Source organism: Pseudophryne corroboree, chromosome 8, assembly GCF_028390025.1.
Source record: "Pseudophryne corroboree isolate aPseCor3 chromosome 8, aPseCor3.hap2, whole genome shotgun sequence".
Classification (NCBI taxonomy): Eukaryota; Metazoa; Chordata; class Amphibia; order Anura; family Myobatrachidae; genus Pseudophryne; species Pseudophryne corroboree.
Window position 1 is genome coordinate 196283814 of NC_086451.1, and position 144179 is coordinate 196427992.

A 144179-nucleotide genomic window follows, 5' to 3' on the forward strand; every position below is an offset into this window, starting at 1 on the left:
TCCACCAGAGCACGACAACATGACAGTGCTAAAGGCAAAGGGCAGGACAAGCAGGCACCCAAAAAAAATTAACACAAAACAAACAAATTTTAAATTTCTGAGAAGTAATTCAAAATAGTTAGTAAGTGTATGTTTGGCAAAATATATATAACACTTAGCTCCTGGACAATTTATACAACATCATTTATTATAAGTGGTATAAACAACAGCATAAAATTTGTATGCACATTTATTCTTTACCATCTTTGTTTTCTTTTGGAGGAGGGAAATGTTGTTGGAGCTGCACATACATGTTAGCAGGAAGTAACCATACCACTTGATTTTTTTCTAATCATTACTCTTTCTAGATTCCAATCATTCTCCTATCCTGCACACACAATCATTGCCAGGCAGCCACATACATGTTAGCAGGAAGTAACCATACCACTTGATTTTTTTTCTAATCATTACTCTTTCTAGATTCCAATCATTCTCCTATCCTGCAGCCAATCCACATTACAATGTGATTGTTAACTATTTTACCTTTCTTCTCTATACAACATTACAAGAATAACACAATTGAGTTGCGTAAAAAGCTTTTAATATGTTGTCATTGAATTGAGATAATTCATTGCCAAAATGAATGTCATTATTGTTGGGCCATGTTTGTGTGTGTTAAAAATGAGTAATAATGTTATTACACATGATGCAGAAACCAAAAAATAAGAAATTTTTAACCCCCCAAAAAATAATGTATATAATAATGTATATATGTGGCAAACTGTGTATTTACTTACAAATCAGCAAGTTTACTGCAGCAAACATTACGAAATAAATTATTTTGGATGAGAGTAAGTTTGTGTCCCTTAAATATGGTGGAGCATCACACATAGGGACACATGTATTCCTCAAGGCTAACATATTATATGTTGAGGACTGTTTATTTAGAACACAGGTTCTCAAACTCGGCCCTCAGGACCCCACACAGTACATGTTTTGCAGGTCTCCACACAGATCACAAGTGACATAATTAGCTCCACCTGTGAACCTTTTAAAATGTGTATGTGAGTAATTCATACACCTGTGCTTCTACTGGGTTACCTGCAAAACATGCACTGTGTGGGGTCCTGAGGGCCGAGTTTGAGAACCTGTGCATTAGGACGTTACACACAATCATAAAGTAAAATAGTAAATAAATTACTATGTGGATTATGTGTGCTTGTAATAAATTATCAGTGCAAGTTTACGAACACTTATCCAGACTTAATGCATGCCACTCATAATCTGTTGTTTTGATTTTTAAAATAAACACAATACACATGCGATATTAGTTTTGCATAAAGCGAGGGTATGTTTGTATGTCTCAAGGAGACAGACACATTCTGAGTAATGGTTTTACAATAAAAATGGGCCAACATCTATTTATGATTACACAACAAATGAAATAAGCAAACCAAAATTACCTTAGAAATAGCGAGTGATGAGCTCTTGCCTAACCTGCCTCCCTACATCTGTACTCAAAGTATCACCAGATGTCTCTAATTCCTCTGCTTGCTGGCTGCTTTCTTCATCCTCCTCCTCCTCAACATGTGGCAGATGTTGTTGCAAACACATGTTATGAAGAAAGCAGCAGCAGAACACAATTTGAGTCACCTTCGAGGGACTATACAACAAAAGGCCACCAGACTTATTCAGACACCGAAACCTAGATTTCAGCACACCAAAACATCTTTCTATCACATTCCGCGTGGACTTATGTGCATGATTGTAATTGTGTTCAGCAGGGGTATCAGGTCGGGACAATGGAGTTAGAAGCCAAGAGAAACAGCCATATCCTCCATCACCTAAAAGACAGATATAGTAACGTGATTCGTGTTAAGATTCAGCAACACATAAGTAACACACTGTGGGGCAGATGTATTAACCTGTAGAAGGCATAAGGAAGTGATAAACCAGTGATATGTGCAAGGTAATAAAGGCAGCGGACAATCTGTTCCTAAATGTTAAATATTGGAGCTGATTGGCTGGTGCCTTTATCACCTTGCACATATCACTGGTTTATCACTTCCTTATGCCTTCTACAGGTTAATACATCTGCCCCTGTATTTGGACAAAGTATACGCAGGCCTACACATATCAAATTACATACCCAGAAGCCATCCATCTGGCATTTGTCCGTCCTCAAACTTATCAAAGAGGGATGACTGACTGAGGATGAAGGAGTCATGGCAGCCCCCAGGGTAACCAGCAACAACACTCATTATTTTGAGATTTGCATCACAAACCACCTGCACAATTGTGGAGTGTTCTAGATGGCGATTAGTATATATGTGCTGCCTGCCCCTAGGTGGTCTCAGCTGAATGTGTGTGCAATCTATGGCTCCAAGCACATTGGGCATGCCAGCCAGCTCATAGAAATCTACCCTGACGGCATGCCACTGAGACTCCTGGGTAGGGAAGCAGATTGAGGCATCGATGTGGGGCTGCAAAACAGCCAACACCTGTGTGTATATTTGAAAGAACAATAAACATGAGATTTTAGGACAGAACTGTCCACCGAGAAATTTAAAAAAAAGAAGAAGAAGAAGAGGTAGTTAGGTATACATCACCTGTGTTAATATTCTCGAAAAAGAGGGCTGTGAGATTCCTATGACATCCCCAGACACAGCCTGAAAGCTACAAGTAGCCATAAAGTGCAACACAGCCAGGAGTTTGTGCAGGCCTGAGACAGAGCGAGAGCGTGCTATCTCAGGGTCTAGGCCCAGTTTGACAAGGTCATACAGACGGAAAATGTTGTTAAGATTTAGACGGAACATCTCTATGACCATATCATCGGACAATGCGTTCAAGTTTAAATGCCCCCTAAAAAAGCGAGGCCTGCGCAGCCTCCGCGGAACCTGTACAACCTGCTGACCATGTTCAGTTTGTTGGCCCTGGTTACTTATAGGCTGATGTCTGAGTCTGAGGAATCCCACAGCACACCAAATATCACTGGTCCACAGTCCTGCTGCCATTTCTGAGTGTAGGTGGATTGAATTGGGCCTAACATCCTTTTATAAGCATCCGTGTTCAGGTGTGATTGATTTTTGAGTTGCAACACATGTAAACACGCCTGAAAAAAGCAGGTCTATTTTTTTGCCGCTTTTTTTAACGATTCGCAAAAAAATACGACCGCATTTGAGCACTCAGAGACTAACACCCAAATACGAATGAATAGTGAATTCTCGTATTGTATGAAATAACAGCCGCGTTTGACCAATGGTCTATTCATTCGTATTTCTGAACTTTGCAAATCAAACCATTACGAATAGTCCAAACACTGCCGAGATTGGTGCTTAGTGAATTTCCGGATTGGGACTTAACAAAAAACAACACAAATCGGGCAAACTCTGATTTTTTATAAATATAGGCCCAGATATTGATACTTGAATTAATAGTGATATGTCATATGTATTATGTATTCTGGCTTTATGGATTACACAGCACTGACCTGTCCCCTACACAATGAGTACTACATAGCCTTTACACGGGTGTAGTATGTTATGCCAGCGGTCGTGCTCCCAGCGACCAGCATACCGGCGCCGGAATACCGACCGCGGCATACCAACAGCTGGGCGAGTGCAAATTAGCCCCTTGCGGGCTCGCTGCACTCTCCACGCTGCAGGCACGGTGGCATGCTATGTGCACCACACTATCTATTCACCCTCCAGGGGGGTCTTGGACCCCCAAGAGGGAGAAAAACTGCTGGTATGCCGGCGGTTGGGATTCCGGTGCCGGTTTGCTGGTTGCCGGGAGCCCGACCGCCGGCAAAGTGAAGACCACCCCCTTTACACAACTGGTCAACTGTATGTATGCATATATATGTATATATATATATATATATATATAAAGGTATTGTTCCATTAAATATCAAGCCAAACGTGTAGTACAGAGATGGGACTGCAAAAGGACACCGTGTGTGGGATCAAATTGTTCAGGGTCACATAATTAATAATCCGGTGCTTGCGAGGAAATTGTCACATATTGCGGCACAAGTTATTCATGATACCGGATTCATGTATATTCCAGTATGATACTGTGGTCAGTTTGAACTGGTCTTTAGGTGGGAGCCAAGAGGTAAACAACTGTAATCACATCACAAGATCAGGTATAGCCCAGTGTTCGAGCTGACCAACGACCCACGGTGTACTAAATAAGTAAATATGTCCCTCCCCTGGACCAATGGAAGAAGATCTTACATTCCCCATTGTAATGTTATTGGAACATTGCATAAAAGGACATGCACCTGGCCCAGGTTTCAGTCACCTTTCTCAGAGGTCATCTTGTAACACGACTGAGGCCTGAAATCCAGTGGCGCAGCGTATGTATGATGGTAACTGTTACTATTGTATTGGTATAGTTGTATTGCTAATTGTACTTGCATTTATTTTCCCTGTGTCTGTTGTATATTATTGTATGTATTATTGTATCATTGTATTGTGTTGCTTCAGTGTAGCATTGTTATCCCCTCGTGTCCGCTAGGGACTAATATATATGATTATTGGGTTGGACCTTTAATCCAAACTTACCCCTCTGTCTCAGCTAAATTATTTTGTTAATCTGGAGGAGCATAAGGGATGCTTCGACACTATACTAACGGTTTAAGTGTATTATATTGCTGTAGCAATATAAAATCACCAAGGTATTACGAGAGCATCACAAAAACTCAAAAGGTACTCTAAGTGGTGCTACGCATAGGTACACCCATAGCTAGGAATAAAGTGTAACAGTTAGTGTAACATTGAGGAAACTGCGCAACTGACTTATTGCCCATCGGTTTACTTTAAAAACAGTTTATCACAGTTGGGGGCTCTATCCGGCCGTTATATACTTTAAAACAAGTACGGTACGCAAGACTTATGTTTATCAGCAAAGGGTGGGATTGACGTTATCAAACTCGTGCTGGAAAAACCAAGTCTGCATCAGTACAAAGTTTGAAAGGTGCTAACGCGAACCCGCGGACAATAAGTTCAGTCTCTTGGTATACTGTAATAATCATATATTGTATTTATTTTGGGTTTATTATCATATTCTTGTTTGCCACAACAAAAAAGGGGGTTTGCTGTTTGAATTGCTTGAATCACGGTTAAGCTGTGCGAGCATTACATTAGCATAAGCGTAGGCACAGGACCATTCGTAAAATAAAACTCCGGTAACCATCGGAGAGTGATTTGCGTATAGTTCAGGTATAGAGCATAGAGGATTGTTGAAAAAAGATGTGTAATTGTACTGTTGTGTGTTTTAGGCCCAAGCCTCTGCCACACGGCAACTTGCCACGTGGTATTAAGCTTGGGCCCATACGGTAACGCAAGGCATCCGTAACGAAGCAATGTGAAAGCATGATCACATCATGTGTTTGGCAACACGTTGTGCCGTACATACTTAAATAGGGTGTGACTGCACGCACATATTGCGGTACCATCGCACGTGCATTCATAGTCGCGTACTCACGTTGCGTCTCTGACGCACTTCTGGCGGCATCTGTGGGCATGGTTGCGTGACTGAGACACGTGCGTACACGTAGTTGCTTACGTTCACTGCGTATGCAGCGCACATGCAGGTCCAGCGGCGGGCGGTACGCAAAACAATACTATTAATAAGAATATTCAATTATTCTATTAATAAAACTACTATTAATATGATATAGTTTTATTTCGTTTCCAGTAAAGCTATTCAAACTTATTGATTTTATTCCAAATTATTAGTTAAGGGGTTTATACTTGTGTAACAACCGGTGAGGAACTGTCAACCAGAGAAAGTTTCTGTACAGAAATATAATTGTAGAAGGTATTGTTTGTGACTCACATTCACTCTCAATCTTCATTAATAGCTGGTTAAGAGGCGAAGCTAGTTAAGAAGCGGTAGTGAAGTGACGGTAGTTAAGAAGCGATAGTGAGGTTTTAGGAAGCTGTAAATAGAAGCTGGTTAAGAGGCTAGAAAAAAATGCTGGTTAAGAGGCGATAGTGTTGGTTAAGAGACACTAGTTCCGGAACAAAGCAGATCCAAAGGGTCTGCCGAGTTCATACAGTTTCCCCAATCGCAGGGTACAAGGAGAACAAGTGTCCTTGTGCTGTACTATTGGCCTGCATGGCCGTAGGTGAGATATGGATGTGATTGAGAATACAATTCCCTCGTAGTGTGCGCTGCTCGCTTAGGTGTCGGACTAGCTGAGCCTACTGAGGAAGGAGTCTTTGGGGGTCCTCGGAAAATCACCCACCGGCTTTTCTGACAGGGAACATCTTATCTCATCACAATGGGAAATAGAGGTTCACGCAGGGAGACCGTGCTACGTAGGGATCAGGAGCAAGACCGACCCAAAGGGTTCATCATGAAGATAAAATACGGAGAGTAAGCAGTTGCTGACATGGGGGAAAGGGGTAAAATGACCACTGAGAGTAAAGTAGAATTTCCGAGTGTTGGCAGTTTCGATCCGGATGTTTTACACGCTGTTGGAGATAAGGTATGCCCGCACTCATCACGCAAAGCGAGAATAAGGCATAATGATTGTCTCAACCTGTGGCAACCAGGGACGTGCAGTCAGGGGAGGCAGGGGAGGCAGTGCCTCCCCTGTCATTAATGATTGAAGTAATATGAATAAGATACTTATGACACATTTTCTGTGTCATAATTATCTTCTTCATATTAATCTAATAATTTTAATGCATTAAACTAGTTTGGGAGGCACTGATAGCAGTGCCTCCCGTTGACAATGGGAGCGGGGATAAAGCGGGGGGCGGAGCCAGCTAGTGGGCTGTAAAAGCCCATTCAAAAAAGAGGGCAAAGCGGCACTCATACAAGTGCCTCGTTGACAGGGACGCCCACATCAAAGCACGCCCCTGTCAGCGAGGCAGTTGTAATTGGACAGGGGATCCAGCGCTGGATCAGCTGTCCACTCACTCATAAGCGGGGAAGCAGCGGCGGGATCTGGCGGATGGCGTGAATCACCTGGTGGAGGGAGTCTGACAGGCAGCAGCTGCAGCGTTGTCCCCGGAGGCGGCAGGAAGACCAGCACAGGGCACGTCTGCCCAGGACCACCCAGGCAGACCACAACTCCTTTCCCCGGTGGCAGTTCAAACCACTCAGTGTGAGTGTGCACATCAGCGGGGCTGGATTATACCTGGGGGGGTTTTCAGGGCACTGAATGCAGGGAGGCCCTCCCCCTATTGCTAGCAACTACCCCATTGTTCTGCGCTCGGTGAGTTCAGGGGGCGTGGCCTAATAGCGGAGTGCGTGGCCACGCCCCTTATGCAAATGTGAGTGGGTTTTTGTTTTATTCAGATCCGGAGGGCTTGAATACACCTGTTCTGTAGTGACAGCCTCACTAAGCTCAGGGCTGTGCAAGTTCTACCCGACTGCAGAGCTGATTGTACTGTTCACAGAAATAATGAAAGGGACGAGGTCTGCTCAGAACGGCCATAAAATGACGTCCTTCGATGGCACAGCAAACATTTTTTGTTGTTCTTGTCGTGTCTTGTTTTAAAACTTGCCTCCAGATATAATGTAACAGTTGTTTGCTAACCGTGAAATATGCGCAGCAGGGCACATCTACGCGGTTCTGCGCACATTGTTTTCCTGTTAGAATAAGTCACGGGTGGCAAATTCTGAAGACTCTGTACAGGTCCAAAACCCTTCATAACTGATTTCGCCATTATGAGTGTTGACTTTGTAAATGTAGACATTTTCACTGCATCCCCATTTAAAGCAGCTCTCCTAGGTAAGGTAAAATATTCACCCTAAGGGCACCATTTATTGGATGTTGCCCAATGCAGCAGTTTGTCCCGGGACTGCATGGTCCGCCCACAGTCCAGGATGAAAACTAGCTGGGATGACCAATAAGAAGCCAATATCTCAGACTCATAGGTCCTCCCTCTGACACACGTCTTAGTAATTATTTAAAAATATTACACAAAGCACACTCCTTTGCCTGGCTAGCTGCCGCGATCAGGGCTCAGCTCCGATAAGACAATGTTGGAAAATAGGTTCTGCGCATGCGCAGAAGTTGAATTGGCTCAGCTGCGCTAGTACTTGCCCTCCCTCTCTCCTCACAGGACAGGGGTCCCCACCGCTGCCGTCTGCTGCTACCTCTGTGTCCTAAGCTGCGTCGCACATTACACAAACTGTATGAAACTAGAGACAGCAGCCTCTGGGAGAGTAGTGCAGCCAGTTCCTGTCTAAGCACACCCACCACGCTATACATGGCCTCAGCTGTTACTGGTTCCTTTCATCTTCTTCTCCCTGCCGGCTCTGCCTCCTGCACTCTTGTTGGCCCTTGAGAAATAACTTGCAGAAGGAACCTGCCATCCTGGAGGAACTGCCCCCAGCCACAGCCAACCAAAGGTAAATGAAAGCAGTGTGTGACAGCATATAAAATGTATAGGTGGCAGAGCCAGATAGACCCCACAGGAACTATACCGCCTCGGGCCCCATATTAATGTATAATATAAGTACTTAATACAGTATATATCCCTCACACAGCTCTGTCCTGTCACACAGATCCCCCCAACACACACACACACACACACACACACCTCAGCCTCTTCTCACTAACGGGGATATCCAATTATCCCCGGTAAAACATCGGGTCCGATAAACGGGCGAAAACTGCAATTTTTCTGACTTTTTTTCCTGATGTTTCACCGATTTTTATTTTTTTTACAGGCTATCCAGATTGATCACCTGTAAAAAAAAAAAAAAAAAAAACCTTTCTCCCGAAAACACACAGGCTCAGTGAAACCTGTGTGTTTTGTGTGAAATAGCTCAGTTTTCGGACGAAAACTGAGCTGTTTCCAGGAATTCTGCTTCGCCTGCCAGAGGCAAGTGAAACAAAATCTCAGAGAAGCTGCGGCACGCGCCACCTTATCGGGGCTGATTAGATAGACCCCGGCAGGACAATTAGCCCCAGTAAATTAACTGCTCAGCCTCTTCACACTTACTCAGATCACCCCCAATACACCTCACTCCCTCTTACACAGCTCTCCCCTTCTCTCACCCCCCCCCCATGCACACTGCTCAACCTCAGCCCCTCATATAGCTCAGCCCTTCTCACAGACCAAATGCACAACTCATCCTTCCTACCATTTCCACAAGTTCTTCCAGTCAAGCCTTGTCTTCCTACTTTTTACCCCTTCTTTCCTACCATCTCGCCATCTTCCTCCCATTTCCCCCTATTCTTCCAGTCTCCTCTTGTTTCACTACTGTCTCCTGATTAATGGCACTATTGTGTGGTGTGATGCGAACAACGGACACCACTGTGTGTCGTAATGTGAATAAGGGATACTGCCATGCGGTGTAATATGAATAATATTGCACTACTGTGTGTTGTAATTTGAATTGCTACTGTGTGGCCATGCCCTGTCCCCATGAGGCCACACCCTTTTATTTTTGGCATGGGTCAAAGGCATGGGGGGGGGGCTGTCACCCACTACTGTCACCCTCTCCTTGGCGTCACTCCCTGTCACCCACTGCTGTCACTTTCTCGCTGGTGTCACTCCCGGTCACCCACTACTGTCACCCTCTCCCTGGCGTCACTCCCTGTCACCCACTACTGTCACCTTCTCCCTGGCATCACTCCCTTTCACCCACTCGCTAGCATCACTCCCTGTCACCCACTACTGTCACCCTCTCCGTGGCGTCACTCCCTGTCACCCACTGCTGTCACCCTCTCCGTGGCGTCACTCACTGTCACTCACTGCTGTCACCCTCTCCGTGGCGTCACTCCCTGTCACCCACTGCTGTCACCCTCTCCGTGGCGTCACTCCCTGTCACCCTCTTGCTGGCGTCACACTCTTTTTGTCACCTTCTCGGTGGTGTCACCCTCTACCCGTCACCCACTGCTGTCACCCTCTCCCTTTCACCCACTGCAGTCACCCACTCCCTTGCGTCACCATCTCCCTGTCACCTTCTTCCTGGCATCACCATCTCCCTGTCCACCACTGCTGTCACCCTCTCCCTGGCATCACCATCTCCCTGTCACCCACTGCTGTCACTCTCTCCCTGGCATCACCATCTCCCTGTCACCCACTGCTGTCACCCTCTCCCTGGCAACACCATCTCCCTGTCACCCACTGCTGTCACCATCTCCCTGGCATCACCATCTCTCTGTCACCCACTGCTGGCTATTTTGTTGTCCAGTACTTCCATTAACTTAATAGCGCCGCACTCACGGCGCTATTAAGTTAATGGAAGCCTTGTAAAACAAAATTGCATTCATGTACTCCTCCCACTCCCTCCCCAGTCCCAAACACTAATATTTATTTTATAAAAATTTACAGTATATTAGCCACCGGCTCATCACAAGTTTTATGAGCATGCAGGCTATGGGCATTGGCAGCGGCATTGGACTGAGATGTGAATTAGTGGCGGAGGGCCTGGGCAGTTGATGGTGTACGATTTTGTAAGCCAACGGCGGGGGCGGTGGCCATTAGTTGTGGGGGTAGCGGGCATCAGGGATGGTGGCGATAGAGGGCATTGGCTCGGGCAGTAGAAGGCATCGTCTCCGATGGTCGTAGGGGTCGTCAGAAGGACTCGGCAGACAATATGGATGCAGTACCTCACCAGCCATTGACCTCACCGCACGCCACTGGTGGCAACAGGCAGGTCAGGCACAGGGGGAAAATAGTTGTTTAGCCAATGCAAGTGCAATTTGCCTGGTAAATGCAACTGTACCACACCCTACATACGCACATGAGGTGGCAGTTACCGTCAAGGGAGAAACTAAGAAAGTGTCTGACAAAATTGTGAAGCCGTCTAACTTATACCCTGTGTTAACTCCCTTTCAGGAATCCGTAAGTGATGATGAAATGACCCTGACCTCAGCCGTCTCCTGTGCGATACATCTAAATGAAGGGCAGAGGGGATGCTCCTTCCCAAGCGGTGGAGATGGCTGACATCAGAAACATAGCAGGAGAGGTAAGTAAGTATGGTGTGCTACACAGCACAAAGACAATAGTACCCAAGATCGTGTCTGAGAGCTTGGAGGTGGCACGGACGTACCCCCTGTGCACCCTATACGTCCCCTATGGGAAGGCAGACAGAGAAGGGGTAATACTTGTAAGGCAAGTGAATATGTACTGTCCCTGGACTAGGTCGGAACTGCAGTCCATTATTGCCGAATTCCCAGATCCCAAGAAATATCTGACTGCCTGTCAGAAATTTATAAAGGATCTGGGTAACGCACACGAACCCACCAATAAAGATTGATGGGTCATGTGAAGAGCTTGCCTTCCATCCCACATTGACATCCTGAAATTCATTTGCGATTGTAAAGTGGGGGAAGACAAGTCCTTAAGCGATGCAGATAACCAGGAAAATATACGTCTGATCAATCTGCATTTGGGTGTATATTTTCAGACGACGATCGAATATACTGTAGCAAGATATTCACTATCAAGAAGAAAGATAGTGAATCTGCGAGCGAATATTTAAACGGGGCCTTACAATCCATATCCAAACACACAGGTATCACCAACCTCAAAGACAGCACGCATCATAGGGAGATGGTTGTCTCTGTGCTGATGGATGGGCTTAAGGAAACCTTGAGGGTCAGCGTGTAGACTTCCTTTCCTAACTGGAGGGGCATAACTGTAAATGACCTCAGGGAATCTGCACTGGAACACGATAGGAACTGATAATGTCAAATATTAACTTTAAACATAAGCTATATACTATTTACGGACTAAGTACGCTATTGGCGCACAGAGTACTGTAAGGGTACGCACTTAGCGTAGCAGACGCTAGGCCGTGGGCGCGACGCACAATCGACACGTACGCTCACAGACTCACGCTTAGTATCGAACACGCTATAGGCGTACCGAGTACCGTACTGCTACGGACGCTGCGCCGTGAGAGTGAGACACGAGCGGCGCAGACGCTCACAGAATGACACACAGTAAACCTTGTTAACAACACACAGTAAGGGTATGCTTATACTCAAAACCTTAGCAATGTAATACTACAATGATGTAACGCTTATTAACCTTGATAATATGAAAGCTGTTTGAGCGATTGAGACGCTAAGAAAACCCTTTACAGTAACTAGTGAAAACACAAGACCTGGTTTGGATTTAAAAACCACTCAGGCTCTAACACCTTCATGGGTGATTCATTTAGAGTAAAAAGGGGAAAACAGTACAGCTTATACACTACAAAACTAACATCAAAATCTAAACAGAATAACAAGGAATAATATGAACAATAGCAAACGATCGCAAACACAAGCAAACAGAATGAGTACACAATGAGAACAAATGGCAAACACAGAGGATAACAAAATGGCTACAGAGAACTTACACACGTGGGAATGATTCGCAAGCGCGTCCTGGATCCAGCCCTCAGCCTTCAATGTGAAAACCTTGCAGAGAGAGTGAGTGACTGGACAGGCAATGGTGGTCTTTTTATACACAACATACAGTAACAATACAATGGTCCCTATAATCTCATGGTTCATTGGACACAGGAATGTGTCTCTGCATTATAACAAAAGGTCATAGGTGGGTTCGAACAGGTGGGCTGTGCCTTTCTCCAACTGCTCAGGTGGGAGGTATCCTCAGGATTCCCGCCGCATGGATAATGAACAGCAAATACAGTAAATGTCTATAAACTACTTTTGTACATAACTATACGCAGGAGCGAGCAATCTCTTCCTAACCAACACCGAAATGTTACTATTAAAATACTCTACAGCTGGATACTAGACACCACCGTTCAACCTTTATCTGACCCTTCCTATCATGCAAAGAGGAATTCCTCTGTCCAAGAACCGTTTAAGCTAAACATACTTGCTGACATTGTTAAGGGGAATATTCACTACAATATACGCTATATGAGTTAAATATGTTATGATCGAGTCGCACGCTAGACGCTCACAAACTCCGCCGTAAATACACATCTTATGCGCACGAGACGCTGGTGCGTCCCTTACGCAACCTGCGGGGATGTGTACGCACGGGGGAGTGGGTGCACGAGCAGCGCGCGTGTGCATGAGGGGTTAGTACAAGGCAGATATATCAGGATATTTTTCGACTTTGACAGAACATAGGTAAGTACAAAGAAATTAGTGGGAAAACTATTTCGGCAATGGGGGTAATGGGAACTGTGCAACATTACCCTTTAACTTAGCAAGCAGAGGTTACTATTGGTCCATGACTACCAAACACTCTTTTCTCCTGGCTGCAGAGGCACCTACTAACTTACTGGGAAGAGATTTGCTTTGTAAATGGGATGTGTGATTTATTGTACCCCTGATGGTGTGTTTTTAGACACCCCAGGAAACTTTGCTCAGGAAGTACAGGACATGTTGGACACTCCCCAAAGACTAATGGTGCATTCTCCCATTCTAGATTCACATCCATCTCAGGTAGAGGAAATTATCTCGCAAATACCGGGTTCCCTTTGAACCAAAGATGGACAGGACGCTGGATTAATGGCGAATGTAGCACCCATAGTAATCCAATCAAAAGACTGTAGGACAGCTCCAAGAATACCACAGTACCCCCTGAAGCTAGAAGTGGAATTAGGGGTGTATCCTGTAATTCAAAGGCTGCTCCAACAGGGAATTCTAATCAGAACTTCCAGCACAGCCTATAGTCCTATCTTTCCAGTAAAGAAAAGTGGGGGGAGGGGCTTCAGGCTAGTGCAGGATTTAAGAGGGGCAAAGAAAGTAGTTGAGAACCAATTCCCCGTAGTGCCTAATCCAGCTGTCATCCTAATGCAAATTCCTCCTCATTCTACCCACTTTACTGCAATTGATCTCTGTTCTGTTTTCTTTTCTGTCCAACTTCACCCTGACAGCCAGTATCTGTTTGCCTTCTCCTATAGAGGTGTACAGTATACCTGGACCTACCTTTGAACACCCAGAAATGAATAAAAATGCAAAATTTGTGTTCCCCACAGGAAAAGGTGGTTTGGAAGGCAAAGGGATATGGTCAAAAGTCGTCCGGACTCTGGAGAGATGGACAAGGTAAGCCAGTGGCTCCCAAAGCATATCTCCCCAGCCTAGATAAAGCAGCACACGGTCTGACTTACCTGGGCAAGGAAGGAATATGCAGACTAGTGAGAGCCTATTGGAGTGCACCAGGACTTTCTTCTCAGGTAAGCAGGAAAGCCATGTCACGTCTTACTTGCCTGAGGAAGAACATTGGTAAGGCAGTACCAACAGAGCCATTTCATATCCCTCCTACAAACGGTCCTTTTCAGGTAATACAAATTGACTTTATACAGCTACCACGCTGTAGAAATTTGAAATATGTGTTAGTTTCTATTGATATTGGGTAGAGGCATTCCCAGCTGCCTCTAACACTGCTGTCTTCACTGCCAAGAAGATAGTACAAGAATTTGTATGTAGACATGGTATCCCTAGGATAATAGAAAGTGATTCATGGGGGAGGTCTTTAAAGAAATGAGCAAACTCCTGGGGATTGATAGCCAGTGCAAAGGTAAAGAGAGAGAGTGAATAGTACTGTCAAGAGCAAATTGAGCAAAGTGATGACTGAAATTGGACTACTGTGGCCAGAGGCACTGCCACCGGTATTGTATAGCATCAGGACCACTCCCAGGACTCCTCTTAATTTATCACCCTTTTGAAAAAAATTTTGGAAGGCAACCTCTTGTGATGATAGAACCTCAGGACGATTTGAAAGGCCAAAATTAGGTGACAGTTCAATACCTCATAACAAAATAAAAATGAATAAGCACTTGAGAGAACAGCAAAAGAACTTAAAACTGTTGATTCCAGATATGCCAAATTCAAACAGACATGATATTGAACCACGGGACTATGTATGTGATGATTCAAAATGTTTTTACGCTCAGGTTGTTTGGTATACCATTGGGAGGGACCGTACCAAGTTTTGTTGACCAGCACCACTTCATTGAAGGTAGCAGAGAGAGACACTTGGGTCCATTCGTCGCATTGCAATAAAGCCAGTAAACCGGAAGCAGCTCGGGAAAGAATTGAAACGGAGGATATATCACTAAAGAACCTATTCCAGGAGAACAGAGAGGCGATAATAGTGAACATCCCCCCCCCCCCCCCCGAGCGTATTAAGTGGTCACACAGGACTTTTGGTCGAGAGATGGAAGATTGGTGGCAATCAATGTTTTTCTTTTTCCATTTCTTTTTTTCCTTTATTTTTCTCAGGACTATTTATTTCTGCAAAGGTTCGAAAAGAATTGAGTGGGGGCCTGGGACAGGCTCTTCAAAAAACGTCGATGACTTGATAGAATCCTAGACACACAAGCACGAGTAAGTAAAGGGGGGTACACACCGAGAGATCCGTGCTTAAAATCTAAGCAATCTTGCTAGATTGCTTAGATTTTAAGCACGGATCTGCCGTGTGTATGCCCTCCAGCGATAGCGATGCGCGGCCCCGCGCATTGCTATCGCCGATGCTAGATTGAGCTGCATGCAGGCTCAATCTAGCGGGTCGCTCACTTCACCGTTGTGTGAAGTGAGCGCCCCCCCGTCGGCTTTCCCCCTCGCTCAGCACATCGCGCTGTGCTGAGCGGGGTGAGAGATGTGTGCTGAGCGGTCTGTGTTAAGATCGCTCAGCACACATCTCTCCCGTGAGTACCCCCCTTAAGATGTTTGGAGAGTACGGAGTTTGGAGACATTGTCTGAGAAATACTGTATTTGTAAGTATTGTGACCCTTTAATTGAAGATTGAGTGCATCCAAAGATGTCAGTCTAGCAATAGGGCAGAATTTGACAAACATCCCTTGAGTGATTACCACTCACTAGTGGGTAAGGTCTTAAACAAAAGAGAATGTTGGGTGTGCTCACAGGTACCTCAATGACAAAATAATGTAGGCATAGTGCCCTACCCATTAACGTTAGATAAGGTACTTGAGTTACATGGGGGGAGAACGGTGGACAGGAAATATAATATATCTAGATCTACTAGCCTAGGACTCCACCAGTAACATGTAGATAAATCACTGATATGTTTAGATTTCACCAATTCCCAGAAACCAGGAAATTGGGAGATAATATGGAACAATCAGACAATGACCTGCTCACATCTAGCATAGGGAAGCTGCTCCTGTGTCATCATAATTATCGGTTTGGTGATAAAATGTGTTCGGGCGATAAACCAGAGAAAAAGTAGGCGTGAGAGGAAGATGTTAGCACAAATTTAATGAGCTTAAGGAGAAACAGTACTGTAGAAGAAGACTAAGTCCATAACCCTGAAGTGGAAGCTGGGAGCAGATAAGGGATACCATGTAAATGGCAATATTTGTATGCACTGTTTTCTTCAACCTCTCTGTGCCATTGATCGTTGTCTCAACAATGCCTGGATTTGGATTTCCTAAACATCCTTTATAGGTTGGATGCACGCCCACGTCTTACCCATGGGCCTTACGTACCCGCTGAATGTATATGTATTCTTACCCTCTTTTCTCCCCAGTTAATAATACACATAGCCGATGCAGGAACATTATCCACACATAATGGCATACACATACATCTCCCCAAATGTATCATCTGGTAAATGTGCTTCCCCATTTATTAATAAGCCAGACGTGATGAGGGCAGCTAAAATGCCCCTTTGTAAAAAGCTCAGTAATGTTTGTTGGAACATTTACAGACCCTTAATATGGGATGAGAAGGATTAAATGAATACTTTGCATGACCTTCAAGATTTTTGTAGAACTAGGACTCATTATGGCACTATGATACATTCCCCTCAAACACCCCCCATACATACACACTTTACCTATCCCATTAGGTCGTACAATAATAGATATATTCACATCTACAATTCTTCTTCTAAAGCACTTACTCAAATATTGTGAAATATGAATTATGAAATGTATGTGATAGTTTTGGTTACTATCAAAGGGTGGTCTGTCAAAGTCAAATTGCATATTTTGATATTTAGAATACACTATGGCATTTACTAATGGATGCATCTACGATGCATGCATCAAATACGCATGCTATAAGCTAATACGGTAGGGCATATCATAATGTAACACAATAGCAAATATTTCTTACATACACTCAAATGTATTACAGCCAGAAATACAAATTCCTATAGTGTCCTAAAACATACAGTATCAGATTTCTCTGTCCAAACAGGCATTGTGTCCATGGAAGATAGACCTTTGACTGATTGAATGTGTAAATACCACTCTTTGCCTCAATTGTTAGCAGGAACAATTGTGGCTTGGTAATGATCCCATTGATCCCATGTTGTCATTGTCTCTAACAAACAAGAAGCCAGATATGATACAATAGCTAAAGATATGCAGATTCTTGATTGTGTGCTTAAACACACATTCATGCACATCAGAATCCTGTGTGTTTATATTCAATAAAATACAGACCAGATATTGATACTTGAATTAATAGTGACATGTCATATGTATTATGTATTCTGGCTTTATGGTGTGCACAGCACTGACCTGTCCCCTACACAAGGAGTTATACATAGCCTTTACACAACTGGTCAACTGTATGTATATATATATATATATATATATATATACATATATATATATATACGAAAAAAGAACCAGGCGGCACTCAGGAGACAATAAATCGGTGAAACCAACGAGTGCTTTACTTCAACGTTTCGGGGTTCGAGACCCCGTCTTCAGGACCCCTGAAGACGGGGTTCCGAACCCCGAAACGTTGAAGTAAAGCACCCGTTGGTTTCACCGATTTATTGTCTCCTGAGTGCCGCCTGGTTCTTTGTTCGTGTATGTACAGACTATACAGTCTGGTTGGAGGGCACCGGAGCATTTACACCATCAGCTGTTTATTCCTGAGTGCCGGACCAGCATTCTATATATATATATATATATATATATATATATATATATATAAAGGTATTGTTCCATTAAATATCAAGCCATACAGAGACGGGACTGCATAAGGACACCGTGTGTGGGATCAAATTGTTCAGGGTCACATAAGTAATAATTCGGTGGATACGAGGATATTGTCACATATTGCGGCAACAAGTTATTCATGATACCGGATTCATGTATATTCCTGTATGATACTGTGGTCGGTTTGAACTGGTCTTTAGGTGGGAGCCCAGAGGTAAACAACTGTAATCACATCACAAGATTAGGTATTGCCCAGTGTTCAAACTGACTAACAAACCACGGTGTACTAAATATGTCCCACCCCTAGACCAATGGAAGAAGATCTTACATTCCCCATTGTACTGTTATTGGAACATTGTATAAAAGGACATGCACCTGGCCCAGGTTTCAGTCACCTTTCTCAGAGGTCATCTTGTAAGACGACTGAGTCCTGGAATACAGTGGTGCAGCGTATGTATGATGGTAACTGTTACTATTGTATTGGTATAGTTGTATTGCTAATTGTACTTGCATTTATTTTCCCTGTGTCTATTGTATATTATTGTACGTATTATTGGATCTTTGTATTGTGTTGATACAGTGTAGCATTGTTATTCCCTTGTTGTCACGATCCGGGTAATTCATCACCATTTCTTACCTTCCAAGTGTCTCCTGAGACTGGCCCAGTGCTCCAAGCCTGGATTCCACCTGCGCTGTCTGCGTGCAGTACGCTGTGTAACATGGCCTCAGTCTCTCACATGCTAAAGTTCAAACAGACTTTCCCTCCAGATTCATCACGTTGCTTTACAGCCTATCAACTGCACTCTGGACTCTGCCTGATAACCCAGCAGCTGCACTCTGGACTCTGCCTAATTATCCAGCTGATAAAGCTAAATATTTATCTTATATAAAACCCTTTATGAGGTCTAAGAACACTGTACGCTATTTACGTATGGAGTACCGTAAGGGTACGCTAGTTGCGTAACAATCGCTTAGCCGTGGTCGAGACGCTCAAGCGTCACGCTCGCTCACGGCCAAGAGATCACAGGCAGGCACGCTATTGGCTGCCGACTAACGTAATGGTTCACTATAGCGTAACGGACGCAGTATCGGGAGCAGGCTGCTCGAGCGATACAGACGCTCACGAGAATACGCTGTTGGTATCGGGCACACTTATAGGTGAGCGACTACCGTAATGCTACGCTATCAGCGTAGCGGACGCTCGAGACCACGAGGAGATCACGAGCGGCGCAGACGCTCACAATGTTAAACCTTTATATCTAAACCATAAACAATGTAATATGCTGTAAAACCTTAGTGTAGAGATAGGGTGTAGAAGCAACACAGTGTAACCTTATTAACTTAAAAGCTGTTTGAGCGTCACCGACGCTCTCAGAATACTTAACACTATAAGAAATACACAGATACCGTGCTTAGGGTCCAACGCCTAATATATATATTATGAATGTTATACTTGCAAAAGAATTAATACAATACAAGTCATACACTACAATATAACATAGACTACCTAACCAGATAACTACACATGAAATACAATACAATACTATTACGTTTAAGAGAATACGAGAGAAAGAGGAGAAGAGAGAGAGAGAGAGATATGGCCCATAACAACAAGAAAGACAATATGATTGCGGAGAAAACTTACGCACAAAGGAAACGATCGCATGCGCCTCTGGACATCCAGCTCCCGATTTTCAGCAATGATAACCGTTGAAGAGTGAGAGCTGGATGTGATCGGCTTGTCTATTTATGCCCCACACACAATACAATTCAATGGTCCCTACAATCTCATTGTTCATTGGACACAGGAATTCCTCCTCGCATTATAACAAAAGGTCATAGGTTGATTCATACAGGTGGGCTGTGACGATTTCCAACTGCTCAGGTGGGTGGGAAACTAGGTTTCCCGCCGCATGGATAAGTAAGTGCAAATAATAGTAAATGGACATAAACTTCTTATGTCCATAACTATTCGCACGAGCTATTAATCCGCTTCAAACCAACACCGGAATATTGCTAATTAAATACTCTTCCAATGGATACTAAACACCACTGTATTACTCCTGTCTGACCCTTCGTATCAAACAAAGGGGGATTTCTCTGTTCATGAACATTCTACATTAACCAAACTTTCAGAATCTATCAAAGGGACCATGATCTACAAAATACATTATATAGTGGAAATATGTAACGATTGAGTCGCACGCTACGAACACATGAACTCTACCGTAAATGCACATACCGCGTGCCCGCGGGTGCCCGCAACAGCGAGTATGCGCACGCACGGGAGAGCGCACGCATGCGCAGCGCAGACCTGTATGAGGTGCAAATATGGCAGTGTGCATCGTGATATTTTTCTGACTTTGACAGTCCACCCTTTGGCAGTCAACAATAACTGCCACTTCCTAAAACATTTCAAAAAGAGAAAAATATATGTCAGGGGTTAATACATTTACATGGTTGGGTAGGGGAGGAGAGGAGAAGGTAGGAAAAGGGTATGACCTAGTGAGATAGCAGAAGCATGTGTGTATGAATCCGTGCTTGGGGGTCATGTATCATCGTGCCGTACGTGTTTTAAATCAAGCTTCGAGGCATTGCGAAGTATACATTTGAATTCCTTCTTATCCCGTGGTACGGGTCTGTGGATGGGCTGTCAAACTTTACCGAGCTCTTTTCGGATTTTGGTTGTAACAAAATGGGGAGCACATTTTAGTTGATGATACATGAATGGGGGAATATGTGATTGCTGATATCTGTGCCTGTATTCCCTATACTATGTGTGTAATTACCTGAAGGTTGTAGAGATGAAGAAAAGACATAATTACGGTAAATGCAGTGGTATTCTATGTCAGGTAAATGAACATTTGTCGGTTGAAGTCTTGTTCGGTGTCTGTTGAATGCAGTCTTCTTTGTGCTTTTGCCCATAAGGTGCGAGCAAAAGCTTTGTCAATGTCCATAGATTTACAAAAGTGTTGGGCTAGCGTAATTTTAAAATTTCTAGGGAAACTGGGGGTCTATGGCATAGTTCATCAAAAATCTGTGTATAAGGTTGTCAAAACTTCTTCTTTAATCCATCAGTTGTCTGTATACAGGATCATCAAATTCCTCGTCCAAGTGGGTCTTTTTACCTTGGAGAAAACGGAAAAACAGGTGAAAGAAACGGACCGTAGAAATCGCATTTTCATCACATCATTGTTTCTACATTTGGGTCATAAATCAAATCCATTGGAATTACAATTTCCTCACTCCTTAAACTCATCACCCTGGTACTTCGTTTGCACTTTGTTAAAGCCTGACCGCATCTAAATATCAAGCCAATCGTTATGATAACACCTAAGATACATAGGAGAAACTTCCCTACATCCATTATGACTCCTTGAGCCCATTCTCCTAAACCGGAGAACCAATTTCGCGGGTTCAACCATGACACCCAACCAGTCAGCTCATTACTCACAGCAGCAAGGGTGAGATTGTGTCTCCTGCGAAATTCCCACTTCAGTTGGAGAATATCGTCCATCTTTTGGTCTATGACCTCGACCGGGTCCTCGGTACTATTTGTAATATATGTGCAACATTTCACGCCGTACTGCGTTGCCAGTGTGACACAATATCCGCCTGTTACTGCCGTGAGATAATTGAGAATCATTCTATGCTGAACTAGTTCTGTTTTATAAGCTTGAAGTTCTCTTCCAGTATACCTAAACGTGTCATCATACATTTCTGTGATATTGTCTAACAAATTTGCGAGCGCAGATATGTATTTATAATTCAGCACTCCTTTGGCGGTGCGAGTGATGTCTAACGCGATTAGAAACTGAATCCCGGTGGATTCATGGATCATGTCAGAGGCCGGATGCTCTGTTCTTTCTATCAGGTGCCGTTTAACTACGTGCTCGTAATGGGTGTGAGTATAAGGAGCTTGGGCAACACGGTGTATATCTTTCATTTTGGCATGTGATACAGTCATTACTTCAGGCAGTACTTTTCCAATATAACACAATCCTTCAGAGTTTGGGGCAAGCCACTTATACGCCTTCCTCCCGCATATGAAATATGCATCATCGGGGAGAACATATGGGACGGAGTAGGACATAACCATATTACACATCTTCCATGTGAAATCTCCTAACCCTAATTCTCCCATCTGTCTAGTACACGTATCAGTTTGTACGATATGTGCACAGTATCCTGGTGATACCTCTCCAACTCTCGTAATCCTATTTCCTAGGGTATACCTATATCGGAAATATTTTCCACTACCAGCTATGTGGCGTATAAGTTCTGTATCTGTCGGCATTCTATCTGCTCTATATGAAAAGGTCATGGTTTGGTTACTCCATGACACTTCCCAATTTCCCGGCTTTCGGGGATTGGAAATGTTAAAACATATGAGGGATCTATCCACATGATATTGGTGGAGCTTCAAACTAGGAGGACTGGAGATATTAAACCTCCTGTCCACCGCCCTCCCACCACTTAGCTCAAGTACCTCCCCTATCGTTAAAGGAAATGGTACTAGTCCTAATTTGCTATGACCTTGAGGTACTTGAGAGCATACCCAACAATCTGTTTGATTTAACACACTACCCACTAAGGAGTGATAGTCACTCAATGGATGCCGGTCCATGTGGATATTAAAACTGGATTGGCATTTCTTAATGCACCCATCCTCGACTACGTTGTCACAGAGCCTACAGATGCAGTTTTCTTTTCAGCTAACAATGTTTACAAATAACATGGCTGCTAGATCGTTTCCGGTACTCGCCTTTTGCTTGGTGGTTGTGTTGCTATTGGAAATTTACACCTCCGTCTCAGTCATCGGAACCTTTCTGGATCCTTTCTCGACCTCTCTGGTACTCTCGCCGGAACAGACTGCTCTGGTCAACATCATGGTCAACAGGAAAATCCAGATCACAGTCTCTTGGGGCAAGTCCATCTTACAGGAGGAGAAAAGAAGAAATTTGTAATGGGGGTACAGGAAAACAGTTTGAGGGGGAGAGAAACTTGTTACGATAATTAAGTTCTCTTGTCTTGTTGTTTCTTCTTGTTCTGCTGTCATCTCAAAGGTGCTGTCTCTCAGTCTTCCAAACGAACATTCCGGTGATGCAATATTCCTTCCAAACCAGCGAACTTTCTGTAAGGAGCAAAAAATCTTGCATTACCATTTGCCTAACTGAGGTGTGACATACCATCTTTAAAACATGAAAACATGAGAAAGAAGAGAGAAAACAAAAAAAAAAAAAAAGAGAGAGAGAACAATTCATATATGTATATATCACATAAATCAACAGAGAACAACAACAGGGAAAAAAAACATTTTTCAAACATAAACGTTTTCTAAAACATTGTCAGATCATCAGGCTGTCATATCTACATGTCCAATGGTTTCCTTGCGCAGTCCCTCCCCCCAGCACTTCCATATTCCACTGTCTGTATCTGGCCAGAATACATTGATGCGGATAGGTCATGCTGGGGTTTGGTAGACTTCTGCAAAGACCAAGTATATATGCAATGTTTGAATCCTACCAATAATCGTCAGAGATGGGGAGAGAGAAAAAGAAACATTTCACAGATACATTTACAACGTTTCACCCGGTCATTCCTGTGTCTTCAGGGAATGACCTCCCAATTTATTAACTATAACCTCAGGCTTACCATCAGTTCTAATGATCACCTTTCCTGATTGCACATTATGGGTGTGGCTCAAAATTCTTCCTATATGATCCCTGTTTATAATTGTGTGTGTTATAATTTTGCTCATTTCTTGGTCTAGGGGGTCTGATTTTATGTGGGTTATTACAGTTACTGGCATAATGCCCTTCTCTTCTACAATGATAACAAATCCTTGGCTTCCTCCATGTGCTAGGGGCCTGGGGTTTTGGTCGACTTGATGCCTCCTCTAGTGCTTGGATGCTCATTGCCATCAACCGTTCTCCCTGCGCTTCCCTGGTTCTTTGGATATTGCGGTCATGCTCGATAGCGGACTCTCTTAATGCAGCCACCGAGATGCCTCTCCAGTGAGGTATGGAGGTTTGTACCCTGATTTTTAGTGTGTCTTTTAAGCTGTCCATTAATACAGACACAGCTACCTCTCTGTGGTGTACATTAGTTTCAATGTCATCTATACCAGTGTACCTAGCCATATCTTGCAGAGCCCGGTGAAAATACTCTGATGCGGATTCACCTTCTTTTTGTTTTATTGTAAAGATTTTATTCCACTTTACTACTGTAGGAAAATATACTCCTAACTGTAGATTGATTCTTTTTACATTATCTTGGTTATACTTGTCTGTTAGTGGTACTTCCTCATCTAGCTTACAGTCAGCAATAAATTTAAATGAATCAACATCGGGGGGTAAACATGCCCTCAAAACTGTCCTCCAATCTTTGTTATTTGGCTCTGCAGTGTTTCCTAGCACTCTTATGTATTGTTGACAAGCAACTAAGTCTTTCCTGGGATCAGGAAATTCAGACAGAATTGTTCTTAATTCTGTTCGGGAAAAGGGGCAGTACATGGCGATGTTCCTGACAGGAGTGACTCCTGAAGAGTCAGTTTTCCCATTTGGTACTGCAATTACCCTGACAGGATTAAGTCCAGTAACGTCATTCTGAATTGATTCCACGATATGAGGTACATTTGTTTGTGCGTGATGTATAATACCATACGTACCTGTGGACACGACTTCACCTGACCCTCCGTTAGGGGGTTTGATTACAGTCTTTACCGATTTGGTTGCGTCCACCTGGATGTCTTGTGTGATGGCTGCTGGAAAAGGTGCCGACATTGTGCTGGGCTCACTTTCTTGTTGGTGTTCCTGAGGAAAGTTTAACATGGGGTGCGACTTGCATGGGTTAATAGTTGTACATTTAACACTTTCTTTTTTATAGACCTTATTACATTTTACACTTTCATTTTTAATACGGTTACTAAGTGCACTTTTATCGCACCCCATTGTGCCTTTCTCCGCAACCATAATCCTCTCCATTGCCATGTCTCTCCTCTCAAGATGAAAGTTAGGTATGTAAGTTACATTTCTTTACATTTCACTTTCCTGTAGCCATAACTGCAAACAATCATCATGTTTAACCCGTTGTTTCCAGGATTTTATGAGACAGATCCTCCGCCTTAAATTATGCAATACCTCTAAGTCAAAACTACCTATCCCAGGAAATGGTGCTTTATCCCCCGCAGTCATTCGTGTCCATTCATCACAAAAGGTCTCAGTGTGGGGACCATACCTCCTCCACATTACTAACCGAGCAGACCCTCGGGGTCTGCAAGCCTCTGCAGTCGGAACCCTGACTGCTGAACGTCCCTGTGTTGTGCACTTGGCTTCCATTGTGGACCTCTTTTAACACAGAAAAAAACTTCCTAAAATGCACCAAACACAGTCTACGTTGGAAATCCTTAAAGCTCTTCCACTGAACTTCTTCTGCTCCGGGTATCTCCGGTCCGCCTTCTAGCAGACACGTGTAACCGTTGCAGGCCCTATCTCTAGAGATTTTCCTGTGACCAGTGAAAATTCCCTTCTTTACACAAATCACGCTTGCATGTGCTCCCTACAACACGTATGATGGCAAGATTTACGTATGAATATACTACCTCATATCACGTTGCGTTATTGGTCACACATACAACCGTGCGGTCCAATCGTACCACTTATAGACACTTGTTGCCCATAAATGGTAGGATCATTGGAGTCTCCCTACTGTGCTCCAAAACAGCCGGAGCGTAATACAACGAAAACTTTATCACACTCTGTTGCACGTTTTCACTCAGACCGTGCTCATCACGTATTCACCTTGACCGTGATTCACCAAGACTTACTTCACCAAGATTTACTTCACCAAGATTTCACAAAGACTTCACCAAGAGGAGTTCAATACACTCATACCGTTTTCAACCCACTATCATTCTATAGTTTTCTGATCAGAAAAATCATTTCCCGTAGTCTGATAGCTGTCCCCAGAGGCATTACAGTAAAGTAAGGTATTTAAACTAAGTTTTGGAAAAACTGAAATCAATTTGTGCTATTATCACGTGGCTATGCTATACCGCCCCCACTAAAACAATGCTATTGTGCGATTTGAGTTTCGGTGGGCGTACCCAGACGCTCCGTTGCGTAATATACGCTGCGTGCGTCGGCCTTTGTGGGTTGCGTTCGCGAGTCTCAGCCTTTTGTTAGAGACACGTGTACGCTGGCCATACAAAAATACAATTAGCACGTTTATCAATGTAGATGATCTTTAACTGTAATCATCTACCAAGCACCACACAGGTCTTTCCTTGTATCTCAGGCGAAGCTGTGCGTGTGTTTTACAAATTACCCCTTAATGTATCGTTTTTACTCTTTAACTACCAATAGCAACAAATCTTTCTCAGCACGTTATCAATTGTGAAATGGCAAACAGGAGAGTGACATGAAAATACACGAAAAAGAAATGCAGCTATATGCGTGTGTACGCAAAACAGAAATAAAACAGTTTTAAAAGACACTAGCGTGTTGTTCTTACCTCCGGTTCCGGGTTCCTTCAGCACCCTTTACTAAGCGAAGCAGACGCTTATCCCGTCAGCACTGCGAAGAATATGATCTCCCGCCCTTTGCTGATGGATAATGTCTGCTGAAATTACCTAGCAGAGATATGTGAAGGACAGGACGAGCCGCCAATTGATAAAGCTAAATATTTATCTTATATAAAACCCTTTATGAGGTCTAAGAACACTGTACGCTATTTACGTATGGAGTACCGTAAGGGTACGCTAGTTGCGTAACAATCGCTTAGCCGTGGTCGAGACGCTCAAGCGTCACGTTCGCTCACGGCCAAGAGATCACAGGCAGGCACGCTATTGGCTGCCGACTAACGTAATGGTTCACTATAGCGTAACGGACGCTGTATCGGGAGCAGGCTGCTCGAGCGATACAGACGCTCACGAGAATACGCTGTTGGTATCGGGCACACTTATAGGTGAGCGACTACCGTAATGCTACGCTATCAGCGTAGCGGACGCTCGAGACCACGAGGAGATCACGAGCGGCGCAGACGCTCACAATGTTAAACCTTTATATCTAAACCATAAACAATGTAATATGCTGTAAAACCTTAGTGTAGAGATAGGGTGTAGATGCAACACAGTGTAACCTTATTAACTTAAAAGCTGTTTGAGCGTCACCGACGCTCTGAGAATACTTAACACTATAAGAAATACACAGATACCGTGCTTAGGGTCCAACGCCTAATATATATATTATGAATGTTATACTTGCAAAAGAATTAATACAATACAAGTCATACACTACAATATAACATAGACTACCTAACCAGATAACTACACATGAAATACAATACAATACTATTACGTTTAAGAGAATACGAGAGAAAGAGGAGAAGAGAGAGAGAGAGAGATATGGCCCATAACAACAAGAAAGACAATATGATTGCGGAGAAAACTTACGCACAAAGGAAACGATCGCATGCGCCTCTGGACATCCAGCTCCCGATTTTCAGCAATGATAACCGTTGAAGAGTGAGAGCTGGATGTGATCGGCTTGTCTATTTATGCCCCACACACAATACAATTCAATGGTCCCTACAATCTCATTGTTCATTGGACACAGGAATTCCTCCTCGCATTATAACAAAAGGTCATAGGTTGATTCATACAGGTGGGCTGTGACGATTTCCAACTGCTCAGGTGGGTGGGAAACTAGGTTTCCCGCCGCATGGATAAGTAAGTGCAAATAATAGTAAATGGACATAAACTTCTTATGTCCATAACTATTCGCACGAGCGATTAATCCGCTTCAAACCAACACCGGAATATTGCTAATTAAATACTCTTCCAATGGATACTAAACACCACTGTATTACTCCTGTCTGACCCTTCGTATCAAACAAAGGGGGATTTCTCTGTTCATGAACATTCTACATTAACCAAACTTTCAGAATCTATCAAAGGGACCATGATCTACAAAATACATTAAATAGTGGAAATATGTAACAATTGAGTCGCACGCTACGAACACATGAACTCTACCGTAAATGCACATACCGCGCGCCCGCGGGTGCCCGCAACAGCGAGTATGCGCACGCACGGGAGAGCGCACGCATGCGCAGCGCAGACCTGTATGAGGTGCAAATATGGCAGTGTGCATCGTGATATTTTTCTGACTTTGACACAGCCAATACCTGACACCAGCTAGGATAAATATCCTGCTCCAGGGCTGGATAATTGTCAGTGCTTTGGTTGTCAAACCTTGAACACATGTTTCTCCTGTCTGTGGAATCTACAGTTCGAGTCTCCAGGTATTCCAGATCCTGTGTTCAACTCCTGTGATTCAGCTCTACTTAGAGACCCGTACCGGTTACCAGCTTGCGGTGCAGCCTGACTTCCGTTGTTCCAACTCTGCTCCTGGGTTATCTGCTGTGATACCTACATCGGCTTTCAGCTTCCAGCGTTGGACTCTGTTCTGCTTCCAGCTTCCAGCAGTGTTTGGTATCTCTCCACTCCCATTGTTTGCAGCTATCCAGCTACATCAGTTTTCCGCCATCGATCTCCAGCTACATCGGTGTTTCACCATCGATCTCCATCTACATCGGTGTTCCACCATCTATCTCCAGCTCCATCGGTGTTCTGCCATCGATCGCTAGCTCCATCGTAGTTCCGCCATTGATCTCCAGCTCCATTGGTGTCCCGTCATCGATCTCCAGCTCCATCGGTGTTCCACCATCGATCTCCAGCTCCATTGGTGTTCCACCATCGATCCCTAGCTCCATCGGTGTTCTGCCATCGACCTCCAGCTTCATCGGTGTTCCACCATCGATACTCATCACAATTGATACTCATCACTATCGATACTCATAACCATCGGTACTCACCATTGGACTCTAACATCATCGGTGAGTTCTGCTACACCTTCCCGTCTGGTCCGTTCCATCCGGCATCCCCGGCAGTTCTACTGTGTTCGTCTCAACCTCTGTGCATCTATCTTGACTCCAGCTCTCAGAGTATAACCTGCTGGTCAGTATATGCTTGTTTCCCTCTACAGTGGTTAGTTGTGGCCAATGGACATTACATCTCCGAGTCTTGCAGTGACTTTATACCAACTCATTCTATATTGCCACAGTATCTTTCTACCACTGTCCTAAAGGAACTGTACTGTTGTTTGCATTACACAATCTACCGTTGAATTACTTGAACTGCCTAGGTGTATCAGAAGTGCCTTATCCTCTGCATGTCTAAGAACCCTATCCAACCATCCCGGTTCATTTACACTCCAGCCCCTACAGCTGAGGCCTCCTCAGGTCAGCCTCAGCCCTCAGTTGTGACAGTAAGCACTGACCATATGGATCCGGCTGGAGACCAGGCCCAAGTGACCAGCCCGATGCAAAAACTTGCAGCCCGCCTTGAACATCAGGAGGCTTCACAGGGCCACGTGATTCGGTGTCTCCAAGACCTCTCCTCCTGGCTGGATGAGATACAAACAACCCTCCGTGGTTCAGGGGTGTCCAGTGTGCCGACTGCAGTACCTCCGGTGGTAACCACACCCACCATTCCCGTTTCTGCTCCTCATCTCCATTTGCCGACACCTGCCAAGTTCGATGGTTCCCCAAAAGCCTGTCGGGGTTTTCTAAATCAGTGTGAGATACACTTTGAGTTACAGCCTGGCAATTTCCCAACTGACCACACCAAGGTTGCTTACATCATCTCCCTCCTCAGTGGCTCCGCCCTAGATTGGGCATCACCTCTAGGGGAGAAGTCTTATGCCCTGCTCTCTTCTTATGCAGACTTCCTGGCAACCTTCAGGCGCATCTTCGATGAACCAGGATGTGTGACATCTGTCTCCACTGATCTTCTCCGGCTTCGTCAGCGGACACGGACAGTCGGTCAATATCTGGTTCAATTCCAGATCCTAGCGTCTGAACTTTCTTGGAACGACGATGCTCTCTATGCAGCCTTCTGGCACGGGTTATCCGAATGGATTAAGGATGAGCTAGCTACCAGAGACTTACCTCCAAAGTTGGATGAGCTCATATCCCTCTGCACCAAAGTTGATCTCCGATTCCGTGAAAGGGCAGTTGAGCAAGGAAGGTCTACGCTTCCTAAGACCTCTGCCGTTAATCCTCCATGTCAACTATCTCTGCCAAAAGATGAGCCTATGCATATCAACCACTCTCGTCTGTCGCCTGCAGAGCGTAGAAGACGTCTGTTCGAGCACCTGTGTCTCTATTGTGCTGCTCCATCTCATGTCATCAGTGCTTGTCCAAAGCGTCAGGGAAACTCCAAATCCTAGCCCATCAAGGAGAGGGTCGGCTAGGAGTAATGAATTCCTCTCCATCTTCCTGTAATTGCAATCTCCCTGTATCTCTTCAAGTATCTCAGCGCTTCAGGAATCTCATTGCTCTTCTGGATTCTGGAGCGGCTGGGAATTTCGTGACTGCAGAATTTGTTAAACGGTGGTCCCTACCCACGAGAGACTATCATCTTCCGTGTATCTGACTGCTGTGGATGGCAGCAGGATCTCTGATGCAGTCATTAACTTCAAGACTCTGCCTATCCGTCTGAAGGTAGGAGCTCTTCATTCTGAACTGATATCATTCCTAGTCATTCCAAAGGCTACGCATCCTGTGGTTTTGGGCCTCCCATGGCTTCGTCTCCATAATCCACAGATTGATTGGACGACTATGCACATTCTGGCATGGAGTCCTTCTTGTTCCGGGACCTGTCTTCAAAAAGTACTTCCAACCCGCACTTCTTCTTCCAAGTCTTCAGATGTTCCACCTTCACCGTACCAAGATTTCACTGATGTCTTCAGCAAGTCCTCCGCTGATATTCTTCCTCCTCATAGGGAGTGGGATTGTCCTATTGATCTCATTCCAGGGAAGACTCCACCTCGGGGATGCACTTATCCACTGTCGCTTCCAGAGACCTACTCCATGGAGGAGTATATTAAAGAGAACCTTGCCAAAGGGTTCATCTGACCTCCGTCTTCTCCAGCTGGCGCAGAATTCTTCTTTGTGAAAAAGAAAGATGGCGGTCTGCGACCATGTATTGACTACCGTGGGCTTAACGACATCACAGCGAAAAATTGGTATCCTTTGCCTCTCATCACTGAGCTATTTGACCATGTCAGTGGAGCCACCATCTTCTCAAAATTAGACCTGAGGGGTGCATACAACCTCATCCGTATCCGGAAGGGTGACGAGTGGAAGACCGCATTTAACACCCGTGATGGACATTATGAGTAACTAGTCATGTTTTTCGGACGCTCCAGCGGTATTTCAGTATTTCGAGAACGAAATTTTCCGAGATATCCTTTACCGCCATGTCGTGGTCTACCTTGATGATATTCTCATCTTCGCCAATGATCTGAAGGAACATCGTTACTGGGTCAAGGAAGTCCTGTCCCGTCTCCGTGCCAACCATCTCTATTGTAAGTTGGAAAAGTGTGTCTTCGAGGTCAAATTGATTCCGTTTCCAGGTTACATTGTGTCTGGTTCCAGATTAGAGATGGATCCTGAGAAACTCCAAGATATTTGTGTTCGGCCGATACCCACGTCACTTAAAGGTGTTCAACAGTTCCTGGGATTCGCCAATTATTACAGAAGGTTCATTCGGGGCTTTTCTACTGTGGTGGCACCAGTCACTGCTCTCACAAGGAAAGATACCAATCCATCCAAGTGGCCTGAAGAAGCTACCCAATCCTTCAATCTTCTTAAACAGAAGTTTGTCTCTGCTCCAGTTCTGAAACAGCCGGATACCAGCTCACCCTTCATCGTGGAGGTGGATGCCTCTTCAGTTGGAGTCGGCGCAGTTCTGTCTCAAAGAGCCAATGATGGCCTCGTACATCCCTGTGGCTTCTTCTCATGGAAGTTCTCTCTGGCTGAGCGCAACTACGCCATTGGTGACCAAGAACTTTTAGCCATCAAGCTCGCTCTCGAAGAATGGAGATATTTATTGGAGGGAGATTCTCATACCATCACTATTCTGACATATCACAAGAACCTTCTGTATTTGAAAGCTGCTCAATGCCTCAATCCTCGTCAAGCCAGATGGGCACTCTTCTATTCCAGGTTTGACTTTAAATTCTCGTTTTGTCCAGGGTCACAGAATCGCAAGGCTGATGCTCTTTCCCGCTCCTGGGAGCAAGAAAATGAGTTTGAAACCACTGGTAATCATCCTATTATTGATCCAGTGGCATTCTCCGCCATGTGAGTGGACTCTATGCCTCCACTAGGGAAAAGCCTCATTAAACCGGCTCTCAGAAGGAAGCTCCTGCAATGGGCACATTGCTCTCGCTTTGCCGGACATGCAGGTATTCAGAAGACCTTCAAATTTGTTTCCAGATCATACTGGTGGCTGACCCTAAAGAAGGACATTACAGAATTTATTGCATCCAGCCCCAAGTGTGCCCAGCACAAGGTTCCATGCCAGTCGCCCACTGGACAACTGGTACCCTTGTCTATTCTTCATCGTCCATGGACCCATTTATCAATGGACTTTATTACAGATCTTCCTGAGTGTAACAAATATAATACCATCTGGGTGGTAGTTGACCGGTTCACAAAGATGGCTCACTTTGTCCCTCTCACCGGTCTTCCGTCAGCTTCCAAGCTGGCTCAAGTTTTCATGCAAGAGATTTTCAGATTACACGGTCTCCCTGAAAATATTATTTCTGACATAGGTGTCCAGTTTGTAGCCAAATTCTGGCGAAGTTTGTGTTTGGCACTCCATGTCAAGTTAAAGTTTTCTACTGCCTATCACCACCAAACCAATGGGCAAACTGAGAGGGTGAATCAGGACTTGGAGTCCTTCCTCCGCATTTGCATCTCTTCTTCTCAAGACAACTGGGTTCATCTTCTTCCGTGGGCCGAATTTTGCCATAACAATCAATACCATTCTTCATCTTCTTCCACGCCATTCTTTACCAACTACGGGTTCCATCCCAATGTCCCTGAGTCTGAACGGCTTCCAGCAATATTGGTACCTGCAGCTGATATCACCCTTCATCAGTTTTCCCAAAACTGGAAGAAAGTTCGAGCAACTCTGCTAAAAGCTTCATCAAGGTGCAAGAGGTTCACGGACAAGAAGCGTAGGGCTATCCCTGCCCTCAAACCAGGAGATCGTGTTTGGCTGTCCACCAAAAATCTGAGATTGAAGGTTCCTAATATGAAGTTTGCTCCTCGGTATATCAGGCCCTTCCAGATTGAACAAGTTTTTAATACTGTCACTTATAAGCTCAAGTTGCCTCCGTTTCTGAAAATCCCGAGCATTTTTCATATTTCTCTCCTCAAGCCAGTGATTCTGAATCGTTTCCACACAGCTCTCCCTACTGCACCCAAGGTCCAGACTCAACGAGGCGTTGAGTATGAGGTCGCTAAGATTCTGGACCCACATTTCCGGTATGGCCACCTCCAATACTTGATTGATTGTAAGGGCTATGGATCTGAGAAACGTTCCTGGACAGATGCATCAGATGTCCATGTTCCCAAGATGGTCCAGGATTTTCACGCCAGATTTCCTCGCAGGCCTAAGAGGTGTCCTGGGGCCACCCCTAAAGGGGGGAGGGGCTGTCATGATCTGGGTAATTCATCACCATTTCTTACCTCCAAGTATCTCCTGAGACTGGCCCAGCACTCCAAGCCTGGATTCAACTTGCACTGTCTGCGTGTAGCATGCTGTGTAACATGGCTTCAATCTCTCACATGCTAAAGTTCAAACAGACTTCCCTCCAGATTCAAACATGGGCGCAGCCATGTTTGGATTCATCACATGTTGCTTTACAGCCTATCAGCTGCACTCTGGACTCTGCCTGATTACCCAGCAGCTTCACTCTGGACTCTGCCTAATTATCCAGCCAATCCCTGCTCACCAGATAGGATAAATATCCTGCTCCAGGGCTGGATAATTGTCAGTGCTTTGGTTGTCAAGCCTTAAACACATGTCTCTCCTGACTGTGGAATCTACAGTTCGAGTCTCCAGGTATTCCAGTTCCTGTGTTCAACTCCTGTGATTCTGCTCCACTTAGAGACCGGCACCGGTTGCCAGCTTGTGGTGCAGCCTGACTTCTGTTGTTCTGCTTCTGGGTTATCTGCTGTGATACCTACATCGGCTTTCAGCTTCCAGCGTTGGACTCTGTTCCGCTTCCAGCAGTGTTTGTTATCTCTCCACTCCCATTGTTTGCAGCTTTCCAGCTACATTGGTGTTCTGCACTCGATCTCCAGCTACATCGGTGTTCTGCCATCGATCTCCTGCTACATCGGTGTTCTGCCATTGATCTCCAGCTACATTGGTGTTCCGCCATCGATCTCCAGCTACATCGGTGTTCTGCCATCGATCTCCAGCTCCATCGGTGTTCTGCCATCGATCTCTAGCTCCATCGGTGCTCCGACATCGATCTCCAGCTCCATCGGTGTTCCGCTATCGATCTCCAGCTTCATCGGTGTTCCACCATCGATCTCCAGCTCCATTGGTGTTCCACCATCGATCCTAACTCCATCGGTGTTCTGCCATCGATCTCCAGCTTCATCAGTGTTCCACCATCAATAGTCATCACCATCGATACTCATCACTATCGATACTCATCACCATCGGTACTCCCCATCGGGCTCAAACATCATCAGTGAGTTCTGCTACACCTTCCCGTCTGGTCCGGTTCCATCCGGCATCCCCGGCAATTCTACTGTGGTCTTCTAAACCTCTGTGCATCTATCTCAACTCCAGCTCTCAGAGTATAACCTGCTGGTCAGTACCTGCTTGTTTCCCTCTACAGTGGTTAGTTGTGGCCAACGGACATTACATCTCCGGGTCTTGCAGTGACATTATACCAACTCATTCTATATTGCCACAGGTATCTTTCTACCACTGTCCTAAAGGAACTGTACTGTTGTTTGCATTACACAATCTACCGTTGAATTACTTGAACTGCCTAGGTGTATCAGAACTGTGTGTTTAATAAACAGACTTTATTTTACCACGTTGTCTTCGTCACGCCTTCGGGCTTCAGTGCCTAATCCTCTGCATGTCTAAGAACACTATCCAACCATCCCGGTTCACTTACACTCCAGCCCCTACAACTGAGGCCTCCCCAGGTCAGCCTCAGCCCTCAGTTGTGACACTTGTGTCCGCTAGGGACCAGTGACGTGCGGTGAGATCAATGACTGGGGAGGCACTGTTGTAAATGAATGTGAATATATATATATATATACACAAAACACCAAACAAAAATTACATGTACTGTATACTGAATTTAAAGAATAAAAAGTCACTGTACTTAAAATAATAATAATGACACACAATGAGAATGCACAGAAAGGTACACACACAATATAAGCGCCTGACAGGGACTGGATCCATGATCCAGGCCTGCCGCCTCCCGCCACTGTCGATGCCCGCCGCCGCCCAGGCAGGGGCGGATTTAGATCTCATGGGGCCCTAAGCAAGGCACCAATTTGGGGACCCCCTTCCTCAAACAATCCATAGCATTATATCCTGTCATCACCGCCCCTGGTTGTGCCTGCTGTGTTTGTGCCTCCTTCCCTCGCACGCCCATGAAGTGGCAGCAGAAGTGCAGGTCCTACCTTCACTTCTGCAGTGGGGGCAGATACTGGAGCCTCCTCTCGGGCAGCGTGGGGATCGATTTTGCTAGTCTCCAGCCTCCACCACCAGCAGCAGGTTTCCCAGCAGACACACTGCTTCTGCTTCTGAGAGAGCTGCTACTGGCAGTGGAGGCTGGAGATTAGCAGAATCGTCCCCAAAATGCAGCGCCAGCAGGGACAGACCTATACTTTTCTTTTAGTGGGATCTAGCAGTGGACATTCCCCCGCTGTGATAGGTTTGTGTTGCACTTCAGAGATAGAAGAAAGCCAAAGGGGGCCAACAACAAAGTTGAGAGAGAGACCGTAGACAGGTGCAATAAGCGAGATGGGAGCTGCCGATAGACGTTTAAGAAGAGAGAGCAAGATATGTGGAGAGATAGAGTGTGGACATTGTGACTATACTGGATGGGGGCTTTCTAGGTGCAGGAGCAGTGAGAGAAGTGCAGTGGGCTGGTTTGGAAGGGAAAGGAGCAGACAATGGGACGGCAGGGTGGGAGACACTGGGATGGGGGGTCAGTAATGGTGGGGGACACTGGGATGGGGGGGATCAGTAATGGTGAGGGAAACTGGGCAGGGTGGGAGACACTGGGATGGGGGGCAGTAATGGTGGGGGACACTGGGCAGGGTGGAAGACACTGGTATGGAGGGGCAGTATTGGTGGGGGACACTGGGCAGGGTGGGAGACACTGGGATGGGGGGGCAGTAATGGTGAGGGTCACTGGGCAGGGTGGGAGACACTGGGATGGGGGGGCAGTAATGGTGGGGGTCACTGGGCAGGGTGGGAGACACTGGGATGGGGGGCATTAATGATGGGGGACACTGGGCAGGGTGGGAGACACTGAGATGGGGTCAGTAATGGTAGGGGTCACTGGGCAGGGTGGGAGACACTGGGATGGGGGGTCAGTAATGGTGGGGGACACTGGGATGGGGGGGATCAGTAATGGTGAGAGAAACTGGGCAGGGTGGGAGACACTGGGATGGGGGGCAGTAATGATGGGGGACACTGGGCAGGGTGGGAGACACTGAGATGGGGGCAGTAATGGTAGGGGTCACTGGGCAGGGTGGGAGACACTGGGATGGGGGGTCAGTAATGGTGGGGGACACTGGGATGGGGGGGATCAGTAATGGTGAGAGAAACTGGGCAGGGTGGGAGACACTGGGATGGGGGGCAGTAATGGTGGAGGACACTGGGCAGGGTGGAAGACACTGGGATGGAGGGGCAGTATTGGTGGTGGACACTGGGCAAGGTTGGAGACACTGGGATGGGGGCCCAGTAATGGTGGGGGTCACTGGGCAGGGTGGGAGACACTGGGAGGGGGGCAGTAATGATGGGGGACACTGAGCAGGGTGGGAGACACTGAGATGGGGGCAGTAATGGTGGGGGTCACTGGGCAGGGTGGGAGACACTGAGATGGGGGCAGTAATGGTGGGGGTCACTGGGCAGGGTGGGAGACACTGGGATGGGGGGCAGTAATGATGGGGGACACTGGGCAGGGTGGGAGACACTGGGATGGGGGGGGGGGCAGTAAATGGTGTGGGACACTGGCCAGGGAGCACTGACCTCGGGTTGCTGCTCCTGTCAATGCCTGGCCCCGCACACTGGCTCCAGCACTACACTGCACTATTATACAGCAGCCTGCTGAGCCACCCCTCCACTCCGGCTGCTGCTGGGATCTGGCAGGCTGGTGTTTGTGAGGTGCTCCAGGGATCACTGCCTCACGCTGGTGGTGCGATGCGGTGCGGTGCGGTACAGCTCGCTGGGAGGCGAATAGTGCCAAGTGCCGGCTATAGGAAGCCACCATCAATTAGACTGAGCTGTGCGGGTAGGAGGCGGGGCTTCCCCTCCCAGCTTCCGAGCCTCTCTAACACTGTGACTGTGTAATGACTACTGAGGGAACGATGGGGCCTGGGCCGGAGCCGGCTCCCGATTAGCGCAAGCTGCACACGGCTTTTAAAACAATTTAAAAAAACAGACACCGCAGCCGCCTCCGCCCACTACCGCCCTCTATGCCGGGTCTCACACAGCAAAGTGTGCCTGCTCATCGAACATGATGAGCAGGCGTTAACCATCGGTGCATGTGCTGTGAATCTTTTTTTATAAAATACATTTAAACCTCTATTGTGTGGAACGGAGGAGGGGGGGAGGGAGAACGTTAATATAATATTGCTGTCCAGGGCTTCCCTCCATTAACTTAATAGCGCTGCGGGTGCAGCGCTATTGAGTTAATGAAAGACCTGGACAGCAATATAGGGAGATGTAGAGTAAACTGTGTGACAGTGTGTGTGAGTGTACTGTAACTAAACACTTACATGCACTGACACACTGCAGCAGACACGATCTCTCTCCTACTCTCCCACTGTACAGCACTGACTGTGATAGCCGGATGCAGGTCACTGTCAGTGCTGCAGCTGCTGCTCAGTGCCCAATCACAGTGACAGGGGCGTGGTTTCATATGGCTGAAAGCACGTCCCTGCTGCTCTGAGGCACTTGTATAGGTGCCGCTTCCAGTGCATTTTTTAATGGGCTTTTTCAGCCCTCACCATGGCCCCGCCCCCCGACCGTCCCCTACTTCCGGACTTTACAATGGTGAGCGAGAGGCACCGCTCTTGGTGCCGCAGACAATGTCAGAAATTAAGTTTAAACAGGTATTTATGCCTAAAATGATTAACATAATATAAAGCAGATACTTCTGACACATAATATGTGTCATAAGTATCTTCTTTGTATTATGTTAATCATTAATGACAGGGGAGGCACTGCCTCCCCTGCCTCCCCTGCCTCCCCTGACTGCACGTCCCTGCTAGGGACTAATATCTGTGGTTATTAGGTTGGACCTTTAATCCAAATTTACCCTTCTGTCTCGGCTAAGTTATTTTGTTAATCTGGCGGAGCGTCAGGGACGCTTCCGACACTATACTAATGGTTTAAGTGTATTATATTGCTGTAGCCATATAAAATCACCAAGGTATTACGAGAGCATCACAAATGCTATGCATAGGTAACATAGGTATGTCCGTAGCTAGGAATAAAGTGTAACAGTTAGCGTAACATTGAGGAAACTGACTTATTGTCCATCGGTTTACTTTAAAAACAGTTTATCACAGATGGAATGGTGGCTGTATCTGTCACTCTGTGAAATGGGCATTTCAGGGTGGGATCTAAATGGTGACAATACAATCCCAAGGAGACAATACACTCACAAGGAGCTGTTTTCTCTTTTGGGAGTGTCATGGTAGTGTAGTGGGTGTGTTCCATGCTATTCAGAGTTGTGTGTATGGAGAAGGAAAGCCATTATCAGGGAGATAAAGATCTCTAAGACCTGGCATAGGCTGCAGCCAGTGTCATATATACGACACCAGCTGCATGCTCCGTCTCCACACTCTGCACTACTTTATTGGGCACGTGCAGAGTTTGTCCCGAGCAAGTGAAGGCTTTTGCAAAAGCCTGGTGTGGAAACATCTCCGGGAAAAAGCTTTCTTGCAAGATTTGTCCTGGCATTCAAATATTAATACATCCCTGCGATAATATTGAATATTGCAATGCAATATTAGTATTAGTTATCGCATTACAATCGCATTTTAAATGTGAATTGTGATAAATATGTCTCTTAGAGATAAGGGCCCTCATTCCGAGTTGATCGCACGTAGCAACTTTTTGCTGCTCGTGCAATCAACTTGACGCCGCCTATGGGGAGTGTATTTTAGCACAGCAGGGCTGCGATCGCTTGTGCAGCCCTGCTATGCTAATAAAGTTTCTTGCAAGCAAGACCAGGGTCAGACTTACTTACCCTGTGCGACGGATCTAGCGACAAAGGTCCCGGGATTGATGTCAGATATCTGCCCTCCAAACGCCTGGACACGCATGCGTTCGGATCTCCGGATCATCCAGAAAATGGTGAGTATCCGCCCAGGAACACCTCCCCGCTGTCAATCTTCTTGCGATCGTGCTAGCGATCACTTTCTTCTCTCTCCTGGTCATTGCCCGGCGATGGCTTTTGCTGGGCAACGACACGCGTGCACATTGCGGCCGCCGCAAATGCGCAGTTCCGACCCGTTCGCACTGCAGTGAAGCGAATGGGTCAGAATGACCCCCATGGTGCATACGCACGGTGCGATTATACCTAAAGGCTGATTTTGACTTTGCAATTTCCCTAGAACTCCTCAGAGCCCAGAATCACTGATAGTTGACTTTACACACTGTGCAATTTTGGCTATGTACAGTTTTGACTATACTAGAAACTAGATTATACACTTTCTAGTCAAAATTGACCTGCCTGCACAATCTATTTTTTCTTGCGACACCAGCCCTGCGGGAGCATGCATTGGTTTTTTGCAAACTGTATACACATGGTACGATATGTACTATGTTTCCTACCGATATGGACTGTATAGTCCATATCAGTAGTTCAAATCACACCGTGTGTATGCACCTATAGATTTTTTTCCAACCAACTAACTAGTTGGTTGGAATGACAATCTGGCAGTGTGTGGGCAGGGGTAGATCCAGAACAAAATGATAGGGGGGGCACCATGATATGGGAAGAGAGGGGGTTCTTCTGCGTACACTGAAGGCGTGCTCCTGTAAAAGTGGGTGTGACCTTGCAACAACAGGCGTGGCCTCAAGGAGAATGCCATATTTATGAGCTATGCCCTCGTTTTCATTACACTTCCTCACGCACTCCCATTCTAGCAGCGTCCTCAACCACTCCCCAGCTCATACCAACTATTGCCTCCTCAGTCCTCACCAATTCCTTTCAGCAGTCACATCCAGTCTTCTCTTCCCAGGTTCTGGCTCCAAATGACAGTCCTTTCACTACTCAGCTCCTGTTTTTCTGAAGATAGGAAGAGGCAGTGGAGATGCTAGGGAGAGGCAGTGGGTGAATTCAGGGAATTGCAGACAGGAGGAGATAGTGGGTGACATATAGGATGACAGGGAGAGCTAGTGGGCGACAGGTAGAGGGTGACAGGAGAAAGAGGAGACAAGAAAGATAGTGGGAGGTAGAGAGGCAGTGGGTGATAGGGAGAGGATGACGGGAAGAGGCAGTAAGTGACAGGTAGAAGCAGGCGGTTAAAATGAGAAGGTGATGCCTTTGAGAGGCAAATGGTGAATGGAGAGAGTGGATGATGGGGAGATAGTGGCACGGGGTGAGGCAGTGGGTGATGGAAAGAGATAGTTGGAGATTGAGAGGCAGTGAGTGACAGGGAGAAGGTAAGGGTGAAAGGGAGAAGCAGTGGATAATGCCAGGGAGAGGCAGAAGGAGACAGGGAGAGGGTGACAGGGAGAGGCAGTGGGTGATACCAGGGAGAGGATGACAAGCAGTGGGTGAGAGGGTGACAGGCAGTGGTGACAGGGAGAGGCAGTGGGTGACACCAGGGAGAGTGTGTTCAACACTAGTTTAAACCCTCCCCCCCAGCAATGCTCCACAGCCCCGCACCCACGATCATGGCACCAATGATGCACATCTGCACTCCCCATGATTGCAGCACCTACCATCCACCACTGCATCCCCCTTGCATTCATGGCACCCATGATGCACCCCTGCATCGCCTACAATCGCAGCATCCATGATGCATCCCTGCACACCTCCCCTTCCCCCATGCGGATACGTAATATTTGCGGCGAACCCCTGAAAATGGGTGTTTTTTTGGGAAATAGCTGCAAATACTGTTTGAGAATTTGCTGCGCTATATAAAACACTGTTAAAAAATAAATAATAAATTGACCCTTTGCGCTGTTCAAACTACAAAGAGAAACGTAGATGCTAACTGAAACACTTTTATGTCAATATGACACTTATTTTATGAACATGTGTGCGATGTACTGTATAAATATTCTACCAAGAATAAATCTACTCTAGTGCTACAGATACTGCCATGCTCATCGTAGCTACCTCTGCACTAAATTAGTACTCTTGGCATGGCTAGACCCGTGCCTAGCCATGCCCAGCTGCAGAATTTGCCACTCCCATTTATGTGAATGAGGCGTGTGCGCATCTAAGAGAAATTTAAACATGCTTGGGATAGGCATATGAATATCCTTACAAAGAACTAAGGTTCAAAAAGGGTTGAGATTACCTAAAAAGGTGCAGACTAGATGGGCCAAGTGGTTATTATCTGCCGTAAAAAATGTATGTTTCTAAGATGCACGCATGTCCCAGATGTGCATGCAATCACGGCTACCAAGGCGCGATCTTGGCAAGATGTAGCCACGATGAGTGTGGCTAGATCTGTATATTAGTATTCATGCAATCTTGGTATAAAACAGTCATCCACGGAATTCAAAATAAAAATAATGAGTTTGATACATCCCATACACTGAATGGAGACTGTAATTGAGGGGATCCTTCTGTGAGAGAAGTTGGCTGGTCATCTAAAAAAGTTGGCTGGTTGGCTGGTCTGATGAAGTTGGTTAGGTGTGTGGGGCAGTGTTTTAGTTGTACAGACAAGTTGGATGTTGGTCAGTTGGATGATTGGAGGAAAGTTGTTCTGATGTATGGCCCACATTAGATGAAAAGTACACATACAGTGCATTCGGAAAGTATTCACAGCGCTTCACTTTTTCCACATTTTGTTATGTTACAGCCTTATTCCAAAATGGAATAAATTAATTTTTTCACTCAAAATTCTACACCGAAAACCCCATAATGACAACGTTAAAAAAAATTTTTTATATATTTTTGCAAAATTATTAAAAATAAAAAACTAAGAAATCACATGTACATGAGTATTTTCAGCCTTTGCTCAATACTTTGTTGATGAACCTTTGGCAGCAATATCAGCCTCAAGTCTTTTTGAATATGATGTCACAAGCTTGGCACACATATCTTTGGGCAGTTTCGCCCATTCCTCTTTGCAGCACTTCTCCAAGCTCCATCAGGTTGGATGGGAAGCGTCGGTGCACAGCCATTTTCAGATCTCTCCAGAGATGTTCAATCAGATTCAAGTCTGGGCTCTGGCTGGGCCACTCAAGGACATTCACAGAGTTGTCCTGAAGCCAGTCCTTTGATATCTTGGCTGTGTGCTTAGTGTCGTTGTCTTGCTGAAAGATGAGTCGTTGCCCCAGTCTGAGGTCAAGAGCACTCTGGAGCAGGTTTTCATCCAGGATGTCTCTGTACCTTGCTGCATTCATCTTTCCCTCTATCCTGACTAGTTTCCCAGTTCCTCCTGCTGAAAAACATCCCCACAGCATGATGCTGCCACCTCCATGCTTCACTGTAGGGTTGTTATTGGCCTGGTGATGAGCGGTGCCTGATTTCCTCCAAACATGACGCCTGGCATTCACACCAAAGAGTTCAATCTTTGTGTCATCAGACCAGAGAATTTTGTTTCTAATGATCTGAGAGTCCTTCAGGTGCATTTTGGCAAACCCCCGGCGGGCTGTCCTGTGTTTTTTTTACTAAGGAGTGGTTTCCATCTGGCCACTCTACCATACAGGCCTGATTGGTGAATTGCTGCAGAGATGGTTGTCTTTCTGGAAGGTTCTCTTCTCTCCACAGAGGAATGCTGTAGCTCTGACCAACCATCAGGTTCTTGGTCACCTCCCTGACTAGAGCCCTTCTCCCCCGATCACTCAGTTTAGACAGCCGGACAGCTCTAGGAAGAGTTCTGGTGGTTCAGAACTTCTTCCATTTACGGATGATGGAGGTCACTGTGCTCACTGGGATCTTCAAAGCAGCAGATATTTTTCTGTACCCTTCCCCACATTTGTGCCTCGAGACAATCCTGTCTTGGAGGTCTACAGACAATTCCTTTGACTTCATGCTTGGTTTGTGCTCAGACATGCCCTGTCAAGTGTGGGTCCTTATACTGACAGGTGTGTGCCTTTCCAAATCATGTCCAAACAACTGGATGTTCCACAGGTGGACTCCAATTAAGCTGTAGGAACATCTCAAGGAGGATTAGTGGAAACAGGATGCACCTGAGCTCAATTTTGAGCTTCATGGCAAAGGCTGTGAATACTTATTTCCATGTGATTTCAGTTTTTTATTTTAAGTAAATTTGCAAAAATCTAAAAAAAAACAAAAACTTTTTTTCACATTGTCATTATGGGGTTTTGTGTGTAGTATTTTGAGGAAAAAAATGAATTTATTCCATTTTGGAATAAGACTATAACATAACAAAATGTGGAAAAAGTGAAACACTGTGAATACTTTCTGGATGCACTGTACAGTATGTCCAATTTTGCACACGTACAAAGCATGTTGTGAATGTGATGTTTATGCATGTTACAAACAAATACTGGGCACCTTCATTTCAACAATGCAAGTTAAAGTTAAGCTAAAGCCTCTGAACGCTAAAACCTTCTGCGTAATTTATATTGGAATTCCTGTAATTTACAAGTTGTAAATTAGGGATTTAATATATTCTTAATAAGGCTCCAAGATAAATAATTTTGTTCTCATATAGAGTTGTTGATAATTGACAGGAATAATCCCAGGACAAAATATTGAAACACACATAATATAAGAAACTTATCACACAGGTACGCAGACAATTGAGTTAATCACTGTTCTGAAAGCTGTGAATAAAAGTAATTTGGCACAGATCATATGTATGCTACTCAAATAAAATTCTAAGAACGTAACAAAACAATTTGTTCACATACTTACAAAACAATTCCCAACTGTCTAAAGGAAAAAAGTGTCATGAAACAATATTGAACAAATCATTGTAAATTATTTTATTTACAGCAAGTAGGGTCACTCGGATCTGATTTGTAATGAGTAGCAGTTTTTTATATATTATCAACTTATTTGGTAATAGACCAAAAATGTTATTTAGAAAATATACAAAAGCTCTTATTACAAAAATAAAATAAAAGTTTTACTAAACAAAATTTTATTTCAGAAAAAAATAAATTAATTTTATTGTGACAATGATTTCATAATTAACTACCTTTATTATTTTATGCTTTCTTATTACAGTAATTTTTTATATCAAAATAACAACAAAAACAAAAATTTGATATTCATGTCATTAATTTTAACAAAGCTTAGTTCTAATATTTGTACATATACCAATTCTTATGTCAGGAACCAGCATTCAGTGATGTCTCACTTACCAGCGTGCTGGTGTGCAGGCCTCCGGAGGTCATGGCCCTAGTTTGGGGCTGTATGAACATTCTGTCTGCAGAGCGCAGTATCCACTATCGTGGTGAACCCCTGAAGTCAATTCTGCGGGTGTCCTCCTGTGTACCGGCCATCTGTACAGCATGGGCACCGCCATAACACTTGAGGTCAGCTGACTGGAGAGCACCCAATCCTGCGCTGTGTTTGTTCACATGATCCAAGTATCCAATGACTGCCAACCAGGGGGTATAAGTCCAGAGCATCGGCTCAGTCTCATCACCTTAGACAATGCGTTGCATTGCTGCATAACATCTCCTGGTTCCAGTTTCCAATCTCCAGTTTCCAGTCTCCAATCTCCTGTTTCCAGCGAACTCCTATTTCTGGCATCTTCAAGTGATCTCCCGGTTCCAGTATTCCTGTGGACCTACATGTCCCAGCATTTACTTCAGCTCCAACTTCTGCTACAGTCAGCTTACACCTTTTGCAGTAAGAGACTTTCTTCAGGTGCTATTCATTATCCTCACCTGTGTATGGTTAACTTGCATTGTGCTATGGCATCTGGCACTTAATACAACCACTTAATATGTGTTTCAAGATGTCTCCTGCTTAACCTTGCTTGGTTGTGGACTTTGCATGACAAACTGACTGTGTGGAGTATCGTTGCTGGTTTCCAAACCAACTGTGGGAGTGATCACAAACTGATCGCTATACTAGTTTCCAGACTAGTTAATTGCGTGTATTTCATTGCCTAATTAATGCAATGGTTTCCAGACGAGCTAAATACCTGTGACTGTTTATTTCATCATTGTCAGCATTTCTTGTACCATTCATCTCAAGTTTTATCTGCTTCAATTACTGTTTATACTCGTGAGCATTTAATAAACATCATTGCGCACATGCGCAAGAATCTCTTACAGCCTCCTTGGTTTCTCCATCGCACCACCACTGACCCACTAGTGCCCCCTCCGGGGACAGACATAACCACAGATCTGACAGTTTGTCCAAGCTCCATGGACCCGGATGGTGGTCAGAGTGTGGGAGCAGGGGCTCTTCAGAACTTAATCTCACGACTCGATGGTACAGAGGCTACACAATAGCAGATCATACAGTTTTTACAAGAGATGTCTTCTCGGTTGGATACCTTACAATCTCTGCCAAGTTCTATTGTTCCAGCTGCACCAGCGACTCCAGCTCCAGTTTCCAGTGCCACCGCTTCAGGCTCTCCCGCTGCTCCTGGTTTAGGATCTTGTCTCCATCTTCCTACACCAAGTAAATTTGATGGCAATCCTAAAACCTGTTGTGGATTCCTGAACCAATGTGAAGTTCACTTTGAATTGCTGCCGCACAATTTCCCGATGCCCAGAACTAAAGTTGCGTACATTGTGTCTCTACTGACTGGCCCTGCCTTGAATTGGGTCTCCCCGTTATGGGAGTGAGCAGATTCACTGCTAAACAACTACACAGACTTTCTAGTTGCATTTAAACATATCTTTGATGAGCCTGGACGTACAACATCAGCTTCCTCTGATATCCTCCAGATTCGCCAGGGAACACACACCATGGGACAGTATGTCATCCAGTTCCAGATATTGGCATCAGAGGTTGAGTGGAACAATCAAGCGCTGGTTGCGGCATTCTGGCATGGTCTCTCTGATCGTATAAAAGATGAACTGGCTACCCGAGATCTCCCAGAGCAATTAGAATCATTAATTTCCTTGTTTGTAAAGTTGGATCTGTGTTTACGCGAAAGAGCAAGAGAACATTCTCATGGTGATCCTCGCAAGCACCGAGTTATGCCTCAAGTACAACCTTCTCCCTCCACTTCATATGAGCCTTTGCAAGTAAATAGGTCCCACTTAACTCCTGAGGAGCGGTCAAGAAGATTACGGGAAAGACTGTGTCTGTACTGTGCTGCTGCTGGTCACATGATTGGTTCCTGTCCGTTGCGTTCAGGAAATGCCAGATCATAACTTGCAAGGGAGGAGTCAAGTTAGGAACCTTATCTAAAGCTCCTTCTTCTCGAGAACTTATCCTACCAGTAACTTTGGAAACACAGAGTGGATTACATGCCTTCTCAGCTTTAATTGACTGTGGTGCTGCTGGGAACTTTATTACACAGGCTGCAGTTGACAAGATCCGTCATCCTGTCTCCAGATTGTCTCACCCAGTCTATCTTACTGCTGTGGATGGTAGCCGTATTGCTGAGGGGTCCATCAGCCAGCAAACTAAGCCTGTGGTCCTAGGTGTGGGCTTTCTTCATTCTGAGCTCATTGAACTGTTGGTCATTCCTAAAGCCACCTATGAGATCATGTTGGGTATGCCTTGGCTTCAACTTCATAACCCTCAAATCTACAGGTCTACACTACAACTCACAGCATGGAGTTCCTCCTGCTTCCATTCCTGTTTAGCTCAAGTTCGTCCGTGAGATCTTCGGGGTTGAAACCCCAGTGTTAAAATCCTGAGGCCTACAAAGAATTTACTGATGTCTTCAGTGAAAAGGCCGCTGATGTTCTGCCTCCCCATCGGAAATGGGATTGTCCCATCGATCTGATCCTGGGGAGAATGCCTACTATAGGACGAACATATCCTCTTTCCGTTCCTGAAACTCAAGCCATGAGTGAATATATAAAAGAGAATCTACAAAAAGGATTCATTCGTCCTTCTTCATCTCCAGTAGGGGCAGGGTTTTTCTTCGTGAAAAAGAAAGACGGAGGACTATGTCCCTGCATTGATTATAGAGCATTAAATGAAATTACCATCAAAAACCCTTACCGTTAATCATGGAACTGTTTGACAGAATTAAAGGAGCCAATATCTTTACCAAATTAGATCTTCATGGGGCATACAATCTCATTAGAATCCGGAGTGGCAATGAATGGAAGACCGCTGTTAACACCCGTGCATGCCACTATGAGTACCATGTGATGCCTTTCGGATTAAGCAATGCCCCAGCTGTGTTTCAGAACTTTGTCAATGAAATATTTTGAGATGTTCTGTATAAATACGTGGTAGTTTATCTTGATGGCATTGTGATTTTCTCTCAAGATTTAGCCTCTCATTGTCAACAGATAAAAGAAGTCCTTCAACGCCTACGACAGAATCATCTTCATGGGAAGTTGCTAAGTGTACCTTTGAAGCTCCTTCGATGCCCTTCCTCGGGTATATAATCTCTGGTTCAGATCTTCAAATGGACCCTGTTAAATTGGAAGCAATAGAGAACTGGTCTCTTCCTACATCGCTCAAGTCTGTTCAATGTTTTATTGGCTTTGCCAATTATTATAGAAAATTAATTAGAGGATTCTCTACTGTGATAGCCCCAATTACATGCCTTACACGGAGAGGCGCAAATCCTTCTCAGTGGTCAGAAGAAGCTCTGGCTGCTTTTCAAAAGATTAAACAAGCTTTCATTTCAGCTCCTGTGTTACAGAAACCAGATATCAACAGACCCTTTGAGTTGGAAGTGGATGCCTCAACAGTTGGCGTTGGCACGGTGTTGTCCCAAACCAGCGATGATGGTAAGACTCACCCTTATGGGTTTTTCTCCCGTAGATTTCTACCTGCTGAGATAAACTACGCCATTGGTGACCAGGAGCTCCTGGCAATCAAGCTGGCCCTGGAAGAGTGGAGGTATCTTCTGGAGGGTGCAAAGTTTCCTATTACTATCTTCACCGACCATAAGAACCTTCTTTATATGAAAGCCGCTCAGTGTTTAAATCCTCGTCAAGCAAGGTGGGCTTTATTCTTTTCTCGTTTTATTTTCAAGTTACAGTTCCGCCCTGGTTCTCAGAATGTTAAGGCAGATGTCTTGTCACGCTCCGTGAGTTCCATGGAGGAATCTTCAGAACAAGAATCTCGTTCAGTTCTCGATTCTGTAGTGTTTGCTGCCACAGAAGTGTCTCCTGTTCCGCCTCCTGGCAAGATGTTTCTTTCTCCTGAGCTCTGCCCGAATCTGCTGTCGTGGGCTCATATTTCTAAGTTTACCGGACATCCTGGGGTCCTAAAGACTTACAGACAGAGGGGTTGGGGGGGGGGGGGGGGTTGCAAATCCCTTCTCTACATTTCCCTTCAGCACACTAAAAAATTACCTGTAACCATACCTGAACCTATCTGGTAATAGAAATTCAGAGAATTAGTTTACACATGTTTGCAAAAACATGTTTAAGCTGCTGAACCACTTTCAAGGCTTCTCCGATGTCAGCAGTTCTAACACTACATGATAGCAGTGCCCACATAGGGCCATGTAATTTGTCACAGTAGGCCTCATGATAAAGGCTATTACTAATACACATCCAGACAGAGAGCTAACTTACCCAGGAGCCACCCCCATGATCTCCCATTGGCAATACAAGGAACAGCATGCCTTCCAAATACTGCTCCCATTCAATGCCTCTAGCACACAAGCAGACAAACATTGGTAGTTGCTTGGTCATTCCTGGAAATAATTATGTATCAGGTGCTGGAAAGGGGGAGGGGTCACAGACAAACAGACAGAGAGAGGGGCACTGATATCATGTAGTGTTAGGACTGCTGACATCAGAGAAGCCTTGAAAGTGGCTAAGCAGCTTAAACATGTGTTTGCAAACATGTGTAAACTAATTCTCTGAATTTCTATTACCAGATAGGTTCAGGTTTGGTTACAGGTAATTTTTTAGTGTGCTGAAGGGAAATGTAGGGGTGGGATTTGCAACCCCCCCTGTCTGTTTGTCTGTGACCCCTCCCCCTTTCCAGCACCTGATACATAATTATTTCCAGGAATGACTGAGCAACTACCAATGTTTGTCTGCTTGTGTGCTAGAGGCATTGAATGGGAGCAGTATTTGGAAGGCATGCTGTTCCTTGTATTGCCAATGGGAGATCCTGGGGGTGGCTCCTGGGTAAGTTAGCTCTGTCTGGATGTGTTTTTAGTAATAGCCTTTATCATGAGGCCTACTGTGACAAATTACATGGCCCTATGTGGGCATTGCTATCATGTAGTGTTAGGACTGCTGACATCAGAGAAGCCTTGAAAGTGGCTCAGCAGCTTAAACATGTATTTGCAAACATGTGTAAACTAATTCTCTGAATTTCTATTATCAGATAGGTTCAGGTATGGTTACAGGTAATTTTTTAGTGTGCTGAAGGGAAATGTAGGGGCGGGATTTGCAACCCCCCTCTCTGTCTGTCTGTGACCCCTCCCCCTTTCCAGCACCTGAAACATAATTATTTCCATGGATGACTGAGGTCCTAAAGACTTATAAGTTTTTGTCTCAATCCTATTGGTGGCCTCATATGAAAGCTGATATTCAGGATTTTGTGGCTTCGTGTCCCAAGTGTGCCCAGCACAAAGTACCTCGTGAGTCTCCTGTTGCTCAACTGTTATCTCACTCTATACCAAGTCATCCCTGGTCTCACCTGTCAATGGATTCATCTCAGACTTACCTCCCTCCAAAGGTTATGATACCATCTGGGTAGTGGTTGACAGGTTCTCAAAGATGACCCATTTTGTTCCACTCATTGGGTTGCCTTCTGCTCCAAAGCTCGCACAAATATTCCTACGTGAAATCTTCAGGTTACATGGACGCCAAACGAAAATTATAGCTGACCGTAGTGTTCAGTTTGTGGCAAGATTTTGGAAGGCCTTATGCTCTGCATTACAAGTCAAACTGAAATTCTCTACAGCATATCACCCTCAAACGAATGGGCAGACTGAAAGGGTAAACCAAGAGCTTGAAACCTTTTTGAGACTTTATATTTCTTCATCACAGGACAACTGGGTAGATTTATTGCATTGGGCAGAGTTTGCTCATAATTTCCACTACCATACAGCTACCAATACTACTCCTTTCTTTGCAGTTACGGTCAGCATCCCAGAGTTCCAGATTTCCAAGACCTTCCCATTGTCGATGTGCCTGCAGCCACTTTAGCTCATCAGCAGTTCTCTCAGGTTTGGGCAAAGATTCATCTTCCTCTCAAAAAAGCCTCTCGACAGTACAAGGTCTTTGCTGATCGGAAAAAACGAGCAGTTTAAAGCCAAGTGATAAAGTCTGGTTATCTCCGCCTTAGAGTTCCCTCCATGAAGTTTGCTCCACAGTTTATTGGTTCGTTTCCAGTTGAACGAGTGATTAATCCAGTGGCTTATAAAATGAAATTGCCTCCTTATTTGAAAATCCCAAACTCATTTCATATTTCTCTGCTTAGACCCTTGATTCTTAACCGTTTTCAGAAAGCTCTTCCAGCAGCTCCAAGAATTCAAACTCATCGGGGTGTTGAGTATGAGGTTGAGAAGATCCTGGTTTCACGTTGTCGGTATGGTCGTCTACAGTACCTGATTGACTGGTCCGGGTATGGTCCTGAAGAGAGGAGTTGGGTTAACGCCACTGATGTCCATGCTCCACAGTTAGTCCAAGCTTTTCATAGACTGTTTCCTTCCAAGCCTCGTGGGTGTTCGGTGCCCACCCATAAAAGGGGGGGTACTGTCAGGAATCAGCATTCAGTGATGTCTCACTTACCGGCGCGCTGGTGTGCAGGCCTCCGGAGGTCACGGCCCCAGTTTGTGGCTGTATGAAAATCCTGTCTGCAGAGCGCAGTATCCACTATCGTGGGGAACCCCTGAAGTCCATTCTGCGGGTGTCCTCCTGTGTATTGGCCATCTGTACAGCATGGGCGCCGCCATGACATTTGCGGTCAGCTGACCGGAGAGCACCCAATCCTGCGCTGTGTTTGCTCACATGATCCAAGTATCCAATGACTGCTGACCAGGGGGTATAAGTCCAGAGCATTGGCTCCGTCTCATCACCTTGCACAACGCGTCGCATTGCTGCATAGTGTCTTCTGGTTCTAGTTTCCAGTTTCCAATCTCTAGTTTCCAGTTTCCAATCTCCAATTTCCAGTTCCACTCTCCAGATCTCCTGTTTCCAGTGATCTCCTATTTCTGGCATCTTCAAGTGATCTCCCGGTTCCAGTATTCCTGTGGAACTGCAGGTCCCAGCATTTACTTCAGCTCCAACTTCTGCTACAGTCAGCTTACACCTATTGCAGTAAGAGATTTTCTTCAGGTGCTATTCATTATCTTCACCTGTGTATGGTTAATTTGCATTCTGCACTGTGCTATGGCATCTGGCACTTAATACAACCACTTAATTTGTGTTTCAAGTTGTCTCCTGCTTAACCTTGCTTGGTTGTGGACTTTGCATTACATACTGACTGTGTTTAGTATCGCTGATGGTTTCCAAACCAACTGGGGGAGTGATCACCATCTGATTGCTATACTAGTTTCCAGAGTAGTTAATTGCCTGTATTTCTGTATTTCATTGCCTAATTGCTGCACTGGTTTCCAGACGAGCTAAATACCTGTGACTGTTTATTTCATCATTGTCAGCATTTCTTGTACCATTCATCTCAAGTTTCATCTGCTTCAATTACTTTTTATACTCGTGAGCATTTAATAAACATCATTGCGCACATGCGCAGGAATCTCTTACAGCCTCCTCGGTTTCTCCATCGCACCACCACTGACCCACTAGTGCCCCCTCCGGGAATAGACATAACCACAGATCTGACATCTTATACTATACCTTGTACCAAATTATAAACAAAGTTTAACGCAAAATTAGAATTTACAGAACTTCTTTATATACAATATTGCAAGGTGTTTTTTTTTAAAGGAGAGTATACATAAAGATTTGTATCTGTTCTTACATACAGGTGACCATGGGAGAAGCAGTCCTCTTGTAGTTGAAGCACAGCAACTTTAAGCGTTTGTCCCTTGGATTTATTGATCAACATGGCAAAACTTTATATTATTAACAACTTTCTAAGACCCCCATCTCACTGTAAGTAAATATTGTGGTAGCATTGTTTGGGTGTTCATCGATTAGAGGTTTCATCAATGAAAGGGTACATGTTACTAGTACATATTTTGGTCATGTGGTTTTTGTAGTAAATTAAAGTTTAACATGGCTATTAGCAATTGGTAGGATCAACAGTCACTGAGGTAATAATAACATTATGTCAAGTACCCTTACTTCAGCCATACTGGATTTGGTATGCATTCCTTGCATTCACAAATACAGTACATGGCCTTGTGTCTCAGCCTTGTGTCTCAGAGACCAGCAACAGATATACAATGAAGCTGGCAAAGATGAGACATGGGTTGGGTCATTTCGCTTTGCCCAGCACTCTAAACACAAAGAATGGTCAGCTTTGACCATTCACTCCCACTCCTCCTGTTGATCTCCTGAATTGTGACTCCGGACACAGGACTGAGTATTTTCTATATCAGCGGCTTCCACATACAATCTTCATACGGTGAGCAGAGAATGGAGGCGCACCTTATCGACAGCTAGGCAGTGATCAACAAGCTGCCTGCTTACCTGGTTTCACAGGAGCGTGATTATTGTGACTGTCATGCCGTCCACCCCCTCTCCATCTGAATAGGAGCGAGACGGTCACACTGCCCGCCCGCTCTCCTATTACCTGCATAAGAACGGGACCATCACGCCGCCTACTACATCAAGTGCCCCATTGAATATTTCTATCAGGGCTGGTAACCAGTGAGCTACGGTACAAACCCGTTACCTACATAAGGGTAGGATTTCAGCTCACACCGATGGACAACAGTCGATTTTGTGACCTAACTAGATGGGGTTAATGTGAAAACGGTGTCTATTGAATCAGGGTAAGAGACTGAGCAATTTCCATTTGGATAACTTAACAAGTTCATAAAATTCATCTTTATGTTTATGAGGGTATGGGTCATTGGGTCGACAGTCATTAGGTTGACAGTCATTAGGTCTACCACTATTGGTTGACATGCATTAGGTCGACAGGGTCATTAGGTCGACGTGTACTAGGTCGACATGTCAAACGGTCGACATGAGGTTTTTTTTTTACTTTTTGGGGTGTCATTTTCTTCGTAAAGTGATAGGGAACCCCAATTAGTGCACCGTGTCCCCTCACATGACTCACCATGCTTCAGGCAAGGTGCCTCGCTATGCTTGGCACAGGTTATCGTTCCCAATTGTGGTCCACGTGGATCGTAAAGTATGACAAAGTTCAAAAATTGAAACAATTTGAAAAATGTACGTCGACCTTTACAACTGTCGACCTAGTACATGTCATCTAATGACCATGTCAACCTAATGACCCTGTTGACCTAATGCATGTCGACCAATAGTGGTCGACCTAATGACCATATCCTGTTTATGAGGCCTGATCAACCTCTACCATATGGATTTTATATTACAGGAGTCCGAGGAGGAGCAATACTAATTGTTCACATTTTAATAAGAGATATGTTGCTGTGATTTATTTACAGACTTTCTTGAATATCTATTTTCATGTGATGTGAGTGAATTTAATATTTCATAGCTATCAACTTTTTATATATTGAATAAAGTGTTTTTTTTTATAAAAGTTCAGGCTGTACCACTCTTAATTTATTTCCTATGTGGTGCCAGGTGTCCGCAGCACGACTCAGCTCTTCTAATTGATTTTCCACTATATTGTAGTGAGCCTCAGAAACTCACAAGAGTTGCAGCTGGACTACCTTTGCTCCATTAAGGAAACAAATTTAATACAATATTTTCCAGTGCCAGAGTGATCAATTTACATTTACAAAGAATGGTCAGCCCTGTCTTAAACAGGAGAAATATTATAGAATGTACTTGATAAATGCTACTTTAGCTAGCTGTTTGGTTGCTATTGGCAACGTCTCCACTTGTTCACTTCACTTGGTAGGTTAGATGCATCTCTGTCACCACTTTGGGGTCAATTTTCTCCTTTTTAAGACAGGGCTGGATTATTTGTCCTTCTTTGTTATAGACCCCAGTTAGAATGCTCTTGAGAAGGTTTATACATTTGCCTCAAAACAGGTGCATAGCCAGAACTTTGTGGGCCCAATAGCAACATTTTGAATGAGACCCCAGTCCCAATGCTTCTACAGAGACACTTCCCTGCAGCAGTTGTTAATTGTATGCCCTATAATAGTGTCCAAGTTCATTTCCTGAACCATATTAGAGCCTTATTTAATGTTATGCCCCATAGTAGTGCCCTAGTTTCTTTTATAAATCGCAGTAGTGCTTAAGATCACCCTATGTCACATTTAAGAGCTGCCAGTACACATTATGCCGCACAGTACCCCCAATTCACATTATGATATATAGTGCTCCCCATTCATATTGTGCCTCATTACAGTGCCCCAGTTCATATTATATAACATTAAAATGCCCTCCAGTTCATTTTATATCACACTATAATGAGCAGGCCCAGGGGCATTCCTAGATATATTGCAGGTCCCAAGGAAAACGTTTGAAAGGACCCCTATGTACCACCCAATGGCGAAAAATGTATATAACACATGTAACTTTGACAGGGAATTTGGGCCCCTTCTGAAAATCCTACCTAGTCCTGCAAATGTAACTTTCTAGATTCTCTAAAATAGACTGGGTGGAGAGAGAGGGTTTTATAAGCCCAAAAACATATTTTCCATAGTGCCCTTTGTGTAAAAATGCTGTAACATTGGCTTTAAATATCACTGACCCAAAAACCTCTTCCTCCCTTTGCATTGATGAAATCCAGCATCCACAAAGGAGGACCATATGTAAAGAACTTATAAACAGATTAGCCCTCTTCCAATTTTATCAATGTACAACCCCATTGCAAAGGTAAAATGAGTGAGATTCAACAACTATTTTTAATAATAGAATTGCTTTCTTAATACTGTAATCAGAAGCATTTACTACATACTGTAATCCAAGAAAATTCAGATTTTCCAAAACACTGTATTTTAACTTTATTAAGTGGTGTTTGGCTACTTACTCTGCTGTTAAATGTAGGTGGGTTAACCTACTTTTATAATTACAGGTTTGCTTTGTTCATGTTATTAAAAAATCAAAATCTAACACAAGCACTTACACAATGATTACTGAACAGCTACAAAACCTTAATTATACTCAACACATCACATGTGAGCAGCATGTTGCATGGCACTGTTGTTAAATACAGGTTAGTGGGCCAGGTGTGAAGTCATCTTGGCACAGAACACGTACTGTACGGAGCAAGAAAGCGGAGGTACCGCCCATAACACAATAATTTCTGTCAATGTCAGATTAAAAAATTAATTATTTCAGAAGTAAACAATGTTTTAGCTTGTTTATTTAATTGCACTGTAAGAGTAATTATTCAGAATGACTTCACTCTAAATACAGCGAGCAATGTTCCAATGTTATTATCCTGTTAATAATAAGATTTTACTCACCGGTAAATCTATTTCTCGTAGTCCGTAGTGGATGCTGGGAACTCCGTAAGGACCATGGGGAATAGCGGCTCCGCAGGAGACAGGGCACAACTAAAGAAAGCTTTAGGACTACCTGGTGTGCACTGGCTCCTCCCACTATGACCCTCCTCCAGACCCCAGTTAGAATCTTGTGCCCGGAAGAGCTGACACAATAAGGAAGGATTTTGAATCCCGGGTAAAACTCATACCAGCCACACCAATCACACCGTATAACTTGTGATACTATACCCAGTTAACAGTATGAAATATAACTGAGCCTCACTAACAGATGGCTCATAACAATAACCCTTTAGTTAGGCAATAACTATATACAAGTATTGCAGACAATCCGCACTTGGGATGGGCGCCCAGCATCCACTACGGACTACGAGAAATAGATTTACCGGTGAGTAAAATCTTATTTTCTCTGACGTCCTAGTGGATGCTGGGAACTCCGTAAGGACCATGGGGATTATACCAAAGCTCCCAAACGGGCGGGAGAGTGCGGATGACTCTGCAGCACCGAATGAGCAAACTCAAGGTCCTCCTCAGCCAGGGTATCAAACTTGCAGACTTTTTCAAAATTGTTTGAACCTGACCAAGTAACAGCTCGGCAAAGTTGTAAAGCCGAGACCCCTCGGGCAGCCTCCCAAGAGGAGCCCACTTTCCTCTTGGAATGGGCTTGTACAGATTTAGGGTGCGGCAGTCCAGCCGCAGAATGTGCAAGTTGAATCGTGCTACAGATCCAGCGAGCAATAGTCTGCTTAGAAGCAGGAGCACCCAGCTTGTTGGGTGCATACAGGATAAATAGCGAGTCAGTTTTCCTGACTCCAGCCATCCTGGAAACATCTATTTTCAGGGCCCTGACTACGTACAGTAACTTGGAGTCCTCCAGCAGGCACCACAATAGGTTGGTTCACATGAAAAGCTGATACCACCTTAGGAAGGAATTGGGAACGAGTCCTCAATTCCGCCCTATCCATATGAAAATCAGATAAGGGCTTTTGCACGACAAAACCGCCAATTCTGATACACTCCTGGCCGACGCCAAGGCCAATTGCATGACCACCTTCCACGAGAGGTATTTTAGCTCTACGGATTTAAGTGGCTCAACCCAATGCGACTTCAGGAAATCCAACACCCGTTGAGATCCCACGGTGCCACTAGAGGCACAAACGGGGCTGAATATGCAGCACTCCCTCAACAAAAGTCTGAACTTCAGGCAGTAAAGCCAGTTCTTTTTGGAACAAAATGTACAGAGCCGAAATCTGGACCTTAACGTAACCCAATTTTAGGCCCGTAGTCACTCCTGACTGTAGGAAGTGCAGAAATCGACCCAGTTGAAATTCCTCCGTTGGGGCCTTCCTGGCCTCACACCAAGCAACATATTTTTGCCATATGCGGTGATAATCTTTTGCGATCACATCTTTCCTAGCCTTAATATTTTCAGCGTAGGAATGACCTCCTCCGGAATGCCTTTTTCCTTTAGGATCCGGTGTTCAACCGCCATGCCGTCAAACACAGCCGTGGTAAGTCTTGGAACAGGCAGGGCCCCTGCTGCAGCAGGTCCTGTCTGAGCGGCAGAGGCCATGGGTCCTCTGAGATCATTTCTTGAAGTTCTGGGTACCAAGCTCTTCTTGGCCAATCCGGAACCACGAGTATAGTTCTTACTCCTCTCCTTCTTAGTATTCTCAATACCTTGGGTATGAGAGGCAAAGGAAGGAACACATACACCGACTGGTACACCCACGGTGTTACCAGAGCGTCCACAGCTTTCGCCTGAGGGTCCCTTGACCTGGCGCAATATCTTTTTAGCTTTTTGTTGAGGCGTGACGCCATCACGTCACCTGTGGCCTTTCCCAACGATGTACAATCATTTTGAAGACTTCTGGATAAAGTCCCCACTCTCCTGGGTGGAGGTCGTGCCTGCTGAGAAAGTCTGCTTCCCAGTTGTCCACTCTGGGAATGAACACTGCTGACAGTGAAAACACATGATTTTCCGCCCATCGGAAAATCCTTGTGGCTTCTGCCATCACCATCCTGCTTCCTGTGCCGCCCTGCTGGTTTACATGGGCGACCGCCGTGATGTTGTCTGACTGGATCAGCACCGGCTGGTGTTGAAGCAGGGGTCTAGCCTGACTTAGGGCATTGTGAATGGCCCTTAGTCCCAGAATATTTATGTGTAGGGAAGTCTCCTGACTTGACCATAGTCCTGGGAAGTTTCTTCCCTGTGTGACTGCCCCCCAGCCTCGAAGGCTGGCATCTGTGGTCACCAGGACCCAGTCCTGTATGCCGAATCTGCGGCCCTCTAGAAGATGAGCACTCTGCAGCCACCACAACAGCGACACCCTGGCCCTTGGAGACAGGGTTATCAGCCGATGCATCTGAAGATGCGACCCGGACCTCTTGTCCAACAGATCCCATTGCATGGAACCTACCGAATGGAATTTCTTCGTAAGAAGCTACCATCTTTCCCAGGACTCGCGTGCATTGATGCACCGACCCTGTATTTGTATTAGGAGGTCTCTGACTAGAGATGACAACTCCTTGGCCTTCTCCTCCAGGAGAAACCCTTTTTCCTGTTCTGTGTCCAGAACCATACCCAGGAACAGTAGACGCGTCGTAGGAACCAGGTGCGACTTTGGACTATTCAGAATCCAGCCGTGCTGTTGTAGCACTTCCCGAGATAGTGCTACTCCGACGAACAACTGCTCCCTGGACCTCGCCTTTATAAGGAGATCGTCCAAGTACGGGATAATTATAACTCCCTTTTTTCGAAGGAGTATCATCATTTCGGCCATTACCTTGGTAAATACTCTCGGTGCCGGGGACAGACCAACGGCAACGTCTGGAATTGGTAATGACAGTCCTGTACCACAATTTTGAGGTACTCCTGGTGAGGAGGGTAAATGGGGACATGCAGGTAAGCATCCTTGATGTCCAGTGATACCATGTAATCCCCTTCGTCCAGGCTTGCAATAACCGCCCTGAGCGATTCCATTTTGAACTTGAACCTTCGTATATAAGTGTTCAAGGATCTCAATTTTAGAATGGGTCTCACCGAACCGTCTGGTTTCGGTACCACAAACATTGTGGACTAGTAACCCCGGCCTTGTTGAAGGAGGGGTACCGTGATTATCACCTGCTGGAAGTACAGCTTGTGAATTGCCGCCAGTACTACCTCTCCTCGAGGGCAGTAGGTAAGACTGATTTGAGGTAACGGCGAGGGGGAGTCGCCCCGAAACTCCAGCTTGTATCCCTGTGATACTACTTGCAGAACCCAGGGAACCACCTGTGAGCGAGCCCACTGGTCGCTGAAGTTCCCGAGACGCGCCCCCACCGCACCTGGCTCCACCTGTGGAGCCCCAGCATCATACGGTGGACTCAGAGGAAGCGGGGAAAGATTTTTGATCCTGGGAACTGGCTGTCTGGTGCAGCTTTTTCCCTCTTCCCTTGTCTCTGTGCAGAAAGGAAGCGCTTTTGACCCGCTCGTTTTTCTGAAGCCGAAAGGACTGTACCTGATAATACGGTGCTTTCTTAGGCTGTGAGGAACCTGAGGTAAAATATTTTCTTCCCAGCTGTTGCTGTGGATACGAGGTCCCAGAGACCATCCCCAAACAATTCCTCACCCTCATAAGGCAGAATCTCCATGTGCCTTTTAAAGTCAGCATCACCTGTCCACTGCCGGGTCCCTAATACCCTCCTGGCAGAATGGACATTGCATTAACTTTGAATGCCAGCCAGGCAAATATCCCTCTGTGCATCCCTCATATTTTAGACGACGTCTTTAATATGCTCTATAGTTAGCAAAATAGTATCCCTGTCTAGGGTATCAATATTATCTGACAGGGTATCAGACCCCGCTGCAGCAGCACTATCCATGCTGAGGCAATTGCAGGTCTCAGTATAGTACCTGAGTGTGTATATACAGACTTCAGGATAGCCTCCTGCTTTTTATCAGCAGGTTCCTTCAAAGTGGCCGTATCCTAAGACGGCAGTGCCACCTTTTTTGACAAACGTGTGAGCGCCTTATCCACCCTAGGGGATATCGCCCAGTCCTCTGGCGGGAAAGGGTACGCCATCAGTAACTTTTTAGAAATTACCAGTTTCTTATCGGGGGAACCCACGCTTCATTCACTCATCTGATGGGGGAAGAAAAAACCTGGGTGCTTTTTCTCCCCAAACATAAAACCCCTTTTTTTGTGGTACTTGGGTTAATGTCAGAAATGTGCAACACATTTTTCATTGCCGAGTGCAACGGATGTTCCTAGTGGATTGTGTATATGTCTCAGCCTCGTCGACACTGGAGTCAGACTCTGTGTCGACATCTGTATCTGCCATCTGAGGTAGCGGGCATTTTTGAGCCCCTGATGGCCTTTGAGACGCCTGGGCAGGCGCGGGCTGAGAAGCCGGCTGTCCCATAGCTGTTACGTCATCCAGCCCTTTACATAAGGAGTTGACACCACTTATCCATCCACTCTGGTGTCGGCCCCACAGGGAGCGACATCACATTTATCGGCATCTGCTCCACCTCCACGTAACCTTCCTCCTCAAACATGTCGACACAGCCTTACCGACACACCGCACACACACAGGGAATGCTCTGACTGAGGACAGGATCCCACAAAGTCCTTTGGGGAGACAGAGAGAGAGTATGCCAGCACACACCAGAGCGCTATATAATGCAGGGATTAACACTATAACTGAGTGATTTTTCCCCCAATAGCTGCTTGTATACACAATATTGCGCCTAAATTTAGTGCCCCCCCTCTCTTTTTAACCCTTTGAGCCTGAAAACTATAGGGGAGAGCCTGGGGAGCTGTCTTCCAGCTGCACTGTGAAGAAAAAATGGCGCCAGTGTGCTGAGGGAGATAGCCCCGCCCCTTTTTGGCGGACTTTTCTCCCGCTTTTTTTATGGATTCTGGCAGGGGTAATTATCACATATATAGCCTCTGGGACTATATATTGTGATTTTTTTGCCAGTCAAGGCATTCATATTGCTGCTCAGGGCGCCCCCCCCCCCCCCAGCGCCCTGCACCCATCAGTGACCGGAGTGTGAGGTGTGCATGAGGAGCAATGGCGCACAGCTGCAGTGCTGTGCGCTACCTTGTTGAAGACCGAAGTCTTCTGCCGCCGATTTCCAGGACCATCTTCATGCCTCTGGCTCTGTAAGGGGGACGGCGGCGCCGCTCCGGGACCGAACGATCGAGGTCGGGTCCTGTGTTCGATCCCTCTGGAGCGAATGGTGTCCAGTAGCCTAAGAAGCCCAAACTATCTCCAGTCAGGTAGGTATGCTTCTTCTCCCCTTAGTCCCTCGTAGCAGTGAGTCTGTTGCCAGCAGATCTCACTGAAAATAAAAAACCTAAAATATACTTTCTTTTCTAGGAGCTCAGGAGAGCCCCTAGTGTGCATCCAGCTCAGCCGGGCACAAGATTCTAACTGGGGTCTGGAGGAGGGTCATAGTGGGAGGAGCCAGTGCACACCAGGTAGTCCTAAAGCTTTCTTTAGTTGTGCCCAGTCTCCTGCGGAGCCGCTATTCCCCATGGTCCTTACGGAGTTCCCAGCATCCACTAGGACGTCAGAGAAAATGAGTTAATACATTCCTCAGTAATGTATAGATTCAACTAACATGTTGTGATCTCAGAACATATCAGTAATTATCACTAATTATCTATGTATCAGCTGAGACCTGTCACACTTGCATCTACGTCTTACTCCCATTTCCTTCAGTTTGCTCAGTGTGTGCAAGTTTAGGAGGCCCAGACATTTTAGTGCCCACTATAAGGCTTACAAATCTTTGTATCATATGGACCAAGGTAATACTCAAAGTACCTGGCTTCTGTCATAGTCAGTGACAAAAAAGACTTAATGTTTGGAAATAGTATGCCTGCTGAACCATTTGTTTAGCTCCGCTTGAATTTGACTTTTTGTACTTCTGCACCTCCTGAAATCTCACCCAGGTTGCAACCATGTGGGCAGACGCCCACTAGAAATCAGCAGCTTGGGCTGACTCATGCTAAGGCCTTTACCAATGGAATCTAAAGAACCTCTTTGTCTCTTTCTCTCCCATGGAATTATGGTCTCACTTATTGCCATGTTTAACGTTATGATACCTGCATGGGAAAATGCTGTAAAGAGCATTAAACCTGTGTTGGCAATCCATTGCTGGTATTGTGAGGTCAGCATACACATTGTGAGTGTTGACCTCCACTACCCAACCTATTGCTGATGTCTTAAACTTGTTGCTTCTTGGATTTTGAATGTTGCTTCCTGTTTGGAAAAGGGTTTAACAATATTTTACCTTCTGCAAAGCTGAGTAATAAGGTATCACTATAGGCCTTTTCCTCCATTATTAAATCAATAAATCCACATAAACTATATATATCCCTTCTTCACCTTAACTACTGTTGTTTTTACATTTTGTGCCCTCACAAGTAATGCAGAGAACCCACAATTAGCCCCTAAAATATATTAATCACTCTCATTAATCCCAAGTAAAATAGTTCCATGTTTAATAAAAACTGACTGCACATTAAAGTAATAGCCCTCATCACTGCCACATTACAGAACATTATTATCTCCACTCATTACTAAAACAATAAATACATTTATTTCATAACATGACTAAGAAAGGTCACCATGGTATTAAAAATGTACAATGCTTTGTAACAGAACATTCTTGGCATGATGACTCCCAAGAAAGCATTGTTACATTATTTATAACATAGAAGGCACTCAGGGACCTGTAATAGAAAATAGAAAATCCAGTATCCCTGATATAATCATCAGTGTGCTAGAGAGGATAAGTCATTTTCTTCTAGCACAAGTCCACCCTTTTCTTTTCTCCAGTGCTCCCTTCAGGGTGGGCGGAGAGTGATCACATCATTACTGTGCTCCACCCCCATGACTGGCTTTAGAGAGATTGCTACACAACCCAGTCCCTATATACTATAAGTCCCCATTATCTTCATCATCTGTTACAACACACAGCCATCTGTTAGAAGTCTAGAGCAATAATACGCAGTCTCCAATATGGCTTCTCAGGGGCTGGTGCTTCATTCCAATACCAAGAAGACTGCCAGTACTATCACTGCGCATGCACAGCACCATCCTGTTACTGTGTATGAGTGACATAGTGGGAGATGGATGTCTCCCCCTTAGCTCCAGATACCTACACCTCCATTACCTGCACTGACCGCTGTTTCAGCACATGCAACGCTACCGTATCCCAAAGACCATCACTGGCTGGTGAATTGTCTGAACCTTGCACCACTACGCGCTCAATATCATGCTCCTCCTCTACCGGGGTAACAGTGAGTACGGCAGTACTACCACTTGCACAATAAACAACAAGGGGACGCAATTAATTTCCCAAATGACGGGATCCTGGCGGTCAAAATACCGACACCAGAATCCCGACAGCAGGGAAAATGCCAGTGGTTGAAATCCTGACTGCCGCCCGGTATTCCCACCATGGTGGTGGTGCACGCCACCACCCGAGGGGGAATATAATAGTGTGGCGAGCAGAGCTCCCCACTGTGCCCGAAGCGTGGCGAGTGCTGCAAGCTTGCAAAGGGACACACTGTGCTCGAGGTCGGGATTCTGACTGTTGGGATTCCAGCGTCGGTATTTCGATTGCTGGGGTCCCGACAGTCAGGATTTCATACTTAATCCACAACACTGCCTTGATTAAGGAACACGGGCCTCTTTCTTGAGTCATCTTCTATTTTGCTGGTGTGAATATTTAACTCTGGTAAAACTGCCACCTGTACACATATTTCCAACAGGTTATTGGCCTAGGATGTACAGCTGTAAGATAAGAACCCAGACACATGTAAACAGGATCAAAAAGGTGCACAGCTCACAAAAGGCATTCAGATAACCAGGGGTTAAAGTGAGCTGGAACGGGGCAGTTCCACTTGGAGACGGAACGCAGTTCTGCCTCCTCCGGTTCACCTACCCCGATGTGTGCACGGCACCTCAGGGAGAAGCCGGGCACCTGCTGAGATTGTGTTACCAGCGGGCGCCCAGCTCTCTCTCCACAGTGGAAACTGAGCTTCATCATGACGTCTCTCCCATAGTGCCGAGGAGCAGACACCGGAAGGTCTGCAGTGGTCGGGCGTGGGAGTGGGAGCGGGGCTTTGTGAGTATGGTGTTTTTTTTTTTTTTTTTTTCATATATTTGAGTCATTAGCGGCGCTTCTACTGGGGGTAAACTACAGGGGGGCAAACTACAAGGGGGCTAAACTAATGGGGGCATTACTACAGATGGGCAAACTACAGGGGGGCAAACTACTGGGGGCATTACTACAGGGGGCAAACTACTGGTGGGCAAACTACTGGCGCTAACCAGGGCCGTCTTTTCATATGGGCTCAATGGGCTCTTGCCCAAGGGTTGTTTAATAAGTATACACAACCCTCCACACCCCTATGTATGGACCGGTGTGTATACCCTTGAGCGCTGGTGACTACCAGAAAAATGGAGATTAAATATCAGTGCGGACTGCTGCTCCTAATTACAGGATAATTGCAATCCTTACAAAGACCAAAAAAGCACAATAACTACAGGGATGTGACCCCCTGTAGAAAATCAGGAGCGCTATCCGCTCGGATAGCGCTCCTGATTTTCTACAGGGGGTCACATCCCTGTAGTTATTGTGCTTTCTTGCCCAAGGGCCCCAGGAGTATAAGGGCCACCTGGGCTGATAGCTGAGGCTCTCCTCTTTCCAGGGGTACCAGATTTTTGAAAATCTGCCCTGTGGAACCAGAGATATCTGACTTCAAAGCAGTGGTCCCCATCCCAGCCTGTTTATTGCTCTTCCCAGCCAGATATCTCAGGTTTTGTCTGACATGGAGTTTTTCTGAGAGTATACTCCAAAAGTTGGGACTCTTCCCTTTCGGATGACACTGGCTGCTTGTCACTACTTTGCCCAGAAACAGAGATATCAGCCTTTCAGCAGCTTGTCCCTGCTCCAGCTCCACACGCCTGGTATGCGGTTTAAAATATTTGTGTAAGGATTGCTCTGGCTCCTGAACTCTGATCCCCAAGTCACTAGTACCGCCTGAAAGGTGGGACTCACTAGTTTGTTATCCCATTGAAAGCTAAGAAATCTATTTCCAGGAACTGGATATAACTACAGTCAAGCAAGCTGCCCTCCCACCAAAAAATGATGAATATTAAGCCCACTCCACTATCCACCCCTCCCTTACGTATTAAACACCCCCTACCACCCTGGAAGTCATGTATCGGGGGCCCTTAATTCAGCCCAATGCCCCCTTCTAAAGTTTAGTGTTCTCCCTCCCACCATCTGTGCAGTTAAGGAGTAATTAGCAGAAATTACTGCTCTAGGTCCTACATGCTGAGTGGAAGATAGAACACCCCTACCACCCGCAGGACATCAAAGCTGCCACTGATAGCACCCTCCACTCCTACTGCTGGAGAATGGGTAGGGGCCCCAGTGCATTACTTTGCCCAGGGACCTACACTGCTATTAAGACGGCCCTGGCGCTAACTACAGGGGGGCAAACTACAAGGGGGCTAACTACTGGAGGGCAAACTACGGGGGGCTAAACTACTGGGGGCATTACTACAGGGGGTTAAACTACTGGGGGCATTACTACAGGGGCTAAACTACTGGGGGCTAAAATACATGGGGGCTAAACTACAGGGGGCATAACTACGGGGGGCAAACTACATGCGGGCTAAACTACTGGGGGCATTACTACAAGGGGGCTAAATTACTGGGGGGCATAACTGCAGGGGCTATAATTACAAGGGCTAAACCACAGGGGCCATTACCACTGGGGGCTAAACTACATGATGGCTAAACTACAGGGGTTAAACTACTGGGGGCATAACTACAGGGGCCAAACTACTGGGGGCATTACCACTGGGAGGTTAAACTAAAGGGGGGGTCATTTTAATTGGGGTTACTATTGTGTGTCCACGCCCCTTTCTTTTTTAGATCATGCCTTTTTTTGCTGGGGCCGCGTGCCTTAGTGTGCCGGGGGAGGGGGTGGAGACCCCTTTAAGCACTGCAGATACAGAAGATGTACCCCAACACATAATTAAGAAAAGGCACCCAATGTGCACAGAGCATATACAGAAGTGCCCCAGGCTCATTGTGAAGTTTGATGCAAACGCTGCAGCAACCCTGAGGTGCCATCTTGGCCACATGTAAAGACACAGAAAGCTGCAGCAGCACATATTGAAACAAACACTTTTTAAAGCACAAAAAGTGTAGAATAAGGCTGTAAGGGGTACACATGTAGGGATTATACCTATAATGGGGTACATTAAACTAAAAGGTGCAGATAATTATTAGGGATGAGCGGGTTCGGTTCCTCGGAATCCGAACCCGCCCGAACTTCAGGTTTTTTTACACGGGGCCGAGCGACTCAGATCTTCCCGCCTTGCTCGGTTAACCCGAGCGCGCCCGAACGTCATCATCCCGCTGTCGGATTCTCGCGAGGCTCGGATTCTATCGCGAGACTCGGATTCTATATAAGGAGCCGCGCGTCGCCGCCATTTTCACACGTGCATTGAGATTCATAGGGAGAGGACGTGGCTGGCGTCCTCTCCGTTTATAGAGAAGAGAGTGAGACAGTAGAGAGAGACACAGTAGTAATTTTGGGGAGCATTAGGAGGAGTACTAGTAGTTACTTGCTGAAGTGATAGATAGTGTGACTGTATTATCTGACTTGTGGGGGAGACACTGACAGTGGGGAGCAGTTAGAGTCTGAGAGCAGGACTCAGGCGTACATATAACGTACAGTGCACACTTTTGCTGCCAGAGTGCCACACTACCATTGTGACCACACTGACCACCAGTATAATATATATTGTGATTGTCTGCTTAGGAGTACTACTTGCAAGTTGCTGATAGTGTGACCAGTGACCTGACCACCAGTTTAATAATCACCACCAGTGAGTTTAATATATATATATAAATATATAATTGTATATAATATATATATAATATTGTATACCACCTACCCGTGGTTTTTTTTTTTCTTTCTTCTTTATACATACTACTATAGTAGCTTACTGTAGCAGTCTGCGGTGCTGCTGAGCTGACAGTGTCCAGCAGGTCCGTCATCAGTCATTACATAATAAATATATCTACCTGTCCGGCTGCAGTACTAGTGTGATATAATATATATTGATTTCATCTCATTATCATCCAGTCTATATTAGCAGCAGACACAGTACGGTAGTCCACGGCTGTAGCTACCTCTGTGTCGGCAGTCGCTCGTCCATCCATAATTGTATACCACCTACCCGTGGTTTTTTTTTTCTTTCTTCTTTATACATACTACTATAGTAGCTTACTGTAGCAGTCTGCGGTGCTGCTGAGCTGACAGTGTCCAGCAGGTCCGTCATCAGTCATTACATAATAAATATATCTACCTGTCCGGCTGCAGTACTAGTGATATTATATATATATATATATATATTGATTTCATCTCATTATCATCCAGTCTATATTAGCAGCAGACACAGTACAGTAGTCCACGGCTGTAGCTACCTCTGTGTCGGCAGTCGCTCGTCCATCCATAATTGTATACCACCTACCCGTGGTTTTTTTTTTTCTTTCTTCTTTATACATACTACTATAGTAGCTTACTGTAGCAGTCTGCGGTGCTGCTGAGCTGACAGTGTCCAGCAGGTCCGTCATCAGTCATTACATAATAAATATATATACCTGTCCAGCTGCAGTACTAGTGATATTATATATATATATATATTGATTTCATCTCATTATCATCCAGTCTATATTAGCAGCAGACACAGTACGGTAGTCCACGGCTGTAGCTACCTCTGTGTCGGCAGTCGCTCGTCCATCCATAATTGTATACCACCTACCCGTGTTTTTTTTTTTTTTCCTTCTTTATACATACTACTATAGTAGCTTACTGTAGCAGTATGCGGTGCTGCTGAGCTGACAGTGTCCAGCAGGTCCGTCATCAGTCATTACATAATAAATATATATACCTGTCCGGCTGCAGTACTAGTGATATTATATATATATATTGATTTCATCTCATTATCATCCAGTCTATATTAGCAGCAGACACAGTACGGTAGTCCACGGCTGTAGCTACCTCTGTGTCGGCAGTCGCTCGTCCATCCATAATTGTATACCACCTACCCGTGTTTTTTTTTTTTTCTTTCTTCTTTATACATACTACTATAGTAGCTTACTGTAGCAGTCTGCGGTGCTGCTGAGCTGACAGTGTCCAGCAGGTCCGTCATCAGTCATTACATAATAAATATATCTACCTGTCCGGCTGCAGTACTAGTGATATTATATATATATATATTGATTTCATCTCATTATCATCCAGTCTATATTAGCAGCAGACACAGTACGGTAGTCCACGGCTGTAGCTACCTCTGTGTCGGCAGTCGCTCGTCCATCCATAATTGTATACCACCTACCCGTGGTTTTTTTTTTTTCTTTCTTCTTTATACATACTACTATAGTAGCTTACTGTAGCAGTCTGCGGTGCTGCTGAGCTGACAGTGTCCAGCAGGTCCGTCATCAGTCATTACATAATAAATATATCTACCTGTCCGGCTGCAGTACTAGTGATATTATATATATATATTGATTTCATCTCATTATCATCCAGTCTATATTAGCAGCAGACACAGTACGGTAGTCCACGGCTGTAGCTACCTCTGTGTCGGCAGTCGCTCGTCCATCCATAATTGTATACCACCTACCCGTGGTTTTGTTTTTCTTTCTTCTTTATACATGCTACTATAGTAGCTTACTGTAGCAGTCTGCGGTGCTGCTGAGCTGACAGTGTCCAGCAGGTCCGTCATCAGTCATTACATAATAAATATATATACCTGTCCGGCTGCAGTACTAGTGTGATATAATATATATTGATTTCATCTCATTATCATCCAGTCTATATTAGCAGCAGACACAGTACGGTAGTCCACGGCTGTAGCTACCTCTGTGTCTTTTAGTTGTGCCTATTAAAATATGGAGAACAAAAATGTTGAGGTTCCAAAATTAGGGAAAGATCAAGATCCACTTCCACCTCGTGCTGAAGCTGCTGCCACTAGTCATGGCCGAGACGATGAAATGCCAGCAACGTCGTCTGCCAAGGCCGATGCCCAATGTCATAGTACAGAGCATGTAAAATCCAAAACACCAAATATCAGTAAAAAAAGGACTCCAAAATCTAAAATAAAATTGTCGGAGGAGAAGCGTAAACTTGCCAATATGCCATTTACCACACGGAGTGGCAAGGAACGGCTGAGGCCCTGGCCTATGTTCATGGCTAGTGGTTCAGCTTCACATGAGGATGGAAGCACTCAGCCTCTCGCTAGAAAACTGAAAAGACTCAAGCTGGCAAAAGCACCGCAAAGAACTGTGCGTTCTTCGAAATCCCAAATCCACAAGGAGAGTCCAATTGTGTTGGTTGCGATGCCTGACCTTCCCAACACTGGACGTGAAGAGCATGCGCCTTCCACCATTTGCACGCCCCCTGCAAGTGCTGGAAGGAGCACCCGCAGTCCAGTTCCTGATAGTCAGATTGAAGATGTCAGTGTTGAAGTACACCAGGATGAGGAGGATATGGGTGTTGCTGGCGCTGGGGAGGAAATTGACAAGGAGGATTCTGATGGTGAGGTGGTTTGTTTAAGTCAGGCACCCGGGGAGACACCTGTTGTCCGTGGGAGGAATAGGGCCGTTGACATGCCTGGTGAAAATACCAAAAAAATCAGCTCTTCGGTGTGGAAGTATTTCACCAGAAATGCGGACAACATTTGTCAAGCCATGTGTTGCCTTTGTCAAGCTGTAATAAGTAGGGGTAAGGACGTTAACCACCTCGGAACATCCTCCCTTATACGTCACCTGCAGCGCATTCATAATAAGTCAGTGACAAGTTCAAAAACTTTGGGCGACAGCGGAAGCAGTCCACTGACCAGTAAATCCCTTCCTCTTGTAACCAAGCTCACGCAAACCACCCCACCAACTCCCTCAGTGTCAATTTCCTCCTTCCCCAGGAATGCCAATAGTCCTGCAGGCCATGTCACTGGCAATTCTGACGAGTCCTCTCCTGCCTGGGATTCCTCCGATGCATCCTTGAGTGTAACGCCTACTGCTGCTGGCGCTGCTGTTGTTGCTGCTGGGAGTCGATGGTCATCATAGAGGGGAAGTCGTAAGCCCACTTTTACTACTTCCACCAAGCAATTGACTGTCCAACAGTCCTTTGCGAGGAAGATGAAATATCACAGCAGTCATCCTGTTGCAATGGGGATAAATGAGGCCTTGACAACTATGTTGGTGTTAGACGTGCGTCCGGTATCCGCCGTTACTTCACAGGGAACTAGACAATTTCTTGAGGTAGTGTGCCCCCGTTACCAAATACCATCTAGGTTCCACTTCTCTAGGCAGGCGATACCGAGAATGTACACGGACGTCAGAAAAAGACTCACCAGTGTCCTAAAAAATGCAGTTGTACCCAATGTCCACTTAACCACGGACATGTGGACAAGTGGAGCAGGGCAGGGTCAGGACTATATGACTGTGACAGCCCACTGGGTAGATGTATGGACTCCCGCCGCAAGAACAGCAGCGGCGGCACCAGTAGCAGCATCTCGCAAACGCCAACTCTTTCCTAGGCAGGCTACGCTTTGTATCACCGGTTTCCAGAATACGCACACAGCTGAAAACCTCTTACGGCAACTGAGGAAGATCATCGCGGAATGGCTTACCCCAATTGGACTCTCCTGTGGATTTGTGGCATCGGACAACGCCAGCAATATTGTGTGTGCATTAAATATGGGCAAATTCCAGCACGTCCCATGTTTTGCACATACCTTGAATTTGGTGGTGCAGAATTTTTTAAAAAACGACAGGGGCGTGCAAGAGATGCTGTCGGTGGCCAGAAGAATTGCGGGACACTTTCGGCGTACAGGCACCACGTACAGAAGACTGGAGCACCACCAAAAACGCCTGAACCTGCCCTGCCATCATCTGAAGCAAGAAGTGGTAACGAGGTGGAATTCAACCCTCTATATGCTTCAGAGGTTGGAGGAGCAGCAAAAGGCCATTCAAGCCTATACAATTGAGCACGATATAGGAGGTGGAATGTACCTGTCTCAAGCGCAGTGGAGAATGATTTCAACGTTGTGCAAGGTTCTGCAACCTTTTGAACTTGCCACACGTGAAGTCAGTTCAGACACTGCCAGCCTGAGTCAGGTCATTCCCCTCATCAGGCTTTTGCAGAAGAAGCTGGAGGCATTGAAGGAGGAGCTAAAAGGGAGCGATTCCGCTAGGCATGTGGGACTTGTGGATGGAGCCCTTAATTCGCTTAACAAGGATTCACGGGTGGTCAATCTGTTGAAATCAGAGCACTACATTTTGGCCACCGTGCTCGATCCTAGATTTAAAACCTACCTTGGATCTCTCTTTCCGGCAGACACAAGTCTGCTGGGGTTGAAAGACCTGCTGGTGACAAAATTGTCAAGTCAAGCGGAACGCGACCTGTCAACATCTCCTCCTTCACATTCTCCCGCAACTGGGGGTGCGAGGAAAAGGCTCAGAATTCCGAGCCCACCCGCTGGCGGTGATGCAGGGCAGTCTGGAGCGACTGCTGATGCTGACATCTGGTCCGGACTGAAGGACCTGACAATGATTACGGACATGTCGTCTACTGTCACTGCATATGATTCTCTCACCATTGAAAGAATGGTGGAGGATTATATGAGTGACCGCATCCAAGTAGGCACGTCAGACAGTCCGTACTTATACTGGCAGGAAAAAGAGGCAATTTGGAGGCCCTTGCACAAACTGGCTTTATTCTACCTAAGTTGCCCTCCCACAAGTATGTACTCCGAAAGAGTGTTTAGTGCCGCCGCTCACCTTGTCAGCAATCTGCGTACGAGGTTACTTCCAGAAAATGTGGAGAAGATGATGTTCATTAAAATGAATTATAATCAATTCCTCCGTGGAGAAATTGACCAGCAGCAATTGCCTCCACAAAGTACACAGGGAGCTGAGATGGTGGATTCCAGTGGGGACGAATTGATAATCTGTGAGGAGCGGGATGTACACGGTGATATATCGGAGGATGATGATGAGGTGGACATCTTGCCTCTGTAGAGCCAGTTTGTGCAAGGAGAGATTAATTGCTTCTTTTTCGGTGGGGGTCCAAACCAACCCGTCATTTCAGTCACAGTCGTGTGGCAGACCCTGTCACTGAAATGATGGGTTGGTTAAAGTGTGCATGTCCTGTTTATACAACATAAGGGTGGGTGGGAGGGCCCAAGGACAATTCCATCTTGCACCTCTTTTTTCTTTCATTTTTCTTTGCGTCATGTGCTGTTTGGGGAGTGTTTTTTGGAAGGGCCATCCTGCGTGACACTGCAGTGCCACTCCTAGATGGGCCAGGTGTTTGTGTCGGCCACTAGGGTCGCTTAGCTTACTCACACAGCTACCTCATTGCGCCTCTTTTTTTCTTCTTTGCGTCATGTGCTGTTTGGGGAGTGTTTTTTGGAAGGGCCATCCTGCGTGACACTGCAGTGCCACTCCTAGATGGGCCAGGTGTTTGTGTCGGCCACTAGGGTCGCTTATCTTACTCACACAGCTACCTCATTGCGCCTCTTTTTTTCTTCTTTGTGTCATGTGCTGTTTGGGGAGTGTTTTTTGGAAGGGCCATCCTGCGTGACACTGCAGTGCCACTCCTAGATGGGCCAGGTGTTTGTGTCGGCCACTAGGGTCGCTTATCTTACTCACACAGCTACCTCATTGCGCCTCTTTTTTTCTTCTTTGTGTCATGTGCTGTTTGGGGAGTGTTTTTTGGAAGGGCCATCCTGCGTGACACTGCAGTGCCACTCCTAGATGGGCCAGGTGTTTGTGTCGGCCACTAGGGTCGCTTAGCTTACTCACACAGCTACCTCATTGCGCCTCTTTTTTTCTTCTTTGCGTCATGTGCTGTTTGGGGAGTGTTTTTTGGAAGGGCCATCCTGCGTGACACTGCAGTGCCACTCCTAGATGGGCCAGGTGTTTGTGTCGGCCACTAGGGTCGCTTATCTTACTCACACAGCTACCTCATTGCGCCTCTTTTTTTCTTCTTTGCGTCATGTGCTGTTTGGGAGGTGTTTTTTGGAAGGGCCATCCTGCGTGACACTGCAGTGCCACTCCTAGATGGGCCAGGTGTTTGTGTCGGCCACTAGGGTCGCTTATCTTACTCACACAGCTACCTCATTGCGCCTCTTTTTTTCTTCTTTGTGTCATGTGCTGTTTGGGGAGTGTTTTTTGGAAGGGCCATCCTGCGTGACACTGCAGTGCCACTCCTAGATGGGCCAGGTGTTTGTGTCGGCCACTAGGGTCGCTTAGCTTACTCACACAGCTACCTCATTGCGCCTCTTTTTTTCTTCTTTGCGTCATGTGCTGTTTGGGGAGTGTTTTTTGGAAGGGCCATCCTGCGTGACACTGCAGTGCCACTCCTAGATGGGCCAGGTGTTTGTGTCGGCCACTAGGGTCGCTTATCTTACTCACACAGCTACCTCATTGCGCCTCTTTTTTTCTTCTTTGCGTCATGTGCTGTTTGGGGAGTGTTTTTTGGAAGGGCCATCCTGCGTGACACTGCAGTGCCACTCCTAGATGGGCCAGGTGTTTGTGTCGGCCACTAGGGTCGCTTATCTTACTCACACAGCTACCTCATTGCGCCTCTTTTTTTCTTCTTTGCGTCATGTGCTGTTTGGGGAGTGTTTTTTGGAAGGGCCATCCTGCGTGACACTGCAGTGCCACTCCTAGATGGGCCAGGTGTTTGTGTCGGCCACTAGGGTCGCTTAGCTTACTCACACAGCTACCTCATTGCGCCTCTTTTTTTCTTTGCGTCATGTGCTGTTTGGGGAGTGTTTTTTGGAAGGGCCATCCTGCGTGACACTGCAGTGCCACTCCTAGATGGGCCAGGTGTTTGTGTCGGCCACTAGGGTCGCTTAGCTTAGTCATCCAGCAACCTCGGTGCAAATTTTAGGACTAAAAATAATATTGTGAGGTGTGAGGTATTCAGAATAGACTGAAAATGAGTGGAAATTATGGTTTTTGAGGTTAATAATACTTTGGGATCAAAATGACCCCCAAATTCTATGATTTAAGCTGTTTTTTAGGGTTTTTTGAAAAAAACACCCGAATCCAAAACACACCCGAATCCGACAAAAAAAATTCGGTGAGGTTTTGCCAAAACGCGGTCGAACCCAAAACACGGCCGCGGAACCGAACCCAAAACCAAAACACAAAACCCGAAAAATTTCAAGTGCACATCCCTAATAATTATACAACATTGACATTTGCTATGAAAATGCACCTCAAGATCGAAAGACTGTGGAAAGTAGCAGTAGATCCTGGTGATTGTCCTAGGCCCAAATGATGTATAGAGAGCTAAGGGTACCATAAACTTGAGCATGGAGTGGCATACAGTATGTACTCCATAATTCATAGGAAAATGTCAAGTAGAGATATGTGGACTGCATTGTGAGAGGCATATCAGGAATTTGTACCTTGTGGATTAGAGTGCATTGTGAGAATCAGAACCATTATCACTACAGACATAAGATGTCAGCAACTGTATGTCCTTGATACACAGCACTGCTACGCAGTGATACAAGTGAGTCACAACCATTGGATCTCTGGCATAGGACATTTGATCACCTTGGATATGACAGTCTTCAAAAGCTTTTTTGTTGGAGGGAGGGACTATGTGCTTCATTACAGTTGATAATGGCGATTAGCAGCTCGACCCTAAGGTTACCCAGTACCCCATTCAAATTACACAGGTATGAAAATGGAGGTGGATCTGCACTTGTTGCAATATATTTGAAAAATGAGAACTGAGAAAATTTTAATTTTAATTGTGCCTAAAACTAAGTCACAGTGCTCTACCTATATATTCACAAATCAGTATGTAACATATGGTGCACATACATTGTGACAGGATGAACAGTAGAAGTTGATAAACAATTGCTGAAAAATTGTTGCAAATAGTAAACACATACAGTATAACAATATAAATAATATATAGGTAAACTTAGGCAGCAGCAATATTATTGTTAATGAGTGCTATTGTAGTCTCTCCAGGGATAAATGTACAATACTTGTGTTGGTAAGCCGGTAGCAGAAGAAAGTACACAGGCTGAGGGTGCTCTGTTCTGATGGGACAGCATCCCGTATCCCCCCAGGTCCACATACTTATCCTTCTGTTTGCTGTAGATTGCTTCCTGTTGAGTGGTGGTCAGTATGTGCAGTGTCATCTTCCCATCCAGGGCCGGATTTAGGCTTGTGGTGGCACAGGGTCAACAAAGTTGTGGAGGCCCCCACTAATAAAATTGGGATTCGGTGAAAGCCGGACAGGACCATATTCCGGAACGCCAGACCAGGGGGTAAATTTACTAAAATGGGAGTTCTATTTAAGATGGGATGTTGCCCTTAGCAACCAATCAGATTTCAGGTATTATCTTCTCGAGGGTGCTCGATAAATGAGAAGTAGAAGCTGATTGGTTGCTATGGGCAACATCCCATCTGAAATAGAACTCCCATCTTAGTAAATGTACCCCCAGCACTGCTTTCTGCAGCGAATCCCAAGAAAATTGCAGCCACACAGCCCATACTTACCCTACCCACACCCCCGGTGCACGATGTGGATGCATAATACGGTCCCCATGGTTACAGCAGAGGTGCCCATTCGTTTCTCCTGCAGGGGCAGCGCGGCCACTACAGTGGCAGCATGGTAGCACAAGTACAGGTGCAGGGGAGTGAAGGGAGAGAAGTACAGGTGCAGGGGAGTGAAGGGAGAGAAGCAGCAGCTGCATGGGTGATGGGTTTGAGGAGATGACGGATCATGCGATCAGGGAAGTGGCAGGGAGAGTGCGCCCGACCTTTGAGGCAGGACCTTTGTTGAGGCTGCTGGCAGCTCTGAGTTACTGTTTCGTTGGACTTCACTATCCCGTGAGACTGTATGTGGAGTACTTCCTCAGCGGCTGCTGATAAGGAGCAGCTGAGCTACTAAGGAGAAGGGTGTGATGTTAGTGTATTAGAATGCTTAATATTTGTAGACACTCCCTTACTAATCTGTGTAAGCCTGAATCTTCAGTGATGGTCCCTAGGACCAGGGGGATGCTGGGAAGTGGGTGGTCTGGTGTGCAGTGTGCTTGAAGTTGGTGATGGAATAAACAGCACAGCAGTGAACTCACATGTCTCAGTGCCCTGATGACTGGATTTACAAACATATGAACAAAACATGGTGTCAGAAGAAGTTTAAATTGGACTGCTAGTGCTCTCAGAGTGTGAAAGAATCCTGCAGCAGTCTGTAAGGCTGTGATACTGTCTGCAAAGCCTGCCGTGTGCTCCTCTTTTCAGACAATGAGTAACCATGGATAAACTGGCTCCTCCAACTGGCATGCTGATGTCTGGTAAATTGTCTGAAAACTGGAAAAGATTTAAGCAAAGGTTTAATATATATCTTGCTGCATGTGGAGCTGATATAGAGGCTGACAAAATGAAGGCATCTATTTTCCTCCATGTGATAGGAGAGGATGTGCTGGACATTTATAATAGTTTTCAGTTTGATGAGGGGCAGAATATGTTGCTATCTTCTATAATGCAAAAGTTTGAAGATTACTTTGTGCCAAGGAAAAATGTGACATATGAAAGATATAAGTTTTTCACATGAGATCAGAAGTCTGGAGATGGATTTGATCAGTATGTTACAGAGCTGCAATCACTCAGTAAAACCTGTGAGTTTGGTGATTTAAAGGATTCACTGATTAGAGATCGTATTGTCTGTGGAATACCTGATAATGGACTCAGAGAGAGATTGCTGAGAGAGCAAGACCTAACACTAGACAAGGCCGTGACTATGTGTAGATCTGCAGAAATAACTAGATTTCAAGCCAAAACGTTACACAAGGAAGTTGATGCTGCTGTCCATGTAGTGCACAAAACAGAGCTAAGCAAATATCCATTCTCAAGAATGAAGCAGTCTAAGCCACAGTCTAATAAGGAAATGTGTAGTAGATGTGGAAATGCTCACAATCCTAAAATGTGCCCTACTTATGGTAAAACCTGCATGAAATGTGGTAGACTTAATCACTTTGCCAAATGCTGTAAAATGGAAAGTGAAACCAAAGTGCATGCTATTAAACAAACAGAGGAATTATTTGTGGATTGCATTGAACTTTGCAGTGTAGATAGGAAAGAATGGATTGTCCCTTTAACTGTGAACGAGATTGTCATTCCCTTTAAGCTTGATACTGGCGCGCAGGTGAATTTAATATCGTTTCAAGACTATAAGACTTTTAGAGTAAAACCTAAAATTCATCCAGCCAAAGTGAAAGTTACAGGGTACACTGGGGAGGAAATTCCTGTGAAAGGTACATGCTTAGTGACACTGAAATATAAGGGACAGCAGTTTAAAACATCTCTACTGATTGTGGATAAAAATGTGCAACCGATTCTAGGATTAAGTTCCTGTGAGAAACTAAGCTTGCTAAAGAAAGTTTTGATGCTGACATCACAAGTAGAAGATGACTGCAAATCGATGTTTACAGAATACAGAGACTTGTTTGAAGGTCTAGGTTGTTTGCCTGGAGAGCATAAAATAAATATAGACATGCAAGTTTTTTCAGTGATACACCCCTGTAGAAAAGTGCCGTTCGCGCTGAGAGAAAAACTGAAACAAGAGTTAAATCGCATGGAAGCCTTGGGTGTGATACAGAAAGTTGATGAGCCTACTGAATGGGTAAGCTCCTTAGTAATTGTTGAAAAGAAAAATGGACAACTCAGAATATGTCTAGACCCCAGAGATTTAAACAAAGCTATTAAACGAGAACATTTCAAATTACCAACCAGAGATGAAATCTTGTCGCAATTTGCGGGAGCAAAATGGTTCAGTAAATTGGACGCATCATCAGGATTCTGGCAAATGAAGCTAGATGAGGCCAGCTCAAAGCTTTGTACATGTAATACACCCTGAAGGTAGATACAGATTTCTTCGACTACCATATGGAATATTGTCTGCTCCAGAAGTATATCACAAAAAGATACACATGATTTTTGAACATATTCCAGGTGTTGAAACAATGATGGATGACATTATTGTCTGGGGATCTACAAAGGAAGAACATGATTCTAGATTGAGACAAGTAATGGAACTTGTCAAGAAAGTGAATCTAAAGCTAAACAAGGACAAATGTGAATTTGGCGTGAATAAACTTACTTTTATGTCCGACGTGGTCTCGGATCAAGGTGTAAAACCAGACCCAAGGAAAATATCAGCCATAGTGAACATGGAACATCCTAACAACAAAGACGACATCAGAAGATTCCTAGGAATGATTACTTACTTAGGAAAGTTTATTTCTCAACTCTCTGAACAAACAGCCTCTCTTAGATGGTTGTTGGACAAAGATAACGAGTGGATGTGGTCACATGAACAAGAAGAAAGTTGGCAAAACTTGAAACAGATCATTACAGAGCAACCAGTGCTAAAATTCTTTGATCCCACGAAAAGAATAAGAATTTCAGCAGATTCTTCGCAATTTGGCCTAGGCTCAGTGCTGTTACAAGAACATGAGGATACATGGCAACCAGTAATCTATGCATCAAGAGCACTGACAAGTGCTGAAATAAGGTATGCTCAGATAGAAAAAGAACTTCTAGTGATTACATATGCATGTGAGCGATTTCATCAGTTTGTGTATGGTCAAACATTTACAGTGGAAACTGACCACAAGCCATTGGTAGCTATCATGACTAAATCATTACATAACTGTCCCATGAGAATTCAACGAATGCTTATCAGACTACAGAAATATGATGTACACTTGCTGTACTGTCCCGGCAAATACATGTACATTGCTGATACACTTTCTCGTGCAGTGGACAAAAGTGAAGGTTCCAAAAGTCTGATGGATGAAGAGATAGAAGCCTATGTTAATTTGATTGTAGCTTCTCTACCAGTGTCTCTTGCAAGACAAGAACAGATTAGGAAAGAAACTGAGACAGATGACACAATGAAAGTGTTGAAAGATATCATTCTGAAAGGTTGGCCAGCAGAAAAACATGCGTGCCCGCTGTCTATCCATGATTATTGGATGTACCGCAGTGACCTTACAGTTGTCGATGGTAATATTTACAAAGGCATTAGGTTTGTCATACCTGCACGACTAAGAAAAACTATGCTGTGCAAGATACATGAAGGCCACTTGGGAGAAGAAAAATGTAAGCAGAGAGCACGTGAAGTTATGTATTGGCCAAGAAAGAACCAAGACATAGCACAGACTACAGCTACATGTGAATTATGTCTTATGTATAGACCGAAACAACAAGTCGAGCCACTGAGCCCTCACGCAGTGCCAGAGAGACCGTACCAGAAAGTTGGCGCAGATTTGTTTGATTGTAATTGGAAAACGTACATTGTCGTGACTGATTATTACTCTAATTACCCTGAGGTGAAGACACTACATACAACTACTAGTAAAGCCTTATTCAATTGCATGAAGTCAATCTTTGCAAGGCATGGTGTTCCTATGGAAGTGTTCACTGACAATGGTCCTCAGTTTTCCAGTGCTGAATTTAGACAATTTGCTGATGAGTGGGAATTTGTCCATACTACGTCAAGTCCCCATTATCCACGCTCAAATGGGTTGGTGGAAAGTTCAGTAAAAACTGTAAAGAGTCTCATGAAAAAAGCTCAAGAAGGTAAAGAAGATTTCTACAAAAGTCTTTTAATCTACCGCAGTACACCTTTACAGAATGGACTTTCTCCTGCACAAATGCTGATGGGAAAGAGGATTAGAGCAAATCTCCCGATACATGATGAACTGCTTAATACACATAACTCAGCGTTGGTCAGACTGAGTAAGGAACGTCAACAGGCGAAACAGAAACTGTTCCATGACAGGCGAGCAAAAAGCTTATCTGATCTAAAATCGGGTGACCAAGTCTGTCTCAGAGATCACGAGAAAGGTATTTGGGAGCAGAAAGGTATTGTGCAAGTACAAGTAGCACCAAGATCTTATACTATACGTACAGAGCGTGGAACGGAAGTAAGAAGAAATCGGGTGGATTTAAGATCTCAAACTAACCATAATGAAGACAACATGACTGAAGAATACCCTTCATCTGGCATGTATGATGATCCTGATAATGGTGAACCAACCACGATTCTAGAAAGGTCCAACATGGTCGATGAAACACAGACTGTGTATGAAAGGCCCAATATGGAAATATGCAGACCTGAGAGACTCATTGAAACGTGTTAGATGATGTTCTTAATATGACGTCGTTAATTGTTGCATTGAAGCGTATAGGGCTCATCTTTAAAGAAAAGATGATGTGATGTTAGTGTATTAGAATGCTTAATATTTGTAGACATTCCCTTACTAATCTGTGTAAGCCTGAATCTTCAGTGATGGTCCCTAGCACCAGGGGGATGCTGGGAAGTGGGTGGTCCGGTGTGCAATGTGCTTGGAGTTGGTGATGGAATAAACAGCACAGCAGTGAACTCACATGTCTCTGTGTCCTGATGACTGGATTTACAAACATTTGAACAAAACAAAGGGAGTGCACACTGCACCATTTTAGATAGCAGTGTGTGGCAGCCCCTAATGTCTATGGGCCAGGGATGCCCCTGTTGCCCTTCCAATAATCCAGACATGTTCACATTTTTCCACACCCGGCTGGTTAGCGCATGGATTGCTGGTGACCACGGGACTCCTGTGAACTAGCAATCTACAGGACACACAAGGGTTGGCCCCCTCCTCTCCTCTGCCTCATCCCAAATTCATAATATAAACACAAATAAACAGCTCTTCTCTGAAAAAAAAGGAGTGTGCTTTTATTTTTACACATTAAAAATGAATTCATTTAAATTAACTACAATAAAAATCACATCACAGATACCGGTCAGTAATAAAAATAGTCCATACAAGATTCAAAAGAGTTAATATCCGGAATGTCAATTGATAAGCAAAGTTTCCAAGATTTATTAACTGGTTAGTCTAATGCTTTTTAGTACTTATAAGCATTAGACTAACCAATTAATAAATCTTGGAAACTTTGCTTACCAATTGACATTCCGGATATTATATCTTTTAAATCTTAATTTGCACACCTTAATTAGGTAGTGAGGTGCTACTCTGCTTGAGACTTAGTAAAGTGTACAGAGGGAAAAGGTAGCAGGTGCACTATCTCACACTAGCTCAACCTGTAGTAACCAGAGGCACTTAGCATATTCCTGGCCAGGGCTATGAGCTTACCCACCGCATCAAGGTAGCCTCTCATTGGGTAAGTCCCTAACACTAACTATAGGGGTTCAGGTCCGGGGGGCAGGACACCCCAGAGCCACCCAGCCAGACAACCCCAGGGCATCGCAGGAGTGATAAAAATATAAGGTTAAAGAGGCAGGAGCAGGGGGCGTGGCTTGGCGGGCTAGGGAGAAGGACGTGCCTTGGAAAGGCTCCTACACGGCGTCCACAAAAGTGACATATTTTACCATCATAAAGCCCACCAGGCTCTCCCACAGTATCTCTCACCCCTCTGCTGCCGACGGAGGACCGGAGGAAGCGGGTTGCGGAGCCGGGGGACGCTCTGTGCGTCCTTGCGGGTTGTGGCCCTCTTCTCTCCCCACAGCCGGGACCTCAAGTGCGCTGGGCGCCAGCCGCGGATCTCCAAGGCAACGGAACGGAGCCTCCCGCTCCGCTCGTCACCGCGGCTACAGCGCTGCCTCTCCTGCTCCCCGGAGTGTGTGACCCGGCGGTTCGGGTCCTGGCCTCCTCCTGCATCCATCCGGCATCTACCCCCCACACACGGAGCTCACTCACCAGCCCTCTCTGGCAGCTTCCTCGGGCTATACACTGCCCGGCGGCCATCTTAAGTGAGGGGAAAAAAAGCCTGCAATTCCGTGTACCACCAACGGCTGTGGATCCCTTACTAATCTAGGAAACACCAATATTTGTGCACTTCTGGAACGATTTGTGGCTGGGGTAAGCAGGAGAGGGCAGAAAAGTCCCTGGATCCTTCACACTATATGCCTTTTTGCTATATATTTATTTTATATATTCTTTTTATTTTTTTTTCATTTTATATTTTTTTTTATTTTTTGTTATTTGTCCCCCTCTCTGGAATATTGCTATCTGCATGTTGGAGTCCATCACTACTGGGCACCTGTTGTTATTGGCCATCTGACCTATTACCAGTGGTCGTCCTGAGGCCACATTCAATTTCATTAAAGGCCAGACTTTCTGTGAGGCTATAAAAACGGCTGACCATCTTTACCTTGTGGAGTTGGAGCTCCCCCAGATGGTGTAAGATTGTACTGCAGTTCATTTATTTTCATACACGTCTCTGTACGTCTTTTATACATTGTCATATTCTACTGCTTTTTCACGCCATAAGCTCCTCATAATGGATAAGTATATGGCTAAAACTCCCATAAATCCCCGTGGTTCACAAGCGAATAAAGGCCGGGGTCGGGACAATATTCCTGCAGATAGCCCTCAGTCGCTGGCATCTGGTCCTAATAATAGCCCATTGAGATGCTCATCACTTACCTCAACAAAGGATCCTGCCAAATCCTTCACAACGCATGAGATTACTGACATATTAGCTTCACTTTTGGATCAAAAATTAGCCCCTTTGAAAGATTCGCTGGATTCTGCCCTTACCCAGTTGAATCATCATGACCAACGGTTATCGGAGGCGGAGCAAAGAATCTCAGACCTTGAAGATGATCTAACAACGGCTAAAACGGCGCTCTCCGAACAAGACAAAATAGTGACGTCCATGCAAGAGAAACTTGAAGATTTAGAGAACAGAAACAGAAGAAGTAATGTACGCCTTATAGGACTCCCGGAAACGGTGAAACCTTACGAACTGATGAATCTGGTATCTCAATGGCTGCCGAGAGAATTGGGATGTGTGTCTGACTCCGAATCAGTGCTAATTGAACGTGTCCACCGTATCGGTCCTGATCGACAGTCTACAAAAGATAGGCCCAGACCGGTTATCATGAAGTTCTTAAATTACGCTGATAAGGTTCGTCTGCTTGATGCCTATAGAAAACGTACCACTCTCAAATACCAGGAATCCAAGATCCTACTTTTTCAAGATTTCTCATATATGGTGGCTGCAAAGCGACGGGAGTTTTCCCCAATATGCAAACGCATGTTTGAGATGGAGCTTCGGTTTGCATTACTGTATCCTGCTAAATTGAGGGTCACATATTCTGGAAAATCTTATTTCTTTTACACTCCGCAAGCTGCAAAAAACTTTGTGGACTCTTTGGCTTCTTCCCGCTCGGACGATGCGGATTGATACTACAAAGCTGCATTGTGATGACGTCTTCAATTTCTTGAACATTCAGGTTACAGACGACCGTATTTGATTTGATTTGTACTCAGTATATTTCAGGATGTTTAGTGCCGAAATATGATGTAATGTCTCATATCATTTCTTGGAATTCTTTTAGGACCAAACTTTGTATAGAAAATCTTCTATTCAGTTCTATCTTTTTCTTCTTTGGCTCGCTTGCCCTCTTTTTCTTATTCTCATTCTTTTTCTATATATCACCGATCTCATTCATTCTTTTTCTTCTTATTCTTGCTCAGATTTTAAAATGCTTTTGTATTAGATGGCCTTCTGGTTCGATATCCCTGCTGCTAATCTGGTATGATTATGTCCTGCTATGTTATGCTGGGGTGCGACTCAGTCGGAAATCCTCGTGGGTTCATATAATGTTAAAATGTTTTTTGATATTTGTTGAAATTCTAATTAAGGTTAACACACATGGTATACTCCTACTAAATGTGATATGTTTATGTTTCCCCCTGTTGGACTGGTATTCATCCTCCCCTTGCCCGCGCGCTGGGACGGGTAAGGGGTCACCAAAGAGAGTTGTTAATTTTATGAGTTGGCCTAGGGTTGGCATCGGTTAAATGACAACAATTGTTAATCCCCCTACAAAGATAAAAACAGATCTCAAATTTGTAACTTGGAACGTGGAGGGCTTAAATTCCCCTATAAAGAGAAAAAAAATTCTGACCCACCTAAAACGTTTACGGCCAGATATAGTTTTACTACAGGAAACACACTGGAAAATTTCTGACCCTAATGTGGTAAGGGATTCTTGGATAGGAGACTTTAAAGCGGCATCTTACACATCTAAACAAAGAGGGGTCATGATTATTTTTAGCAAATTTCTTGTTTACAATATTAGTGACTGCTTAATAGACCCGGAGGGAAGGTATCTGTTTCTAAAATTGACTGTACATGGTTTGCCTTACACAATAGCTAACATTTATGCTCCCACGGGCACTAATGCCCATTTCTTCACGGATATCTATGCAAAGCTACAAGACTGGGCAGAGGGCGCAATTATTTTAGGTGGGGACTTTAACTGTGTTCAGTTGACAGGATTGGACAGAACTACCTCTGCTAACACCCATGTTTGGTCGCCCCCACATCGCTTTCCTTATTGACCAACTCGATGGGATTGTGCGATCCCTGGAGGTGCCAACATCCTGATTCCCGTGAGTATACGTTTTACTCACATCCCCATCATTCCTCGTCCAGATTAGACTATTGGCTAGTCTCGGATACTGTTCTGCAACAGGTAGTACACTCCCAGATAGATCCTATTCTCCTTTCTGACTATGCTCCGGTGTGGTTCACTTTAAGGTTAGACACCCCCATACCACACTCTTACAACTGGAGGTTTCCTGCCTACATGGAAAACTCTTCAGACTTTCGCCTGCATCTTGAACAGTCATTTCTAAATTATGAGACCGATAATATACAACATGTTGAAGACATTAATCTATTTTGGTCCGCCTCGAAGCCGGTAATACGGGGTCAGATTATGGAATATGTCTCCAGGAGACGCAAGGCACTTAACAATCAAATAAATGACCTTAGTCACAACTTAACTAAAACGCATAATTTACTTATTTAACACTACTCAATTGAGAATCGCCAGGCCTACCTTGCAGCTAAACAGCAATATGATGCCCTATGTACCGAGCGAGCGAGCTTCTTTCATGATATTCGTAGAAATAGGTTTTTTAGAACTGGCAACAAATCGGGCCGGTTATTGGCAAATTTAGTTCGGTCGTACTCTGCTCCTTCACGTATCACTCAATTGTATATTGATCCTACCTCTACTGTTATGGATACTCCGGCTATCTCGGAGGAATTCTTACGATATTATCAAACTTTATATCAGTCTCCTCCTGATCATCCGATGGATGGTTTGAGGTTTCTGGAAAAAGCAAAACTCCCGGTTTTAACGGAGGAAGAGAGAGAATCGTTAACGGCACCAGTCCAGGAATCGGAATTATTATCTCTAATCAAATTATTGAAAAAAGGGAAATCCCCTGGACCGGATGGGTTTGGGGCAGAGTGCTACCGAATGCTTGCTCCCTGAATGATACCACACATGCTCGCTCTTTTTAATTCATTATTGCGAGGAAATCCGGCTCTGACAGGTTTTGATGAAGCTAGAATAGTGGTCTTTCCGAAACCGGGAAAAGATCCTAAATATGTGCAATCCTATAGGCCGATATCCTTGCTAAACCAGGACTTAAAGTTATTTACCAAATTATTAGCGTCTCGACTTCAGCCCATTCTGCAGCGAATTTTACATCCTGCTCAAAATGGGTTTGTTCAAAACAGAACCTCAGTACATAATATACGTACTTTGTTGGCAGCGATACATAGCTCAAAAAAATAGAGATGAGCGGGTTCGGTTTCTCTGAATCCGAACCCGCCAGAACTTCATGTTTTTTTTCACGGGTCCGAGCGACTCAGATCTTCCCGCCTTGCTCGGTTAACCCGAGCGCGCCCGAACGTCATCATGACGCTGTCGGATTCTCGCGAGGCTCGGATTCTATCGCGAGACTCGGATTCTATATAAGGAGCCGCGCGTCGCCGCCATTTTCACACGTGCATTGAGATTGATAGGGAGAGGACGTGGCTGGCGTCCTCTCCGTTTAGAATTAGAATAGATTAGAGAGACACTTGATTTACTAATTTTGGGGAGCATTAGGAGTACTCAGTAGTGTACAGTGCAGAGTTTTGCTGATAGTGACCAGTGACCACCACTTTTATTTATAATCCGTTCTCTGCCTGAAAAAAGCGATACACAGCACACAGTGACTCAGTCACACACATACCATATCTGTGTGCACTGCTCAGGCTCAGGCCAGTGTGCTGCATCATCTATTATCTATATATAATATTATATATATCTGTCTGACTGCTCAGCTCACACAGCTTATAATTGTGGGGGAGACTGGGGAGCACTACTGCAGTGCCAGTTATAGGTTATAGCAGGAGCCAGGAGTACATAATATAATCCGTTCTCTGCCTGAAAAAAGCGATACACAGCACACAGTGACTCAGTCACATACCATATCTGTGTGCACTGCTCAGGCTCAGGCCAGTGTGCTGCATCATCTATTATCTATATATAATATTATATATATCTGTCTGACTGCTCAGCTCACACAGCTTATAATTGTGGGGGAGACTGGGGAGCACTACTGCAGTGCCAGTTATAGGTTATAGCAGGAGCCAGGAGTACATAATATATTATATAGTGAGTGACCACCAGACACACAGTGCAGTTTATTTAATATATCCGTTCTCTGCCTGAAAAAAGCGATACACACAGTGACTCAGTCAGTCACATACCATATCTGTGTGCACTGCTCAGGCTCAGGCCAGTGTGCTGCATCATCTATATATATTATATATCTGTCTGACTGCTCAGCTCACACAGCTTATAATTGTGGGGGAGACTGGGGAGCACTACTGCAGTGCCAGTTATAGGTTATAGCAGGAGCCAGGAGTACATAATATTATATTAAAATTAAACAGTGCACACTTTTGCTGCAGGAGTGCCACTGCCAGTGTGACTAGTGACCAGTGACCTGACCACCAGTATATAATATTAGTAGTATACTATCTCTTTATCAACCAGTCTATATTAGCAGCAGACACAGTACAGTGCGGTAGTTCACGGCTGTGGCTACCTCTGTGTCGGCACTCGGCAGCCCGTCCATAATTGTATATACCACCTAACCGTGGTTTTTTTTTCTTTCTTTATACATACATACTAGTTACGAGTATACTATCTCTTTATCAACCAGTCTATATATTAGCAGCAGACACAGTACAGTGCGGTAGTTCACGGCTGTGGCTACCTCTGTGTCGGCACTCGGCAGCCCGTCCATAATTGTATATACCACCTAACCGTGGTTTTTTTTTCTTTCTTTATACATACATACTAGTTACGAGTATACTATCTCTTTATCAACCAGTCTATATATTAGCAGCAGACACAGTACAGTGCGGTAGTTCACGGCTGTGGCTACCTCTGTGTCGGCACTCGGCAGCCCGTCCATAATTGTATATACCACCTAACCGTGGTTTTTTTTTCTTTCTTTATACATACATACTAGTTACGAGTATACTATCTCTTTATCAACCAGTCTATATATTAGCAGCAGACACAGTACAGTGCGGTAGTTCACGGCTGTGGCTACCTCTGTGTCGGCACTCGGCAGCCCGTCCATAATTGTATATACCACCTAACCGTGGTTTTTTTTTCTTTCTTTATACATACATACTAGTTACGAGTATACTATCTCTTTATCAACCAGTCTATATTAGCAGCAGACACAGTACAGTGCGGTAGTTCACGGCTGTGGCTACCTCTGTGTCGGCACTCGGCAGCCCGTCCATAATTGTATACTAGTATCCAATCCATCCATCTCCATTGTTTACCTGAGGTGCCTTTTAGTTGTGCCTATTAAAATATGGAGAACAAAAATGTTGAGGTTCCAAAATTAGGGAAAGATCAAGATCCACTTCCACCTCGTGCTGAAGCTGCTGCCACTAGTCATGGCCGAGACGATGAAATGCCAGCAACGTCGTCTGCCAAGGCCGATGCCCAATGGCATAGTACAGAGCATGTCAAAACCAAAACACCAAATATCAGTAAAAAAAGGACTCCAAAACCTAAAATAAAATTGTCGGAGGAGAAGCGTAAACTTGCCAATATGCCATTTACCACACGGAGTGGCAAGGAACGGCTGAGGCCCTGGCCTATGTTCATGGCTAGTGGTTCAGCTTCACATGAGGATGGAAGCACTCAGCCTCTCGCTAGAAAACTGAAAAGACTCAAGCTGGCAAAAGGCAAAGCACCGCAAAGAACTGTGCGTTCTTTGAAATCCCAAATCCACAAGGAGAGTCCAATTGTGTCGGTTGCGATGCCTGACCTTCCCAACACTGGACATGAAGAGCATGCGCCTTCCACCATTTGCACGCCCCCTGCAAGTGCTGGAAGGAGCACCCGCAGTCCAGTTCCTGATAGTCAGATTGAAGATGTCAGTGTTGAAGTACACCAGGATGAGGAGGATATGGGTGTTGCTGGCGCTGGGGAGGAAATTGACCAGGAGGATTCTGATGGTGAGGTGGTTTGTTTAAGTCAGGCACCCGGGGAGACACCTGTTGTCCGTGGGAGGAATATGGCCGTTGACATGCCAGGTGAAAATACCAAAAAAATCAGCTCTTCGGTGTGGAGGTATTTCACCAGAAATGCGGACAACAGGTGTCAAGCCGTGTGTTCCCTTTGTCAAGCTGTAATAAGTAGGGGTAAGGACGTTAACCACCTCGGAACATCCTCCCTTATACGTCACCTGCAGCGCATTCATAATAAGTCAGTGACAAGTTCAAAAACTTTGGGTGACAGCGGAAGCAGTCCACTGACCAGTAAATCCCTTCCTCTTGTAACCAAGCTCACGCAAACCACCCCACCAACTCCCTCAGTGTCAATTTCCTCCTTCCCCAGGAATGCCAATAGTCCTGCAGGCCATGTCACTGGCAAGTCTGACGAGTCCTCTCCTGCCTGGGATTCCTCCGATGCATCCTTGCGTGTAACGCCTACTGCTGCTGGCGCTGCTGTTGTTGCCGCTGGGAGTCGATGGTCATCCCAGAGGGGAAGTCGTAAGCCCACTTGTACTACTTCCAGTAAGCAATTGACTGTTCAACAGTCCTTTGCGAGGAAGATGAAATATCACAGCAGTCATCCTACTGCAAAGCGGATAACTGAGTCCTTGACAACTATGTTGGTGTTAGACGTGCGTCCGGTATCCGCCGTTAGTTCACAGGGAACTAGACAATTTATTGAGGCAGTGTGCCCCCGTTACCAAATACCATCTAGGTTCCACTTCTCTAGGCAGGCGATACCGAGAATGTACACGGACGTCAGAAAAAGACTCACCAGTCTCCTAAAAAATGCAGTTGTACCCAATGTCCACTTAACCACGGACATGTGGACAAGTGGAGCAGGGCAGGGTCAGGACTATATGACTGTGACAGCCCACTGGGTAGATGTATGGACTCCCGCCGCAAGAACAGCAGCGGCGGCACCAGTAGCAGCATCTCGCAAACGCCAACTCTTTCCTAGGCAGGCTACGCTTTGTATCACCGCTTTCCAGAATACGCACACAGCTGAAAACCTCTTAAGAAGACTGGAGCACCACCAAAAACTACTGAACCTGCCCTGCCATCATCTGAAGCAAGAAGTGGTAACGAGGTGGAATTCAACCCTCTATATGCTTCAGAGGTTGGAGGAGCAGCAAAAGGCCATTCAAGCCTATACAATTGAGCACGATATAGTAGGTGGAATGCACCTGTCTCAAGTGCAGTGGAGAATGATTTCAACGTTGTGCAAGGTTCTGATGCAGGTCATTCCCCTCATCAGGCTTTTGCAGAAGAATCTGGAGGCATTGAAGAAGGAGCTAAAAGGGAGCGATTCCGCTAGGCATGTGGGACTTGTGGATGCAGCCCTTAATTCGCTTAACAAGGATTCACGGGTGGTCAATCTGTTGAAATCAGAGCACTACATTTTGGCCACCGTGCTCGATCCTAGATTTAAAGCCTACCTTGGATCTCTCTTTCCGGCAGACACAGGTCTGCTGGGGTTGAAAGACCTGCTGGTGACAAAATTGTCAAGTCAAGCGGAACGCGACCTGTCAACATCTCCTCCTTCACATTCTCCCGCAACTGGGGGTGCGAGGAAAAGGCTCAGAATTCCGAGCCCACCCGCTGGCGGTGATGCAGGGCAGTCTGGAGCGACTGCTGATGCTGACATCTGGTCCGGACTGAAGGACCTGACAACGATTACGGACATGTCGTCTACTGTCACTGCATATGATTCTCTCAACATTGATAGAATGGTGGAGGATTATATGAGTGACCGCATCCAAGTAGGCACGTCACACAGTCCGTACTTATACTGGCAGGAAAAAGAGGCAATTTGGAGGCCCTTGCACAAACTGGCTTTATTCTACCTAAGTTGCCCTCCCACAAGTGTGTACTCCGAAAGAGTGTTTAGTGCCGCCGCTCACCTTGTCAGCAATCGGCGTACGAGGTTACATCCAGAAAATGTGGAGAAGATGATGTTCATTAAAATGAATTATAATCAATTCCTCCGCGGAGACATTGACCAGCAGCAATTGCCTCCACAAAGTACACAGGGAGCTGAGATGGTGGATTCCAGTGGGGACGAATTGATAATCTGTGAGGAGGGGGATGTACACGGTGATATATCGGAGGGTGAAGATGAGGTGGACATCTTGCCTCTGTAGAGCCAGTTTGTGCAAGGAGAGATTAATTGCTTCTTTTTTGGGGGGGGTCCAAACCAACCCGTCATATCAGTCACAGTCATGTGGCAGACCCTGTCACTGAAATGATGGGTTGGTTAAAGTGTGCATGTCCTGTTTTGTTTATACAACATAAGGGTGGGTGGGAGGGCCCAAGGACAATTCCATCTTGCACCTCTTTTTTCTTTTCTTTTTCTTTGCATCATGTGCTGATTGGGGATGGTTTTTTTGGAAGGGACATCCTGCGTGACACTGCAGTGCCACTCCTAGATGGGCCCGGTGTTTGTGTCGGCCACTAGGGTCGCTAATCTTACTCACACAGTCAGCTACCTCATTGCGCCTCTTTTTTTCTTTGCGTCATGTGCTGTTTGGGGAGGGTTTTTTGGAAGGGACATCCTGCGTGACACTGCAGTGCCACTCCTAGATGGGCCCGGTGTTTGTGTCGGCCACTAGGGTCGCTAATCTTACTCACACAGCTACCTCATTGCGCCTCTTTTTTTCTTTGCGTCATGTGCTGTTTGGGGAGGGTTTTTTGGAAGGGACATCCTGCGTGACACTGCAGTGCCACTCCTAGATGGGCCCGGTGTTTGTGTCGGCCACTAGGGTCGCTAATCTTACTCACACAGCTACCTCATTGCGCCTCTTTTTTTCTTTGCGTCATGTGCTGTTTGGGGAGGGTTTTTTGGAAGGGACATCCTGCGTGACACTGCAGTGCCACTCCTAGATGGGCCCGGTGTTTGTGTCGGCCACTAGGGTCGCTAATCTTACTCACACAGCTACCTCATTGCGCCTCTTTTTTTCTTTGCGTCATGTGCTGTTTGGGGAGGGTTTTTTGGAAGGGACATCCTGCGTGACACTGCAGTGCCACTCCTAGATGGGCCCGGTGTTTGTGTCGGCCACTAGGGTCGCTTATCTTACTCACACAGCGACCTCGGTGCAAATTTTAGGACTAAAAATAATATTGTGAGGTGTGAGGTATTCAGAATAGACTGAAAATGAGTGTAAATTATGGTTTTTGAGGTTAATAATACTTTGGGATCAAAATGACCCCCAAATTCTATGATTTAAGCTGTTTTTTAGTGTTTTTTGAAAAAAACACCCGAATCCAAAACACACCCGAATCCGACAAAAAAAATTCGGTGAGGTTTTGCCAAAACGCGTTCGAACCCAAAACACGGCCGCGGAACCGAACCCAAAACCAAAACACAAAACCCGAAAAATTTCAGGCGCTCATCTCTACAAAAAAATCAGAGTGTCGAAAAGCCCTTATAGTCAGTTGTGATGCCGATAAGGCATTTGACCGCGTCTCCTGGTCTTATATACTGCGAGTCCTACAGGTCCAACACTTTGGTGCAGAGTTTATTGGTGTCTTCAGGACTCTATATGCCACACCACATGCATTTATTACGGTTAATGGATTAAACACAAAATCATTTCAGTTACATAGGGGGACGAGACAGGGTTGCCCCCTCTCTCCCTTGTTATTTAATTTGGCTTTAGATCCGCTCATACGCACATTAATAAGTGATGTGTCCTGGAAGGGTGTTGCAGTGGGCTCTCATGACATAATAGTATCCGCCTTTGCGGATGATCTTTTACTATATTTCAGCGATCCTATCATGGCCTTTCCCTCACTATTGACCACTTTGCGGAATTTCAACTTAATATCAGGATTTTTGATTAATTTTGATAAGACGGAGGCACTGGCATTGGGTGGAGATGCGAGGGAGGGATGGGATGGTGCGTTCCCATTTAAATGGGCGCATAACTGTATCACGTATCTTGGTATACGTGTATCATCTAGTCCCTCGGAGGTGTACTCTTTAAACTTTTCTTACTACATTAATAGGATGATTGAGGACTTTACGAGGTGGCAACACCTGCCGATCTCATACTTAGGTAGGTGCCATTTATATAAAATGGTATCTTTCCCGCGTTTGCTGTACCCAATACAGATGCTCCCATTCTTGCTATCAAAAAAGGATATACATACAATAAATAAAGCCATTACTAAATTTATATGGGCGAATAAACGTCCTCGTATTGCATTATTTAAATTAAAACAACCACCCTCCCTTGGGGGAGTTAATCTCCCCTGCCTGGAAGATTACTCTTTGGCGGCTAATTATAGATGTGCCTTAGATTGGATAGGTAATGGGGACAACTTTGTTAACAAGGCACTGGAACAGGATTTGTTTCCTAGTCATGATTTGCTAGAGATATTACACTTCCCGAATTCCTCCATATCACAGGGTATAGAGTCAATTCCATTGCTGTATGCTCCTTACAAGGCATGGCATCACATTAGGAAACGGTCTAAGCTCACTCTGACACATTCCCTGTTCCAGCCTTTATTAGGGAATCCAGCCTTTCAAGGAGGGGAGGCAGGTGAGGTTATACACAGTTGGCACCTCCGGGGACTCCGCTCATCATTATTTCAATTCTTAAATGATGACTACTCAGTGGTATTATCATTGTCCCAATTACGAAACAGATACCCGACTTTAAACTTTCCTTTTTTTGCATATTTTCAAATGCGAAGTTTTGCAACGTCCGTCATAGCCCACCTACAGCCCATTGATCTCGCTTTTCCACTGGATGGAATAGTACGACGACGTCTAGACTCTCCTTACTCTACATCTTTAATATATACTTATACCAGACGAAAGATTGACTATACTTAACTCACCACAGGCATAGCTAAATGGAAAGACGTCTTCGCGGGAGTAGATATACTCACTATTATTAAATGGTCTAATTTGCTTAGTAAACAGTTGGTATCTTCCTCTTATGCGGAGATGCATTTGAAGATATTACATAGAGCTTATTATACTCCTCGCCTGCGGTTCCTTACAGGGGCTGCAGCCGACTCTTTTTGTTTCAAATGTGGGTCTCCTGATGCTGATATTATACACTGTTTATGGTCTTGCCCAGTTATACAATCATTCTGGAATCTGATACAGATGTACATTAAGACCAACTTAGGTATTCCATTTACATTAACAATGGCATGGGCCTTTTGGAACCATACAGAACCCCAAATCCCTGCACTAACCAAGGGTACACGACTGCTCCTGGCTCGCATCACAGCTGCAGCGAAGAAAACAATATTATCCCAATGGATACAAAAAGACCTTATCCCTATTTCCCTTATGTTACCCCGGTTATTATTTCTATTCCAAATGGATTGGACTGAATGTTCTTTAGATGTTGAATCCCATGCTGCTATGTTTTTTGCGATTTGGCTTCCTTTTTTACTCACATTGCCTGTTCCTACCAAAGAGAGTATCCGTAGGGTGGTTAGATTAACAACTTGGTATAATGTAGCAATTCTTACTGATGGGTCGCCACCATTCTGAGTTTCTTTAAATGGGACTCTCGCTATTAGATAACTATTATCCCACCTTCACTCATTGCCATGCTTTTGCGTAGCTGTTACGTATTGTTATACTGTTCTTCATGTCCATTGGGGAATTTATTATTCTGCTCCATAGTATTATACCATTAAACATATCACTGTAATATACGGACAGGTGTTTCGACTGTCCACCTTTAATGTTCCATATTGTATTATTACATGTGTGTTACATTTCCTCTGTTTAATAAATACAATTTAAAAAAAAAAGAGGTAGGAGCAGCTGTTGCTGCATGTGTGAATAATGTGAGGAGTAAAAGAAAATGATGTGAAGGTGTTACATATATATAAAACAAACTATAAGGGCCATGGAGTGACGAAATAGTGTTAAATTGCGATGCCCCAGGGACACCCAGCCACGGCAGGCACAGGGAGCCCCGCACCCCAGAGAATTCCCCCCATTATGGACTGCCATATTAAACAAAATGTAGGAGTCTTACCTCAGTGTGCTCATTCCAAATGTAAAGGCTTACATTTGGAATGAGCACACTGAGGTAAGACTCCTACATTTTGTTTAATATGGCAGTCCATAATGGGGGGAATTCTCTGGGGTGCGGGGCTCCCTGTGCCTGCCGTGGCTGGGTGTCCCTGGGGCATCGCAATTTAACACTATTTCGTCACTCCATGGCCCTTATAGTTTGTTTTATATATATGTAACACCTTCACATCATTTTCTTTTACTCCTTACATTATTCACACATGCAGCAACAGCTGCTCCTACCTCTTTAACCTTATATTTTTATCACTCCTGCGATGCCCTGGGGTTGTCTGGCTGGGTGGCTCTGGGGTGTCCTGCCCCCCGGACCTGAACCCCTATAGTTAGTGTTAGGGACTTACCCAATGAGAGGCTACCTTGATGCGGTGGGTAAGCTCATAGCCCTGGCCAGGAATATGCTAAGTGCCTCTGGTTACTACAGGTTGAGCTAGTGTGAGATAATGCACCTGCTACCTTTTCCCTCTGTACACTTTACTAAGTCTCAAGCAGAGTAGCACCTCACTACCTAATTAAGGTGTGCAAATTAGGGCCCTTTTCCCTCTGTAACTGATGTATTCATACATTTTTGAAGGTAGGAGACACCTTCACCCTAATTTAGCACCCTGCCCCACCCACCCCTCTGATTTTAAATAGTCCAACACTCTAGCCTTTACATTTGGAATGAGCACACTGAGGTAAGACTCCTACATTTTGTTTAATATGGCAGTCCATAATGGGGGGAATTCTCTGGGGTGCGGGGCTCCCTGTGCCTGCCATGGCTGGGTGTCCCTGGGGCATCGCAATTTAACACTATTTCGTCACTCCATGGCCCTTATAGTTTGTTTTATATATATGTAACACCTTCACATAATTTTCTTTTACTCCTCACATTATTCACACATGCAGCAACAGCTGCTCCTACCTCTTTAACCTTATATTTTTATCACTCCTGCGATGCCCTGGGGTTGTCTGGCTGGGTGGCTCTGGGGTGTCCTGCCCCCCGGACCTGAACCCCTATAGTTAGTGTTAGGGACTTACCCAATGAGAGGCTACCTTGATGCGGTGGGTAAGCTCATAGTCCTGGCCAGGAATATGCTAAGTGCCTCTGGTTACTACAGGTTGAGCTAGTGTGAGATAGTGCACCTGCTACCTTTTCCCTCTGTACATCTTTTGAATCTTGTATGAACTATTTTTATTATTGACCGGTATCTGTGATGTGATTTTTATTGTAGTTAATTTAATGAATTCATTTTTAATGTGTAAAAATAAAAGCACACTCCTTTTTTTTCAAAGAAGCGCTGTTTATTTGTGTTTATATTGTCTGTCTCTGAAAGGGTTGAGTACCCCTTTTTTAAGCAGCTCTGAAAAATCTGTGTGTGTTTTTTATATATTTTATTTAAGTAATAGTGTTTTCATTTATATGGTAAACCCTATTGAGCCATATGCGCCGAGTCGTATTTGTTAGTTTTTCTGCAAATTCATAATATGCTGGTAGTGTACCACGCTACTGCAAGGGAGAGGTAAGGCAGAAGGAGTTTGGGAGGCAGTGGGCAACAGAGAAGGCAGAGGGTGATGGGGGAGCCAGTGGGTGACAGGCGGAGAAACATCAGACATGATATCTACTGAAAGTAGCTAATGTTTAAATCTGATGGTGATTTTCTGGATGGAGGTAAAGAGTGACAGGGGGTGGCAGTTAGTTACAGGAAGAGGCAGTGGAAGACAGGATGATGCAGAGAAAAACATGGGAGGCAGAGATTGACAGGGGGAGGCAAAGACTGACAGGGGAGGCAGGGGTGGCGGAGGAATGCAGTGGGTGACAGAGGGTCACAGGGAAGAAGTGCACAGTCTGACCCTTACCATGGAGATGCTGCATGTGTCCCCTTCACCCACTGAGGCAGCCCCATCAGACATAAAGCAACCAGATGCTGCCTGCTCCCACCAGCTGCAAAGCACGGATGTCAGAAGCACACTGCATACTGGTGCATATCTATATATCACAATCCGCATTTTTAATTTGGATGAGATAAAAAAAAAATTGTGCAAATTAATTATTCCATGCAAATTTGCAAAGTTTCTCTTGCCAGGTGATGGGTTTATCTAAGAGCCAATGCTGACAAAGAAATGTAAGCAGTGTGATAGTATAAAGCTATCACACTGCTTCCTGGTTCAGGTCCCCAGTGCACACTGGGCATAAGCTGCCAACAGCCGCCACATATGTCATCAGGGGGTGACAGAGAGGCAGCTGGAGGCTATATACACTCTTAGTTAACTAGTTTTGAGTGGTCTGTATATCGGCTCTAATGTACTAACATGAATATAGTATTGCTTAATTTTTGAAGGAAATACAGTATCTTGTTACTACTCTATTATGTAGTTTTATCCTGAAAAGCTGTAATTGTTGACACAATAACACTATTTGATAAATAAAGCCTACACAAAGATAGCAACTGATAGACTGAGTAATGGCAACATGTGCACAAAGTCAAACACGCCCTTTAAGATACACCAAAACACACATTCCCTCATTAACGTCTATTTTTGCTTACTATTTGCACTTGAGCTAAAAATAAATTACTTAAAATTATCTCACAAAACTTAGAGGCTGACTCAGTAAGGATTGCAAATTCTGCTAATTAGCAGAATTTGCAATCCTTTCATTCGCATGCTGGGGGCCGCCCAGCGCATGGCAAGGCCGCCCATCATGCTGACCACTGCCTCCCCCCCCTTAAGCAGAAATTGCAATCACCATGTTTCTGATTGCGGCAGCTGCATGTGACAGTAACGCAGCTGTCGCAACCACGCTCACGTCACGCCCACCTGTTTCTACAATGCAGCCCCCGCTTGGCCGCTCCTGCCCCTCAACGCTCCATCTACGCCTAGGAAACGGAGCATTGCTGCCTCACGACCGCCTCTGCCTGATTGACAGGCAGAGGCAATCGCATTTTCTGCGCCCCCCCCCCCCCCCTCACCTGCAGAAAATACGGGAGCATGTGCCCGCATCTTTTTTGTAATTCTGGCGGTTGGATCACATTTTGCGATCCAACCTGAATTAGGCCCTTAATCCAGAGCCGGATTAAGGGGGGATTCCTGGGGGTAAGTACCCCGGGCCCCCCTTTCTAAAAGGGCCCCCTGCCATCCGCCACAGATCGGATCTTTACCGATCCGATTTGCAGCGCTCCAGGATCCCCTCGGCACTGGCAGGTATACTCGTAGCCGCCGGCACCGCATAGAAGTCAGGACAGGACAGCTGAGTGCAGCAGGAGGCGGAGGTAGTGGCCAGCCTGCTGCACTTATAGATGCTGCTCCTGTCCCTGCTGTAGCCCCGCCGGGCGCCCACGTGCGATGCGTCCGGCACTCGTCCCTGCTGCTGCCGGACTCCCACGGTGCTCCTTGTTCTTTTTCCTGCCGCCGCCGGGTTCTCGCATGGGGTGGACTGTGCACCCGGTTCCTGCCGCCGCTGGAGCCACACAGTGAACTTACTGGTAGGCTTTAATATTAAATCAAAAACATCATATATGTTCCTCTCCCACCCTGCACACCCCCTATCACCCTGCATCTTCTCCCAACCTGCACACCCCCCTCACCCTGCGTCTTCTCCTAACCTGCACCCCCTCACCCTGCGTCTTCTCCTAACCTGCACCCCCCCACACCCTGCATCTTCTCCCAACCTGCACCCCCCCCTCTCACCCTGTGTCTTCTCCCAACCTGCACCCCCCCACACCCTGCATCTTCTCCCAACCTGCACACCCCCCTCTCACCCTGCGTCCAATCCCACCTTGCACCCCCCCCCCTTCACCCTGCATCCTCTCCCACCCTGCACACCCCTCTATCACCCTTCGTCCTCTCCCACCCTGCACACCCCCCTCTCACGTTGTGTCCTCTCCCACCCCTCTATCACCCTGCTTCCTCTCCCACCCTGCACACACCCCTCTCACCCTGTGTCCTCTATCACCCTGCACAACCCCTCTCACCTGGTGCCCCTCTCCCACTCTGCAACACTCTCCCACCCAGTTTCCCTATCCTCAATATGTTCCTCTCCCACCCAGTGTCCCAATCCCCAATATGTCCCTCTCTCACCCAGCAACCCCCCTTCCTCTGCCACTCTCCCCATTATGTCCTCCTCCCACCCTGTATCCCCCATCTCAGCCAATGCCCCCTACCCCCTCAGTCTTTCCTCTGCCATGTGTCCTCCCTCTCATCCAGTGCCTCTTAAGGACACACCCCTTTTTCAATGCGCACGCCTTTGATGTGCGCAACAGTACACCCTGGAGAGAACACTATACCCCATAAAATTTTCCATACCCTCACTTCCATACCCTCACTTCAAAATTCCCACTTCAACCACTGTATATGTGTGTGTATATGTGTGTGTGTGTGTGTGTATATATATATATATATATATATATATATATTTCATCTGCCTGCCTCTTTATTAGGGGCCCCATTGTCTGAAGTGCCCCGGGCCCCCCATAGCCTTAATCCGGCTCTGCCTTAATCCATATATGTGGCATTGATTCCATTTTACAGCGTAAACTATTGCCAATTGATTCTATCAAATAATATTCTAAATTATAAAACCAATTTAGGCAGGTCACATTATATATTTCTATAAATATCTTTTCAGCGATCTAATACAATGAAAGTATATATGTTGGCTGACAGTAATCTCTGGATTGTCCTAATGATGAAGGTACTCTATATGGAAGACAAAGCATGATGGAAAAAAAAAATCCTCCATAATATGGTCTTAGTCTTCTGCCTTAATGTCATATGTTTATTACTAGTGGTTTTTCTTATGCCTCAGACAGATGAGGAAGACTTAATCATTTTCTCCTAGTTCCAAGATTTGATCCAAGACTCACAATCACATGTATTACTGTACATCAGTGATGGGCAATCTGAAACACTTCATAGGCCATGAGCTTTGGGGTGCAGTCGGCGACTGTGCAGAGGGTGTGCTATCGGTGGTTGCTGAATGGGGGGGGGGGTTCTGCTGTGTTGGGGATGGGGCCGTCCCACTTTCGGCAGCGTCTGTCCTGGGGGAGGGGTACTTTCCAGCTATACTTGTCGCTGTGGAATATGTGTAGTATATGTGACACTATGCTGAGAGGGAACACATAAACAAGTAACACCCAGCGCCTGATAGCACGGAGGGTTAAGGGGACAACTGCAGCAGCAGAGAAGGGCAATTGCCCGCCCCACAAGAAATACTAAGAAATCAGAAAAGCTGCACTGCTGTATCTATTTAAGAAACAACTTTGAGGTCTTTAACCCTTAAAATGTTATATATTTCTCCATAAAAATCACAATAACTATGTATATATATATATATATATATATTTATATTGTGACAAGGATCACACACACGGGGACTTAGATGAACACTGTGTTTATTTTGCACAGCAGGTCACCACATAGCAAGTTGATTCCATACAGTTGGTATTACAGGCAGTAGCATACAGGTACTCACAGCATAGCAGACTCTTGATAGGCTCCAGTGGTCCCTACTCTAACCCACACAACCCGGCCTATCACTCGGGTAGCTATTCCACCGTCGAGAGCAAGGTGACCCTGTCCTGGAAACCCTTATATCAGGAAATCCCAGGTGCTGCTGATCACACACCTAGGAGTCTGCTACTGCTTCTAAAGCCTGGTCTGGATCCTCCACATTACTTTCACATGGAAAACTGCAGTCTCTGCCACACTCCTCCCCCTTTAGCTTCAACCACCCTGGTGAAGCTACACTATTTTCAGGCGAGGTCTCTGCCTCGCCCACCCCCATTTGTATCATCTGCCCAGGTACACAGCCTTCCACCACCTTCCAGAGGTCACCCACCTCGCCTTCTTCCTCCTCCCCTAGCTTCACCATAGGGTTGCTTGGAGGAACAGGACCTACAAACCTCCTGGAAAGAGCATCGGCATTGAGGTGCTGTTTCCCCGGACGATGCCTCACCTCAAACTTAAATGGCTGCAAAGCCAAAAACCAACGGGTCACCAGAGCATTCACCTTTTTGTTTGTATGCATCCACTGTAAGGGTGCATGGTCATGTCCCAATAAATAATATCTTAATGACTCAACTGCCCATTTAATGGCCAAGCACTCCTGCTCCACAGTTGAGTACCTGCGCTCCCTGAGCAATAATTTATGGCTAAGATAGAGGATGAGCTTCTCCTCTCCATCTACCTCTTGGGATAGGACCGCTCCTAATCCTGTCCCAGAGGCATCCATTTGTAACACAAATTGCTTTTTAAAGTCAGGAGCTTGTAAGACAGGCTCAGTACACAAAGCTCATCTTAAATCTTGCCAAGCAGTTTCCACTGGTCCAGACCACATTATCTTGTCTGGGCATTGCTTTTTAAGACATTCGGTTAGTGGAGCCACTCTAGCGGCGAAATCTCGAATGAACCTGCGATAATATCCGACCAAACCGAGAAATGTTCTAAGTTGGGATTTACATTTAGGTCTGGACCAGGTGAGGACTGCTTCTACTTTACTAGGCTGAGGTTTAGCCTGTCGTCTGCCCACAATGTACCCAAATACTTGGCCTCAATCATACCAATGGCACGTTTCTCAAGGTTGGCGGTAAACCCGTGTGCCTGTAGAGACTGTAAAACGGCTTCTACCTTTGGTAGGTGTGTCTCCCAATTAGAGCTGAAAATAACAATGTCATCTAAATATGCAGTCGCATACTTCCTGTGGGGCCGCAGCAATTTATTCATAGCTCTCTGGAAGGTTGCTGGGGCACCGTGTAAACCAAATGGGAGCATTTTATATTGGAATAAGCCTTCTGGGGTAGAGAAGGCTGTTTTTGCCTTAGCAGCTTCTGTTAACGGAATCTGCCAATAACCTTTTGTTAAGTCAAGTGTAGTGAGATATTGGCTATTGGCTAAATTTTCTACCAACTCATCAACCTGGGGCATAGGGTAAGAATCAAACCGGGGCACTTGAGTTAATTTATGGAAGTCATTGCAGAACCGTAAAGCACCCGAAGGCTTTGGTACTAGGACAATTGGATTATTCCACTCACTGGTGGATTCCTCTATAACCCCTAGGCGTAACATCTCTTCCACCTTCTGCTTTACCGCTGCCCGCTTTGCTTCGGGTATGCAATATGGCCCCTGTTTAATGACCACCCCAGGTGGAGTCACAACATCATGTTGGATGATCTGTGTCTTTCCCGGAATGGCAGAAAACACATCTTTCACCAAGTTCACCACTTCCCGATTCTGTTCAGGAGTAAGCATAACTTCCATGGGCACGTGGCATTCTAAAACCTTTTTAGCTACCAAAGTGGGCTGATTGGCAGTTTCCTTCCAGGGTTTTAATAGGTTTACATGGTAGATTTGCACCTCCTTCCTCCTACCCTCCTGTCGGACCCTGTAATTGACCGGTCCCACTGCCTCGATGATCTCATAGGGCCCCCGCCATTGTGCATACATCTTGCTTTCTGTGATGGGCACCAGCACTAACACTCTATCTCCCAGTTTAAAGGACTGGTTAACTGAGGTGATGTCATACCTCTGTTTCTGACGTTGTTGGGCCCTTTCCATGTGTTCATTCAGTAGTGGCGCAATCTGCTTTAGACGGCCGTATAACTGGGCCACAAACTGAACAACATTAGGGTCCTGGCATGGTTGTTCTTCCCACCTTTCTTTTAAGAGATCTAGAATTCCTCTGGGCTGTCTCCCATAGAGGAGCTCAAAGGGACTAAATCCTGTAGAAAATTGGTGTACCTCTCTGACTGCAAACATCAAGTAAGGTATGAGCAGATCCCAATCTCATTTTTCTTGTGTCACGGCCCTTTTTATCATTTGCTTAAGGGTTTTATTAAATCTTTCTACCAGGCCATCTGTCTGCAGGTGGTACACCGAGGTGGTAATCCTGTCTACGTTTAGCAATCAACATAAATATTCCATGAGTTTAGACACGAAAGGTGTACCTTGATCTGTTAAGACCTCTTTCGGTATTCCTAACCGGGTATACATGGTTAGTACTGTAGTTCTCTGGCAATAGTGCTAGATTTTATATTGCACAGGGGTATAGCCTCTGGGTACCTGGTGGCATTATCAACTACCACCAATATGTATTGGTGCCCTTGAGCAGACTTTTCCACTGGCCCTATCAGATCCATACCAATCCGCTAAAAAGGTACGGAAATGATAGGGAGGGGTACCAGTGGAGCTCTAAACTCTGGCCGTGGGGCTGTCCTCTGGCAGACTGGGCATTCCTGACAATACCTCTTAACGGAAGCATAGATGCCAGGCCAAAAGAACCTTAACTGGATGCGTTGGAGTGTTTTCTCCTCCCCTAGATGGCCACCCCACAAATGCGTATGGGCAGCTTCTAACACCAGCCGCTCCAGTTTTCGAGGAACCAAGAGCTGATCTACCCGTTTCCCTTGTAAAGTAGCGACACGATACAGCAAATCATTTTTCAACACAAAATATGGTACACCCTCTGATGGTAAAGCATCAACTACCCTGCCGTTAACTACTTTAACAGTCTCAAAGGCATGTGCCAAATTGCTGTCATCACGTTGATCTCTCCCAAAGTCCTGCAGTGATATCTTCTCACCAACTGGGTTCCAATGGACCTTGGACTCAGTCTCTTGGGAAGGTCTGGGACCGGCAGCTTCTCTCCCAGATGCTAAACTTTGGTAGTCTCTGGTCTTTGGCTTTTGAGTTGTTTCGGTGGTTGATGGTTTGTGGGTAGCATGCCAGGTAACCAGCTCCTGCAGCAAAGGAAAGTCCCAGACCAGGATCAGCGGATACGGGGGTCTGGAGGTCACCGCCGCCACTACCTTTAATGACAAACCTTGAACGACCAGGGGTAAATAGACACGTGGGCACTCTTCCACATCGCCATGGACGAACAACACCCTGAGAGGAGGCTGGACCTTGTCAGCTCCCAGGCGAACCACGTTGGCCACAACAATGGCGAGCTCACTGTCGGTATCCACCAGTGCCCAAATCTCCCGGTTTCCCACCTGTACCTGCCCCCGGAACAGGGAGGAGTCTGCTTGGGATACTCCCGCCGCTGCCATGCTGACCAACGGCCGAGTCATTTTCCCTGCACTGCAATCCATCAGCTCACCCCGATTTGGGCAGTCAAGCCATACATGACCAGGCTTGCCGCACTCAAAGCACACCAAGGGAGGCGGAGCCTTTGGTTTAACTACTGGGAACTGAGTCCTGAGTTTAGGTGTTGGCACCTATCCTGACCTGGCTTTATTCAGCTTTCCCAGCGTCAGGTGCCACTCAATCACCACCGCCAACTCCTCAAATGTCTGGGGATCAGCCTGAAGGGCCCACTGCTGCACCGAGTGGTCTAACACTTGCATAGCCTGGTCCAGTGCAACTACTTCCACAATCTGTACTGCAGAGTTTTTATCCAACTGCAACCAGGCCCTTGCTAGTTGGGCTAGTTTGGCCAGCTGAATCCTGGGAGGCTCGGAGCCCTCCAGCTGCCAATCATGGAATTCCTGGGCTTTGCTGGGCCCCGTCACTTTAATCCTATCCAGTATAGCCTTTTTCAGGGCAGGATAGGAGTGTGCCTCAGCCACAGTCATGTCCACATATGCCCGCTGTGCCTCCCCTGCTAAACAGTGAGACAACCTGTCAGGCCATTCCTCCGCAGGCCATCCCAACCGCATGGCCATGCGCTCAAATGTGCAAAGGAATGCTTCCTGGCTACCTCAGTTCCTCTCTTCTGACATTCCCTCCATTATCCTAGGTGATTTCAACATCCCTATCGATAACCCCACAAAACCACCTGCCTCTAAACTCCTTAACCTCACCTCTTCACTTGGTCTCTCCCAGTGGACCACCTCACCCTCCCATGTGAACGGCAGCTCACTGGATCTGGTTTTCACTCACCGCTGTTATATTTCTGATTTCTCCAATTCCCTTTTTCCCCTCTCTGACCACCACTTGCTCTCATTCAACTTATCTATCTCTGCTCCCCCATCTCTCCCTCCTAAGGCTACCATCACTAAGCGTAACATTGAGGCTATTGACACCTCATCCCTATCCTCCCTGTTTGACTCACTTCTCTCTCCTCTTCACTCTCTCACATGCCCTGAACAAGCCACATCCCTATACAATGCAGCTCTCCCTTCAGCCCTTGACTCTGTTGCTCCGCCAACCACTATTCACCCTCGCAGATCAACACCTCAACCCTGGCACACCAAATACACAGATATCTACAAAAATGCTCACGTACTGCCGAGCGACAGTGGAGGAAATCACGCACTAAAGCAGACTTCCTCCATTTCAAATTCATGCTCTCACCCTTCAGTGCTGCCCTTTCCCTCGCTAAACAATCATACTTCAAAATCCTCATCTCTACCCAGTCTTCCAACCCCCGGCGCCTCTTTGCCACTATTAACTCCCTCCTCTGCCCACCACCACCTCCTCTCCCTTCCTTATTGTCTGCTCTTGACTTTGCCACTTATTTCACATCCAAGATTGACTCCATACGTCAGGACATCACATCCCACCAGACCAGCAACCAGCCACCACCCATCCTTTGCCACCCCTCCCCTTCCCTCTTACCAACTCTGACATCTTTCTCCCATGTATCTGGTGAGGAAGTCATGGCCCTCATACATTCCCCCCCCACAACCTCCCCACTCGACCCTATCCCCTCCCACCTCCTCCGCTACCTCTCTCCTTCTGCCTGTTCCCATCTTTCCCACCTTCTCAATCTCTCCCTCTCATCAGGCACTGTCCCCTCTGCCTTCAAGCATGCTCTCGTCTCCCCTATTCTTAAAAAACCTACCCTTGATCCTAACACTCTCTCCAACTATCGACCCATCTCTCTCCTCCCCTTTGCCTCCAAACTTATTGAGCGTATTATCTATAATCGCCTCACTGCCTTTCTTTCCTCTCACTCACTGCTAGACCCATTCCAGTCTGGTTTCCGCTCTCTCCACTCCACTGAAACTGCCCTCACAAAAGTCTGCAATGACCTCCATGGAGCCAAATCTAAGGGCCACTACTCTCTGCTTATTCTTCTTGACCTCTCTGCTGCTTTTGACACTGTGGACCACCCTCTTCTTCTGCAAATCCTTCACTCTCTTGGCCTACGCGATACTGCCCTCTCCTGGCTGTCCTCCTACCTCTCTGATCGTTCCTTCTCTGTCTCCTCTCATGATGCTACCTCGTCCCCACTTCCACTAACTGTTGGTGTCCCCCAAGGTTCTGTTCTTGGTCCTCTCCTTTTCTCTCTCTATACGTCCTCTTTAGGTGAACTCATTAGTTCTTTTAACTTCCAGTACCACCTCTATGCTGATGACACTCAAATCTACCTCTCCTCCCCTGATCTCTCCACGGCTCTCCTCACTCGTACCTCTAACTGTCTTTCTGCTACCTCCTGATGTCCTTTCTGATGTCCCAGCGCTTTCTTAAACTCAACATGTCTAAGACTGAGCTGATCATCTTCCCACCCTCCCGCACAACCTCACCTCCCATAATCTCATTATCCATTGATGGCACGACTATCTCCTCTAGCCCCCAAGTACGCTGTCTTGGTGTAATCCTTGACTCCTCCCTCTCCTTCAAACCACACATTCAGCACCTCTCACAAACCTGTCATTTTCATCTCAAAACTATTTCCAGGATCAGACCAATTCTCACCAAGGATGCCACTAAGATTATTATTCACTCACTGATTATTTCCAGACTGGACTACTGTAATCTCCTCCTAACTGGCCTTCATGACAATTACCTCTCTCCACTCCAATCTATCCTCAATGCTGCTGCCCGGCTCATATTCCTCGCCAAACGCACTACGTTCACCTCCCCTCTCCTACAAGCCCTTCACTGGCTTCCCTTCCCTTTCAGAATCCAATTCAAACTTCTCACACTCACTTACAAAGCACTCACCCACTCCTCTCCCATTTACATCTCTGACCTTATCTCCCTTTACTCTCCCACCCGTCCTCTTCGTTCTGCTAATGCACGCCACTCTCTTGTCTTTTGATTACTTCCTCCCACTCCTATCTCCAAGATTTTTCACGTGCTGCTACCTTCCTCTGGAATTCTTTACCTCTCCCCCTCAGACTCTCCACCTCTCTACAAAACTTCAAACGGGCTCTCAAGACCCATTTCTTTACCAAACCCAGCCAAATCTCATCCTAACCTTCTGTTCCACGCTCTCTATGTAACCCATCTGTGTCACCCCTGACTATCTACCCCGCCCATTAGAATGTAAGCTCTCAGGAGTAGGGCCCTCTTCCCTCATGTGCTTATCCTTTTCTTACTTTAATAATCCTCAACTGCCCAAATCCCGCAGTTTTTTGGCCACCTGGAACTTATCTCTGTCATTTACTGGTGTAGTTATGCTTAGTTACCCTGTACTTGTCCTATATTGTCTTCAACTGTAAGTCACTGTTTTCCTGTTTTGATTATGTGCATATGTACTCTGTAATTAGGCGCTGCGGAACCCTTGTGGCGCCATATAAATAAAGGATAATAATAATAATAATAATAAAAATGCCTCTATATCATCCTCTGGGGTGAGCTTTAGTAGCCTTTCCCGCTCTGGCTCAGATTTTAAGTGCTTTTAAGTCATCGCACATTTGAATTTGAGTTTGCTGTCTATCAGCCTGGGTACGTTGCCCCTCATGTAACATCTGAATCTGGGTTTGTTGCCCCTCATGTAACATTTGAACTTGAGTTTGCTGTCTTTCAGCCTGGGTTCATTGCCCCTCATGTAACATTTGAATCTGGGTTTGTTGCCCAGCTGCAAGTTCAGCTAATTGTTTTAGTAACTCCTCCATATTGCCCTGCGTGGCCCCTTTAAGGACAAAACTAGGAGGTTTAATATAATGTGACAGGCTTATCAAACAGTCCAAGCCGACATCCGCCTGTTTTGCTTGCTTATTTAACACATAACAGCAAACAGTCTGCCTATAGTGCTATGGCCCTTTAAGGCTGCCACTTGCACTGCGTAACCAGAGGGAAAGAAAAGAAAGGAAAAACTTGCAGTTTAAACACAGGTATGCTTACAAACAGTTTCTGCTGTACACCATTTCCTTGCTCACATTCTCCACCACTTGTGACAAGGATCACACACACGGGGATTTAGATGAACACTGTGTTTATTTTGCACAGCAGGTCACCACATAGCAAGTTGATTCCATACAGTAGGTATTACAGGCAGTAGCATACAGGTACTCACAGCATAGCAGACTCTTGATAGGCTCCAGTGGTCCCTAGTCTAACCCACACAACCCGGCCTATCACTCGGGTAGCTATTCCACCATCGAGAGCAAGGTGACCCTGTCCTGGAAACCCTTATATCAGGAAATCCCAGGTGCTGCTGATCACACACCTGGGAGTCTGCTACTGCTTCTAAAACCTGGTCTGGATCCTCTACATTACTTTCACATGGAAAACTGCTGTCTCTGCCACAATGTATATATATATATATATAAAGTATCAAAAAAGATTGGTTGAATAAAACAACTGGTTTCTACCCCTGTGGGAAATGTAAAATGTGTGCCTATGCTAGTAAGGAGAGAAAGAAAATCTGGAATAGGAATAAAACTAAATATTGGGATATAAAGGAAATGATGAATTGCCTGACTACGTGTGTAATATATATGGTAGAATGTTCGTGCGGAGCTAGGTATGTAGGTAAAACAAAGCGTCAATTAAAAATCCGCATGTTAGAACACTCACGTAGTATAGTTAATAAATGTGGTGAACATAGTATCCCGAGGCATTTTTTAAAATGTAACAAAGGTAACCTTAATGAATTTAGTTTTAAAGCCCTTGAACATGTTAAGTTAGATGATAGAGGGGGCGATATTCTCAAACAGTTAAGTAAAAGAGAGGTGTTTTGGATACACGCATTGGAAACAATTAGCCCTCTGGGTTTGAATGAGAACTACGATATCACACCGTTTCTGCACTAAAGTGGTTTGCCGAGTAGTCCGTTCTGTGTGGCAGTGTTGTCGAATCATTGATTCCTCTGCACCACTTTAGAGCGGGCTGCAAAAAACGGGGAACACGTGCAGTTATAGATATCGTGGATATATGGGCATTAAGGAATAAAGAAACACGAATTATGCAAGATTTATTCTGGTTATGAATTTCATTATAACTATTGTATTTTCTTCTCCCATTTCTCTTTTTATCTTTTATGTTCTATTCTTTCTTGATTTTTATGTTATGTCATATAAGTATTATATGACATAAACCAAGCATCGATAACTAATAATGTTAGTATTGAATTTATATGTAAGATTTTCTAGTATCGTTGGGAATTATCAATGTGTGATAAAGAATGTTTATATTGTAATTTTTTTAAAACAGTCCAGTACCTAAGTTTTAGTAATTACTTAGTATATTACTCCTGTGAAATAATGGAGTATGAAATCTGTATTTTTAACTTGATTGTAGTATAGGTTTTAATTTTAATGTGTGAATGATTCATATGAACCCTAATGAAGCTACCCGAGCCTGTAATAAAACACAGGTGTATGGAGTAGTATAAATTGGTAACGAGACGGAACATAGCCACACCCCCTGATGAAGTCTGCTGACGAAACGCGTTGGGCGTGGCCTGTGGAGCGAGAGACAGATGGTCTTTGATGTGTCCGGTCCCAGGGAAATAACAGGAGCTTTTGCGGCCAGCAGCACGAGCCGTGTGCGGAGGACATTTCCGGAGGCTCGGTCGTTGCCATATGGAGAACCGAGTTCATCTACTAAAACTAAGATGTATGTCAGCATGTTTTTATAATAAATGGAATTGTGATTTTTTACTCATTTGCGCCCTCCATTCTTCTTCTAATATATATATATATATATATATATATATATATATATATAAATATTCACAATAGTAAAAACTTGGTGTGGCCACACAAATATGGTATCGTAAAATACTACTTTTCAATCACAATATGTATAGAATATTGTTTTTATTTGGTAATCTGTATTTGCAGGGTTCCAACTGCATAAAGCACACCTTCCCTCCCGGAAATAAAAACAAGTCTTATACGGTACTGTATATGAATCCAATAAATGTGATAAGTAGGACCCACAAGTATAACAGTGTTTGTCCAGCCGCACCGAATTATATGGCTCATCAGCCGATTAGTTTGCATGCTGCTGCAACATAATTCAAGAGTGAGCTGTTACCTTGGCATCTCAAGACCACCTGATGGAGCATGTCTCCTCTGACAGATAAGAGCGCTGTGTGCTGTGGTCTCACAGATAGAAAACCGTCTGTCTCAGTCCAAGTCTTCCAGTCACAGCCGGACACCCGCAGTAGCTTCAGAATGCTTTTAGCCTACGCGTATCAGCTCACATAGTATCCCCCAGCTGATTTCATTAACAGACAAGTACAGTATGCTGGTCTTTAAAGTATCAGAGTCTAAATACTGTGAGTCATAAAAGTGGGGTGCAGTAATGCATTTCGGCCACCACTGAGAGGGGTCACTCGCTTCCCCTGAGTGCCCACTCCCAGTCAGGGAGCCACCACAGCAAGAAAGGAGGCTGGATATACCGCGCAGCAGGATTACATGGGCAGGAGAGCGGGGAGTGTGCGCTGTGCTGTGCCCACTGTGTGTGAGTGCTTCTCCTCCCGGCTCTGCCTGCTGCAACTCTCTGATTTATTGCCTCCAATTTTTCTGCCTGACTTTCTGGATTCCTTTGTGGATTATTGCTGCCACCTGTGAGCTACACGCACCAGGCTGTGCGAGGGAGTAGGATGCCCAGATGGAAGAGAGGGACACCTTTGGCCACAGACCCTTGGATTCCATGGGTCCTTGGGCAACTGCCCATTTAGCCTATAGGTAGAGATGGCCCTGGCCCCCTAGTGCATATTGTCCAACATTGTGGGTAAGGGCATATATTGACAAAAATAACGTCATCTTGTATTTTGCCCACTCACTTGTTGACATCACTAAGGATCAGATGTCAACAACATTAGCATTCTCTGTTTCTTGCAGGTTTTGGATTCTGTATAAAGGCTGCACTACGGTGACTGCACCATTTCACTCTGTTCTCAGGCACACTGCTCTGTGCTACACTGGACTCTGCTGGGTCAAGTGGCTGTGCTGTGTCCAGACTCCATACAAGTGACTGTGCTGTGTACATCAAAAGTGGCTGTGCTGTGTACATCCACAAGTGCTGTGCTGTCTCCAGTCCCCAGTCTAATTCTGTCACACAGTGGGCTGCACTGACTCCACAGACCATACCCTACCCACTGCATTCACATATAAGCACTAAAGTGAGACCTAAGTTTAAAAAAAGTAAAAAAGTTAAAATAAAAATATTTTAAGTTTGTACAACCTGTGTGTGCTGTATCTCAGTGTGTTTGTTCACGTACATATAAAGCAGTCTGACTCCACGCACTGTAAGCCGAACTGCATGTAAAATGTTTTTAATAAAAAATATATTGTTCTATTGTTTGTACAGTTCTGGTGCACTGTACCCCTCTGTATTTATTATTTACATACATATAAAAGCCTCTTGAATTGCAGCAGTACAAGTTGATCTGCAATGTGAAAAATAAATATATTGTTCTGTTGTTTGTACTGTTCTGATGCACTGTACCCCTGAGCATTTATTATTCACGTCCATATAAAAGCCCTTTGAATTGCTGCAGTGTGAGTTGAGCTGCGTTCTACTGGTTGTATTGTACTGGCACACTGTACACTTGTGCATTTATTATTCACATATATATATAAAGCCCTTTGAATTGTCGAAGTGTGCATTGAGCTGCGTAGTGAAAAGTAAATATATTGTTCTATTGTTTGTACTGCTCTGGTGCACTGTACCCCTGTGCATTTATTATTCACATACATATTAAAAGCAAATGCACTTTTAATCACTGGTGATCTGTGAATTGAAAAATGGATAACAATTACTTTAGAGAAGAGCAACCAAATGCTATCGCCACCATTCATGATGACAATACTAATCTTTTGATGTAATCTAAAGCCGATGCTCAAGAGGATAGATGGTTTCAGTCAGGGCATCGGAAATAAAAAAACAATGTTTTACAGGAGTAAATACAAAAACAAAAATACCTTTATTAAAGGGAAAGTTTAGTCAAGATAAAAATAAAATTGGAAACAAGACATTCACCAAACGTACTGGCAAGAAAAGGCTCAGGCTTGGCCTTTATTTATGAGTGGTGTTTCTGAAATTGTCAGTGAGGCGTCTTCTTCTACCTCTTATGATGATGCAAGACCTTTTCACTCAGAGTCTTGAAGAGGTGTCAAAAAAATGTAAACTACTAAGGCAGTAGAACAAACATTAGTCCATACTTATCAACCCTTGGAAAAGGATAAATTGCACGGTGATAAAGTATCAACCAATCAGCTCCTAACTGTCATTTTTCAAACACAGCAGCTAACATGGCAGTTAGGAGCTGATTGGCTGGTACTTGATCACTGTGCAATTTATTACTCTCCAAGGCTTGATAAACCTGGGCCTGTGTGTTCAGATAGACAAAAACACAAACTAATGAACTGCTATCATACCAGAATACTTTGATATAAATTTTTTAATACCACAAAATTACATATAAACATATAAAAACATACATACACATGGCCGGTGTTTAATTAAAATACAATATAGTAATTAAAAACACCTATATAAACAGGTAATCACCATATAACTGTTATATAAAACACACAAAAAACCTTATTGGTCCCGATTAGTATTGGGGAAAATAAGTAACTGATGCAGGTGATCAATAACCTCCTATTATAGAATATTTGTTTTCCATTTGTATTCTATTAGGAATCAATTGTATCACTTCTCCCAAAAGACACAGTCACTTTGTAAACAATCCATCCACAGTTGGTTGTTTAATAAGTGATCATCAACATCTCCAAGATTATTTATTTAGTAAGTGGTCATTGCCATCTCCATTGTATCCTTACTTTATGCTGTATCAATCAACTGCTATTATAAGCACAAACGCATGCATGCACCAAGCAGAGATTAGTTGTTTTAGTATGCAGTCTTTATACTGTAGTCTCCATTTGTCCTTGCTTAATGCTGTACAAATAGGCTGGTTAGTATAAACGCAGTCACACCTGTCAAACAGTAATTAGTGATTTAATAAGCAGCCAGTGCACTGTTCATATCACCTAGCTTAGAGCTTCATTTTTGTCACAACTGAGGGCCTGAGCTGACGGGAGGCAGCCTCAGTTGTAGGGGCTGAGATGTACCGGAACCTGGGAGGTTGTATCAGACCCCTGGACATGTAAGTAACATGAATAATAACTGCCCGAAGGCGTGACCACGACAACTTAGATAAAAGTCAATGATGTTTATTATGACAACTCCGCATCACAGCAGCAATAAAAGAAAACGTAAAAGTCAGCAAAGAATAAATACAGTTCCTGAGTACTACAGCATGGCAGGAGCCACAGGGCACTGGTAGTGTGAGATAGTTCTTATGATCTTCTAGATGGAAAGTCCTTACCAGGCCCGGCTGTAGCAATGGAGATAACCCAGGATTGTACCAGCTGGTGTTCCAGGAAGAGCTGGGTTGCTGAAGGTAAAACAGCTGCTGTGGATACTGGCTGGAACCAGACTGTTGTTAGCACGGAGTGGATACTGGCTGGAACCAGTTAAATAATAAATGAACTTTGGGAGCGATGAAATGTGAACTGAAATGTAGAACTTGAGAGCGGAGAAATAATAATTCCGGTGGAGAGTGGTAAAGTGTAGAAAGGACACCGGCCCTTTAAGGGAAGCTGTACTCTGCTGGAAGCTGAGGCTGGAAGCAGGTAGTGTTGTAGCTGGAAACAGATGAATCCACAATGGATTGGAGAGTCAGGCTACACCGCAGGTGGAATGCTGGTGCGGGTCTCTATGGTGGAAGTCTTGAGACAGGAGCTGGAACCTGGAAGACAATCATAGAAGAGAGACAAACAGGAACTAGGTTTGACAACCAAAGCACTGACGTCTTCCTTGCTCAGGTACAGCTTACTTATACCTGCAGCAAGGAAGGGGTTGGCTAGGCAATTATGCAAATCAACAACACAGACAGCAGATTGGTGGAAATGATCAGATGACAGAATCCAAGATGGCTGCGCCCATGCAGACACTTGGAGGGAAGTTTGGTTTGTAATCCATGTGGTCTGGGAAACAGTAATGGCGGCGCCGGCCACCGGAGACAGGAGACGCCAGGCTGATAGATGCACATTTAACCACGCGGGCACAGCGGAGGCCGCGGCTGATGAAAAGACCACTCTGTATGTGGAAACTCAGGAACAGCGGAATCCAGTCCTGGAACGCTGAGCCCGCCTTAGGAGGCATCTGAAGGGTAAGTAATGGCGTCCAGATACCCGGATCGTGACAGCACCCCCCCCTTTAGGAGTGGCCCCAGGACACTTCTTAGGCTTTAAAGGAAACTTTGCGTGGAAATTTCGGACCAAGGCAGGAGCATGGACGTCAGAGGCATTGGTCCAAGAGCGTTCTTCAGGACCATAGCCCTTCCAGTCAATGAGATACTGAAGTTGACCGTAACGGTGACGTGAGTCCAGGATCTTGGCCACTTCGTACTCAACGCCTCGTTGAGTTTGGACTTTCGGAGTTGGTGGAAGTGAGGAATGAAACCGATTCAAGATTAGCGGTTTCAACAGGGAAACATGGAATGTCCTGGGTATTTTTAAGAAGGGAGGTAACTGGAGTCTGTAAGCAACAGGATTGATGACTTGATCAATTTTAAAAGGACCGATGTAGCGAGGTGCAAACTTCATACTGGGAACTCTTAACCTCAAATTCTTCGTGGATAACCATACCCGATCACCGACCTTGAGAGCAGGAACTGCTCGACGCTTCTTATCCGCAAACTTCTTGTACCTGAACGATGCCTTGAGCAGAGCTGATCGTACGCTCTTCCAGATATTGGCAAACTGATGCAAGGTGATATCCACTGCGGGAACAGAAGTTGCTGGAAGCGGTTGGAACTCAGGGACTTTAGGGTGGAATCCAAAGTTGGTGAAGAATGGTGTTGAGGAAGATGAAGAATGATACTGGTTGTTATGACAGAACTCGGCCCAGGGAAGTAATTGAACCCAGTCATCTTGAGAGGAGGACACATAGATGCGGAGGAAGGCCTCCAAGTCCTGATTCACCCTCTCAGTTTGACCATTGGTCTGAGGATGGTAAGCCGTGGAAAACTTTAACTTGACTTGGAGGACTTGACATAAACTTCGCCAGAATTTGGCTGTGAATTGAACTCCTCGATCTGAGATAATTTCTTCTGGAAGACCGTGGAGTCGGAAGATCTCTTGTATGAATACTTGAGCCAACTTGGAAGCTGACGGAAGACCGGTGAGAGGAATGAAGTGTGCCATCTTGGTGAACCGGTCAACTACCACCCAGATGGTATTGAACTTGTTGCACATGGGCAAATCTGTAATAAAATCCATCGACAAATGGGTCCATGGTCGACGGGGAACAGATAGTGGAACCAGTTGCCCCGCAGGCGACTGGCGGGATACTTTATGTTGAGCACACTTTGGGCAAGATGCAATAAACTCCAAAACGTCCTTTTTCAGAGTTGGCCACCAATAGGACCTAGAGATAAACTCCAGGGTTTTTTGGATACCTGTATGTCCGGCAAAACGGGAAGCATGGGCCCAATGCATGAGCTTCTTCCTTAGTGTCGGCTTCACAAAACTTTTCCCTGATGGGGGCGTAGAGTCCATCCCTACCGTGGAGAATGCCAACGGATTTATAATAGGATGCTTGTCTGAAGACTCTGACTCATTTTCTTGCTCCCATGAGCGGGAAAGGGCATCGGCCTTGCGATTCTGAGAGCCCGGACAGAACTGGAGTTTAAAGTCGAACCTGGAAAAGAAAAGTGCCCATCTGGCCTGACGAGGGTTGAGACATTGTGCGCCTTTTAGATATAGAAGGTTCTTGTGGTCTGTAAGGATGGTGATTGAATGAGAAGCTCCCTCCAACAGATATCTCCACTCCTCTAGAGCGAGCTTGATGGCTAGCAACTCCTGGTCGCCAATGGCATAGTTGCGCTCCGCTGGGGAGAACTTCCGTGAGAAGAAACTGCAAGGATGTAAATGACCATCTTTAGCCCTCTGAGATAACACCGCTCCTACTCCAACGGAGGAGGCATCCACCTCTAAGATGAAAGGAGAGTCGATGTCAGGCTGTTTCAGGACAGGTGCAGAGATGAACCTCTGTTTTAAAAGATGAAAAGCTTGCATGGCTTCTTCAGACCACTTGGACGGGTTAGCACCCTTCTTGGTGAAAGCAGTAATAGGCGCCACAATGGTGGAAAAGTCTCGTATAAACTTTCGGTAATAATTGGCGAACCCTAAGAACCTCTGGACCCCTTTGAGGGTTAAGGGTACCGGCCAATTCTGGATTGCTTGTAGTTTCTCAGGATCCATCTCTAGTCCGGAACCGGACACAATGTACCCTAGAAACGGAATGGACTTGACTTCAAAGACGCATTTCTCTAATTTGCAGTAGAGATGATTGACACGGAGACGGGACAGAACCTCCTTTACCCAGAAACGATGTTCCTCTAAATCGTTGGCAAAAATGAGGATATCATCTAGATAGACCACGACATGACGGTATAGAATGTCTCTGAAGATCTCATTGACGAAATGCTGGAAGACAGCTGGAGCATTGCTCAATCCGAAGGGCATGACGAGGTACTCATAATGTCCGTCACGGGTGTTAAATGCGGTCTTCCACTCGTCACCCTCACGGATCCGGATGAGATTGTATGCACCTCTCAGGTCCAGCTTTGTAAAGATGGTAGCTCCGCTAACTCTGTCAAAGAGCTCAGTAATCAGGGGTAAAGGATAGCGGTTCTTGATGGTAATGTCGTTCAAACCTCTGTAGTCGATGCACGGCCGCAGACCACCATCTTTCTTCTTTACAAAAAAGAAGCCTGCGCCGGCTGGAGAAGAAGAAGGTCGAATGAACCCCTTTGCTAGGTTCTCTTTAATGTATTCCTCCATAGAATGTGTCTCGGGGAGAGACAACGGATAAGTTCGGCCTCGAGGTGGAACCTTCCCTGGAACGAGATCAATCGGGCAGTCCCATTCTCTATGAGGAGGAAGGATATCAGCAGAAGCTTTACTGAACACATCCGTGAAATCTTGATATGGAGGAGGTGGAACATCAGACGACCTGGGGGAGGAAGAACAGACAGGCAACACTTTAAACAAACATGTCTTAGTACAGGAGGAACCCCATGCCAGGATTTGCGTAGTCGTCCAATCAATTGTAGGATTGTGAAGACGGAGCCATGGAAGGCCCAGGACCACAGGATGTGTGGCTCTTGGAATCACTAAAAATGAAATAAGTTCGGAATGAAGAACTCCCACTCTCAGACGAACTGGTAGAGTCCTTAGAGAAATAACTGTATCAAAAATTTTACTGCTATCCACAGCAGTTAAGGAAAAGGACGAAGGAAGTCTCTCGGTGGGTAGGGACCACCGTTTAACATAGGCTTCAGTAATAAAGTTCCCAGCTGCTCCGGAATCCAGGAGGGCAATGACGTTCTGATAACGTTGAGCAACTTGAAGCGAGACTGGGAGGTTACAATCTTGAGGAGATGGAGAGGAGATCATTACTCCTAGCCGGCCCTCTCCTTGGCGAGCTAGGATTTGGAGTTTCCCGGACGTTTGGGACAGGCATTAATGGTGTGAGACGGAGCTGCACAATACAGACAGAGAAACTCGGAGAGACGTCTTCGGCGCTCAGCAGGAGTTAAACGGGAACGGCCAATTTGCATGGGCTCATCTTTAGATGGTGACAGTTGGCGAGGAGGAGGAGCAGAAGATTTTGGAGCAGATGATCTTCCACGCTCAGTTGCTCTCTCTCTGAAACGTAAGTCAACTTTCGTACAAAGTGAGATTAGCTCATCTAACTTGGAGGGTAAGTCTCTGGTAGCTAACTCATCTTTAATACGCTCGGATAAACCATGCCAGAATGCAGCATACAGGGCCTCGTCGTTCCATGCCAGTTCGGATGCCAGGATCTGGAACTGTATAAGATATTGTCCTACAGTACGTGATTCCTGGCGTAAACGGAGAATCTCAGACGAAGCTGAAGTTACCCGGCCTGGCTCGTCGAAGATGCGCCTGAATGTTGACACAAATGCAGTGTAAGAAGATAGCAGGGTGTCGGACCTCTCCCATAACGGTGATGCCCAATCAAGGGCTGAGCCACTGAGAAGAGAAATAATGTAGGCAATTTTTGTACGGTCACTGGGAAAATTGCCAGGTTGTAGCTCAAACTGAATCTCACACTGGTTGAGAAATCCCCTGCAGAATCTTGGAGATCCGTCAAATTTTGCTGGCGTTGGAAGATGAAGACGTGGAGCAGAAATGGGTAAGGTGGGTGGGGTTATAGCTGGAGTCACTGTGGTTGACGCACCAGACGCGCCTGATCCACGGAGAGTTGTCTGAATCCCATCCAGCCGAGTAGAGAGATCCTGGAGACAGCGGATGATGTGGCCCTGTGCAGCCTCCTGATGTTCTAGTCGGGCTGCCAGTTCTTGCATCGGCCTGGCCGCTTGATCCTGGTCTCCGGCTGGATTCATTAGGTCAGTGCTTACTGTCACAACTGAGGGCCTGAGCTGACGGGAGGCAGCCTCAGTTGTAGGGGCTGAGATGTACCGGAACCTGGGAGGTTGTATCAGACCCCTGGACATGTAAGTAACATGAATAATAACTGCCCGAAGGCGTGACCACGACAACTTAGATAAAAGTCAATGATGTTTATTATGACAACTCCGCATCACAGCAGCAATAAAAGAAAACGTAAAAGTCAGCAAAGAATAAATACAGTTCCTGAGTACTACAGCATGGCAGGAGCCACAGGGCACTGGTAGTGTGAGATAGTTCTTATGATCTTCTAGATGGAAAGTCCTTACCAGGCCCGGCTGTAGCAATGGAGATAACCCAGGATTGTACCAGCTGGTGTTCCAGGAAGAGCTGGGTTGCTGAAGGTAAAACAGCTGCTGTGGATACTGGCTGGAACCAGACTGTTGTTAGCACGGAGTGGATACTGGCTGGAACCAGTTAAATAATAAATGAACTTTGGGAGCGATGAAATGTGAACTGAAATGTAGAACTTGAGAGCGGAGAAATAATAATTCCGGTGGAGAGTGGTAAAGTGTAGAAAGGACACCGGCCCTTTAAGGGAAGCTGCACTCTGCTGGAAGCTGAGGCTGGAAGCAGGTAGTGTTGTAGCTGGAAACAGATGAATCCACAATGGATTGGAGAGTCAGGCTACACCGCAGGTGGAATGCTGGTGCGGGTCTCTATGGTGGAAGTCTTGAGACAGGAGCTGGAACCTGGAAGACAATCATAGAAGAGAGACAAACAGGAACTAGGTTTGACAACCAAAGCACTGACGTCTTCCTTGCTCAGGTACAGCTTCCTTATACCTGCAGCAAGGAAGGGGTTGGCTAGGCAATTATGCAAATCAACAACACAGACAGCAGATTGGTGGAAATGATCAGATGACAGAATCCAAGATGGCTGCGCCCATGCAGACACTTGGAGGGAAGTTTGGTTTGTAATCCATGTGGTCTGGGAAACAGTAATGGCGGCGCCGGCCACCGGAGACAGGAGACGCCAGGCTGATAGATGCACATTTAACCACGCGGGCACAGCGGAGGCCGCGGCTGATGAAAAGACCACTCTGTATGTGGAAACTCAGGAACAGCGGAATCCGGTCCTGGAACGCTGAGCCCGCCTTAGGAGGCATCTGAAGGGTAAGTAATGGCGTCCAGATACCCGGATCGTGACAATTTTTGGGCTTGTTAGTGTTAACATGATCACATAGTATCCAATTGATCCATCATGATCCAAAATGACAATAGGCAGTCACATATAAACCCCTTTTACATGCAGGGTACAATAAGCAGCAGGTCGATTTTGAGACAATAGTCCTTAGTAATTGGCTTGGCACATTAAGGTCTCCCAATGGAACTGGGCAATCTCATCATGCAGCGTTCCCTCCATGGAGTCCTATTTACCGCGCTGCAGGTGTATTTGTAAAAAAGTCTCACCAAGCATTCAGCTGCCAAATTGAATCCCAGATCCGTATATAACATCTCAATACGTTTCCCCACCTTTCTAGTCGGCAGCTTCCTCAGGAGTATTTTCAAGCCACTCCAGCTGTCCCACTGTATGTGTTCCACCTGCTCTCCATTGACCTGTAGACGTCATTCAAAGGCGTGTGTGTTCAGAGTCTAGGGGTGTGCGTCTGACATTTCTCACAGTGTCCTCATAGAGAAGCCTCTCACCTTCTTCCACCTTTTCTGCACCATTTGCACATGTGGGTAGCAGTATAAGTAAAGATGGCAACAAGGACATAATAGAATTTGAGGATGCTTGTGTTGAAGTGGAATAGGATGAGAGGTATATGTGGGTACTATTACTATCTGACACTGAGGATGTTGATGAAGTTGTTTGTATAAGTCAGCCACCTGTGACTGCAGTTCTTGTAGATGATAAAAATAAAGCTATTGTGATGTCTGGGCATAAGACCATAAAAGCCACCTTTTGGGCTTAGAATTATTTTTACACAAATCCTGACAATGTTTGTGAAAGCATCTGATCCATTTATAAGGCCAAAGTTATTAGATGTAGGGACGTTAGCCATCTAGGCACCTCCTCCATGTTACATCATTTGCAGATAGTTGGTGAATATTTTTTTACAAGATTATAATGTAATTAACACCAACATCTTCAACCTACTAATCAGTGATCACAGGTAGCCCTTCCATAAAATTGTTTTGTGGGGGCCCAAACAGACCAAGCACTTCAACCACAAAAGTGGCAGTCCATGTCAATGAAGTGTTTAGTTTGCTAAACTGTGCATGCCCTTTTTTAAATCCAACATAAGGGTGAGTGGGAGAGCCCAGGGACAAATCCACCTTGCACCACTTTACTGTCACTGCTGTGTGGCAAGGTTTCATAGATGTGCTATAAAGTGCTGTGTGTTTGTGCTGTGTTGCTTAGTAACCAGCCAGCTAGCTTCAGTCTTTGGCCTAAACTGGATGAAAACAATATTGTGAGCTGTGAGGTGGTCAAAATTGATTGGAAATGACCGGAAATTAATGTTATTCAGGTTAATAATACTGTAGGAACAGAAAAAGGCCCAAATTATTTGATTTTAGCTTTTTTGTCATTTTGAAAAAAAAATACAAATCCAAAATCAAAACTAGTCACAGCATTTTTGCAAAATCGAAATTGGATGACGAATTAGTACCAAAACCAGCAAAAATGGTCCTGTGCACATCTCTGGTTAGCATAGTACACAATTACTCTTTTTTGCTTTGCTTCAACCACAGAATCAGGCCCTGTATAATATTGTTGCAAGTCTGTTAATAATTCCCCTTTTGTGAAGTGCAAGACTGATAATTAATAACCCCCCTTCTTTTTACTGGATTGTGAGGATTTTGTGGCTTTAAGCTTGGTGCTTGTACTTTCTTTTCTATTTGAATAAAATGTACCCCCTTTTTCCATACCTTTTGTTTCTGTTTTTATTTAAATTAAATGCAGTTAAGAATATTTAGTCCAATGGTATGTATTGTAAAAGGAACCCACTGCTAGGGGTTTAGTAATGAAGCATTCTTGTCAAACATATTGTATATCAGATGCTTTTTTATATGTAAGTATTCCAGTAAAATATTAAACAGGGCTTATTACACTTTGGGCTTATTACACTTTGAACTGAACAGATGGAATGCGTGTCCTGCAAAATATTTTAAAATGCATTTCCCAAAGCTTCTAAAATGAAAGAGAAACTTCTAGAACTAACGCGCATCAATGCAGCATATGGAAATGTGACATCACTCGTCACCATCAACCTAGCAAGAGGCAGATAGTAGCTGCTACTACCTGCTTGTCTGCACTACACTGACAGCTAGAAACCAGTGACTGTGTAGCTTATTAATGACAGGGGGTTTCCCCTTGCATGACTCGGATACAGTAACCCAAGCAACCACATCTCAACAAACAAACTCAAATTCCTACTTGTTTCCCTTTTATGGTCAATCACAAGCTGGTGTGGGAGAGCCGTTGGGTTGCGTTAGCGTAGTGATCTTTATCACTGTGTATACATGTTCACTATTAGCAATAGAGTAGGTTAAGGCGGATTAGAGACAAGAGTAAAGAGCAGTTTAGCTGCAGCTGAAATATTTCACCCTTTGATTTGGGTGCACTGCTAATTTAACAAGGAAAATAAGTCTGAGCTCTTTACAGATTAATCACAAAACATAATAACAATTCTGACAGACAGGCAAAACAATTAGTTCTTATATTTAGTTTGTCACATTTGAGTGATTTTCTTGCCTTTTTTTCTTAAACATTGAGGGGAAATTGTGTAATGTGTAAGTGTTACCAAATGTTAGGAAAGGGCCTAGTTCATATTTGTACACAATGCCAATGTACATGGGGTCTGGGACTCCAGGTCGACAACAAAAAGGTCGACACATCTTAGGTTGACACCAGTTGGTCGACACACCTTAGGTCGACATGGACAAAAGGTCAACATGGACAAAAGGTCGACATGAGTTTTTTATGTTTTTGTGGGTGTCGTTTTCTTCGTAGAGTGACCGGGAACCCCAATTAAAAGGTTCCAAAAAAGAAAAAAATTGTGGAAAACTCATTTCGACCTTTTTCCATGTCAACCTTGTTCATGTTGACCTTTTGTCCATGTCGACATTTTGTCCATGTCGACCAAAGGTGTGTCGACCAATCGGCGCCGACCTAAGGTGTGTCGACCTTTTTGTTGTCGACCTGGAGTCCGGATACCTGTACATGGGCGGTCATTCCGTGTTGATCGCAGCCAGCAACTTTTTGCTGCTGGTGCGATCAACTAGTCCACGCCTATGGGGGAGTGTATTTTAGCTTAGCAGGACTGCGTTCGCTTCTGCAGTCCTGCTAAGTGAAAAAAGTTTTGTGCTGCTGAAGAGTAAGGCTGGTTATATTAACCCTGTGCGACGGATCCAGCAACGTTCCTCCCGGCTTTAACGTCAGATATCCGCCCTCCGTTTGCCAGGACATGCCTGCGTTCGGATGACCACTCCTCGAAAATGGCATCCAACGGTGAGTATCCACCCCGGAATGCCTCTCTGCTGTCAATCTTCTTGCGATCGGCGCTACGTCTTCTTTTTTCGCTGTACACACTGTTGCCTGGCGACGGACATCACTGGGCAATGGCTCACGTGCGCAATGTGCACACCGCACATGCGCAGTTCCGACCTGTTCAGAATGCAGCCAAGAACCACTGTGTGCGAACGGGTCGGAATGACCCCCATAATCGGATCGATTACTGTCAGTCTGCACATGTGCTGCAGTCGAACTATGGGGGTCATTCCGAGTTGATCGCTCGCTAGCTAGTTTTAGCAGCTATGCAAACGCTATGCCGCCGCCCACTGCGGAGTGTATTTTAGCTTAGCAGAAGTGCGAACACATGTGCAGCCGAGCTCTGCAAAAACAGTTTGTGCAGTTTCAGAGTAGCTCTGAACTTACTCAGCACTTGCGATCACTTCAGCCTATTCGTGTCCAGATTTGACGTCATACACCCGCCCAGCGAACGCCCAGCCACGCCTGCTTTTTTTCAGACACGCCTGCATTTTTGCAAACACTCCCTGAAAACGGTCAGGTGACACCCAGAAACGCCCCTTTCTGTCAATCTTCTTGCGGCCTTCAGTGCAAAAAAACTCCACTAGAACCTGTGTATGCGTACGCAGTTGCTGAGGACTTTGCGATGGCTCCAGTGCCAGCCTATATCCTTTTCTGGGTGTCAGCTTCACTTGCTATAGCTACAGTTCTGTAGCCTGAAAATTCACAGTTGCGTAGTTATTGGAGTACAAACAAGGGCATAGTGTCACGGTCTGGGTAATTAAACAGACATTCTTACCTCTCAAGTGCCTGTCTAAGCTGTCACTATTCTCCAGGCCCAGTTGCTATCAGCATGGTCTGCATCCACTGCATAGTTTGGCAGATCTGCAACCACATGTAACACATAGTTTCCCTCCTAATCCAAACATGGGAGCTGCCATGTTTGATCTGGTCCTCTGATTCCAGTGAGCCTATCCTGAGCATCCTGCTGTCCAGCTGATCATCCCTGCCAATCCCTGCACACTGGCTGCTATAAGAATGCCTAGTCGCCAGTGCTATGATTGTCATTCCCTGTTTGGTTGTTTGCTCTCAGCTGTTTCCAGGTTACCTTGCTCCAGGAGATTCCACTCTGTCCTCAGACCTGAATTCCATTCAGCTTGCAGCTCTGCCTGGCTCATCTGTGTTCTGCCATTGATCTCTAGCTCTATCGGTGTTTCGCCACAGATCTCTAGCTCTGTCGGTGTTCCGCCATCGATCTCTAGCTCCATCAGTGTTCCGCCATCAACCTCTAGCTCCATTGGTATTCCGCCATCGATCTCAAGTTACAGTGGTGCTCCGCACCAATATCCATTATCATCGGTATCCATATCATCTCCAGTGGTCAGTAACCTTGTGCTCATTCAAATTGGGACTTCATCAGTGGTTTACACTGCATCCAAGTCTGCTGCTGTGCTTATTTATGTTGAGACTTCATTAGTGTTCACACTACATCCGATATTACATCTTGCCATCGATGTTACATCTGCTACAGCATTGCCTCAGTTCCTATGCCTAAGTTACTGCATTATCTGTGATACCGATTATCTGAGTCTATTACCAACTGCCGCTTACTATACCATCTTACGTGCTGAATAAGAGACTTATTTTATTTTACAATCTCTGTTGTTTGGGTCACGCCTTCAGGCCTATGCTCTAGTACACCACGTCCTGGTTAATGTACAAGAACTTAGTCAAAGCTGCCAGGTTCACATACCATTCTGCCCCTATGCCTGAGATCTTTACTGTCCAGAGTCAGACCTCAGGCGTGACAGTTAGCACTGGCCTAATGGATTCAGCCATAGAACAGACCACCAGCCCTGTACAACTGTTGTCAGCTTGTATAGAACATCAAGAAGCTGCACCGGGTCAGGTAATTAGTTGTCTGCAAGACCTCTCCTCTTTGCTGGATAATTTACAGGCTACCCCCCGTGGTTCAGGGGCTCCCAGTGTACCCCAGGTGGACTCGTCACCTCCAACTGCTGCAGCTGCTCCTCATCTCCACCTGCCAACTCCTGCCAAGTTCAATGGTTCCCCTAAAGCCTGTAGGAGATTCCTGAACCAATACGAGATCCATTTTGAACTGCAACCCAACAACTTCCCGACAGAACGTGCTAAAGCTGCATATATTATCTCTCTCCTGTCCGGTTCAGCTCTAGATTGGGCATCGCCATTATGGGAAAGATCGGACGCCCTCCTGTCATCATATGAGAACTTTGTGGCAACTTTCCGGCGAATATTCGATGAGCCTGGGTGAGTGACTTCAGCAGCAGCAAATATATTACATCTTCATCAGGGATCTTGTTCTTTGGGACAGTACAGTTCCAAATTCTGGATTCCGAACTTAGCTGGAATGATGAGGCGCTATACACAGCATTCTGGCATGGTCTTTCTGAGCGTATAAAAGATGAGCTAGCTACTCATGACTTACCTTCGAAGTTGGACAAACTCATCTCCTTGTGTACCAAAGTTGACCTCCTTTTTCAGGAACGTGCAATTGAACGTGGAAGAGCCAATCAATCCAAGGTGCAAATCGTCTCTACACCTCATCTGGTTTCCCTAGCTAAAGAGGAGCCAATGGAGGTAAATCGCTCCCACCTGTCTCCACAGGAGCGACAAAGATGCCACTCTGCACACCTGTGTCTCTACTTTGTTGCTCCTTTAATGCATGCCCAAAGCATCAGGAAAACTCCAAATCCTAGCCCATCAGGGAGAAGGCTGGCTAGGAGTAATTAAATCTTCTCTATCTATAAGTGACTGTATTCTACCTGTTTCTTTGCAAGCTTCCCAATGCTTCAAGACTGTTTCTGCCTTATTGGATTCCGGAACAGCAGGGTATCTCACTGCTGTGGATGGCAGCAGAATTCCAGATGCTACTATTAATTGCAGGACATTATCTCTCCAAGTCAAAGTGGGAGTCCTGCATTCTGAACTGCTGTCTTTCCTAGTGATACCAAGAGCCACTCATCCTCTGGTTCTGGGCCTGCCTTGGCTTGGCCTCCACAACCCCCAGATCGATTGGAAGACTTCTCAAGTCACAGCCTGGGGGTCCTCTTGTTTAGTTACCTGTCTTCAGCGGGTCCTTCCGGCATGTACTTGAGCTTCCAAATCTGCTGATATTCCACCTCATCCATATACCGACTTTACAGATGTCTTCAGTAAATCCAGCGCAGATGATCTTCCTCCTCATTGGAAATGGGACTGTCCCATAGACCTTGTTCCAGGCAAGACTCCGCCCAGAGGACGTACTTACCCTCTCTCGCTTCCCGAGACTCAAGCTATGTCAGACTACATCAAAGAGAATCTTGCCAAGGGGTTCATTCGATCATCCTCCTCACCTGCTGGAGCGGGTTTCTTCTTTGTGAAGAAAAAATATGTCGGACTGTGTCTGTGTGTTGACTATCGAGGTCTCAATGACATTACAGTAAAGGATCGGTACCCATTACCTCTCATCACCAAATTGTTTGATCGAGTCAGTGGAGCCACCATTTTTACGAAGCTGGATCTGAGAGGTGCATATAATCTCATCCGTATCTGGGAGGGTGACAAGTGGAAGATGTCCTTTAACACCGGGGACGGTCATTATGAGTACCTCGTCATGCCTTTTGGACTCAGTAATGCTCCAACAGTCCTCCAACACTTCATAAATGAAATATTTCATGATCTGCTCTACAGACATGTTGTCATATATTTAGATTACATTCTGATCTTTGCAAACAATTTGGAAGAACATCGATTTTTGGTGAAAGTGGTTCTATCCCGTCTACGTACCAACCGTTTATTCTGCAAGCTTGAAAAGTGTATGTTCGAGGTAAAGTCCATTCCATTCCATGGCTACATTTTTTCAAGCTCTGGTCTTAGAATGGATCCAGAAAAGCTTCAAGCAATCCAAAGCCAATCCCTTCTTCACTGAAAGGTGTTCAACGCTTTCAGGGCTTTGCCAATTACTACAGAAAATTCATCTGTAATTTCTCTACCATCAATGCTCCCATCTCTGTTCTAACCCGGAAAGGGGCCAATCCAGCGAAGTGGTTTGAAGAAGCTATCCAAGCTTTCCATCTTCTAAAACAGAAGTTCATTTCAGCTACAGTTTTGAAACAACCAGACACTTCATTACCTTTCATCTTAGAAGTGGATGCCTCATCCGTCAGTGTGGGGACAGTTCTTTCCCAGAGGGCTCCAGATGATCATCTCCACCCCTAAGTGCAACTATGCTATTGGCGACCAAGAATTGCTTGCGATCAAGTTGGCATTAGAGGAGTGAAGATTAAGATGAGCTTTCCATGAAATCACCATTCTAACTGACTACAAAAATCTGCTGTACCTCAAGTCTGCTCGATGTCTCATCCCCCGTCAATCCAGATGGGCACTTTTCTTTTCCAGGTTTCACTTTAAACTGTCTTTCTTTCCTTGGTCACAAAATCGTTATTTTCATAAGGGAAAGAGAAGGAAGGGGAAAAGGGATAGTATCCTTCTGCACAAGTTTTATACCTTGTTTTATCCCCAATTATTCATAGTGTTGTTAAATGGAATCTAGAAAATGGGGGTGCTGCCTGAGACAATAATACTAAAGAACAAAAGGACGAAAGAACAAGATTGTCTTTTATGTTGGCGCACTTAAAAAGAGAATATAATATGAATGTAATTATTGTTTTTATTTTAAAACAACTTTTATTCTTTATTTTCTAAAATATCCTGTTTTATGAAATATAAACAAACATGTAAGAAGTAAAATTTTATAAAATTGATTACAATATTATATGGGCTCACTGTGTTATTATTTCATTACATTGAATTGATGAATGTTATAACTGTATAGATTGGTAAATCAGGGCTACACATTAAATTTTATTTAGGGGGTCAATGGTTATATATATATATTAGATTTTGTTGTTCTGGATACGCATATAAATCCCACTATATTTGTACTATGGATAGATCATAGAAAGACAGATAGTGATGTCATATTTGTATTTTCAATACACACGGTAATATGTCTACTGGCTATGATACTGAGTGAAAATATCAATCTTAAAGTTGTTTATTGTATTATTGTTCCACCTAGTAAATTAGGTCAGCATTTCCTTACAAGGAAAAGAAAAACATTTCAACACACCATGTCTATTATACAAACTTATAATGTGTCTTACGTCTGCTGACAAGGATGTTCGAACTTTGTGTATAATATAAGTAGTCTATGAGTCTCTCTCTGAGAAATGTTTTCTCATATACTTTCCACAGTACAGTCTCGCACCTTGCCTAGAACACAGACTGGTTCCAGTTAAACCTACTAATAATGGTATACAGTACCCTAGTGAGTGGTCACCTGATGGTTCAGGTTGCTGCTTCTCACAAATAGAAGAGGTCTATACCATATTCCTTTAAGCAGGAATTATTGTGTATGTCTCTAAAAAAGTTTGCTGACAGTGGGTTGATTATAGAGGAGTGTGTCCCTTATATTCCGTGTTTGCTAAGTAATATATCACAATGCTGAGGTCACAGTCTGGATCTATACTGCTTGTGTGATATACATGATTCCTAGGTGTTCGGATATATATCATATTGGTCTCGTTCCTAATGTTCCCTCTCAACTTAGATCATTGTACACATTTGATAACCATGTCCCCATTTCCAAACATTGATTTGTAAATTGTGCTATTACATACTATAACATTTCTTTGAACAGTGAACCTGAGAAACACTGGCGTGCACGTTTCACAAACAGGCTTCGTCAGGGCGAACCAGATTGCCCCAATCAGTAAGGATTTAAGATTTTAGGTAGCCAATGATAGCGGATATAAAAGTCCTTTGTACATCCTAACCAATGATACTCCATCTCGGACTGTCGCTCGGAGTGCCGAGAGATGTAGTTTCACTCTTCACCGATCACGTGTTTTCTATATCCAATAGCACGATTTCTTCAGTGCCCGGCCGGTCATCTGACTATCGTAGCCAATCATGTGGTGCCCTTGTGCTCTAGGGAAATGTCGTTTTTTTTCTTTTTTTCTCTCTCTCTCAATGTTTCCCATTCCCTGTGTCTATGTTCACATATTTCTGGTTAATAAATATTAATTCTGGAGTGTCGATGTTATATGATTTCTATGGGCATATTTATTATGAAGACAATATGTTATTATTCAGCTGTCAGTTAAATGAATTAAGTTTCCAGTATGACACCATATTTTTTACGATGTCACAATCCAGATATTAACAAAAACATGTGTATATGTACCGAGGGATTGGTGGTGAAATTGTAAATTATAAATAATGGTCATACATAAGTATAGCCATCCATAAATATAGACATACATAATATGAGCTGCTTGTTTTTAAATGAATTCTATGTACCAGATGTGGAATTATTGTGAAGAAATTATTAGGTGAGTAATCACTAGAAAAATGAGTGTTGATGATTTATAGAAACGTGAAAAGGAGTATGAATGTGTTGTGATATATACATTTTGGATATCGAATGTATATATTTGTTGTGTGTATTGTGTGCTTGTGAATCTATGAAAAATGTGATCATTGATTGGGTTATTAAATAGAGTTATAGTGATTAAACATACGTGATCCAAAAGTACTGTGTCTGTTAAATGCTTCTATACATTCTTGTGGGTCGGAACACTGCAATCCGTGTACATAAAATTGTGCTGTGAAAAAATAAGGTAAGTGCTTAAAGTGATAGGTGAAAAACGGGTTAAAAGACCGTTAGATACAAGAAATGTATTATGTATTTTGTGTTTTTTTGATTTTTATTATTTTTTACTCCATGTACCATGTTCTACTCCATGCACCATAGTCCACCATAATAAAGGTGCATCTATATATAAGATCTATATTATGAGGATTGTTTCCTCTCATTGATGTCCACTACGACATCCTTTCCTAGCGGTTCAAATGATCATCAAATACTGGGAGCCGAGAGAAAGATATGAAGTTCGAATGGAGAACAAAAAAAATTATATTGATCCTCCTTCCAAACTTGATGGTATTTTGTATATTAAATTTTAACAGTAAGTCTTAATCAAAACCTAATATTGATCAGAGGAAGGGCAAATAGCTGTTATTTTCATTAAGTCCCCTTGGGTGTTGACTGAGAATGCTGATTTATATACAGGAATGAAAAGCTATACCTTATTCACACTTTAAATACACTTTATCATGGAGCCGCTGAGGCCGCTAGACTTATTAAACCACCTATGTACTTGTTACACCAATAGCGTACAGAGTCCCGTACCGTGTACGGACTTTGTGTACAGATGCCGCGCTGGCTGTACAAAGTACACACAGCGCGTACACACCCAATGAATACACTTTAAACCTTATGCAGCAATGCAGTGTGATGCTATTACACTTTAAACCTTAGCAGGGAAAGAAAGACACAACACCAGTCTGTGGCTAAACCACTGGGTTCCGACACCACAGCGGATTATTGCTGAAAGGGGGTTACAATATAAACAATACAATACAACAGAATAATGGCTACATTCAATGGTACATACGTGATTGGATTCACCGTGCTACCCGGTCTGGTCCTCGGTCATCTAATAGATAACTTTGTGAGTCTTGTGTATGACCAGGCCTGCTGCAGGCTCTCTTTATACAATTTATCCAAAACATAACACAATGGATACTGTAATCTCTTTGTCCATTGGACACAGGGATGGTCATTTACAGTACAGGAGAGGTCATAGGTCGGTTTGAATAGGTGGGCGATGTCTGTTCCAACTGCTCTTGTGGGTGGTCTCCTCTGGATTCCGGTCGCATACATAATGTACAGTATATATAGTTTATATCTATATTCTGCTCCTGCACATAACTATCCGCAGGAACATGCAATCTTTCTCTAACCAACACCAGAATGTTACCCTTAAAATACCCTTCAGCTGGATACCAAACACCACCTTATAACTTTGTTCTGTCCCCTCCTATCCTGTAAAGGTGAATCCCTTTGTTCTGTTACCATTTGAACTGTTGCTACTTTCTGATGTGGTGCAGGGAGACTATGTGTACATTGTGCACTATTTGGATTAAATATGTAATGTGTTTTGATAGCCTTCCATGCGTTCACAAACTCTACCGTAAATACTCATACCACACGCTAATGCGCAGGACTGCGGGAGCGACCATACGCAAATTGGAATATGCGCACGCACAGCAGAGCAAGTACGCGCACGGAGGCCATCTGTGCGTAGTTTGTACGTGATGCGTGTACTGCAATATTTTTCGACTTTGACAGTCCACCCTTTGGCAGTCACAAATAACTGCCACTATCTAATCACTAAACAGACAAATATCTATACAATATCTACAGAAGTTTTGGAAGGTCGGGGGAGAGTTGGAGGTGGGAAATGTATGACCTAGTTGGATAGTAGAAAGCATGTATGTATGAATCCATGTCTGAGGGGCATGTATCATCATGCCGTATATGTTCTAAATAAGATTTGAGGTATTGCGAAGTATACATTAAATCCTTCTCATCCCGTATTAAGGGTCTGTAAATGGGCCAACAAACACTACCGAGCTCTTTTTCGGCTTCTTGTTAAAACAAATGGGGTGCACATTTAATTGATGATACATGGAGGGGGAAACATAAGTGAGTGCTAGTATATGTGGATATCACCTGTCGACTATGTGTGCTGTTAACTGTAGGTTGCAGAGATGAAGATAAGACACATATCTAAAATACATTCACATAAACATTTTGGGTAGAGCTGATGTCTTTTCCGGATGGATGTATCTGGGCAGAGGGGGAAACAAAAGAAAATGGGTGAAAGAAACAGGCCATGAAATTCATTTGCAATCCTTATCATAACACTGTCTCTATGGATGGGTCATAGATTAAATCTGCTGCTATAACAGCGCCCTCGCTCCTTAGACTCATCAACTTTGTGCCGTGCTTGCGCCGCATCAGAATTCGAACACACCTAAATATCGAACCAATAATTATGACGACTCCCAGGATACAAAGGAGAAACTTCCCTACACTCATAATAACATTTTGAGCCCACTCTCCTAAACCTGAGAACCAATTTCGTGGGTTCAACCATGAGACCCAGCCGGTCAGTTCATTACTCACAGTCGCTAAGGTAAGGTTGTGCTTCCTTCTGAACTCCCACTTCAACTGCAAGATATCGTCCATCTTTTGATCGATGATCTCCGAGGGGTCGTCAGTACTGTTCGGAATATACGTACAGCACTTCACACCATATTGAGTTGCCAGAGTAACACAGTACTCACCTGTCACGGCTGTGATATAATTAAGGACCATCCTGTGCTGAATCAGTTCCTGCTTGTAAGCTTGTAACTCCCTTCACGTATACCTGAAGGTGTCGTCATACATCTCAGTGATATTATCTATCAAGTTCGCTAGCGCATGGATATACCTATAATTTATAATTCCTCTGGCAGTACGGGTGATGTCTAATGCGAGAAGGAATTGAATCCCGGTGGATTCGTGGATCAAATCAGAGGCTGCGTTCTCTGTCCTATCTATGAGGTGTCTCTTGATGATATGTTCATAGTTAGTATGAGTATAAGGAGCCTGAGCACTGTGGTGAACGTCTTTCATCTTATCATGGGTTATGGTCATGACCTCTGGTAGTACTCTCCCAATATAACACAATCCCTCTGAGCTCGGGGCAAGCCACTTGTACGCCTTCCTCCCACATATGAAATAGGCATCATCTGGGAGAACATAGGGGACAAAATATAACATCACCATATTACAAACTTTCCAAGTAAAGAAACCAATCCCTAGTTCTCCCATCTGCTCAGTACAAGTATCGGGCTGGATGATATGAGCACAATACCCTGGCGATACTTTTCCAACCCACATGGTCTTGCTTCCACGAGTATACCTATACCGAAAATACCTCCCACTGTTGGCTATTTGGCGTACAAGTTCAGAGTCTATGGTTATCCTATCAGCTCTGTGTGAAAAGGTCATTGTCTGGTTATTCCACGTCACTTCCCAATTTCCTGGTTTTCCGTAATTGGAAATATTAAAACACAATAAGGACCTGTCTACATGATACTGGTGGAGCTTCAAACTAGGGGGCCTAGAGATATTGAATTTCTTGTCCACCGGTCTCCCACCCCGTAATTCGAGTACCTCATCTATTGCTAAAGGGTACGGTACTAATCCTGACTTGCTCTGACCTTGAGGTACCTGTGAGCACACCCAGCATTCTGTCTGGTTTAAGACCTTACCCACTAGTGAGTGGTAATCACTCAACGGATGACGGTCCATGTCGATATTAAGGTTGGACTGACATCTCTGGATGCACCCATCCTCAACTATATTCTCACAATTCCTACAAATACAATATTCATCAGACATTAACCCCTCACAGTGCCTCCGAGCTCCCTGACTACCAGAGCGCTTACTGATGCCAGCCTTTACTAAAGTGATGAGCTGATCCTGAGATCTTACAAATTCATACTTACCATCAGAACCCATTCCAGATCCCTGCTCGACCTCTCTGGGACCCTCACCAAAACAAACTGTCCTTATCAAAACCAGAATTACTAACAGAACCCGAAACGCAGTCTCTTGTGATCGATCCATTTCGTTAGGGGAAAGGAGGAAAATAAGAAGGAGAAAAGAAAGGAAAAATGCAGGGGGAGGTGAAAAAAAGAAAGTGGTACGACAACCGTTCTAGCTCTTGTTACTCTCTGTGCTCAGATGTCTTTCAACAGTCCTGCCTCTCAACTGTCCCGGAACAGACACTCCAGTGATACGAGATTCTCTACACTCTGCTCTTTGTCACGAGTTCTCTACGGGTCAGCGAACTTCTTGCAGTGGGACTAGTGGATCCAAGTCTCTCTTTCGGCGAACTTCAATGCTGTCGTGCAGGTTAACAAGACTTGATACGGTCCTTCCCACCTGTCTATGAGGCAACCTGACCGTAAGAAATTTCGAATCATCACATAATCCCCAGGTTCAATGTCATGACAATTACTGTTCGGTAGGTCAGGAATCACCAGCTTTAAATTTCTTTGTTGATTTCTCAGCTGCTGGCTTATCCCAACCAAATATTTCACAGTCACTTCATTATTACATTTCAAATCATCCTGGGGGTCTATCATTACATGAGGTTGTCAACCAAAAATAATTTCAAAGGGTGATAGGTTAAGGGGAGACCTGGGAGTGGTTCTGATGCTGTACATCACTAGTGGCAAAACTTCTGGGCACGACAATCCAGTTTCAGCCATTAATTTGCTCAGCTTGTTCTTAATAGTGCTATTCACTCTCTCCACCTTTGCACTCGCCTGTGGACGGTACGGAGTATGTAGCTTGCTATTAATTCCCATCAGCTTGCACATGACCTGAAAGACTTCACCTGTAAAATGGGTACCCCTATCAATTTCAATTATTCTAGGGATACCATATATACACACAAATTCCTGCACAATTTTCTTTGCAGTGAACGTAGCAGTATTTGTGGCAGCGGGGAATGCTTCTACCCAGTTGGAAAATACGTCAATACAAACTAACACATATTTTACATTCCTACAGGGTGGTAACTGTATGAAATCGATTTGTATTACCTGAAAAGGTCTGTCTGTTGGAGGGATATGGGATGGCTCTGTTGATATTGACTTTCCAATATTCTTCCTCAAGCAAGTAAAACATGTCATTGCTCTCTTACCTGCATGAGAAGAGAATCCTGGTGCACAACAGTAGGCTCTCACCAGCTTACACATATCCTCTTTACCCAGATGAGTCAGACCGTGTGCCGCCTCAGCTAAGCTTGGAAGATATGCTCTGGGGGCTACCGGCTTACCCTGTCCACCTGTCCACAGTCATGAGTATTCCTGGCCATATCCCCTTTGACCTCCAGACTGCCTTTTCCTGTAAAGAACACAAATCTTGCATTTTAATTAATTGTTGTGTGTTGATCGTGTTAAATGTCATCAGTGGTGTGATGTTCGTTTGTATGGGGGTGCTGGCTGCTGATTTAGCAGCTTCGTCTGCCCGGCTGTTACCAAGTGAAATCGGGTCTTGGTTGTAAGTATGTGCTTTGCACTTGATAACAGCCACTCTGTCTGGTTCCTGTATCACTGTTAAAAGTCTTTTTATGTGGGACGCATGCGCTACCGGTGTGCCAGCTGCCGTCATTAAATTGCTGAGGCGCCATAGGGCCCCGAAATCATGCACCACTCCAGAGGCATACCTAGAATCTGTGTATATATTATCTGACTTACCCTTGGCCAATTCACATGCTCTGGTTAGGACAACCAACTCAGCAACTTGTGCTGAGTGCGGTAGGCCCAGGGGTTCAGCTTCTATGATACCTCTGTCGTCTACAACTGCATATCCAGTACACAGGTCTCCTGAGTCCGTTTATCTGTGGCAACTACCGTCAGTGTAGAAGGTAAAGTCTACTCCTTCCAGTGGGTTGTCACTGATGTCAGGCCTCGCAGTGAAAGTCTGATTCAGGTATTCCATACAATCATGCTTATCAGTGTCTGCACTAAATCCTCCTTCACCATCATTCTCATCCTCCAGACTTTGTGCCTGTCCAGGCACACTTGGCAAGTAAGTTGCAGGATTTAGGGAGCTGCATCTCTTACTGGTGATGTTTAGAGTGGCCATCAGTGATAATTCCCACTTTGTAAACCGAGCAGATGAGACATGTCTGGTTTGGGCGGAGTTTAGTAAGGCTGATACTGCATGAGGTGTATGGATGGTCAAGTTGTGTCCTAAAACTACGTCCTCGCTTTTACTTACTAGCAAAGCTATCGCTGCAACACTTTGCAAGCATGTGGGGATAGACAGCACTACGGTGTCCAACTGTGCACTGTAGTATGCTACCCGTCTGCTGGCATCACCATGTCTCTGGGTTAACACTCCTGCCGTGCACCCTGCACTTTCTGTACCATATAATTCAAAGGGCTTCTCATAATCTGGCATACCTAATGCAGGTGCCTGTGATAGGCACTATTTGAGTCTCTCAAATGCCAGTTCGGACTCTGTGTGTGAGACCCGTTCTGGTTTATTCGAAGAGACCATTTCTTGCAAAGGTAAAGCCAGTATAGAGAACCCTGGGATCCAGTTTCGACAGTACCCACACATTCCAAGGAAAGTGCGGATCTGTTGCTGCGTTTGTGGCATAGTCATGTCGCGTATCGCCTGTATTCTATCAGCGGTGAGGTGTTTGAGTCCTTGAGTCAAGCAATGTCCCAAATATTTTACCCTGGTCTGGCACAACTGCAACTTATCCTTTGAAACCTTGTGTCCCGTTTGGGAAAGATGAAACAGGAGCTGTTTCGTGTCTTTAAAGGACGATTCGAGTGAGTCAGAACACAAGAATAAGTCATCAACATACTGTATTAGCACTGATCCACTCTCAGGTTGAAAGGATTGTAAACAGTCATGCAAGGCCTGGGAGAAAATACTCGGGCTGTCAATGAAACCTTGGGGAAGCCGAGTCCAAGTGTACTGTACTCCCCTGTATGTAAAAGCAAAAAGATATTGGCTGTCAGGGTGCAGAGGGACAGAAAAGAAGGCAGAACACAGGTCGATGACAGTGAAGAATTTTGCAGTAGAGGGAATTTGCATGAGGATGACAGCTGGATTGGGCACTACGGGGAATTGGCTCTCAACTATCTTGTTTATCCCCCTTAGATCCTGCACTAGCCTGTAACCCCTCCCCCCACTCTTTTTCACAGGGAAGATGGGACTATTGGCAATGCTGGACGTCCTGACTAGGATGCCCTGTTGTAGCAACCGCTCTATGACGGGGTACACTCCTAATTCTACCTCTGGCTTTAGAGGATACTGAGGGATTTTTGGAGCTATCCTACCATCTTTTACTTGCACTACTACTGGAGCTACATTCGCCATCAATCCAGTGTCTTGTCCATCTTTGGTCCAAAGGGAACCCGGTATTTGTGAGATCATTTCCTCTACCTTTGATGGACACTTGTCTATAACAGTAGAATGCGACATTAGCCTTTGAGGGGTGTTTAATATATCTTGTACTTCTTGAGCGTGGTTCCCAGGTATATCCAAGAAGACACCCTCAGGAGTACAGTATATGACACACCGCATTTTACACAATAAATATCTCCCGAGTAGATTAGTCGGAGCCGATGCAGCCAACAGGAAAGAATGTTTGGTTTGCAAGGGCCCTATCGTAATCTCTGCAGGTCTACTCACAGGGTATTGTTGCACAGTTCCTGTTACTCCCATTGCCGTAATTGTTTTACCCGTGGTTTTTATGCCTACTGTCGAATTTAACACTGACCTGGCCGCCCCTGTATCTACAAGAAAAGGTAATGGTACACCAGCTACATCAACCGTGACCTCAGGTTCACTACCAAGGCTAGCAATCAACTTCACTGGCTGCATACTACAGGTGTGGCCCAACCCCTATTGTGTGGTGAGACCCTCCCGCAGCGCATTGGCAGCTACAATATGTGAGGGGGGTAGCTGAGAATTTTCGGAGGCCTGCCAGTCTCTCCCTGGTGGGTACCTCCTTGTTTCCCCTGTATGTGGCTCATAATTTCTCCTAGGTGGTCCCTGATCCCAATTATATGCATTGTAGTGTGGTTCATATCCTGGTCTAGGGGGTCGATATACATTATGTGTACCTTTATTCCTACAGTCCCTTGCAAAATGTCCTACCTTGTGACAAGTATAGCATGTTACTACACGTGACTTACCATCAGGGGTCTGGGGTTTCGGCTGATATGGCTTTTTTGTAAGTGTGTCTATACTTACTGTCATCAGCCTTTCCCCCTGTAACTCCCTGTGCTTAATGATATTCCTATCATGCTCGACAGCGGACTCTCTCAATGCAGCCACCGAGATACCTCTCCAGTTCGGTAGAATGGTCTGTACCCTTGTTCTTAATGCCTCCTTTAACCCGTCCATTAATACAGTAACAGCTACCTCCCTGTGATGCACATTATCTTTTATGTCCTCGATCCCAGTGTATCTAGCCATTTCCTGCAGTGTTCGATGGAAATATTTGGATGCCGTTTCACCTTCCTTTTGTCTTATGGAAAATATTTTATTCCATTTGACAACAGTAGGGAAATATACTCCTAATTGCAGATTGATTTGCCATACATTCTCCTGATTGTATTCATCAGTGAGAGGTACTTCTGCGTCTAACTTACAATCAGTTATGAATTTTGTGGGGTCAATATTTGAGGGTAAACGTACCCGTAGCACTATTCACCAATCTTTGTTCGTGGGTTCGTTGGCATTACCTAACTCTTTAATGAACCTCTGGCATGCGACTAGATCTTTTCTGGGATCGGGGAATTCTGACATAATTGACCTTAACTCTGCCCGGGACCAAGGACAATGCATGGCAATGTTCCTGATGGGAGTGACTCCCTGAGCGTCAGTCTTCCCATTGGGGACTGCAATCACCCTGACAGGATTTAATTTAATTACATCATTCTGGTTTGATTATACAATGTGAGGTGCTATTGTTTCTGCATAATGTACGGTACCGTACTTACCTGTGGACACGACCTCACTTATCCCTCCGCTAGGGGGCCTGACTACTGCTCTTGTTGGTTGGGCCGTGCCCACCTGAGTGTCTTGTATGGTGGCTGCTAGAGAGAGTGCCGATATCGTGCTGGGCTCATCTTCCTGCTCGCAGTCCTGGGGAAAACTTAAAATGGGATACAACTGGCAAGGGTTAGCGTTAGTACATTTATCAATTACTCTCCTATCCTGTACCAATGTACCATTGTGTGTAACCACTTTCTCCCCCACAATATATGGTGGTGGTGGTGTGGTCGCCATTGTTTTCCCGCTAGGTTTTGAACCTGCTGCGCGAGCTAATTCCCTTTGCATATCCCCCTCCTGTTGCCATAAATTTAAACAATCTGTATGTCTAATCCTTTGTTTCTTGGATTTTATCAGACATATCCTTATCCTTAAATTCTGTAATACCTCTGGTTCAAAGCTGCCCACCCTAGGGAATGGTTCCCTATCTTTGTTAGTCATACATACCCATTCATTGCAAAAAGCCTCCGTGTGTGAACCATACTTTTCACACATAATAAACCTTGCTGACCCTCTCGGTCGCACTTCTTCAGCCTGAACCCTGGCTGCTGAACGCCCACTGCTTGTGCAATTGGATCCCATTGCGGACTTTTTGCCAATAAACGCAATCCCCAATGCACACCGCAGATAGATGGTGAAAGACACCTAGCGCTTTCACTCGCTCCTTCTCCGCTAAATACCACAACTCACTCCAATAGTGAACACTGCATACCCAGTGAGGCCCTATCTGGTTTAAATTTACTGGAAGTGTTTAGGAGTGACTTACCTATTCCAGTAAATATACACGGCTGGAGATTTTCCTGAGAGAGACCAGCGAAAACTCCCTATAACCTTATACACAAATCACACTTGCGTATGCTCTATACAGCACTAATGGTACCGCGATTTTACGCAAAAGCTCGTAAAGGGGTATCCAGTTGTGCTATATATATCGCACCCACAAATGCGCGGTCCAATCGCACAGCATATAGGTACTTGTTACCTATCTGCCGTACAACCACGGGTCGTTGTACAAACTGCGACCCTCAGCCCGGAGCGTAATACAAAAACCTTTTTACTTCAATACTTCGCAATACAATGCACTATCACACTCCTCTGCAAATCACCTCACGATTTGCGTATTTCAATCTATATTAACGTGAGTCAGCCACTACACGCCACCAAGCCTCTACTTACTCGGTGTACCACAGGACCCGAATTCCGGTGTTCAATACGTTTACTCTTATGTTCGCTCACTCAAATATACTTTGTTTTTCTGTACAGAAAATTTGGATTCATTCAGGTTGGCAGCTTTACCCCCAGAGGCAATTTAAATAAAAATTATTTATACTAAATTTTGTTTTTATACTAATTTTTTTTAGAAACCGGGTAGTTTTGTGCTATTGTAGCGTGGCTACTGTCCCACCTTTAAACTAAACGAACTATTGTGTAATTTGTACTTAGCGCCCGTACTCTTACGCAATTTGCATAAACACGCGACCGTGCGTGTCTCTTATGCCACGTGTGCTGTTCCGTACTTTGTCCGAGACACGTGTACAAAACCGTACGTCCGCAATAGCACAAATCATACAACTCTATAAACGTGAGCAATAAAACTACTATTGCCCACTAAACACAACACAGTTTCTTTCTGTATAAACCTTTACAACTAGGCCAGACTGTGTTTGTGCTTTACGCTTACTTCCTTAAATATTTATTTTAGTTTTAACTACCGTATTTGCCGGCGTATAAGACGACTGGGCGTATAAGACGACCCCCAACATTTCCACTCAAAATATAGAGTTTGTTATATACTCGCCATATAAGACTACCCCCTTCCACACACCAAATAAAACGTAAAAGAACATCAGATTTGTGACATACTGTATATTATGACCTGATAAGAGATTTGGATAGGGAGTATTTATCAAGGTATGCATAAGAAGGGGGGAGGGGGCGAGGAGAAAGTTGTAAAATGTATAAAAGTATACCCCTGTGTGCATTTAGTGTTACCGGTTTCACATGAGTGCCATTAGTATTAGTATTAGTGCCATTACAGTACCTGTCATTGTCACCATTGTACGGCCACAACGCGACTGCAGCGCCTCCGGCCAGTCCCTGCATCTCCCTGTAATTGGCACTAGTGAACCGCCGCGGCCGCACTGGATATCGCACGATACTGGATGGTGAGTAGAATGAGGTGGGCGGGCATCGGGAGGCCACTATGGGCACCGGGCGAGTATCGGAAGGCCACTATGGCAGCTATGTCTATCCCAACTGAAGTGCACCCGGCGTATAAGACGACCCCCCCACTTGGAGGCATGTTTTTCAGGGCAAAAAAGTAGTCTTATACGCCAGCAAATACTGTATATAGCAACAAAGATTTCCGGTTTCACACAGGTCTAAATGAATCTAGCAATCTCAATGTTATGGCAACAATGTGAGGGTATACAAGGAGTATAGGTGCTTTGTACGCCTTTTGGCACCAACAAAAAATTCACAGATTTTTTAAATAGCTTTTTTCCTGTTTACCTTACGGGTTCTACCAGCATCTCTACAAACCATACAGAGCAGACGCCATCTAATCAGCAAATGAGAAAGGTTTTCAGTGCATCCATCGACCAGGAAAAGGATACGTAGGATACTTTCTGTCCACCCTTTTGCTGATAGATTAAGTCTGCTGTGACCTCTGTGGCAGTGAGTATGTGGAAAACCGGACGGAGCCCCCAATTGAGAATGCTGATTTATATACAGGAATGAAAAGCTATACCTTATTCACACTTTAAATACACTTTACCATGGAGCCGCTGCGGCCGCTAGACTTATTATACCACCTACACACTTGTTACACCAATAGCGTACAGAGTCCCGTACCGTGTACGGACTATGCGTACAGATGCCGCGCTGGCTGTACAAAGTACACACAGCGTGTACACACCCAATGAATACACTTTAAACCTTATGCAGCAATGCAGTGTGATGCTATTGCACTTTAAACCTTAGCAGGGAAAGAAAGACATGACACCAGTCTGTGGCTAAACCACTGGGTTCCGACACCACAGTGTATTATTGCTGAAAGGAGGTTACAATATAAACAATACAATACAACAGAATAATGGCTACATTAAATGGTACATACGTGATTGGATTCACCGTGCTACCCGGTCCGGTCCTCGGTCATCTAATAGATAACTTTGTGAGTCTTGTGTCTGACCAGGCCTGCTGCAGGCTCTCTTTATACAATTTATCCAAAACATAACACAATGGATACTGTAATCTCTTTGTCCATTAGACACAGGGATGGTCATTTAGAGTATAGGAGAGGTCATAGGTCGGTTTGAATAGGTGGGCGATGTCTGTTCCAACTGCTCTTGTGGGTGGTCTCCTCTGGATTCCCGCCGCATACATAATGTACAGTAAATACAGTTTATATCTATATTCTGCTCCTGCACATAACTATCCGCAGGAACATGCGATCTTTCTCAAACCAACACCGGAATGTTACCCTTAAAATACCCTTCAGCTGGATACCAAACACCACCTTATAACTTTGTTCTGTCCCCTCCTATCCTGTAAAGGTGAATCCCTTTATTCTGTTACCATTTAAACTGATGCTACTTTCTGATGTGGTGCAGGGAGACTATGTGTACATTGTGCACTATTTGGATTAAATATGTAATGTGTTTTGATAGCCTTCCATGTGTTCACAAACTCTACCATAAATACTCATACCACGCGCTAATGCGCAGGACCGCGGGAGCGACCATACGCAAATTGCGAATATGCGCACGCACAGCAGAGCAAGTACGCGCACGGAGGCCATCTGTGCGTAGTTTGTACGTGATGCGTGTACTGCAATATTTTACGACTTTAACATCCATCAAAAATATCATTTTAGTTTCAAACTGTAACAGCTGTTTATCAATGTCTCCTCCTCTAAGCCTTTCGGATTGCCATTATGATGATGTAAAAAATGGTTGGCAACGGGCGTTAAAGACTTTAATTTGCTCTTATCTTGTTTAGCATTTCTTATGCTGCATAGGTGTTCCAGTAGTCTCACCTTCAAGGGTCTGATCATTTTACCAAAATAGATTCTATTGCAAGGACAAATTAATTGATATACTACTCCTGTAGTAGTACAGTCAATATGTCCTTCGATTTTCCACCTTTTTCTGTATTTGTCATAGAAATTGGTTTTAGGTATCATGTGTTGACAGGCTTTACACTGTCTGCAGCAGAAGGAACCTTTTTTATGGTGTGTCAGTTTCTTCAAGGACGGTAGGTGACTCTGTACTAAGATGTCTTTTAAATTTTGGGATTTTCTCAAACTAATTTCCACTCTGTCTGGCAAGATTTCTTTCAAATCTATATCAGTATGGAGAACTAGCCAGTGTTTTTGTAAAAATGAGTTAATTTCATGCCACTGATTGTTGAAAGTTCCTATGAATCTGACTGGTTCTTTTTTTGGCCCTTCATTTTTTCTTCTTTTTGGACCTTCATTTTTGGTACACGATTTCACTTCATGTTTTGCGGTTTTTATAATGCGGTTGCTGTAACCTCTTTGTTTTAATCTATCACATAATTGTTGTTCTCTTTCTCGAAAGCTCTGTGCATTGGAGCAATTTCTCTTGGTATGTAGTAATTCTCCTTTTGGGATAGCTTTTAAAGTAGCTGGTAAGTGTGAACTACTATAGTGTAAGATACTGTTTGTCGTGGTTTCATTCCTGAACATATCAGTAGATATTGATCCATCCTCTTCTATCTTGATGGTTAAATCCAAAAAGTTGACTTTCTCCTGGCTCATTTCGCCAGTGTTTTTAGATTCAAATCATTGGTGTTAAGGATTGAAATCAGTTGTTTCAATTGATCTTGGTCTCCATCCCATAAGATTAGGATGTCATCGATATTTCTCAAATAAATAATGATATGATCAGTATATAGCTCATTCTTCTCATGAAAAGAAACTCTTTCTCCCACCATCCCAAGTAGAGGCCGGCATATGTATGGGCACAGGCTGTCCCCATCGCCGTGCCTCTAACCTGGAGGTAGAACTTTTCATTACATGTGAAGTAATTTTGAGTTAATATAAATTTTAATAATGAGAGAAGGAAGGTGTTGAAGTCATGTTGTTTAGGCATGTTCAGGAAATACTGAACTGCCAAAAGTCCTTTTTTATGGACAATGCTTGTATAGAGACTCTCAATGTCATATGTTGCCAGCCAGGTCCCTGGACTCACTGATAGATTTTGTAGTTTATTCAAGACATCAATTGTGTCCCTAACGTATGAAGGCAAAGATATTACAAACTGTCATAGATATTGATCGACAAAAGTGCTTGCCTACTCTGTTAGGCTTCCCATTCCAGAGACTATAGGTCTTCCTGGGGGAGTAGTCTCATTTTTATGGACTTTGGCAGTAGGCATAAGGTTGGTATCTTAGGTTTATCAATGTATAGAAAATTGAAATCCTTTTTGGTTATTGTTCCCTTCTCCAGAGCATTTGTGATAATATCAATATATTTGTTTTGAAAATCTGGTTTGCCCTGACAAAGCCTGTTTGTGAAACATGCACGCCGGTGTTTCTCAGGCTCACTGTTCAAAGAAATGTTATAATATGTAATAGCACAATTTACAAATCAATGAAAATGGGGGCCGTGGTTAACAAATGTGTACAATGATCTAAGTTGAGAGGGAATGTTAGGAATGAGACCAATACAATATATATCCAAACACCTAGGAATCATGTATATTACACAAGCAGTATAGATCCAGACTGTGACCTCAGCATTGTGATATATTACCTAGCAAACACAGACTCTAAGGGACACACTCCTCTATAATTAACCCGCAATTGTTACAGAAACCTTGCTACACTGTATTAATAGAGAATTAATGTAGTATTTAAACTTTTGTGATGAATAAATGGATACAAATCATAAACAGAGTAGAATTACTCATATAAGTTTTTTTATGTGTCCCTGTCCCAATTTACCAGCACTATTCCTACAACCGTGCACCAGGAGTCTAGTTAAATACAGTACACAAGAGATATCCTTGTTTACAACCAACTTGTTACTGTTACAGAAATCTTTCTACACTGTATCAACAGAGAATCACAGCAGAACTGAGGTCTCTGTGGTGTATGACTGGATACAAATTAAAAACA